General features: G+C 45.9%; 7 protein-coding genes and 3 long non-coding RNA genes across 14 annotated transcripts; 5 read left to right on the top strand and 5 right to left on the bottom strand.

Annotated features, from left to right (window-relative positions):
• The first annotated feature begins 5980 nt into the window (after nucleotides 1-5980).
• slc29a1a (solute carrier family 29 member 1a) lies at nucleotides 5981-19274 on the top strand. 2 transcript variants are annotated; one of them, XM_049007895.1, is made up of 13 exons: nucleotides 5981-6125; nucleotides 13469-13531; nucleotides 13636-13717; nucleotides 13997-14163; nucleotides 14511-14650; nucleotides 14969-15103; nucleotides 15223-15320; nucleotides 15630-15711; nucleotides 15957-16042; nucleotides 16202-16310; nucleotides 16430-16515; nucleotides 18004-18203; nucleotides 18407-19274. In XM_049007895.1, the coding sequence occupies exons 2-13, from the start codon at nucleotides 13503-13505 to the stop codon at nucleotides 18516-18518; spliced, it is 1326 nt and encodes a 441-aa protein (XP_048863852.1). In that variant the 5' UTR covers nucleotides 5981-6125; nucleotides 13469-13502; the 3' UTR covers nucleotides 18519-19274. The 2 variants fall into 2 exon arrangements, with proteins under 2 accessions (XP_048863852.1, XP_048863853.1); XM_049007896.1 differs by lacking the exon at nucleotides 5981-6125 and adding an exon at nucleotides 6919-7085.
• A 632-nt stretch (nucleotides 19275-19906) lies between these two features.
• On the bottom strand, nucleotides 19907-24229 carry LOC125738699 (uncharacterized). The gene is made up of 3 exons (XR_007396884.1): nucleotides 24024-24229; nucleotides 23596-23778; nucleotides 19907-23379 (listed from the first exon to the last, which is right to left on the bottom strand). It is a non-coding gene; the product is annotated as an uncharacterized LOC125738699 (long non-coding RNA).
• LOC125738697 (uncharacterized) lies at nucleotides 21553-24012 on the top strand. Its single transcript, XR_007396883.1, has 3 exons — nucleotides 21553-21692; nucleotides 23260-23316; nucleotides 23921-24012. It is a non-coding gene; the product is annotated as an uncharacterized LOC125738697 (long non-coding RNA).
• Nucleotides 24230-26592: 2363 nt separating the features above from the next.
• tpk2 (thiamin pyrophosphokinase 2) lies at nucleotides 26593-30567 on the top strand. 2 transcript variants are annotated; one of them, XM_049007897.1, is made up of 8 exons: nucleotides 26593-26813; nucleotides 26964-27205; nucleotides 27290-27356; nucleotides 28173-28303; nucleotides 28870-28988; nucleotides 29069-29201; nucleotides 29300-29396; nucleotides 29678-30567. In XM_049007897.1, exons 1-8 carry the CDS (start codon nucleotides 26738-26740, stop codon nucleotides 29722-29724), a joined length of 912 nt encoding a protein of 303 aa, XP_048863854.1. In that variant the 5' UTR covers nucleotides 26593-26737; the 3' UTR covers nucleotides 29725-30567. The 2 variants fall into 2 exon arrangements, with proteins under 2 accessions (XP_048863854.1, XP_048863855.1); XM_049007898.1 differs by having other exon boundaries at nucleotides 26594-26813; nucleotides 27293-27356.
• A 7099-nt stretch (nucleotides 30568-37666) lies between these two features.
• Nucleotides 37667-38638, bottom strand: lhb (luteinizing hormone subunit beta). The gene is made up of 2 exons (XM_049008237.1): nucleotides 38453-38638; nucleotides 37667-37906 (listed from the first exon to the last, which is right to left on the bottom strand). The coding sequence occupies exons 1-2, from the start codon at nucleotides 38636-38638 to the stop codon at nucleotides 37667-37669; spliced, it is 426 nt and encodes a 141-aa protein (XP_048864194.1).
• Nucleotides 38639-41172: 2534 nt separating this feature from the next.
• LOC125739532 (cytochrome c oxidase assembly protein COX20, mitochondrial) lies at nucleotides 41173-42493 on the top strand. Its single transcript, XM_049009745.1, has 4 exons — nucleotides 41173-41294; nucleotides 41604-41718; nucleotides 41862-41925; nucleotides 42166-42493. The coding sequence occupies exons 1-4, from the start codon at nucleotides 41187-41189 to the stop codon at nucleotides 42305-42307; spliced, it is 429 nt and encodes a 142-aa protein (XP_048865702.1). The 5' UTR covers nucleotides 41173-41186; the 3' UTR covers nucleotides 42308-42493.
• Nucleotides 42494-45406: 2913 nt separating this feature from the next.
• arfgef3 (ARFGEF family member 3) lies at nucleotides 45407-76181 on the bottom strand. Of its 3 annotated transcripts, none has more exons than XM_049006969.1 (35): nucleotides 75675-76181; nucleotides 73322-73373; nucleotides 71350-71431; nucleotides 70969-71100; nucleotides 69685-69753; nucleotides 67242-67364; nucleotides 66281-66326; nucleotides 65954-66038; nucleotides 65655-65759; nucleotides 65208-65532; nucleotides 64910-65022; nucleotides 63902-64836; nucleotides 63333-63499; nucleotides 62759-62924; nucleotides 62236-62343; nucleotides 61930-62145; nucleotides 60640-60750; nucleotides 59999-60149; nucleotides 59398-59691; nucleotides 57985-58118; nucleotides 56792-56937; nucleotides 56512-56691; nucleotides 56269-56410; nucleotides 56012-56134; nucleotides 55479-55582; nucleotides 55243-55387; nucleotides 54983-55111; nucleotides 54413-54589; nucleotides 54022-54136; nucleotides 53588-53690; nucleotides 52438-52569; nucleotides 51619-51749; nucleotides 51290-51298; nucleotides 49037-50255; nucleotides 45407-48798 (listed from the first exon to the last, which is right to left on the bottom strand). In XM_049006969.1, the coding sequence occupies exons 1-35, from the start codon at nucleotides 75757-75759 to the stop codon at nucleotides 48607-48609; spliced, it is 6546 nt and encodes a 2181-aa protein (XP_048862926.1). In that variant the 5' UTR covers nucleotides 75760-76181; the 3' UTR covers nucleotides 45407-48606. The 3 variants fall into 3 exon arrangements, with proteins under 3 accessions (XP_048862926.1, XP_048862927.1, XP_048862928.1); XM_049006970.1 differs by having other exon boundaries at nucleotides 55479-55579; XM_049006971.1 differs by lacking the exon at nucleotides 51290-51298.
• Nucleotides 76182-78453: 2272 nt separating this feature from the next.
• On the top strand, nucleotides 78454-86268 carry LOC125738225 (p53 apoptosis effector related to pmp22). Its single transcript, XM_049006972.1, has 3 exons — nucleotides 78454-78786; nucleotides 83332-83472; nucleotides 85337-86268. Exons 1-3 carry the CDS (start codon nucleotides 78582-78584, stop codon nucleotides 85546-85548), a joined length of 558 nt encoding a protein of 185 aa, XP_048862929.1. The 5' UTR covers nucleotides 78454-78581; the 3' UTR covers nucleotides 85549-86268.
• A 3768-nt stretch (nucleotides 86269-90036) lies between these two features.
• On the bottom strand, nucleotides 90037-91503 carry LOC125739045 (uncharacterized). The gene is made up of 3 exons (XR_007397016.1): nucleotides 91316-91503; nucleotides 90832-90872; nucleotides 90037-90585 (listed from the first exon to the last, which is right to left on the bottom strand). It is a non-coding gene; the product is annotated as an uncharacterized LOC125739045 (long non-coding RNA).
• Nucleotides 91504-93636: 2133 nt separating this feature from the next.
• Nucleotides 93637-104089, bottom strand: tnfaip3 (tumor necrosis factor, alpha-induced protein 3). Its single transcript, XM_049008707.1, has 9 exons — nucleotides 103839-104089; nucleotides 102131-102478; nucleotides 98486-98676; nucleotides 98244-98385; nucleotides 97978-98148; nucleotides 97705-97885; nucleotides 96663-97453; nucleotides 96249-96469; nucleotides 93637-96036 (listed from the first exon to the last, which is right to left on the bottom strand). Exons 2-9 carry the CDS (start codon nucleotides 102435-102437, stop codon nucleotides 95740-95742), a joined length of 2301 nt encoding a protein of 766 aa, XP_048864664.1. The 5' UTR covers nucleotides 102438-102478; nucleotides 103839-104089; the 3' UTR covers nucleotides 93637-95739.
• Between the last annotated feature and the right edge of the window lie 452 nt (nucleotides 104090-104541).

The raw sequence follows: 104541 nt of genomic DNA, 5'->3' as shown, positions 1-104541 counted from the left end.
TAAATGAAAAGAAAAAAATGCTTTTGCGTGTGTGTGTGTGTGTGTGTGTGTGTGTGTGTGTGTGTGTGTGTGTGTGTGTGTGTATGGCCATGTCCTTCCCAGGGGCGCGAGTCAGGTGATTACTCAAGTTCATGCAGCCTTCCCAAGAGGGTCTAGCAGCAGACTCTGTGTTACAGCTCCACTGTACAGGCGTCCGCAGCTGGATCCATCTCAACCTTTCTGCCATTTGGTCCTGATTGCTCCATAACTGTCATGCTTCTCTCCTCCTCCCTTCTCCCCTGATCTCCGATCGGTGGGATAAGCGACGTTCTGTTTTCCCCGGGTGCTGCGGGCTGCTCATTCTTATCTCATCCTCCCCCAAACAGCGTTTTTTTTTGCCTTTCGCTTTGTTTCCTTCCCTTCCTTTTTGTTGTCAGGCTCGTCTATCCTCTTTCCTTGCCGAAAAATCTAAATAACCCCACAAAAGCTTGTGTCCGCTGCTCAAACTCGCATCATGCATTCTGCTCCTGAGCTGAACCAGTCTAATTTTTTTAACGCATTTTGTTCGGCAGCAAGCTTTTTGAAACACATGTCGTTGCCGAGCTGAACTTCAGCACAGTGGTCCGCAGTGTGTTTTTAAACGCTGCTAAAATAATTTCCCTTGTCAGAGGTGCAGTTCCTACCCTCACTCTGTGTGCGTGTTCTGCCAGCGTTGTGTTGGTTTTCTTCCGTCACTCAAAAAGACATGCAGTTATGTAATATGGTGATACCTCTGGAGTTCGTGCTTGAGATAAGCACCCTGTCCAGGGTGTTCCCCTGCTCTGTGATTTCAGGCATAATACTGTCTGTTCTGATTGTGTAGAGAAGCGTAAAAATCATACTGTAAATAAATTTGAATGTCATTTCATCAGAATTAATTTAATATAAAGTGCCAGTGTCTATTCTACCAAATGTTTTTTTTTGCTTTCATTTTGGTTGGACGTTAAAGCATTTATAAAGTTTTCCATGCAGTAATATTTCAGATCTGAAACCTGATATATGTTACATTCAATTCCTAGGAATTTTTTTGTTTCCGTTTTTTTTAAAGGTACTCTTTGGAAGATGATTTAGCGGTATTCCCGTAGGATTAGCCGGAGCGCTAGCATTTGTTCCCGGATGAAATAATGAAATAGTTGAAACAGACTGTGGTCCAGCAGAGCTGCTACAGTTAATTTACTGATGAAGAACTTGGCAACTAAAACTTCAGCTGCAGACTGTAAAGGTCCAAATGTAGGCCTATGATTTTGTAGCACTTGGAAAAGAGGTCCGTTAAAGTGGATTAAATGCTTCTCTGGTGAGGAGATATTTCACCTCAAACACCGATAACCAGAGAAAGTTTCATTAACCCGTGAGGTGTTTAAAAACACACACCAGAGATCTGTAATAACATGTTAGCAGAAGTGTAATAAGGTGTTATTACATGGTTGCGTTGTTTTTCAGTTGATTCTGCTATCTGATGGACGTTGTAATGGGCATGTCTCTGGGCTCGCTCCCTTACGTCAGTGTGAAATGTGTAGCGGCATTGTAAGCCTCTCCTGATCCCTTAACCCCCCTGTCTCACGCTGTACTTTCTGCAGTCGCCCTCTTGCATATCATCTTGGCAGTCTACTTGGCATGGGTGTAGCATTTCTGCCTGAAAGCGTGTAAAACAAGCGGGCGGATTGTGTCCATGTGAGATGCCGTTTGTACAGCATCGGCAGATATGTGACCCAGTTGTCTCAATGTCAGAACACTCGTACATCCGTCTTTCTTGGTATAGTCGACATCTTGCTTGACTAATTGCTAAGTCAGTGCCCTCTCAGAAGATGGTGTCCTACCCAGCTTCTTGTGTCACCTAATGGGGGCCCGGCACCGATGGTTGGTTTAAATGTGAAATGATTGCCATTGTGAGATGGGCTACTGATGTCTCCTACTGCCTGTAATACTGCTGGGATTTCCCTTGTTTTGGGGTCTCCCCATTCTCCATGTGATGCAGCAGAGACATTAAGTTATGTCGGTATTTTGTGTGTCCAGCCATTCTCTGTGTCTTTTCTTTTATCAGCAGGGTTATTGCAGTGCACTTTCTGCAAGGAAGCGATTCCTTTGTTCTTCACCGTCTGCAGCCGCTTTCCATTGGAGGCTTCCAGTTCCTTCCTGTGTCTTACCTGCTCTGCTCAGGATTCCTCTGGTTAAACCGTCTCCGCGGTGGTCTGCCTCGCTTCCTGGCTGAGGGCCACTCGACTGCCGTGCAGACCCCTCCCCCAAAGGCTCTACCTGTGTTCTCTCCGTTGCACTTCCAGCTTTGGGAGCTGCACGGGTGTCCTGTAAGGAGCCCCAAATAGCTTTACACGGACTATCAGATGCATTTCTACAGCTCGTACATGCATCTGTAAAGTGCTTTTAACACACCAATGAACCAGTAATAACAAACAGTAGGTAGTACCCTGGATTTCTTATCCTCCCCCATATGCGACCTCATCCCAGCATGCAATGCTTTCCCTATTTGGCATTGGAGTGGCATGGGCGACATGGAGAAGACAGGACCTAAGAATAATTCTGCATCGGTAACATGGAACTTGTTTGGATTTTCCTAAACTGACACGGCAAAATTTGCAAAGGTAAAGCTGCACAAGTCGGACGGCAACACAATGAACCTTTTTAACCACCTCGAAAGAAAACACCCAGAGGAGCATGCTTTTATTTTTTATTTCACGTTTTGCTACCTTATAGGGCTATATTTTTAAATTGAGGGAATTAATTTGGTTGTACAATCGAGTTACTTGCAAACTAGTTTTAAAAACCAACATGAAAAAGGATTGTAATAAGATCATGGATCATTATCCTGCCTTAAACATTTTTGATATGATATTTTTGCCATATCGCCCCTACTAGTGATATCGTTATTCACTGATGCCTTAATTAAGGCATTCATTGGACAGCAAGGAGTCCCGCTGCGTGCCTAACTGCCCTTGCCTTGTGCACTTCAGCTCACTGCAGGCTTATTTTAGGAGCAGAGAGGAGCAGGATGGTATGGCTGCTGCAGGGGGAAAATGGGCCTCACATCCTGAGCCGTCTACTGGCCAGATGTCAGGCCGAGCTTCCAGAGGCAGCGGTTTGGCGCCGACTGAACCAGCGGCACTCAAACAAAACAAACACACAGATGGAAAAAAAGCATCATTTAGAAAAAATGCATTACGAACTTAAACGGAAAACAGGGAGGTTTTTATGTAGCAAGGTAATCGCGGGTATATCTTTATTTATGCTAGCAATTCCCATAACAGGCAATATGCTTTTGTTTGTTGTTCAGTGAAAAGTGTCACTTGTTTTTCCCTGAAAGTGACAGGGACTCATGCAGGAACATGCTTGTTCACTCGCGCGCAGGGGGGGCCCACAGCTCGGCCTGCTGGCTTCACTGTGGCCACTGGTTGCTCCATTCCCCCCCCCCCCCCCCCCCCATACCTCTTTCCATTCCCAGCTCCCCTTTTACTGACTGGCAGACACTGCCTCCCTTCACTGCGCCCGTCAGAATATGTCTGGCCACTGAGGTACCACGCCTGCTGTCTCGACCGCAGGTCAGGGTTGTCATGGTGTTTCTAGAGGGACAAATAAATAAATAAAGGGGGATAATTAAACCAGATAGCAAATATCCACATTATCTGGAAGCTAGTAGCACTTGTGCTTTTTGGCAGACATTTCCTTTCCTGTTAAACTGGAATCTTAACCTTAAAGAGATTAAATTAGATAGTACGGAAACTGTGATGAACTGCAAACGATACTGATCAGCCAAAGTCCCTGAAAAAAGTGGGCTGAAGAGCCCGACTGCAATGTGACTCTGCCAGTCAAAGGATTTAAACCCACAACCATTCAGAGATGCATCCCTAACACACTGAGTCACTCTCCACCCCAGGGCTGAACTGGCCACCTGGCATACCAGGCATTTTCCCAGTGGGGCAATGGGTATGTGGGCTACCAAAATGTGAGGAGCCCCACCCCCCCACTCCTTTCATGGGAAGAAAAATCCAGGACTGATTTTTAATTCCAGTCTGCTTTTTTATCAAAAGAAATCGCAAAAATATCATTCCAGTCTCCTGTTCGGATGTGAGAGTTAATCTGATCTGAAATCAGGTAAACAGAAAAAGCAGGACAGAAAACGTAAGGTTTTTTGTCTGTTTAAATTGTTTAAAAAGCAATGTAACATCCCCCAGCCCCCCCCCCCCCCCCCTCCCACCCACAGTGGTTGCGTGAAAATCCAAAGATTCAGTTGTGACCCGATGTCCGAGGTCTAGGGGACATTTCCAAAACAAATGTGCCGTGTGTGTAAGGAAGTGATGGCTCACGTGTAAAAATACGCACGTTTATTTACTATAGGAAGAAAGGAAAGAAAACAACATTGTCAATAAAACTGCGGAGAGACGTTTCCACACTACAAGTAAACATGGAGGAGGATATGTTAAGGTTGACTGCTTTGGAGGGGGGGGCTGGTTCCTGCTGGGGAGTCTTTATACAGTCCTTGTCTTCCCAGTGAGGTGAGGGCTGTTTGTGACTCTGAGCTGTTTATTCAAGTTTAAATTTATCGCAGCCAGGCCAGATGACGCACATCTGGAAAAGTACTGGGAGGACATCTTTGCTTTGCCAGCCGCTCGTCCACCCGAGTGTCTCGCTGACGCGGATTCAGGGACGTTAGCGTGCGAGAGATGTGGCTCCATGTGTTTTATACACAGCGGCTGACAGAGCTGTTCATAATGTCTGCTGGCTGTCATTCGGTGCTGTGAAAAAAGGGATTTACTCACTTATAGACTTAATGACTTAAAGTCCAAGTGTGTTACAGCAAAGTACCACTGTGTAAGCTTTGTAAGACAACTTTAAAAAAATAACTTCAGACTCTTTAACAGCACTCAAATTATTTACCTTTTCAGTTAGGATTTTAAGATTAGGGGTCTTCATAAAGACTACACCTCTGTGTTTTTAGGAATTATCGACAATTTCATGATGAATCACAAGAGTACTACCCTACTTGGCACTAAGAACCATAATCCAAGTCATGCTACGTGCTGGTACTGCCAACTTGAGGGCCCTGTACGGCACCTAATTATTTCTCCTGCACATCCAGTACTGACGATCGTCACATCGCGGGCAGCCCTGCTGAAGCAAAACTGCCCTTAGACATGGTCACCATTCCTTTTGAGAGCCACTGAAGAGGGTCTAGCTGCAGACGCCTGTAGAGTGGAGCTCCACTGGCAACACGTGATCTAATTTAATTTAATTTTAATTGATGCTTTATTGATCCTCGTAGGGAAATTGTCTTTACGCCTCCCACAACTTGCTCTTTTTTCGTAGAGTAAGTTGTTTCTGCGAAGGGCTGCCACCCGTAGCGGCACCCAGGGAGCTGGGGGTTAAGGGCCTTGCTCAAGGACCCACAGGCTGAGGCTGGGTTTGAACCTGTGACCTTCTGATTACAGGCACACAGGCTTAGCCCACAGAGCCACACACTGCGCCCGTCTTTTAGGATGGAAAGTGGAGCTCCGGTTAGGTTTAGGTTTAGGTTAAGATTAAGGTTAGGGTTTATTCGCTGTAACACAGAGTTGAGATCACGTCTCGGTGACGTATCTGCGGTGGAGCTCCACTCTACGGGCGTCTGCAGCTGGGTGCTTTTCACTGAGAAGGGACATTTTGTACAGTCAGCTGTGAAAGGTTATTTTATTTTCTCAAACAGCAAAAATTCAATACAATAGTCTCAACGCAGCAATTAATGACTATTGTCAGTTGATTTGTTCTGACAGGCACTGCAGAATGCTGCATCCTACACGTTAATGAAAGGATTCCATTGTTCTCCCCTTGATGCACCACTTTTCTTTTATCTCCATTTTGTTGAAGTGTTAATTTTCAGGTCAATTGAATTTTACGATGAGTTTACCGAAAAGATAAGGCTTCCCAAAAAGGATGGGGCGGATCGTTGGGGAGGGCCGTTTCTGTCACTGAATTTTTAGTTTGGGGTAGCGGAATAAGCAGCTCGGCAGGTGTGGGTTGATCTCCTTCGAGGACTTGGCTGTAGGAATATATTATAATATATTAAAGCACAAAAACATTAATACACAAATCGCTCATCACGTACCCAGTGATCTGGAGTGGTGAGTAGCTGTTATTCTGTACAAATGATGTATAATTACGGAATTATATGTATATATATATATATATATATATATATACAGGAAGGATGAAAATAGGTACGCAAAAAGTAACATTTTTTTCAATTTGTATTTCAAATAAGAGAGCATGGTCTATGTTATAACTGTACTAAACTAAAATATGTAGACTTAATTTTATTTTTACTTTTTCATTCGGTAAATACAGTAAAGATTGTTGGATTCCTCGTGAATTTAGCGGATCCCAAGCACCATAATCTATAACCATGACTAGTAATGAACGTTCCCGATTAGGTTCCATTACGAGCCAGACGTGATATAGACCGTTTGTTTCACCGCGGCTGAAACGACATGTACTTAGGGTGTCTTCAGCATAAGAGTAAAAAAGAAAAGCAACGTATGACAAAAGTTCTTCATCTTAGCCTGTTTGCCTTGTTTCTTAAATCCAAAGATGTCTGATGCTTTGTACTGGATAAATCCGAGTTTAAAATGTTAAGTTTCTTTAAAGAAACACTGCCTGTACATTTTAACAATTGTTCTCATCAGATGCCCGATTTGTGTCACGATCTGGTCACTGTGTTCTAACTGGAAGCAATATTAACTTTCTTATAAAAAAGTATATGAAGCTCTGTCCACGCCAGTTATTGATGCAAATACACTGCAGTTTTAAGCAGCCGTGTATACAGGCTACTCAGTCTGAAGAACGTAAATGGTTAAACACTGAAAGTAACTGAAAAGCCGCTTTTTGGACAGCACCCACCGTTGTTTCGGATATTTTTTTATATTTGCTCATTCAGGGGTGAACGTGGGTCTGATAGTTTGCATAGTTTTTTGGGGGCGCTGCGATCACACCCCCCCGGTTCATGCTTTGTTCGGATTTCAGCCAAGTTAGCACTTGGTTATTCTGGCACATTACTAAGGAGACATCGGTAGCGGAGCACACACGTAAGTGGCATGTTTCCGTGTTATTTAAAATAAAAATTGAGATTAGATGTTTTTCAGTTATATGAATTTGGCTTGCGGGAACCTATGCCTACGCAATATAAGAATATTATTGTAATGGACGTATTGCTTCGAATCGAATTTATTGCTTCACACGAGGGTGCCTGCATTTTCGCGACATGTAGACGAATGTTTAATACTAATCAGAAACTGAAGTGCTCGAAAAGTTTCACCTAAACAATATCTGAGATTGTATATTTGTACTTATACTAACCTACAACTTCAGAATGACAATGCTCTGCACGTGTTCACCCTCCATCACCTTCTGCTCTACGGCCAGTTTAAGAAACGTCTTGGCACCTTTTGGCTGGTAGATTTATATAATATAAAGCGAAGAATATCAATTAAAATTCACGGAGCGACGCCCGTGCTTTGTCTGGTGCGGTTAACAAAATTTGGATGTTATATATATAGACTTTTCGGTGAAGCTGTTTACTGGAGACACAGCGGAAAATCGGTAGTATTGTCTTTTAACTTTTCTGCGGACGAAAATATAATTCTTTCATTTATATCATTTTAATAATGGTCCGTTAACAGAGCCACGTGTTTTCATCATGGTTTCACAAGGACTCAGATTTCATCCGGAGTACTTTATTTGATCGGTTGATTCAATATAATCCACTTGGTTATTAGAAACAGCAGCAATTCTTTTATATGGTATAGTTGCTCACTTTTGTATGTAAGTATTCAAGTGTAGTACTAGAAACTTGATTGCGCTTGTTATTCCTAATCTCAGACAGCCTGCTTCTTTGCTTATGTTACTGTAGTACAGCAAGTGTCCACAATGCATCGCCCCGTAAAAACCAATAATTCGATGCTCAGAACGGCCATATTTGTTTCCAAGTTCAGAAATCTTCAAGTGAATGACATGTGTGGTTAAGATTTACCAATAGGGGCAGCCTATATCCATAAGACATCGATGTGATTTTCACAGGTATAGGGGCAGAAATGCCGATTTGTCTCTGTGATTCACTTTTCTTGCACTGAAAGGTGACCCACGACGTCATTGTAACCCCATTTAGCCCTGGTAGAGCCTACAATGCAAACCATATTTTTCAACATTTATTAAGTTATGATGCATTTGAATTTACTTATAAAACTGTACACTCCAACATTAAAGCACAATTTGGCATCTTTTGATGGAAAAGCTGATTTGTGGAACACAAGCAGTTCATGCAACCATTTAAAGTATAATTTTGGTAGGTAGGTACTTGATCCCCTTGCAATACGTATGAGCACAAGTAAAATGAAAAGAATACAGAGAAGACAAAGAAATACAGGAAGTAAATGTAAAACTACAGCAGTTAATAAGTAAGCAAATGTAGGAACAATTGACAGAGAAGATCCATCCATCCGTCTTCCCACCCACTTATCCTGCTGGGTCGCAGGGGGTCCAGAGCCAATCCTGGAAACAATGGGCACAAGGCAGAGAATAACCCAGGACAGGGGCCAGCCCATCACAGGGGGCACACACACACACACACACACACACACACAGTTTAGTAACTCCAATTAACCTCTGCATATCTTTGGACTATGGGAGGGAAACCAGAGACCCCACGACGACATGGGGAGGAGAACATGCAAACTCCACACACATAACCCAGGCAGAGACTCGAACCGGGGTCCCAGAGGGGTGAGGCAACAGTGCTAACCACTGCAGCACCATGCCACCCCTGACGGAGAAGATATAAATTATGCGGGGTCAGAGACGATGTTCGGATGTGATGGGACCTGCAACGGCGCCGGAGGATGGTGGTGGATTGACAGCACAGCTGGTGTCCAGGGAATGACTCGTGCTGGTTTTGCACTGCATTATGGGATAGTAGCAAACGTGGCTATTTCACAAGAGCCTCAGACAAGCCCCGCATACCACATTGTCAGAAAAAGAGCTGTTTGCATCTTGGGGAACAAACTGCAGCAGGACTGTCCCTTTTTCTGACAGTGCGAAAAGCAGAGGAAAGGGTTATGATTAAGAGATACGGAAAAAAAAGACTAACACAGGCCGCGAAGTCATATTTGGTATTCTGTTGTCATCTAAACCGGAAGACATTATTTTGCATACCATGCCTGTTACACTGGGTACAATGACATAGATAGCATTCATCAAATTTTCATTATTGCTTTAACACAGGATATAAAGCGAAGGGACAAGATTGTGAGGGCAAAAGTAGTTGAAAAAACCCATATTTCACTCTTAAATGAGCTGCGACGAAAGTTTGCTCAGTGGACGGAGAGTCGGCCTTGTGTCTAATGTCCTGCATCAGCCCTGTCAATAGCGTAGCAGGTAGTTTTGCAGTAAGGATGCTGAGCTGGGATTTTTCACACATTGCAAGCTTCTTTGGTGGTGATGGGGGATTAATAGCCTAAACTGAGATTTCAGGCATTGAACATTTTTTTTGCATGTTAGAAAATAGTTTTTAAGCCTTTCTTTCAGGACCGTGTAACCCAACTGCCACTTGCAGCTGCGGACACCGCAGTGATAACTCGCATCCTGACATGCAGCTTGTGCGGGTTTTAAGAAGGGCGCATATGAATGAGCCAGTACGATATGCTCTGTGCTCGTTTCCTTCTTCTTCTTTTCTCTTTACTTTGAGAAGAAACTGAAAGGTATTTCCAAGTGTATTGTTGTGTGAACATAAGCTTTTGTTTGTCTGTGGTGCTGAGAGCTACGCTGCTGTTCATTGCCAGGGACCTTCCTGGGCCTGACGGAGACCCAGAGATCGGTGTCACATTAGGGCCTGAAATCCACATTTTGTCACACGCCGTTCGGAAGGCAAATGTTGCAGTTTCCATTTATCAGTTCGGCTTACATTCCTGCTTCAGTTCCAGCTTGTGTTCCTAGGTGCTCCTACTCAGTTCTGATATGATGTTTCATGGCATTTTGGGCCTTTCACACATTCCCAGCTTTTCCTTCTTCCAAAAACACAAACTTTTTGGTTGATCTGGAGAGCGCTTTATCGACTCCCACTGCCGGCTGCAGCAATGACAAGGTGGTTTTCTTTGCGGCTTAAGTAGAGCATGTGGGGTCTTTCGTCGTTACGGTCGTCAGAGGCTGGGACGTGTTTACATGCTCAGTTTTTGTCCGGTATGATCTTAGAATACCTTGCAAAACCCAACAATTTGTACCCATTTATAAATGTATTAGGTAGATTGTTTACAAAGCACCGATGCCCTGTAATGGAGTGGCGTTCCGTCCAGGGTGCACCTACCTCAAGTCACATATTCTCTGCAATAGGGTGCAGGCCTGCTGTGATTCTCCACTGGGTAAGTGGTTATCAATGGTTGGATGAACAATGCATGAATGCACAAATTAATCAAATCAGACATGGTTTGTGACCTACTGCTCTATATTGGTCAGCATTTTCATGAAGTAAGCTTAGGGCAGCTTAATAACCCAACACCAGGAAAAGGTCCAGTGTTGGGGAGGAATTTTAGAAGACAGCACAGGTTGGTGGGACCAGATGTAGCTGGACTTGGGACATGGCACTTCCACTTCCACTTCCTTCCACCAATTTAGCTCCTAAGCAGAACCAGTGAATGCTGCAGTGATACAAAACAAACCTATGAATTAAATCCCAGGAGGTTCTTGTGTTGTCTGTGGTATATAAATGTGACAGCTAGGCTTTGTCCTGAGGGCTTCAGGTTATAAACACTTGCGTCCTGTTTGCTTTGTGACTTTTGTGGTTGTGTAAACAATGAGTAGAGTTTTGTCCGTTTAAATGCATCCGTAACATGATCCTGGAAGTTTAACTGGATTCAAATCCGGCCAAAGCTGTGTAAATTATGGCTGGGCTTCCATTCAATCTGATTCATTTAGATTCCGATTCATAAGCTAATGCTTTGATTCAATCTGACTGGAGTCCGATTCATAAGATAACATTTCGTTTCAATCTGACTGGATTAGATTCTGATTCATAAGCTAATGTTTCATTTCAAACTAATTCGATTTGATTCTGATTCATAAGATGACGTTTCGATTCAATCTAATTCTGTTTAACAATAAATACCATATAACCATAAAAATATCCATAAAAACATAATTATTGCACACAGCTCAGAAGTAAATTATAATCTCCTTGACCAGTCAGAATACAAAGCCATTGAGGATAAATTCACTTTTAGAGTTTGTTGCCTGAAAAACAGTCCTGACTGATCAATAATACCTTTGCCATTTAGGGTTCAAAGTATGCTTAGCTATGATTGGTGCCTAATGCCTTGTAATACGTGTTTTCCCTCTGATGTGGAGATGGTACCCAGCGTGTTGTAAAAGCAGAGTGGAACACCAGACACCAATGCACACTGCATTTCGCAAACCTAACCCTTTTAGAGGGAAAACTTACAATCAATACTGCCTGCTGTGAGCAGAAATACGGTCACACACGTTTTTTCCATTTGATGTATTTTGGCCCGAGACCGAGCTCACTCTCCTCAGACTTTGGTTGCAGCCCAGTGGTGCATCTGGAGTGGATCTTTAATGGGAAGCAGATCCCATACAGATGGGCTGTAGTTGTTCTGCTTCGGCCGTCTGTTCCAGGCTGAACATTACTGCTCTTCTGTTTTATTTTGAAATGTCTGTTGCATGGGAATAACAACTCTGCCCGGAGCGCTGCGTGTTTAACTTAATGGGAATTTCATAATGCAGCCAACCGTATCTCATATTAAACAGTCACTTACCCAAAAAATACATACTAGATTGATTAGGAGAGATAGAGAGATAAAAGGTAACAATGATACCTTATTTTTATTGGTCAAATCGCGGCCTCGGGTATAACATGCCGTATATGGTTATTGGCTCAGTGGTACTGAATAAGCGCTTCAATAGTCCAAACACATGGAACGAGGAACAGGCCAGGAATTTCCTGACTGCAAAAATGAATGCGTTGTGCAAGTTAACCGCTGTTGGTCAACACAGACATTCATTTTTGGAACGATTTACTGGGTACATAAGCGAATCGTAATTCCCAAACGGTTCAGGGTATTTTCCAAGCCAAACATGAGCCATCGCAATCATAAGCTCAGAAGGTGAAGTATAATATATGTGGAACGCTGTATGATAGAGAGCATACAGCCTCCTTTGGGAAAAGACGGTCACATCTTCACGTTCAGTGCCCCATGTGGAAGGAATAGATTGCAAAAGCTGCAGCTGTCTGTCGCCTCCGTATCAGCGGCAGTAATCTCTTGCTGATGTAATGCGGCTGATAATTAGCTACCTAAGCATACTTGCACGCCGCATGCAGCGAACGTGAGATATTTCGCCCATATCAGAGTGACATCTCTCCAGAAACAGTGCAGTCCAGTTTTTTTTCTTATTGACGTTGCACTTTGAGCAAGAGTGTGTAGGCGCATGGTTTCGTAGTCGCATGTGATGCAGGGCTGGTGGCTTGGCTGAGGGAAATGTTGCATATGATGGAGGATTGAGTCTATAGTGCAATTCATTTCCACCGTGCATTGTGGTACGCCGGTGAAGTCAATGATGTGCGTCAGCGCCTACAGTGCATGCAGTCAGTCTGACCGCTCGCATTATTGTGGCAACACTTGTATCTTGTAGCAGTGTTCTTCGGTCGTGCTGGCCCTCCAAACGCTCATGCACGTACCTAGCCTGCGGTCCGATTGTTATGTGTTCATTTAAACAGAAGATGAGAGCCCCTCGGCAGAGTGTGGATATCCCAGAATGCTTTGCAGACAGGGGCATGTTCAGAAAAGCAGCAACTGTCTGCCGTGCCAGTGGCTGAAAAAAGCAGAACACAAAACCGTCTTCCTGGCTGGCTGTGAGATGTAATGGGTGCTACCACCCTGAGCTTGGGGGGTATTTATAATTTTTTATATTATAACATTATAACATTGTAATAAGTTCCTAGTCTTGGTTTCCACTTGAAATCAGTTATTATAGGGGGTTGCTTAAAGAAATATGTCTGACCAACATTTAATATGACATAATGTGAAGCCGATTTTTACCATAATGGGCTCTTCGATGCCACCGATTATAGTTAGCTGAGTGGTTTGTTATAATTCAGTCTTTTGGTGTGCCCTGAATATTACTGGATGAAATAGTCATTTAGTTTCTTATTAAACTGACAAAACGAGTATGGGAGTTTATATATCTGTTGCATTATTTTAAACTGTTCTCGAAAGAAGGGCAGATTTTGCTGAGAATTTTACAGAAATTATTGTTACGAAGCGGCAGGAAGCATGTCCAGGCTGAATGCGTGAAGTGCCTGAGATCAGCCCAGCAGAGCCTGTATCCACCACTTCATATGTCTTACGAGTGACGTGCTCAACCCTCTCCTCCGCATTTCCTGCTCAAGTGACCCTCTCCCTTTCAGACACATCAGCCTGACGCTCAGGATATCAAGGACAATGACAGCCATCAACGGCCCTCGAGACAAGTGAGTTCATTTCACTTTTTATATTACTGAAGATAGTTTTATTTTTCGTTGATTCCTAAAAACTCTTTGAAGACGCCTTTCAGTTCTGCGCTGCCTTTCCCCAGGTACAATGCTGTCTGGATTATCTTCTTCATCCTTGGCTTGGGAACTCTTCTACCCTGGAACTTCTTCATAACAGCCACTATGGTAATCTTAGGCTGCTCATACACTTCCCCGCCTGGGTGCGATGGCCGCTGTAAAAACTGCAGATACGTCACTGTCATGTTCATGTGTACCAGCATCCAGTCAATCCAGATAGCGTTGACTGGTCGATATACCGTACTGACCTTGAGATGTAAATGGAGGACCGTAGCTGATGAGGAGCCTTGACAGCCTGGCATGGGGTGGGGATGAGCAGTAATAGATTGGGGATGCACCCCTCAGTCTGGACCCCTGAGGCTAAATGCATCCTCTTTGTTCCTTCAGTACTTCACTTCTAGGCTGAGTTGTTCCGACAATGTCACCATGACAGCCAACGGGACTGAGACCGGAGACCACAATATCCTAAAGTCTACGTTCAGCAACGTGATGACTCTCTGTGCCATGGTTCCTCTTCTCATCTTCACCTGCCTCAACTCCTTCATTCACCAGATGTGAGTCTCTGTAATGTGCCATAGCTTGCTAGGAATCGCATGCTTGCTAATCCCCTCTGAGCAATGGTTAAGTGTTATTTAGCGGATAAAATTGTCTTAAAGGCAAGAGGCTTTTATTAGACGTCTTGTGCCAACTACAGAAGAGACGAATTAAGTAATTTTGCACTCTAAATAAAACTGGGCACCATGACTAAACTAAAGACCAAACAATTCTCTCTTTAGCTACTGAGTTATTCACGGAGCAGTTTCCAGGAAGAGTATATTCATATTCATGCTTTAATGCATTTTCTTTGATGGCCTTTATCCTCTCCAACTAGAAGTGTTGACCGGTGGTTTTCTGGTTCCAGCATTCCACAGAAGGTGAGGATTCTGGGAGGTTTGATTGGCATTCTCGTCATGTTCTTGGTGACGGCCGTAATGGTGAAGGTGGAGATATCCCCTCTGCCCTTCTACGTGATCACCATGATTAAAATTGTCTGCATCAACTGTGAGTGTCCCTCTTCTCCCACCCCCCAGCCCAGTGTGCTGCACGCATCCCACTGCTTCCTTAAATTAGCCTCATATTTTGAGAAAGTCTGAGTTTCTCAGGGTTTCGTTAGCTTTCCTGCTACAGTGGAGGTCATCTTGGCTTCAAAGAACAACCAGCTTTGATGTGTATATTGAGTTTTTTCTTGTTCAGAGGTTTTGATGTGGAGTGGATTCTTCTTGCAATGTCTCCATGACCTAGTCGGCTTTCAGGCCATTTCCGGAATGTGAGAATGTTTCTGCAGCACTGACCCATGTCACCCCTAACCTCACAATCCAGCATTCGGAGCCATGCTGCAGGGAAGCCTGTTTGGCCTTGCAGGGATGCTGCCTGCTTCCTACACCACGCCCATCATGAGCGGGCAGGGCCTGGCCGGGACCTTCGCAGCTTTCTCCATGATCTGCACCCTCCTTAGTAAGTCTGCCGTAACATCATGTCGTTTAGATGTTTGTTTGGATGAAGAAGTACCGGTCGAAAAGTGAGTGACATCCGCATACAGCATGATTATGAAAACTCCTTCACGTGTCTTCCAGCTGGTTCAGATCTTCGGGACAGTGCCTTTGGATATTTCATCACAGCGTGCGTGTTCATTGTTCTGGCCATCGCGTCATACTCCGCACTGGCAAAAATGGTAAGAATGCGTCGCGCTGCGAGGAGGTCACTCGTGCTTTGAATGAAGTGCAAAATGGTGCCAGGAGTGGATTCTGGGTGTTGATACAGGGAACCAAATACGGTGTTGGTGTTGGGCAGTGAGTATTCTGGTCGGCTAGTGAACTATGTGAGATGTTCCACAGAGTGTTGGATTTGGCATGGAGGGAAAAAGTCCATCCTGGTCCTTTGTGTTTCGAAATACAAATGCTGGCTCATTCTGTATCTTGAGCTTTGGCATTGAACAGACTTTCACTGCAGCAGCTTAATTTATCCATATTCCTTCTCGAAGGAGTTTTTCCAGTATCATATGGAGAGTAACAGCAAGCAGTCTGACAGCGACCAAGAGAATAAGATGGATCTGCTGAAGAAAGGTGACAAAAGTCCGTTCCTGTGTATTGACAAAACTTTCAGACCGTTCCTCAAATTCTCAAGTTTTTCCCATACATTTGTTCTCTTCCATTACCCAATTGATATATTAATTGCTCATTGAGCCTTTGACAAATTGGAACGTAAAATGTTTGTACTGGTTTGAGTGAGGGGAAGTAAGGGGGCAGCCAGTGTAGAATCAGGAGCCCCTCACATGAAGGCCTTGCGTTGGCCGTGTCTGTACTCACAGAGGACTCTGCTAAGACGGCACCAGTCTTTGGACTCACAGAGGAGGAGGCCAACCAAAAGTCCTCCGTTTACACCATCTTCAGAAAGGTATGGTGGCACCACCAACACACGCTCTTCTTGAAGTTACCAAGGCATGTTATTCATATGTAAGGTCTGTTTGGAAACCTAGAAGATCCATAATGACTTGCGTAGTGCAGAAATGTGAGGGGTCACCGACCAACCCTAACCCTAATCCTAACCCTGCAGATCTGGGTGATGGCACTCTCTGTGTGCTTTGTCTTCACTGTCACCATCGGTGTCTTCCCTGCCGTCACTGTGGACGCCAAGTCCAGCGTAGCGCATAAGAGTTCGTGGGGTGAGTCCTGGTCCATCACCGCGTCTTATTTTTTTGTACAAGAAAATTCAAGAAGGGGGAGAAGATTGGAACATAAAAATACTGAATTCCGCCTTACCAGATCGTCTTGCACACCACAGATACTTACTTCATCCCAGTGTCATGCTTCCTCATCTTTAATCTGATGGACTGGGCAGGGAGAAGTTTCACCGGTGTGTGCATGTGGGTAAGTCCCGTCTCGCCCCATCATGGTGCAGAGTGGCTCTTGGCTCTTACCCCTTTGCTATATCTGGAAGAAAATATAAATAATTCCCACAATGCACCACATCCACTCCTGACTTTCAAAGCACTTCCTGCATCTTACCACCAAGAAGCATACTTTAGCATTTCTATTACTCTAATACTAATAGACCATATTCATCCTATTTCATAACCACGTGTCAGATAGACGATTAACCACAAGTACTATAACGCCGTAATGGCGATCTTCCTGTCCCAGGAGAAAATATACCTATTCGACTCAGACGGACAAAGGGTTGGGGGGCAGGCATCAAATCTGTGACCGTGTAAGGCTACAGTCTTGACCACCTAACCGTCACGCTACCCAACAGTGTAATATTTGAGTAACAAATGCATTCACAGAAAGTGTGAGCCTGCTTGTAGTAACAGGGCAGTAACAGGAACTTGTGTGGTTTCCTGTCTGCGCCACATCGTCAGGTAGTCATGTTCCTTGTCTATTACACAAGTTCCAAAACAGGTCTCTTCTACAAAAACAATGTTTGGCCTGAATCCACCACAATCCACCGCGTGTGTGTGATTCATCTGAGGCTTTTATTTTTAGCCTGCCTCTCCCTCCAGCTCCCCGTCCTCCTATTGGCTGCCATATGTGTAGTAACCAGTGATGCGATTTGGGTGAAACATTCTCCCCTGTGCCGCCCCTTGTTGTCATGGCAACAATTGTACATCCGACCAAACACGCGCCTTGTGTATCTGCTACTGTGATCGTCTCGCACACACGATTCAGGTACTAAAATACGGCTGTGACGCTGTTCGCATTGAAAAGGCTTATTTCATGCAAACTAATTGTATAGCCAATCCCAGCATCATCCATCCATCCATCCATTTTCCAAACCGCTTATCCTACTGGGTCGCAGGGGGTCCGGAGCCTATCCCGGAAGCAATGGGCATGAAGCAGGGAACAACACAGGATGGGGGGCCAGCCCATCGCAGTCACTCACACATGCACTCCTATGGGCAATTTAGCAACTCCAATTAACCTCAGCATGTTTTTGGACTGTGGGGGGAGACCGGAGTACCCAGAGGAAACCCCACGACGACATGGGGAGAACATGCAAACTCCACACACATGTGACCCAGGCGGAGACTTGAATCCAGGTCCCAGAGGTGTGAGGCAACAGTGCTAACCACTGCACCACCATGCTCCCCCTCTCAGCATCATATATATTTATTATTGAATTTGGCATGATTTCAGTTGCATTTTTTTCGTTCTTATGTCAACAAAACCACAGCGCTGCTTCCAGGCTGTTGTTGCCTGTCATCACCAGCTTCAGGAATCATGTGACCGCCTCATCATTTTTCCTGTTATATTTGCGGGGCGAGTGTCGGTTCTCGACCATGAGCTTGGGGGAGGGGGGGATCTCCCACGGCTCTCATTTGACAGCCTCGCTTGTGTTCCTCGTGTCCCATTCCACAGCCTGGGAAAAACAGCATCCTGCTTCCCATTTTGGTGGTCGTCAGGGTGGTGTTCGTGCCTCTCTTCATGTTATGCAACGTCCAGCCCAGAGCATATCTGCCCGTCTGGTTCGAGCACGACGCCTGGTACATCATCTTCATGGTATTCTTCGCTTTGACCAACGGCTACTTGGCCAGCCTCTGCATGTGCTTTGGACCCAAGTAAGTAAGGTCATGCCCACCACCCCTCTAAGCTGCGACATCTTCATAAACATCACTTTGGACTCCTGTAGAACCCGTTTTATTAGCTGGTGGGGTGTCAATCTAAATTGTAAAGACTTTAGACAAAAGTGCCATTTTTCTTTGGACAAGCCACTATGTCTCCACGCATAGTTTCACAGTGTCATCTCCTGGTTTCTCCTCAGGAAAGTTCTGGCCCACGAAGCGGAGACGGCTGGAGTCACAATGGCGTTCTTCTTGTCCTTGGGATTGGCGCTGGGAGCGGCCTTCTCCTTTGCCTTCAGAAACATGGTCTAGGCTGAGGAATTCGCCCCAAAGCCTCTCGATCATCACAGAATCGGAGTAATGTCAACAGGGTCGTCCTCTGACTGAGGAGAGATGTTACAAAATTTGGACTTTAGCTTCAGACGGGTAAGAAATATGGGCCTTTGATGTGAGCCGTCACCACGGCGACCCATCTTGCAGTGCCTCAGATTTGACAGATTTTTATTTTTTTTGTGTCGGCAGAAAACAATATTAACGCAATACAATCGAAGGTAAATGGTACGGCACTCAAAATATGTGGTTTTCTCCCTGACAAAAGGGAGACGCCAATCAGCCTTTTCACACGATATTGCAAACTCAGAGGGACTGCTTTAGCTGACCAAACCCTCCGGTGTGCAATATTGCTGGGAAAGTGTGATGGTAACGACATCAGCAAAGGCATCTTAAGTATGAGAACGTGCTCAGGAAACCGGGATTCATTCTGTAAATGGGCTGAATGGATGAGTTCTTTCTTTTTTTTTTTACCTTGCAGCCAATTATCTTTATGTTAGTCAGCAAGCAGATGTTCACTATATTTTACTAATATATCTCATTTAGTTTTTGATCAACTAATCTACACAGATATTATTAGACTATATTGTTAGTCGTATAAAGCTCAGAATAAAGACTTCCAGTACTACCAAATGTCTGTCTGTAATGTTAAATACTGTTGTTGCAATACAGGTTTTCATGTATTTAGTTACATGTTAGACAGTCACATAAAAATAAAATATTTTTCAAACTTTTAAACATGAGGAGTGGGTCACTGTCTGACAGTTTGCCTTATTTTTTACTGGGTGTTCAGTCCCTTTTATATTTTGGCCTTATATTATATATATATTTATATTTATAAATAAATATAATATATATATTTATATTTATTCTATTGATTTCAATTTCTGAGTTCATAATTATTTATAAATTGTTTTGCACACATGAGAAGCCATGCAGGCATCTACAGTGATGTGAACTCCTGGGGACCTGAAGTTACTGACATTGTGTACATGGGGTTTCCTTGAAGTCAGTGATGAGATCTTTGACTTTTTCGATCTTGATGAGAAGGTTACTGGTGGAGCACCATGACGCAAGGTGCTGTAGCTCTTCACAACATTTTTGGTAATCCTCCCCACCACTGTGGTGTCGTCTGTGAACTTACTGATTATTCTTGTTTTGTGTATTGGCACACAGTTGTGGGTGAGGAGAGCAGAGTGGGTTCCTCTATGTATCTCGGTGCAGCCGCATTCAGTACACTGCATACGCTACTTAACATCAAAATAAATAAAGTGAAATAAAACCAAACGATATAAAGAGAAAACAGATATTACTGGATGTGACCCATGCATGTGAATATCGCTGGTGGCACTGAAGTAAATGAATACAAATAAAAGTCTGGAGGTATTTATTTTTTTCTGACTGGATACAAAAACTGCTGAGGGAAAGTGTGGACAAAGCATTTCGTTGTATTCAAGGGTAAGTACAAAAAAATCTTTATTATTCATCATGCATTGTTATATACTGTTTACCATTATCCTATTTTTGTTGTGTAATGGTATAGTTAAGCAACCATGTTGCTCTGTGCAGTAATGTTGAAGTTACAGTACTGTGTGAGATGTCCTTGTTATTATGATATATGTCCTCGCAGACATACGAACGACGACGACTGTAAGTCCAAATTGTGTTCGTTGGGCTCCCGTTTCCTGTCCGCAACATCAATAATTTTTCCTGCTCACCAATCCCGCCTAGTACGACTTCGGCTAGTACGACTTCGGCTATTACGAGTATGGCTTATTCACATAAACAGAATAGGGACCATGAGACGTAGAATCAAACAAAACTTAGCCAATATTCACCAGCTAATGAAGGCAGTACCATTATCTATGGAAATGAACACACAGAAACAACAGTAATTTCAGTGCTATTCTTACCATTGACAACGTGATCGCCACAAACTTGTGGCGCTGTTACGGATCTTCTCAGTGAGATCCGCTTTTAAGACGTTGTGTAACGATTGCTGGGTGCACTCGCTAGATAAATCCCTCCTCTCTGGATTGCAGTGCTTTTATTTTTGGGGGTGGGGGGATCCTAATGGACCTTTGTCCGGAGGCGGTATCGGTAAAGTTGCGAGCTACACCGGAGCCGATGAGGTATGCGAACTGGAGTGAAAACGGACGATGGGTGAGAAAGCGAGCTGCTGGGGGTTATGTGGAGAATAACGAGCCAACCTTGGTGATGCGGGGGCACTGAGTGCCTGGGGGCCCAGCCATGAAGGAGGAGAAGGGCGCGGTGCCCAGGCTGTCCACAGCACAGGCACAGCTGGTTTGTCACTTGCTGCCGCTGCTCTGCTCGGATGAGCGGACCGCTGGCCAGATGCATGGCTGTGAGTCTTTCAGTAAGAGTGAGACGGAGTGAAGGAGGAGACCCTGGGGATAAAGGGAGATTAGACAGGGCAGGTTCCAGGTGGCGGTATTCCCAGAGCAGATTTTTGAGATGAACAGAGAGCTGGACAGATCCCATCTGAGACCTTTGCCTCGCCCAGCCAGCTTGACTCGTGGAGCGAAGGTTAATCTCCCTTCAGTATGAAGTGAGGAAGGCTGGTTCACTCCACCTACTGGTAGCAGTGAGATTTAGAAACTCTATGGTGAAATTGGAGGCTGGACCAGATCGCTGGTGCAGTTTGAGCAGCTTGGTGGGCACGTCTGGTCCAGGCGAGGGTTAGTTGAATTCCTTCTTAAGTTGGTTGATGATGGTAGGAGCGGTGGGGCAGAGAAGCAGGTAGCGTTGACGGGAAAGGGCAGTGGGTTACTCTGGGGCTCTCCCAGTGAGAAGCGAAATAACAAAACTGAACTGGTCTTGCCCTGGGGTCAGCAGGGTTTTGTTTTGTCGGAAACAGAGATCGCGCTGCATGAGGAAACCACGACAGTGATTGGGCAAACTCATACCACTCCAGAGGTAGGAAGTGCAGGATGAACCAGGAAGTAAGGCAGCTGTGGTGGTGGGGGAGGGGGTGCGATGATCTGAGGAGTCGGGACTGGGGCTGCTGTACAGGTGGCCGTCAGATCCTCCGGGGGAGCTCCAGGGTGTCATGAAGCTCTGCTGGATTCAGGAGACCCGAGGAATTTTGTCATGTGACCACCTCAGGAACTGGGGATCCACATGCACAGCAGACAGGTACTAAAGTCCTACTACAGTTTGAACTGGAGTGTAGAAAATCGAGACTAGTTGTGGTCAGAGGTACCTGCAGGGATCAGAAAGCCAGCAAGCTGGTCCTGGGGGTGTGGGGTAAAGTGGCATGCAGGCTGACATGGGGGAGCAAAGACACACAGTCGGCAGAGACTAGCAGGTTAAAAAACTGTATTTTAACATTAGAATCAATTCTCAAAATGAAACATTCAGATTGAAAGAACTGATATTTCCATATAGATCCGCAAACGCTGAAAAGTGCCGTTTGTAACCCATTTCGGCCTGCACTGCACTCACTTCCTGAGGCATTATGCTTTTATTCCTCATTTACCCTGAAATGTAAAACATTTCAGCCAGTAGTGCGACTAGCAAGATATCTGCTGCTACCTATTTCTAGTCCCGTTTGACCAATAAATGAATTTATTTGGCAGAAAACAAGAGCCTCCGTGGTTGTATTTGTGCTTGTATACAAAGCTATACTAGTAACTGGTGCTTCATTTAAATTACAAACCCATTTTAATCTGTGGACATTCACTAGTCAACCAAGCAAAACTGTATCCATATGTACACTACAGTGATATATTAATTTTATATGATTTCACTGTGGAATTCCAGGGAATCTTTTAGAAAAGTACGATTGAGCAACGTCAAAACAGCAATACTGAACGTTAAAGTCTGAAATCAGTAAGATCCAGTCACTTAAAACTCTTACACTTTTCAAAATCAGACAACCTAACACGCAGCTAATATCGGAATCGCTAACTTTCCTGCTGTGTGTCTATGTGGGCGTCCTGTGCTGGAACGGCACCAAGTCCCGCAGGGTGTCTTCGGTCTTGGCCCAGTGCTACACTGGAGAAGCGCTGGATGCTGGATGGATGGACCTAGCAGACCCTTAATACCAAAGAATTATGTAAAAGATAAATGTTTGCTTACAACACTGAGAGGGAAGTGAAAACAATTTTCACAACAAAGTTGTGAAAGTGTATCGGTCTGATGTAAATCTGATATATCAGTTTGTGAATTTAGGAGATACAACGTGGGTCCTCTTTAGCATTGATACAATAAATGTGAAGTGTTTGTGGATATGCAGGCCATTTACGAAGAAGCTACGTTTGATTACAGGTGGGAAACAAACGCATAAACATGAATTTAATTATGTTCAAGCCAACTGAATGGAGCAACAATGTGGAATGTCAACATCCATTTTAAGGGAGTTGGTTGTAAGGGAACATGTTTCATGTATGATGGATTCATGAATGATCTGTTCATCTAAATTGCTTTATATAAATCAAACATGACGTATCATGATGCCTATATGTTACTTCTGAATTTTATACTCGTGTCCTTGAAAAAATCATTTTCATTGTATAGTATCCAGTATATTCATTTCTTATATACCCATGTATGATAGCTAAGATTTTCCGTAAAGAAATGAGAGATCTGTGTGTAGGATGTGCCGTAATGAAACAGAAGAGGGAAGACAGACTCATGTGGACCAGGTAGGTCTGGAACTCATTTCTGAAGAGAATCTGTGTCTCTCTGAATGAATGCATAGGAGGATCAGACCTTGAAGAAGAGAAGATGAACTGATGGAAGGAAGAAGCTGCACATGGTGAGTTTTGGAGACGGCAGCAACACAGTGATACAGTGAACAAAGACGTGTTAGAAATGATACCTGTGATGAGCTGAGATCACAGCACCGCAGTGATACTTACTGTGAGAAACAAAGACGTGTTAGAAATGATACCTGTGATGAGCTGAGATCACAGTGCCGCAGTGACACTTACTGTGAGAAACAAAGACGTGTTAGAAATGATACCTGTGATGAGCTGAGATCACAGTGCCGCAGTGACACTTACTGTGAGAAACAAAGACGTGTTAGAAATGATACCTGTGATGAGCTGAGATCACAGTGCCGCAGTGATACTTACTGTGAGAAACAAAGACGTGTTAGAAATGATACCTGTGATGAGCTGAGATCACAGCGCCGCAGTGACACTTACTGTGAGAAACAAAGACGTGTTAGAAATGATACCTGTGATGAGCTGAGATCACAGCGCCGCAGTGATACTTACTGTGAGAAACAAAGACGTGTTAGAAATGATACCTGTGATGAGCTGAGATCACAGCGCCGCAGTGATACTTACTGTGAGAAACAAAGACGTGTTAGAAATGATACCTGTGATGAGCTGAGATGTTTTATGCTCTGATTTCAGGGCTAAATTTGTGAAACTGCAATAGAAAATCAAGAAATTTACCACTTGAAAGTAAACATCAACCAGAAAGCCAGCAAGCTGCAGAAGATACATTTACACTCACCAAGAAACAATGGATGACGGCGATGTCGTTGTATACATTGTATACAGCACAGTGAATCTGGTAACACTTGTAATCGGGCTCCCTGCCGTTTCTCTCGCTCTTTATGTCATCTACCGTCAGTTTAAGTCCAGCCACGTTGCCAATGTTTATGTTATAAACCTTCTCATTTCGGATTTGATCCAGTTTTTGGGGAGGCCATGGATATACCTTACAGATACTGGACAATATGTTTCAGACTTTTTTTGGGGAGCCTTTTTGTCTGGCATCGTTTCCAGCCTCGGCTTCATGGTGTGCATCGCTATGGAGAGATACCTTCTGATCGCCCATCCGCACTGGTACCGGTCTCGCTTCACCCTTAAGCTCTCAGCTGTAACATCCCTTGCGGTCTGGTTGGTCTCTCTAATTGCTCCCATTGGATTGATATTTTTAAGATATTCACTTTCCTCTGCTGCAGCGTCTGATCCTTCACTGCAATTGATTGCAACCCTGATGTTAATTCCTTCACCTTTGCTTTTGTTCCTCTTTGTGGGCACGTGGAGGGGGCTCTCTAAGACCATCACATTGCCCAGCCGAGAGAAGAAACGTATCTTAGCCACGTTGCTACTTGTGATTGTTAATTATACTTTCTTGTTCTTTCCCGAAATCATATCGTATTATCGACAGCCTCATAACACCATGGATTGGGAACGCATTCCATTGTTTTTCAGCCCTCTTTTGGACCCTCTGCTGTACATCTTCATTAGAAAAGATGCAAAACGCATAATGGAGGAATTTCCTTGTTGCCGTAGGTCTCCCAGAAATGAAGAACAAACCGTTAGCTGCATCGCAGTGTCTGAAAACTCGCGCAGTGGCTAGGAAATGCACTGGGAAGGCGGAATGGGCGTAATGGGAGGAATATTTTCGGAGTTTCTGAAAGGTGCTGTTTTCCCGCAAAACATCAGGCAACATTTTATATTATTCTTCTTTATTAAGTTGAGAAAATGGTATGTTTTATTTAATAGTACAATTGCAATCATGAAGAGTATCACTGAGTGTTGTTTTTTGCCCCTGATGTTCGCCTGAGAAAAAAACCTTTTTTTTCAGATTTTTTTTTTTAAATTTCTTAAAATTATATTTAATGTTTTTATTATGTTAAGTTTTAAAATATATCTTAAATCCAGTGTGCGTATGCAAACAGGATTTAAACCAACAGCATCCGGGTCTGTGGCACGAAATCAGCTACTTACAAAGAAAAAAAAGTCACATCGCGTAAGATGTACTTCTTAATATATGTATAATTTGTGGTGAATGGTATTTATATTCTTTATAAACTTTTCCCTGAAACATCTATATTTCCTACAGTGTGATATTTTTTTAACAGTGTAACATTTATGTATAAATATATTGGCAAAAAAATGTCCACCATCGTTATTAAGACCATGTAATAAAGTCGCTTTTATCATTCGGGCTGTTTGTTCCTAGAAGCACAATTATTTTCAGTATATCTCTTCATTTTAACTCTTAAATTTATTGTCTTTTTGTTTGATTAGTCGTTTCTACTTGAGCAGTTTTTTACATTTTGTTTCACTACTCAGCACTAGGCACAAAACAGTAAACCCATTGTCCATCGATGATCACACGTATTATATACCTTAGTCAGAGGCTGAAAAAGCAGCTAACATGCGCTTCTTACGGCCCATTCCGAACGAAGAACAGGTCTAAATCATTAGCGAACACTTGGAAGGGGGAACGGGATGGCCAGCAGAGACCTCTGTTGGCTAAACAGGGACACAACAGCGTAGACGGAGACGGATCACGAGATCAAGTCGCTATATCACAATTCCTCCCATTTGTTCTGACTATTTTTTCATTTTTAAAAAATATATAATGTATTCTAGTGTTCGTAGGGGAAGTGACGTCAGTTCAGCCACTGGCTCATTTCACCACGGTACCGCTAAAAACGGTGCTGGGGATCGATCCTGCTTGCTGCCGAAAACACCACAACATCTCGTCCCAACGTTACGCTCCTCACCCCCCAGCTGTAACACGTCAGAAAGAAATCTGGTGTTTACTCTTCTAATTGCAGATCATTTATTATTCTTATGTTCAAATATTTATTTCCGAAGTATCACAATATACTGTTATTTTAGTTATGTACTTTTAAAATCTTTTTGCACTATGTGTACGTACAGCCTTTGCACCTCGAGTGTAAGGTACTATATATATGCTCGTATGTGCTGCTTTTTACGCGTGTAAGTACGTTTCATGCATTAGACAGCGCTTTCCAATCCATCTTAAATTTATTGTGCAGTCCACTTTTATTTATTTTTTTTATTGGTGAATTTTGACTGAGGGGTGGGAGCAGTGTCAAAACTCAGAGACGTTATTGGATTAGTATGTTTATAATTTATTCAAAAGGATCAAGCTGTTTGTTTTTGCTCTGATTATAAATAAAATAAATAAAAATTACCCGTTCGTAAATTAAGCACTCTGTATTTTCTGTGTCTAAACGCCACACGTATGAAGTTAAATATATGGTAAATCTCGCGACCTAAATATGATCCAGGAAGCCCTTCAGCTAGCATCCATCTGAGCATGCGCAGTTGCTGCATCCTTCCCGAGCTCGCTGCCTGCGGCCAGAGACGCTCGGCAGCATAAATATCGCTTATTTCTATGAGGCCGGATAGCCGGGGTGTACGCCGTTCACGAGGGTCATTGCCGGAGTTTCGTCCGTAATGTCCACATCTATGCCTTCGTGGTCAGAGAAAGCACTAGTACTGCTTCGCCAAATGAATAACTTTCATTTGCCAGGTTTGACAACAAAGTTTAAATGTCAGAACTTGTGTGTTAGTTTAGTTCAGTTCTAGTTCAGCAAGTCAAAGTACGAATGTCTATTTGTCTACTAGTTATTACATTTTCTCGGTTTGACCGCTGTACATGTCTCCCTTTTCGTGCGCGTAGGCTCCAAGCTCACGCAATGTCTACGTTTCGTTATTGACGGGAAGCACGTGGGATGGGTCCCCCCTGCGGTGGCATCCGCGTTGAGCCGCTTTCCCGAGGTCTTCAGCCCACCCCAGGGGGACAGCATAACACTCCGCCCCAGCCTGAGATCGTACAAGAAGCGGTCCGAGGCCGTGCACGAAGTGCTGCGACAGCTGAAGGAGGAGAATGCCTTCGCCTGTTTGAGGGGATGGAGGGACGAGGTGAGGGTGCTGGATGAGTGCGGCTGAGAGTACTAATGCACGAGACTGCATTGCTCCCCCGGATCTTCATTTGCGTTTGTCCAGCAGAAGTATGAAGTGATGCCGCGGTTCTGTGATGGTTCCCTGATGTGCATGGAAAGATCCGCCACCAGTAAGTGTGTTGATTCCGTGTTTAATCACCATGCAAGAAATTTAATATTCTCTCTTGTTATTGCAGCCAATATTTATACCGTCGATCTAGCAACTAACTGCGTTTCCTGGTCAGAAAGATCCCTGCAATGAGGGCCTTTATTCATGCTGGGGTGGGGCATCCCCATTAGTCACTAGGAGAAAACACACCTCTAAATATTTACTATAGATATTCTTACCGTAAGAACCACAGATAAGCTTGTTATGTAACATAATGTTCTCTCAAAACAAACTGCCCTTCTATGTAAAATAATGTAAGCATAGCTAGAAAAGTCCTGATTGTCAACCCCCCTGGCCTTCACATGATTTTTTTTTTCCAAGTTCTTTTGAATTCCCATATATTCATTCTACATATAGTCCGTTACTCAGTCACATGGTTCATTTTCTCAGTTTTTTTCCATATTGCAGTTATAACCATTTATACTTGCATTGGGTCACACTTGTAGTCTATAGCAGACTGCACAGTGCACAACACCGGCTGACATCCCGGAAGGCACAGCAGTACATCATCTGTTGCATGCCTGTGCATACTGTCACACCCACCCACTCATATACTGTATTGGATTTAACGACATCAGTTAACCTTATTGCATGTCTTTGTACCGCGAGTGGAAACCCAGTCATGCAAACATGCAGTAGGATTCATACCCCCAATACCTGGGCCTGTGGTGTCAGCCAACCTGTCATCCTCACTTAGATGTATCCATGAAATGAATATTGGTAGGTTTTTGTCAAAAAAATAAGTCATGTGGCTACATTTCTTTGTTTTTTTGTTCAGGTCTATTTGGAGTGAAACGGTATGGAGTCCACGTGAATGGCTACGTGCATGATGAAGCTGGGAGGATCTGCATGTGGCTGGCACGGAGATCTCCTACCAAGCAGACCTACCCAGGGAGACTCGACAACTTGGTGATTGCATCCTTTGCCGCCATTTTCTAAGTTGGGTGCAGAATGTGGCTCCTCTGTTTAGGATGCTGTGCCTGTTATCTCTGTGTCACCGATTAAGACCCCGGGGTCGGCAGAGTGACGTCACCGCTGGGCCCTAAGCGGGACCCTTAGCCCCAGTTCCTCTCATATTTTAGGGGTGTCCCCCGTTATTCAGCCCCTTTTGTGATCTCCACCGCAGAGTTAGAACAAACGCCTTTTAAAGACAAGAATACCTTATATGCCGCAGCACTGGCCAAATCACGACTTGCTTAAAGGTCTTATATTTATTGCTTTCGCTTGCAAGTTCAGTTTGATGTGGGACATTGTTTTCGACATAGGATTGCTGTTCGGAGTACAGGAAATGTAACATTGAACATAAATAGAGGGATGTACTATTGGTGTGGTATCGTTTTGAAGAAGGACTTACAGTTTGCAGACGATACACTTGCATAGAACAAGCAGGGGTTGAGGCGAATACCATGGTTGTCATGTAACCCTTTACTTCAGTGCTGTTCAATTTTTAGAAGATTAGTGGTCTGTCTTGCCAGGCGGCTGGAGGTCTGGCAGCAGGAAACAGTGTCAGACAAACCCTCCTCAAAGAGTGCGAGGAAGAAGCACGTATCCCAGCATGCATTGCCAAGGCGGCTCGTCCAGTCAGCACTGTCAGGTCGGTTTCTCCCTGCTTTTATACAGTGTTCAGTCTAAGTGACTAGTTCTTTTTTTTATTGTTTGTCGTATGTCTTAAAGTTATACACACGAAGATCACGAGGGCGTTTTTCCAGAGAGCCAGTTTGTGTTTGACCTGAAGCTGCCTTCTGAATTCAAGCCTCAGATTGGAGATGGGGAAGTTGAAGAATTCCACCTCTGGCCCCTGCATAAAGTGAGATATGCATTAACAGCGTGGTTAATACTGCTTGATGCGCAGAGGTTACATGTAGTACAATGCAGCCTTTTTAAAACGAATCATGTCGAATGCAGGTGAAAGATCTGTTGGTCAGTGACGACTTCAAACCCAACAGTGCCATGGTGGTCTTGGACTTCCTCATCAGACACTCTTACGTAGAGCCTGACTCTGGTCAGTTCACGTGCGTCCTATGACTACAGTACACTGCATTAGCAGTACTTCCGTGTTCTGGGGGGGGGGCGCTTAAGATAATCTTCTGTTTTCGATGTAGTATTTTTGCCGCTTGAAAGGTCATTAATTTCAAATGTGAATAATAATGCATGTTGTTAAAAAATAATTACAAATGAGAATATAGAAGTATGCTTGATATGTTTATAAATGACAACTTGTTGACATGTACATTTAGGTTGCGAAGACGGTGAGGAAGCATTGAACTGTTCTGTCTGTTTCAGAGCCCTATTACCAGGAGTTTGTGACTGGACTGCACAGGTCCCTTTGAATCTGCATCCGAAAGAGTGATTGTAGAGCAAAAACAATGGACCTCGCTTCATCATAGTTGTTGTAATCATCATCATCATACACTGACAATGCATTTGTTTAATGCGCGACTCGCCATTGAACAAGTTCATTTTTGTCAGAAGAATTGTTCTGACTTGACAGGAGGCAGATTGTTTTGGCCGCTGGTTCTTCAGACATTCCGGGTTCTACATGAGGACGTGCCTCTTATTTTTTTTTCCTAGGCCGATTAATAATGCTACATCATTGGTACAAGTACATTGGAATGCTTCTCTTCGCCCCCCCGTCTTGCTCTCCATAGCTTGGGGGTCACAGCGCAGGGTCAGCCAACATACAGCGTCCCTGGAGCTGGGGGTTAAGGGTCTTGCTCAAGGCCCCTCGGACATGTGACTGTTCTGCCGAAGCTGAGGCTCCAGACAGAGGTCCTTCTGTTTACATCCACGGAGCCTTTGTAAATCAAAATAAAGTCAGATGTTACTACTGCATTTTCTGTGGTTGTTATCGACTTCATTATCTATTGATGTATATTCTGATCCCATATGGGGTATAAAGTACAGCTGTAATATTTAAGATGTTCACTTGGACCGAGTCAGGTGGCACAAGGAGACTAGCGTCTGTGTTTTTTTTGTATTAACTTGCTGTTAAACATCTGGCATATGAATGAAAATTTGGTGTCTCAGTTGATTAATGCCCATTTTTACCAATTACTTGAGGCTGTTTGGTGTACAAATATCCCTCTGGCTCTAAATTCAGATTTATAACTCCTCATTTTACACTTTGTGGGTAAATTTCCTGCTTGGGGTCAATAAATCATATCTGTTGATAATTTGATGTTTTTGTCAAGTTATCAGTCAAAATCCGGTCATCTCTGTATCGGACTTTGTATGTAACCTTCCCAGCTTGTCCACTGCCGGATCAGCACAGTACGGAATGGATCTGCCTCCCCACAGTTTACTTCAGATCCTTTGCCTTTGTTTGAGACCTATCATGAAATGTAAAAAGCCATATGATCTTTCCTACAAGATGACTGCATTAGTCTTCTGACAACTTGGCCATGAAAATGTTAGGTTCCCCCTTCTCTGCCCAGTCCTCCCAACGCTTGGCCTGCTTAGGTTCCCCCTTCTCTCCCCAGTCCTCCCAAACCTTGGCCTGCTTAAGTTCCCCCTTCTACAGTCACAGCTCAGAGCCACAGGGGACAGTGTAGGGGAAACAACTTAACGCTTGTTCACACCCAGAAAGACAGCAGAAGACAAGGACCCAGAGTGTAGGATCCACCACCAGAGGTTTCCTGTTCCGTTGTCACCCCCCCCCCCCCCCCCCCCCCAAGTTCTGCTCGGCCACAGCGGGGGTGAATCACACAGCTGCCTCCCTCAGCCCTTCCTGGGCTGCTGGATAACAATTGTCTTCACCATCAGTTGACTGTGGGGTGCCAGGGTGGAGGAGGGGGGTGACATAGTGCACACATGCAGTTTGGTAAAGTGGTATCTCTAACTCTCCTGCTGTGTCTGTGTGGGCGTCCTGTGCTGGAACGGCACCGTGTCCCGCAGGGTCTTGGGCCCTGTGCTTCCTGGGATAGGCTCCCGGATCTCACACTGGAGAAGCGGTCGGAGGGTGGATGGATGGATCTAGCAGACCCTTAATACCAAGGAATTATGTCAACATTCATTGTTTGCTTACATCGAGACAACATCGGGAGGGAAGTAAAAACAAGACTCGTGACAGTTTATCGGCCAGAGATTAACATCACTTTGTGAATTTAAAAGACGCAATGTGGTTCCTCTTTAGCACCAACGTGAATGCAATAAATGTGAAGTGTTATTAGATATGCAGGTCATTTACAGAGAAGCCAGACTTCTACTGGACTGTCCTTATTACTCGTCCCATGTCCGACTACACTGCACAACAATCTTTTTAAAAAGTTTTGCTTCCTGAAATGTTTTTGCTGATTGTGACAGGTACCTGGTGGGTTTGCACAAGTATAGTTTTGGTTTTGCTGCATCACATAGGAACTCTGAGAAATAGACAGTTAACTGTTTCCGTTACCGTAGTAATGCATTTAATCACGGTTATGATTCTCATTAAGTTCAACGTAAACATGGTGGGAAGCAACTAAATTACCATGAATTTAATTATGTTCAAACTAATTAAATGGAGCAATAGTATGAAAATCTTAATTATCAACATTGATTTTAAGGGTATTGGCTGTGAGGGAATACGTTTTATTCATAATGATAAACAATAGTGGGAGAATAGTGGTATGGTATCCAGTATATTCATTTCTTCTTTATGGTGCATAATAGCTAAGATTTTCTGTAAAGAAATGAGAGATCTGTGTGTAGGATGTGCCGTAATGAAACAGAAGAGGGAAGACAGTCTCATGTGGACCAGGTAGGTCAGGAACTCATTTCTGAAGAGAATCTGTGTCTCTCTGAATGAATGCATAGGAGGATCAGACCTTGAAGAAGAGAAGATGAATTGATGGAAGGAAGAAGCTGCACATGGTGAGTTTTGGAGACGGCAGCAACACAGTGATACAGTGAACAAAGACGTGTTAGAAATGATACCTGTGATGAGCTGAGATCACAGTGCCGCAGTGATACTTACTGTGAGAAACAAAGACGTGTTAGAAATGATACCTGTGATGAGCTGAGATCACAGCGCCGCAGTGATACTTACTGTGAGAAACAAAGACGTGTTAGAAATGATACCTGTGATGAGCTGAGATCACAGTGCCGCAGTGATATTTACTGTAACAAACAAAGACGTGTTAGAAATGATACCTGTGATGAGCTGAGATCACAGTGATACTTACTGTGAGAAACAAAGACGTGTTAGAAATGATACCTGTGATGAGCTGAGATCACAGTGCCGCAGTGATACTTACTGTGAGAAACAAAGACGTGTTAGAAATGTCACCTGTGATGAGCTGAGATCACAGTGATACTTACTGTGAGAAACAAAGACGTGTTAGAAATGATACCTGTGATGAGCTGAGATGTTTTGTGCTCTGATTTCAGTTCAGATATCAAGAAAAGTAACTATTGAAACGATCATTGAGAAGAAAGCAATGAGTCAGAAGAATTTCACTGACCAAGAGTCAATGGATGACAGCAATTCGACACATACAGATGAGGACGATGATGATTATTTGTTTATTGTATTCAAAACTCTGAATCTGGTAACACTTGTCATTGGGCTCCCTGCCGTTTCTCTCGCTCTTTATGTCATCTACCGTCAGTTTAAGTCCAGCCACGTTGCCAATGTTTATGTCATAAACCTTCTCATTTCGGATTTGATCCAGTTTTTGGGGAGGCCATGGATATACATAAATATACCTCTTGGGGCAGTAATATTTGGTGTTACTTTTTTTTCTGGCATCGTTTCCAGCCTCGGCTTCATGGTGTGCATCGCTATGGAGAGATACCTTCTGATCGCCCATCCGCACTGGTACCGGTCTCGCTTCACCCTTAAGCTCTCAGCTGTAACATCCCTTGTGGTCTGGTTGGTCTCCTTAGCATTACTTCTTTTAGATGCTTTTCTCCACTTTCAATATTTCTTATTGTTCTTTGTTACCCTGATGTTAATTCCTTCACCTTTGCTTTTGTTCCTCTTTGTGGGCACGTGGAGGGGGCTCTCTAAGACCATCACATTGCCCAGCCGAGAGAAGAAACGTATCTTAGCCACGTCGCTACTTGTGATTGTTAATTATACTTTTCTGTTCTTTCCTCAAATCATATCGTATTATCGAAACCAGGATTTTATCTTCCATTGGGCAAGCTGTTTATTATTCAATCCTCTTTTGGACCCTCTGCTGTACATCTTCATTAGAAAAGATACAAAACACATAATGGAGGAATTTCCTTGTTGCCGTAGGTCTCCCGGAAATGAAGAACAAACCCTTAGCAGCATTGCAGCGTCTGAAAACACGCGCAGTGGCTAGGAAATGCACTGGGAAGGCGAAATTGCTATTGACAATCAATGAAGAAAAATAAAATCAAGCAAGTGTGCTTTAAAATGAAACAACACTCACTATGCACATGCAAACTGATGTGGAGGTAGGATGACAGCCCTAAAAATCTTAAATTCAAATTTAAAAAACTTTATTTGTCCCTGAGGGGCAATTTACAAGGCATAGAGGAGCAGCACACACACATAACATTTGTAACATTTGACACAACAGATGACACACAATAGACACACAGGGTTACAGGGTTTGGATTAAAGAAATGTAAGATACACCTGTCTGAGAGGAAGAGGATTTGAGTCTGAGTCATCAAACCAACTAATTTCAACAAAAGAAAAACCTTGTCACATTGAATAAGATGTATATATCCACAAATTCATGTTCAACAATAATGTATTTTTCTTTTGAAACTTTTTTTCTGAAATATCTATATTTATGTGTGATTTTCTTCAACGGTGTAACATCTGTGAATGTATCTGCGTCATACAAAGCTGTGTTTACCTTTGCTCTTGAGGCCAAATGTGCTGTCCGAGCTCATTTAATAAAGTGGCAGTTTCATCATTCCTGCTGTTTGTCCAGTGTGGAATCACAGTTGCTTTCGATTTATATATCTGCTTCATAAACTCTTTAATTTATTTTCAGTGTTGGTTTTATGTTGCCCATCGGTGCCATGACAAAGTTTGACTACTCTGTTCCACTGGGGCCCTTCGGTTCTCAGGACTAAACAATAAATCCTGGTCTGGGTAGGTTTGATGTAATTGGTTTTCATTTTGTCTTCATTTGGGTGATTTTTTGTGGCCTTGGTCCTGGTGCCACTTAGTTTCTGTCCTGATGATTTTAATGTCACAAGTTCAAAGCAGTTTAAGCAGCAGGTTTTACAGTTTTAGTTTGGACACAGATAGACAAACCACAACCTATGACAGTGTTAATTTAGTCTCCATTTATCTAGCACTGTTTCACAAGATAATGATAATGATGTGCTGAGTCATTATATTGCAGCAGGCAAAAGAAGTTACTGAAATTGCAAGAAATAAGCTCTATTATTATTAACATTGATAAATTCTCCTGTTCACACAGTAATTGCCCCCCCCCCCCATTTTCATGCTCCCCACTGTCTGATTATGGTGGCTTGTCGAGGGACAGTGTGACACAGTGTAACTGGGCCTAATATGGGTCAGCTGATTGCAGTGAGAACATAAGTCTTCAGGTGGCCATCTTGGTTCATCCTAGAACGCCGGAAGAGTGGCCTTCTGGGATATGCAGAAGTCTGGCCTCAGGCTCCCAATGGTGCAGTCGGACGTGTCCATGGTGCACAGGCTGCAGTCACAGCTCAGAGCCACAGAGGGCAGTGTAGGAGGGGGGGTGACATAGTGTATCGGACATAGCAGTTTGTGCACACATGCAGTTAGGTAAAGTGGTATCTCTAACTCTCCTGCTGTGTCTGTGTGGGCGTTCTGTGCTGGAACGGCACCGTGTCCCGCAGGGTCTTGGGCCCTGTGCTTCCTGGGATAGGCTGGACATCTCCTGGGATCTCACACTGGAGAAGCGGTCGGAGGGTGGATGGATGGATCTAGCAGACCCTTAATACCAAGGAATTATGTCAACATTCATTGTTTGCTTACATCGAGACAACATCGGGAGGGAAGTAAAAACAAGACTCGTGACAGTTTATCGGCCAGAGATTAACATCACTTTGTGAATTTAAAAGACGCAATGTGGTTCCTCTTTAGCACCAACGTGAATGCAATAAATGTGAAGTGTTATTAGATATGCAGGTCATTTACAAAGAAGCCAGACTTCTACTGGACCGTCCTTATTACTCGTCCCACCATGAATTTAATTATATTCAAAATAATTAAATGGGGCAATAGTATGAAAGTCTTAATCATCAACATTGATTTTAAGGGTATTGGTTGTGAGGGACTACGTTTTATTCATAATGATAGACAATAGTGGGAGAATGTTCACAGCATTGTTACACTGTTACACAAGTTATATATCATTGTTGCACTTTTTGTTTGTATTTCAATACTGAGGCTGAAATATACATTCTGTTCTGCTATAAGTCTGGTTTAGTAAATATAAGAAATGTATTTATCCCGATGCTATACTCTGATTAAATTAAAATTAATATTTCCCTTATAAATAAGTTCAAAATTTTTTTAAACAAACATGAATGGTCTAATTAATATTAATTCTGAATTATACAGTCATATTTTTGCAGAATCTCCAATTTATTTTCATTGTATGTATCCAGTATATTCATTTCTTCTATTCCCATGTATGATAGCTAAGATTTTCTGTAAAGAAATGAGAGATCTGTGTGTAGGAAGTGCCGTAATGAAACAGAAGAGGGAAGACAGTCTCATGTGGACCAGGTAGGTCAGGAACTCATTTCTGAAGAGAATCTGTGTCTCTCTGAATGAATGAACAGGAGGATCAGACCTTGAAGAGGAGAAGATGAACTGTTAGAAGGAAGAAGCTGCACGTGTGATTGCTAATTACACTTTTCTCTTCTTTCCTCACATCACACTAATTCATATGGCAGATAACCCTACATTTCTTGGATTAGTCTTACTGTTATTTTTCAGTCCTCTTTTGGACCCTCTGCAGCACATCTTCATTAGAAAAGATACGAAACACATAATGGAGGAATTTCCTTGTTGCCATAGGTCTCCCGGAACAAACAGTTAGCAGCATCTAACAAATCCACCGGGGGGCGTAACGGGCTCTGCGGGGGGTGTTTTTGGAGTTGGGCTGTTTTTCTGCTAAATCCTAATCACATCATTTTACATTATTCTTTGTCATTCGTTTATGAATATTAAGTTTTATTTGCAATTGTAATCGTACAGAGTTTGTTGCTAGTGAGAACACCCTGAGAAAACCAGTATCTCAAATTTCGGAACAATTGTTTTTGTTTATTGTTTGTAATAATTAATAATGCTTTCAAATAGTTATGTTTTCAAAGTACAGTCCAGTGTGCATGTGCAGGCATCCATGCCTGAATGTCTGCAAGAAATTTACAGGATTTGGATGAAATTTATGATACACAGGATTAAACCAGTAGCACGGGGGTTGGGTACAAAGACCTAAAATACATCTCTTTGAGTGAGGTGCACATCCTTACATTCGTGTTTAACTGTATTATCTTTCTTTATGAACTTCACTTCATGTGATATTTCAACAGTGAAGCATTTATGTTGAAATATTTCCCGAAAAATAAAGTATCACATTGTTGCTGAGACCAATAGTGATGCCTGTCTTTACGTAATTAAGACACCATTTCATCATTCATCCTGTTCATTTTCAGATGGAACCGCGATTACTTTCAGTATATTTCTTCATTTTTAAATGAAGTGTTACATTAATTTCATGGCTTTGTGTTACTTGTTCATGCCATGATAAAGTGTGATTACTCTTCCACTGGAACTGATTTTACAATTTATTTTAATCGTCAGTACTAAACACTCTATAGTCCATCCCTGATGATATTTACTATCACAGGGGGTCCGGAGCCTCCGCGACCCAGTAGGATAAGCGGTTTGGAAAATGGATGGATGGACGGATGGATGGATATTTACTGTTACACCTGTCAATGTCACATGACTGACTCTGTCTAAGCAACATGCCTCCCGACTGTTTTGGAGATAGATAGATAGATAAACCACAGGTTTTAATTTAATCTCCATTAATATAACCTTATTTCACAAGATATCTCACCTGTTGAGTCGTTATATTGCAACTGGAAAATGCTACTGAATTTGCGAGAAAAAAGGTCTTTTTATTAACATTGATAAATTATCCTGTTCACACAGTAATTGCCCCCCCCCATTTTCATGCTCCCCACTGTCTGATTATGGTGGCTTGTCGAGGGACAGTGTGACACAGTGTAACTGGGCCTAATATGGGTCAGCTGATTGCTGTGAGAACATAAGTCTTCAGGTGGCCATCTTGGTTCATCCTAGAACGCCGGAAGAGTGGCCTTCTGGGATATGCAGAAGTCTGGCCTCAGGCTCTCAATGGTGCAGTCGGACGTGTCCATGGTGCACAGGCTGCAGTCACAGCTCAGAGCCACGGGGAAAGTGATATGGGGGTCCACCCCCAGGGGGCAATCGGGCAGGCGGATCGTCTCGTATCGCACATCCTTATACGTACATACGTGCTGGTACACCATAGAGAGGGGGCTCTTAAAAACCGGCTCCTGTCACACCCACAAGGAGTAAGGAAGGATCAGCACCTTTGTTAAGCCATTTCATCAAAGCAGGGGAGGGGCTTGCATTTCACTTCATTAACCAATCAACATCGTCATTGTATGACATCACCACATTAATTAAAACCTGTGTTTTCTCTTAAGTGGCAAGGTGTGCAGATTTCTAAAGTACGTCTTTTGTTAAGGAACATATAACCATAGACAAAACAGGAATATGCTGACCTGCAAAGGCTGTACAGAACAATGTAAGGGTGTGTCTGTATTTCATGACAACGAGAATAATAGTAATGACAACAATGATGATAACAGGAATAAGACTTGAACCGGAACCTTCTGAGCACGAGCCCACAGGCTTAGCTTGCTGAGCCCTAGGCAGCTGGGGAAAAATGGACCAATGTGACGATGTCATGCAATGAACATTGTGATTGGTTGACAAAGTCAAATGCAAGCCCCTCCCACTTTTGGGACACATTGAACTCAGGCAAGATCAGGATGTGTGTGTATACACCAATGACGAACCGACAGACAGCAGCAAACCTTGGTGAGGCAGTGGCCGCTGCAGATGGAAGTCTGAATGACCAGGCACCTCGGACAGCCCTCCTTCTCCACAGACACAGTCTCATTAACCGGCTCACAGGGCTGCAGGGAAAAGACCCGGGCTGTGTTATGGAAACAGCCCACGGCGAGTAAGAGTAACAGGGTGCATGCTGGTGTAGCTGTCATTCTGTAAGAGAGTAAGCGCAATTCAGCTGTCATGGCTGTTATATAATCAGTAAAGTCAAGTTCTTATCAGATAGAAGATGTAAACCGTGCAGTTCTACTGCCGGAATTACAAACCAAAAAATGAATATGCTAGCTACCAAGCTAATCCAAGTGCATTTGTATAAATTTAGCTGAGCATGTTGAATATTACATTTTAAATGTACAGCATAACACTACACTGCACTTTTAACTGAAATTACCAGTTACTCTTTGGTCGCATCTTTTTACATTCCTTGCATTTTACGGTATCTTATTCATGCGAAGCATTTCACTGCTCTTTCATGCACTGTCCTTTGGAGTTTATGCAAAATGACATTTCCTTTTACACTTGCTATGGCATCATATAATGACAATAAATTTGCAAATTGAATTAAATTAAATTGAATTGGAATTGAGTTGAGTTGAGTTGAAATGAATTTGAAGGAACATTTGAAGGAAACTCAAAACACACATGCATGGCCAAAGTGAAGAGAACATAGTATTTGTCATGAGATTCACAATATCAGCAGATATCACAATATCACTAGACAGACATTATACGGAACCAAGAATCGCAGCAGGAGGAATGATACCTAATAGTTTTTCTGAAGTTACATTAATGATTTGCTTTAAAAACACAAAAGTGGGTGAATAAATTTAATGAAATAGTCCATACTGTTTTCAATAACACTTAGAAATGTAATATTCTTATAGCATCGGAATAAAAACCTTTACTGTAATGTGTCGTGATCTGTCATACTTACCTGACGTGAGTCAATTCCAATAGCCAGCAGAAGGTGGGGGAAATGTTCCCCATCTTTTATACCTGCAGACCCAATGTCATGGCTTTGCACTTCAGCACGGAGCTCATCCTTACGCAGGCTCCTTCCATTTACCGCTAATCCCGGGATTAGCCAGGAGCACGGTGACATGATGGCTTCCTTCCTTCTCATTGGTTACATTCAGCATGTCCCCTAAATTGAGGCCCCTGCATGATGTCTGGTGCACGGCACAAACAGATGAAAAACATCCGTCTCTTCTAGGTCGCTTACTGCTTCTTAGGCCTGTGTGGGCATATTTCTCAACTGAGCATAATAAAGAGAATTTCCAATTTTAATTTTGTATAAAAAGAATATAATATAAATGGTACTCATGATGCAAAGGTTACAATTGGAAAGTGGATCATCTTGGATCACTACACTCCTTTTATCACGAGTAACTTGTTTCAGTAGAAAGTTGTTGCCATAGCAATGAGTACTGGTCAACCAAGTCCTGCATTTACTGGGAGTGGTGGCTTAATGGTTAGGGAGGTGTGTTCGTAAATAAAAAAATGTGGGTTTGAATCCCCCACCAGCAAAGCCCCACTGAGGTACCCTGAGCAAGGCACATATGGATTAAGTTGTTGTGCTATGGTACCAATACAATTAAGCTTAAATTCTAATTCAATGAAGGGACACTGGAGGCCACTTAGGGCAAGATCTACATGGTCCTTAAATCAGGTGTGAGGCACTGGAGGGGAAGTTTGTCAACATGGATCTTGACTAGTACTCATAGCATAGCTACTATTTTCCCATCATGTGGAATCCCATCCCATACATGACCTCCTATCCAGTATAGTATCACCGAGGGTATGAAACCTCTCCCAGTAAATGCAGAGGGCACCTCTTGCTGCTGGATTCTGAATAAAGAATGGGAATGTGGTGCATTCCGATGGGATGTAACAATCAATTCTTCAATTCAGTTCAATTCCATTTTATTTGTATAGTTACAATTTTATTTGTAAAATTAAATTGTCTTAAAATCCTTTATTATCCCTGCCCCAAGCCCCCAGTGAGCAAGCCAGAGGTGACAGTGGCAAGGAAAAACTCCCTAGAAGGAAGAAACCTTGGGAGGGACCAGACTCAAAGGGGGAGCCCAACCTCCAGGGACCATCAGAGGAAGTCAAATTAGCAGTGTCCCGATTTTTACACTCGAATTACCACTGTTTAAAGTAGCACAGAGATGTTTTTTGTAGTCACTGTCACATTCAAGGTTTTTTCTCCTTTGTCCACAGGTGTTTTGTGTTCTGTTGTTGCTGATTACCCAAGGCTTAGGAGATTAATAGCATGCTCTCTGATATCTGATGACCAAAGAAGGGTTGAATTTTGAGGCTTTTTGGGTGAACATCACCTTGAAACATACCTGAATAAGCAGTCCATTCAGTACATATTGCTGGAGTCGTGTACTCTAACAGTGTCACAAAACACAACTATTACCAAAAATATTATGAGTAGTTATATTATGAGCTTTAAATTCATGTGCATGTAGTCACTGTTTAAATGCCATATTAATTAATTATAATTAGATTATTAAATTTAACCTGAACTAATAATGCATTCCAAAAATGTACTGTAAAATATGCTTTCGCTTAAATATCCTGCAGATGTCATTATTTTTCACTTAGAAATCAGGGTGAAAGCAGGTAAAGTGTAGGAACTCAAAATCGTTGTATTGACTGTACACACGGTATATAATTTCGGACGGACAGCGCATGCGTAGAGATACAGAGCCGATTACAAACGTCCTGCAGAATTGGAAGGAGTTTGCTGGGGATTTGAAAGATAAAATGACGAACGAAGAAGAGGCGTCGAAAAGAAAGGTAATTTTGTAACGTAAGTTATTTACTTATAACATTTTACCAGTATGGCTAGGACACAAATTATCGTTAAGTGGCCTTATATGTTCCGTTTGACCCTGATATTTCTGAAGGTATATATTTCCCTTCTGTGGCATCGTAACATCTGGGGACAGTTTCCCATAAAATGTCAGCAAGTACTGTATCAAAACCTTGTTATGGAATTGGCCAACATTAAAAAATATCACCCTTTCGATGTCAAGGGTCTCCGTTCCTAAGACATTTTCGCGTTTTAAAGTTACATTACTGTAGCTTCTACTTCTCGATGTGCAGCCCTTCAAGTTATTAGGAATCCTAGATGTTCGGAACACCCCGTGCGCCAGAGAGTCCATTCTGCAGGGTGCTGGTGGATCCCTAGTCGCTGGCTTTGGATACTTTTTAGCAACAAGTAAGTGGGTGCATTGGCTGGCATGGTCATTTATTGCTGTAATTTAAAAGCAAATGACATGATTTGTTATTACACTATGTTGTAAGATTGTCATGTGTATGTCGTGGTTACTGTAGCATAAAGGGCTCTAAATCTGTTTACAGGCAGAGTACGGAGATCTTTTGATGTCGGAATGATAGGATTCACTCTTACAACCCTGGTATCTTGGTAAATGCTTTTCTAATCTATTGTTACACGTTTTTGTGTAATAATTCTGTAGGCTACAGTTTAATATCCAATTATACTAGAACATCCATTTCATTTAAACGAAAAGGGCCTTTTTGTTTAAGACCGACTAACTTGAAGAGTACTTTGTACATTAAACTAAGGGTGACATTCTGAGCATCCTTAAGGCTGTATTTCTTGTCAATCTTTCAGTATCTAACATCTCTTTGCCTTTCTTTGAAGGTTCCATTGTAGGTACAACAACGCCAAGCTCCGAATACAGCAAAGGCTAATCCAAGATAGTTTGCAGAACAAGGTGGTCTATGAAGGCACGGGTCTGGACCCCTCTCAGAAACAGGGCAGGGGCTCTCCAGGGAGCTCATGAATGCAGCACTATTACTGAGATGTTCTTTGTGAGTTCAAAGTGCCGGTCTTCCCATCATGGTACAGCAAAGTCTTCATGTGGTTCGTGTTCTGTTATGTTCACTTACTGTCCTTAGAGGACATATGTTTGAATGTTTAAATGAAATGTTTGTTGGAGTATGCAACGATTAAATTTTTATTTATTGGAGTGGATTATTTTCTTTCTCTGGCTTGGATTGTGGTTAGTAAACATAGTGAACTAGATATGCTACCCATGGGTCCTGCTTCTCAATAATAATCGATACTTTATTGACCCTGTGGGAAAATTGCCTTTTTATGCCTCTCTCAGCTTGCTCTTTGTGCTGAGGTTGGGTTTGAACCAATGACCTTCTGATTACAGGTACACAGGCTTAGCCCACTGAGCCACATCATACCACCTTCTTCTGCGTATTTCCTTCATAATCCAAAGACTGTTAGTCTAACTGACGTCTCTGAATTACTCACAGCATGACTGTGTGCATGACCTGGCATCCCATCCAGGGAGTTTCTCCTGCCTTGTGCACTATATATACTGAACAAAAATATAAACGCAACACTCTTGTTTCTGCTCCCATTTTTCATGAGATGGACTTAAAGATCTACAATTCATTCCAGATACACAATATTACCATTTCTCTCAAACATTTCTCACAAATCAGTCTAAATGTGTGATAGTGAGCACTTCTGCTTTGCTGAGATAATCCATCCCACCTCACAGGTGTGCCACATCAAGATGCTGATCTGACATCATGGGTAGTGCACAGGTGTACCTTATACTGCCCACAATAAAAGGCCACCCTGGAATGTGCAGTTTTTTGCTTTATTGGGGGTCTGGGGACTCAGAACCGGTCAGTATCTGGTGTGACCACCATTTGCCTCATGCAATGCAACACATCTTCTTCGCATAGAGTTTATCAGATTGTCAATTGTGGCCTGTGGAATGTCGGTCCACTCCTCTTCAATGGCTGTGCGAAGTTGTTGGATATTAGTGGGAACTGGTACACGCTGTCGTATACGCCGGTCAAGCACATCCCAAACATGCTCAACGGGTGACATGTCCGGTGAGTATGCTGGCCATGCAAGAACTGGGACATTTTCAGCTTCCAAGAACTGTGTACAGATCCTTGCAACATGGGGCCGTGCATTATCTGTCTGAGTGGCTGGTCTCAGACGATCTTGGAGGTGAACCTGCTGGATGTGGAGGTCCTGGGCTGGTGTGGTTACACGTGGTCTGCGGTTGTGAGGCCGGTTGGATGTACTGCCATATTCTCTGAAACGCCTTTGGAGACGGCTTATGGTTGAGAAATGAACATTCAATGCACGAGCAACAGATCTGGTTGACATTCCTGCTGTCCGCATGCCAATTGCACGCTCCCTCAATGCTTGTGGCATCTGTGGCATTTTGCTGTGAGACAAAACTGCACATTCCAGGGTGGCCTTTTATTGTGGGCAGTATAAGGTACACCTGTGCACTACCCATGATGTCAGATCAGCATCTTGATGTGGCACTCCTGTGAGGTGGGATGGATTATCTCAGCAAAGCAGAAGTGCTCACTATCACACATTTAGACTGATTTGTGAGAAATGTTTGAGAGAAATGGTAATATTGTGTATCTGGAATGAATTGTAGATCTTTAAGTCCATCTCATGAAAAATGGGAGCAAAAACAAAAGTGTTGCGTTTATATTTTTGTTCAGTGTATATTACCTAGGAAAGGCTCCAGGCCCCCTGGTGACCCTAAGATAATCAGTTAGAATTACACTCATCCATCCACCAGGTGTCGCTCTTTACCCTGGAACTGCATCGGATGAAATATGTGCTGTATCTCTACCCCCCCCCCCAGATAAAGGACATTGTTTTATTAGTCCCTGCTCTATGCTTGGATTTTTATTGTAGATTATTGTAAAATTTTGATGTACGTCCCATATCTTTGTGAGGAAAGTTTTCTTTTAATGCCAGGTAGAGTTAAAACATTGAGGTGCTTCCTCCCCGTGACTGGATGTTAATCGGCAAGACCTAGAAATATCTCCACTGCCTTACTGGTGCCTGTTGAATTGCTGTTGTCCATTATCATGGCGTTTCAAAGATGCCCAACCTATCAGAATCCTTCAAGTAATTGGCGGGCAGTTCAGGAGGGTTATGGCTGAGCTGGTCACTAAAAAGGGAAAATAAAATCTAATTATTCGATTCGAAAAATATTGGAGTCGACTCCGATGTCGAGTTGGGATTCAATGTAGTCGATTCCAAGAGTCAATTCCAGATAACAGCTTCCCCGATTCTCAGTCATTTCTAAAAGATTAAAAATATGGGAGTAAAAGGGTCTTGATGGAAGAACGGCAGAGTAGTATGAATTACAAGGAAGCTTGATACTTTTGACAACAAGTGTTCACAGCCCAGAAAGCTAACCGAATGTACAATATCCTCAACATTCCTTATGTGTGGTAAGAAAAACAAGGTTTTTAGAACCTAGATGAGCAGTGCTAGTTCATCGCCAGTGGAAATCAATTTTGGGGGACTCTTATTACATTCTCAGTTTTGGTGACACGCAATGTGAGTGACGTGACCATGCTGTGTGACCGACCCACATTTCCATTACAGTGTGTTTCCATTTAATCCAATTGCTCTTCATTTGATCTTGCGAAGGACCTGCAGGATTAGCAAGCTCTCATGCTTGAAAGGACACAAATATCCTTTAAGTATCACATTTCAATCTTTTTCTGATTAAAAATTCTTAATTACAAATGTTCCTTAATGATATGTATGAATGTAGCATGCATGGCTAAATGTTTTTTTTAGGTCACACATTTCATTAGGAGTTTTAACAACAGAAAATTGATTAAATCATTTAACCGAGCATCAATGAATCCATGTATTTTCAGTTTAATTAGATTGCAGGTGACCTTAAAGCGGAGTACAGCTTAGATACGACGGCTGGGTACAGGGCACAAAGTACAGGTGGGAGTCAGCCAGTCGCCTGAGTTTTCTGTCCTTATGGAAGCAGGAAAAGTGTGGCAGCTGAAGAAAGAGTAGGGGCTGGACTAAAAGATGGCATTAGCTTCCACTGATAAATAGGCCAGCCAAGTACACATAAACGTTTGCTGGTTTATTCAACAACACATTCAACATAACTTTCAAACTGGGAAACATCAGAATATACAGCTTTTTTTAATGTGTCAGTTTTTGTTCATTACATATCTTGAGACGAATTACACCTGTAAGAGAACAGTGTCCTTCATTTCAGTCAAAAGAGAACATTAAGAATGGTACAGTCCCAAGAATTTGACAAAGGCGAGAGTTTTGTTTAAAACCACTCCATATAGTACTGGGTTCCATACAATTTCACACCTCATCGTGACTGTAAGTAAGGGTGTGACTCGCTTCACATCCCATCCGAGAGGAGACATGTGGGTATGAGTTCACTGGACATGCTTTGGTGACATTAAAACAAGGTGAAAAGTAGGACATTGTAACAATAGCCTCCTTTCTGTATTATACAGTTGTCAAAATACCTGTATCAAAGCTCTTAACCGTGTTGTAAAATGTGCGCGGAATGACCTCTAAGACTGAGTTTAGCTTTTACTGCTTCCACTTTTGATCTGCATTATTAAAGCTCTTTCCGGCAGATTTGTGAATATTCTGCATTCCTGGATTCCTACCAAAAATATATATATATATATATTTTTATAATGAAAGTAGTCTTTCAGAAAGAATCTTGTAAATCACAGGCAAGTTATTATCTGATTAATAACTGTTTTCGGCATGCAGAATGCACCCTGTGATTTACACAGCAGGTGTACTAGTTTACATTGCATTGGTCTGTAATGGTCTTTTTACAGTAGAGCTAAAGGAGCTAAGAAATGAGGGATATAAATCTGAAGTAGTTGGTGCCAAGCAGTTTTTTGGGGCACAGGTGCCCACTTCCTACCTCCTCCATGAATCACCCATTTAAAACCAGGCTGGCAGGCATGTGCTGGGTAACAGTTTGCTTGTTTACAAACCCATAACCATGTGGCTGCTCCCGCTGTCAGAACTAGTGACTGAGACCACATACAGCTTGTTTTCAAGATAAATTAAATTAAAAAATTAAATAGATTCCATGGTGGAAAATGGAATAGTGGGTACTATTACTGTGAAACCAGTTTTTGTGACGAGTGTTTTTTTCTGATTGGACGAGAGTATAATCCACTGATTTAAGCCTGGATATTGTGAGTCCAGTGTTACACTCAAGCTACACTCTGTGTTCCTTGTTGAGTGAAAATAATCATAAATAGTGGATTACTGTATGTAATGATGATTTTTTATTATTTTTTTAAATTGAATAAAATTGTTCAGTGCCGCCGTCCAAAGATGGGTCAGTCACACTGGATCAAGAAATCCCAGTGCAGCTCCTAAATAAACTGGTTCACAGTGTCGTTCCCACTGAATGATACTGGCCAAGAAAGTGTCCATAACAGCCTGTCAAAATGTGGCCAATTGTTTGCGCATTTTCAGAAACACATGTACAGATTTAAATACATAAACAATACTGTAATATATAATCTGGTCTTTATACCTTTTTTTAGCAGACAAGAAAGGCAGACAAAAAAAATATGAAAAAAACAACAGTTACAGGACAGACACCAGCAATAATCATGAACCCGCCACCATAATCAGATGTTTTCTGTAGAACTTTACATTCATCTTGTACACAAAAAGGTTTCTTTCCCCAAACTGGTTTGGTGTCAGGATTAATGTGCATAGCCTAATATCTCTGCCTTATCATTTCTGATGACTCAAACTCTCAAACTCATTTGTGATTGTATGATCTGTAAGGAAGATGCACTATGTGGAAAGTACATTTACTCTTTGTCCGTTTAGTTGGATTTCATAGTAAATTTGTAACATTTTTCCACATCCGTTAATGGACAGCTTCAGCTTCAGAATTCAGTATCATACATGTCATTTTGGACAAAAGCCGACTGCTAAGTAAATCAATGGAAATTTCCGGAATAAGAACTCACCGTCAGTACATGATTCATCAAAAGACAAAATGGAGACCGTGTTCAACCTCAAATACCGGCAGATTCCTAACCATTTACATGTTTTTAAAAGCTCTCATAAACTGAAGATTTCCAATACATATTATATCCCACTGAGTAAAATCAATGAGATGTGAATTCACCACAGAGTACAGGCAACCTGTAAAAGTAAAACAATATTTAGAAACGGAGTTTCTCATATTAGTTTGAAGCTTGATTTCTCCAAATATTCTCCATAAATGCCTCATTGAAAAAGTAATTGCATAAATGGTGTCCTTGGTCTACTTTAATTTTAATAATGTTTAATGCGACACCCTGTTTTTGGGGTTATTTTCACCTGCTCTCATCTGGGTGATTTAAGGTGAGTCTCTTTCTGGGACCGTGGGGGGGGGGGGGGGGGGGGGTCACAGGAAATGAATCCTGGTGGATGTTTTTACATAATGGCACCAGAATGAGGTGGGATTTCAAAGTCGCTCACGTCACCAAGGACTGGCGTGATCCCGCCGTCCATCACGGAGAGGGAACGCGGACCATGCAGCGCTCAAACTGAGGAAAATCACTCGACACCCTGCCCAGCCCAAACTGGGATTTTTCTCTCATAAGCTTCACTGCACCAGATCAGACGGTAATGATGCCTGTCTTTTGACGCTAGACAAGTTAATTGGCATTAAGGCAAAAAAAAAACAATCTAAGCCGTTAAAAGGCTCTCGTTTCTTTCACCTCATCAGTTTCCGGCCTGTTTCTCACCATAACGGTGTGAACATGTGACCAGCAGAGCAAGATTCCGTCAGAAGCGGCTTTTTCCAAGCTGCCGGGTAACTTGGTGGTTAGATTGAGCTTTGAGCCATACTGTATGCAAATCATTGTGTGCTGATTTTAAAATGACGTTGTTTCCCCTGTTCCAACAGTCGATCGCTGTCGTTTCTTTAGTTTGTGTATCTGCTTAGTGCGTGGTTTTCATATTGGCAGAAAATATTACATTTGACATGGAGCATAAATTCAAAAATATATATTCCATATAGGTTGAATAAACATAAATGCATAAATCTTAAATAGATCACATTCAGGATTAGATACAACTACAAATACATCAGACTTCAATCCATGGATGTTTTATATAAGTAGTAAAATAATAACATGATCTTCCAGAAATTGCCTGGAACTTTCTTAAACTATGTATTAGTGGTAAAGCAAACAGATGAAGGCAGTCATACCAGCCTGGGTTCCAATCTCTCCTCAGCCTCACCTGTGAGGTCACAGCCCCCTAAACAATGACGTCATACACTCTGCCGACACGCCCCAGCCACTCCCTCACCGCCTGCCGCACACGGACGTCCGTCACGTGACACGTCAGCTGACTGATGCAGGGAAACACTGCCGGCTGCAGGGCGACGAAGGTGGGATCTGGGAGAAGCTGGATCTGGTTGAGGATAATCAGGACCATGTTGGTCCAGGCCTGAATGACAACAGGGAGGCAGAACAGGCACAAGCAGATCAGTGAGCTGGACAAATTTCACTTAATGCAGAAATCGACACCTTCTTCACAAAATATTCTATTATTCCCATCATGGTAACTGAAATAGAATGCATTACCAATCTACGCAGGATTCCTAGTCAGTTTATGCAGTAAGTCTGTACTGTGGCAATTACATTTAAGGAAAATGATGCGGATTTTTAAAATGAGTGAGACAAACCTGAATCTGTGCCTCAGAGTCCCTAAGCGAAACGTTCTGTGAGCTGGCAGTAGACCCAGATCGGGACCTTTTCTCCTGACGGAGAACCTCAGGGCCGGCGCTGAAGGAATGGCGCATAGTTCCTTGGTCCAGCAGCTGCTGGGGCCTCCGCGGAATGGGCGAGTCGGGCCCCCTGAGCGTCACAGAATCCACCCTCTTCTCGCCGGGCTTGGCCTCCTTCACGAAGGTGGTGAGGTTGTGCTGCTGCTTCCTCCTCTTGTACTCGACCATCAGCTTTGTGATCGTCTTATCGGTGGCGATAGTGTACAGCTTGTTCCCTGCACTCTCCCACCACTCTTTCTTCCGGGGCATGTCCCGCCTCTCGCCCCTCAGCGGGACGCTGGTGCCCACCCCCGGGCTGTGGGCATCCTCTGATGGCGTCTCGGCTGGGTGGCAGCGGAAGCCATCCTCAGATGGCGTGCCCCGTACCGACAATCCTCCAGGAGAAGGTGTGGAGGTTTCTGAGGGAAAGACTGGGAGGAAAAAGAGGGGATCTCCCCGAAGGATGGGGGGCTCCTCCATGGTACTCTCCAGGTCCAGGTGCATCTGAATGTAGTTGTTGCACAGGTCCATGCAGAGTTTGTGCAGCCGCTTGACCAGCCAAACCCAATCCACGCTGCTGGCTGGCTGGATGCTGAGGGAGGGGATCTTGGCCCTCCACTGGCGTTTCTCCTTGCCCCGTGGGGGGCTCACCTGTGCCGTCTCCTCAAAGATGTCCTCATCTTCAGACGAGCATTGCTGGGAGGAGTCCGAGCTTCCCTCCTCATCCTCATACAGGATCTTCTTGACCTGCTCAGCTGTGATGTTCTCTTGGGTGGTCAGCGTGGCACACAAAAGGGCCTGGAAGTAGATGTTGAAGCTCATGGCTGACTGGCGGTACAGATTGGCAGCGCTACCCACTCCAGACACCTTCATCAGGAGGTACTTCAATCCGGGCCGAGTGTCAAAATCACGGGCGGTGCGGTAGGAGTCCAGAAGCAGGTCGAAAATGATAGCCAGGTTCTGCATGGAAATGTAGCGCAGGAAGCCCGTCGGTTTGGGTTCTGACACGGGCGTGGCCTTCTCCGGCACCTCCGTCTGGCCAGAGTTCTTCACAAACTCCTCCAGCAGGATATCATAGAGATTCTGGAGCAGCACCTGGTGTGACAGGAGGCTCACCACAATGGTCCTGAAAGGTATCCTGTGATCGTAAGAGGGGGGGGGGGGCTTGTCAGATTTACATTTAATTACAGTGAATCGTTACTGAAAATACTCGGAGTGCAACTGCACATGGTACATTACCAGGCACATGGTACATTACCAGGCACATGGTACATTACCAGGCACATGGTACATTACCAGGCACATGGTACATTACCAAACTGTTCGCTAAGCCCCTGACAATTCAACACGCACATGCCGAACGTGGAGTCACAAGATGTCTGTCATATTCCTGTACATATTGGCGCAAATATAAAAGACTTCTCCCCCCTCCAAAAATACATTAAAAAAACTGGGGTCGTCTTATTTTCAAAGGGCTAGAATTTAAATGTCATTAAAGACCAGCAGAGGAGTTAATTATCCGCTTCCTGGCTAAAGTGTAGAATGTGTTTTGTTAGCATGTAACTGTGAGTGCCATGTAAAATGTTGGTGCCCTAGTTTGTGCCAGTATTAAACTGATAGGGGCTGCTAATAAAGAGCGGATTTCATTATAATAAGAGCTGTCATCATCTTTATTAAAATGCCTCGACCATTCGCCACAAAGCGCTTTTTTGCCTCCTTAATGTGGGACTGCTGCATTAAAAAATGCCCTCTAGGGTTGTGGAGTTTGTAATACTGATTATCTGTCGACTCTGTATGCGACTGCCTGTGGTTACCTTTGGACAGTGACATACTTAATTTTATATATGTTCTTGTGAAAGAAAATATATTTTTTCTGAAGATATGATTTTGTATTCTGTGTGTGTGTGTGTGTGGGGGGGGGGGGGGGAGTCATCTTATATTAGGGATAATTCCCTAGAGGGTGCCAGGCTTTACCCTGGAGCCCCTCAGCACTTTGTATGCAAATACGAGCTAGAGATCAGTGCTTAAACTGAAACAAATGTTCTCTTCGGTCCAGTGAATCCGCAGTGCGAACATTGTTCTGCACCCCGAATGAGGATAAAATTCCTACATTCTCGCCACAGAACTGCAGCACTAACACGTGATTCATATGGAGGTGGTCGAGCATCTTACCCCACTTTCCTGTTGCAAGTCAAGCATGTTAGAAAGGAAGAATCAACAACACAGAAAAGCAATAAGCCAAATGTAAGAGTCCGTGGCAAGTAACAAGGGTCAGGAGTGTGACATGTACGCATTACATGCTGCCATTTTAAAATTAGAGTACTGAATGTACTGAATTGCGTAACATTTAAAGCAGAAGGAATCTTGTACTGTAGGTCAACTAAGATGAACATGATTACAATATAGTAACCCTTGCATCTTTGTAGCAGAAGGTATAGGCTACGGCAGCAGGACTGCTTTAAGAGAGACACTGACACACACACCATACAGGACAGTCCTACCTCTTTGCAGTATGTCCATTGGACTGCTGGTCAGGGGGCAGCTCGATGATTAGCACACACGACTGAGCGTGCTCAAAGCCTTCCTTGTTGTTAGGGGTCTTGGGAGAGCACTGGGTATCCAGCATGAACACCTGAAAGGGGGAACAAAGATTTACGTTTTTTACGCAACACTGAAAATGTTTGTCACGGGACAAATTGTCCGATGCCACCCTTGTCCCTCAAGGTTCTTCTTGACTGTGTGTCTAAAAACTCATGGTTGTCCCAGTGGTGGTTCTGGTTTCCAGTTTTCGACTGCAGATCACCCTGAATATGACAGGAGATACTCAGGGCCGGGCAATTAACTTTCCAGTGCGATGACTAACATTAACCTGTGGGTGTAACATTACAGTCAGCGGGCTGTTTCTGTCGTGTTGTAATGGGTGGCATAGATTTTGTGATTTTCACAGGCATAAGGAACTATCTACACTAATACTGAATGTAAGAACGAATACATGAATGGAGAAAATGGTGGTGCAGTATTGCGATTATCACCAGTATGTGACAGTCAGAGGTGTATAGCATGTGTCATAGACCATCAAAGCTGGTTAGGAGAACGGTGGGTGAGGTGTTCTTCATGAAGTTTGTCAGGAGGCCTTCAGACCTTGCAGGTGGCCCAGGAATATTTCTGAGGAGCTATCAATGCTCTGATGATGAAATATGACATCTCCTAGCCAACGAAAGGAGCGAACGCGATTCTACGCGCAAGAGGAGCCGAAGTGTGTACTGGGGAGCGAGACTCTACACTGAGGAAGGCGGGGAAGACGCGTGTTCAGGTCTCACCTGCTGAGCCATGGCACGGATCCTCCAGTACTCCGCCTCCGCGGACGGCGAGTGGGAGGGAGCGGCCACCTTAACCTCACAGGCGTCACCCGTGAAGCTGTCGGAGCCACTGTGGAAACAGGCCAGCAGGTTCTACCAGCGGGGGGAAGACAAGAAGCCGGGAAAGAGTCGTCACGGACTGCCTTAGCGCTGCTGACATCGCCTCTGCTCTCCCCAGAATTGTCAATGATGCTTTTATGTTATAACCTCAATACCCACAACAGATGGATACTTACAACAAAACCGTGATCATTCCCAGTTGGATCCCATAAATTCATCAAACGTGCTTTAGATGAATAACTGTATTTGTGTATTCGAAAACAGAGATGACCTCATGTGTGTCTCACGCCCTTGAGTGTTGCTAGGGATGTTACGGATTCTGCTGCTTTAGAAGATACTGGGGACAGATGAATGATGAAACTGGCTTGTAATTTCCGGGAGTCTTCCAGCACTAGACCTGATCGCATGACCTAAATAATGACGCACGACCAATGTGCATGAACACACAGAAAAGCTTTTCATATTTACGTAGTGGCATAAAAAAGACATACGTTGTAGGAAATAGTTTAGTCAAAATGTGGATCAAACAGTAAGGTTCCAGCATTAAGAATATACCTGCTATTGTGTTTAGCTAAGTATCTGATTCAGTGACTCCGTCCTTTAGTCATATTTCCAGAGACGGTTTTTTAGCCGATGCTAAAAAAAGAGCAGCACACTAATCCTTTAAGAAGATTAATTCCGGTTTATGCAACGCTGAGCAGGTTTACTGCTGTGAGTCTTCAAATATGCAAAATGCTGCTGTGCTGAATCTGAATGTCATGTTAGTGACATCTGAACTAATCCACAAACATATGTTTTGTTGCAGATCATGAAACTGTCAATAACAGAAAAGCATCCGGATCTGTCGCGTTCCGAATTATTTCACGGTCATCAGCCTAGGCTGACTGTGCTGAGACGAGCCCCCACCTGGATCCAAACCCTCCCCCCGTTCCTGTTTTTGGGCTGACCATAGAGGCGACAGACTGTGGCTGCACACATGCGGTTGCAGCCTTGCACCAGGCACCCCATTCATTATTTCAGTATCGGGCCGCTGCGCCCGGCTCTCCGCTACCTTGACGGGTTCCAGGGTGGCAGAAAAGGCGTCCTGCAGGGCGCAGCACGCGAGCCTCCACATCTCGTCCGTGAAGACCGGGCCAGCCGTCACCAGAACATACCTGTCATGCGGGACACTGTCAGGCACCAAGCAGAGCATTTCTGGTTCATGACCAACCTCATTCGGCAAGGCACCCCACCCCAAGCCACCCCCTTAGACATCTCCGGTAAATTTCGACCACACTTTCGGCAAAACTTACAAAGCAAACCCCCGAAGAAAGAGAAGTGTGTGCTGTTTTTCTGTCTTTGCCGTGCAAGAAGCGAAATATATTCTACTAAAATATGCTCAGTGCGCAGCAACCACGGTTTATGCCGACTTCTTTTTACGGAAGGTCCGCTTCGCTGAGAGAGGGCTGCCGAGGTATCGGCAGGCGACCCAGCTACACTCCTGACCTGATGCAAGAGCAGCCCACTCTGGAGATGGTCTCCGCTGGCTCCGCTACACAGGCCACCAGCAGATTGAACAGGTCCTTCAGCATCAGGTTGATCAGGCTCTCATATCCAATATCTGAAACAGAGCCAACAGAGGGGTCAGCTCTTCACGAAGACCTTCAAAGACCTTCACAAAGACCTGCGGAGAGCCTAGCATTACAGTGCAGTACCAACAATTATGAAGACTGGAGAAGTGGTTAAGGAGCTAGACCAGTGTTTCCCAATCCGGTCCTCGGGGACCCACAGATAGTGCATGTTTTCGCTCCTACCGGGAGCTGGGATGGAGCGAAACTGTGCACCGTCTGTGGGCCCCCCCAGGACTGGGATGAGGTTGACTGTTTCCGGCCGATACCCGAGTGGATGAAGCTGTGGATGTGCTCCACGACGAGTTCACACAACAGGCCGATGGCGTGCTTGAAATGGGCCGCGGCGATGTCCCAGTAGGAGTGGTCACCAAGGCTACGCTGCAGCCACACAGACATCACAGGGAGGAGTAGCTGGATCACGGAGAATATGGCGAAGCCTGGCCCTAGACGAACAACCAGGGCATCGTCAGCGTCTCTCAATGTGGAGCGGAATCCACAGGGTGGACTGTGACCTTTTACGCAGTGCTTTCTCTTTCGTCTCCCTCTTTCCGGAATGTTCTTAAACTGCGGAGCTGTGGGTTTCCTCCCGGGGCCCAAAGACATGCAGTAATGCTGACTAGCATCTCTGATTGCCCAGTATCTGATTGTGTGTGTGTGTTTGCTCTGTGATGGACGGCATCCCGTCCAGGGTGTACGCCAGCCCTGTGCCCTACTCTGCCCAAGATAAACTCCAGGCTCACTCTCACCTGAAAGTTGCTAACTTAAACGTGAAGAAAAGAACATCATACCAAAGCAGATATTTTCCCTTGTGCCCAAACCCATGCGGGTTGCCCCACCTGGGACCTTGGTGATCTCCCTGAGGAGCTCGAACAGCAGCTCCAGGGTGGGTGGCTGGTGTTGCCGAGGACAGTTGGACACGGCCGCCGTCAGCTGCTCCAGGAGGAGAATCCACACCTGGATCAGGCCTGGGTGAGATCACAGACAGCCTCAATCAACGGAATCGCCCATCATATTTATGAAAAAACCTATTGTCTTTTTGAAGCACCGCCCACTTTTTTAGATGCTTGCATTTCTCGGCTACCCAGGTGTGGCTCACCCGTGTCATCGTCGCACTCTGCCAGGACGGAGTCCATGCCGTCCTCGCTGCTCACCGACCTCTCCTGCGCCCGCATGGGCAGACTGGCTAGCCGAGCACCCAAAAACACTGGCTTGGATGGCATCTTGTAGATCTTGGCAAGCAGCTGCAGGCACCAGAGTTATAAACTCACTGATGGGCACTGAAGTACAGCTTCGTCAGCCTTGGTAATATACGAATGAGTGAAACTGCCAAACCTGTGAACACCTCCTCAGATAGTCCAGAGCAGGAAGGCACAGATCTGTGGAGCTGTACTCAGTGTTGTGGACACAGTCCCCAATCTCTCTGTAGTCCACTTCTCCTGGGGACAAGTACAACCGGGCTTTACCCAAGTACACCAGTTGACTGGCTCCGCTAAACATTTCAGGCATCACTGAGAGAGACAGTAATCTTTGTGCTGTGTTCTCTAGCAATCTTAGACATTGAATCAAAATAAAAGTCAGATTGCAGAGATGCAGTGCATTAGGACACAGACAGACAGAGAGACAGACAGAGAGACGGACAGAGAGACGGACAGAGAGACGGACAGAGAGACGGACAGAGAGACGGACAGAGACAGAGAGACAGACAGAGAGACAGAGACAGACAGACAGACAGAGAGACAGACAGAGAGAGAGACAGAGAGAGAGACAGAGAGAGAGACACAGACAGACAGACAGACAGACAGACAGACAGAGAGACAGACAGAGAGACAGACAGACAGAGAGACAGACAGAGAGAACCGACATACCTAAACCCTTTACAAATTTCATAAGGCACATGATGTAGTCAGTGGCTGCATTAGCAAACACCTGAATGTTGTCCGTGTTGATAAACGCCTCAAAGACGTCAAACACAGGTGCTTGGGATTTCCCTGCAAGTAAAACGGAAGGCGAGATGTACAGTTCGCAGGAATGGAGCACAGGTATCGAAGTACAAACCAATCCAGCCTGATAACACACATGCAAGTTCAGGTAAAGTAACTGAGTAAGAGGAAGAAGCACTTACCCATGGAGTACTCCCCGATCAGGTACTCCTTCATGTCGGTCTTGCTGCCATGCACAGTCCTCAGGGCACTGAAGAGGGGTCTCCAGCCAGACTGGATCTGAGGAGAGCACATCTCTACCAGCTCGCCTATGGAGGTGATTACCTGTGGGGGAGGCGTGGGGGGCAAAGGGAAGACAGCCGAGGCGGCCGGTCAGCGTCCTGCTTTCTGTCCTGAACCACTCACAGCGTGAGCAGAGGCCCCACCTGGTCCTGCACGTCCTCGTCACACAGCTCCAGCTGCATGATGTGTTCGAAGGGCCGGAACAGCGCCTCGTTGAAGTGGAAGTGAGGCAGCTCCGCCCAGCTGGTGAGCACCTCCGTCAGAACGTCGTGGATGAAGGACACGGCTTTCTGGGACACGTGTCGCTCCTTGTGGCAGGCAGCCTTGGGATGGGAGGGTACAGCAGTGAAGTAATCCGGAGTCAAAAAGCGTAGAAGTTTAAGGGTGTTAACTACAGGCACGTGACCAGCTGCTACCGCATACCTCCACCAGGTGGGGCGCTGCTACGCTCCAGGCCCGCATCATGTGCAGCAGGGGGCGTGTCTTGTTCCTCACGATACGCAACATGGCCTCCCCCAGCCGGAAGAGATGCAGGGCACTGCACTTATCCTGGGTCGACTTGGCTTCACCTTCAAATGTTTATTTAATCATAACTTAATCAGAACTTACACTTATATTACTCTGTATGCATTATAAGCTATAACAACACATCACAAACACACTTCTAGGATTGTCTGAGCAAGATTTTTGTTTTTTTTTTTAGTTGTTTTGTATAAGCTGTTTTATACACACACACACACACACACACACACACACACACATTTATACATACATACATACACAAATACTACCGTTCAAAAGTTTGGAATCACTGAATAATTCATCACTGGAAAGCCCTTCTGCAATTATGTTCGCAAAGCTGATATTCAGAGAGCTGTGCACCTCGGAGAGCTGTGCACCTCGGAGAGCGTCACTCAATGGCAGACAGAAAGAGATGTGGGAGGTCCCGGAGCGGGATCAAAACATCCAAGCCTCTAGTTTGAGAAACAGTCGTCCTTGCAGATCCTAAGCTGGCTGACTTATTAAATAACGGCTGAACATCTCCAACACTGAGGAGTCGACGCCTGGATGGTGACCTTTCAGGCAGAGTTTCAAAGAAAAAGCCAAACCTGAGACTGACCAATGAGAGGAAAAGATTAAAAGGAACTGGAGGACGTTTGGAAAAGCAGTTACCGGATTTCAAGCCTTTAATCCCATTTGGTGGCTCCTCTGGGAGCAGTTTGGCCATATGATGCCAAAGAAGTGGCCATTAAGCCAGTCTGACATGTGGGAGGAGCTTCAGGGAGAAATTTCTGTACATTACCTCAGCAAACTGAGAGCTAGAACGTCAAAGGTCTGTGACAGCTACAGATGGAAGACTCTTTGACCAAAGCAAAGTCTGAAGCACAAAATCTGCAACTTATTTGATGTTCTCATGGAAAATGTGGAATTCTCAGAGCGATCCCAAACTTTTGAACAGAAGTGTATATATATAGTATATCAAGAAACTTTATTACATACATACATCACATTTTTTGGCATAAACTTCCTTAGGACAGACAAGCACAAAATTTCTGTGGCAAAGGTCACCGCACTGTTTACTGTGGAGGCCTGGTAAAAAAACCAGCCCGAATTACCTGGCATGGCCAAGGAATAGTCCCCCGTCTCGGTGACAGAGTCGAAGAGCTGGGACTGGGAGGCTCGGCGCAGCTGGTGCAGAAAACCCACAAGGCCGACCAGGTTCAGCTTGCTAGCTGCGTCCTCGAAGAGCCTGGAGAAGCGGAGTCACTCACAGGTCAGACGCACTGATCACGACTCCGACATCCATCCATCAAAGTGTTGCGTCGATTACGCGCTGCCCGTGCGTTTCAGGTGCACAGTTCCTGATATCTGCAGAGTTTAAACTCTCCAGAATGCTTGATGGAGATTTTTTTGTAATTAAGAAATAATACCCCTTATTTAGCTCCTTCCAAGTGACCCCTTTGCTGGGCTGTTAACTTGTTGTCATAGTGATTAAAACAAGAATGTGGATAAGTCAGGTCCCTAGGAAGACAAGGAGCCAATGAAAAGCGTTAAAAGGTTTGGGGTTGTTCAGGCCGACGCCCCCCAATCCCTGCACTGTCGTTTAGCTATAGGATGAAAATTCTATATCCCTGCCGGCCCCTGGAGGATGGGCTCCCCCTTTGAGTCTGGTCCCTCCCAGGTTTCTTCCTTCTAGGGAGTTTTTCCTTGCCACTGTCGCCTATGGCTTACTCACTGGGGGCTTTGGGTGAGGATGCTGTAAAGCACTTTGAGACGATGTAATGTTGTGATAATGCGCTATATAAAAATAAATTTGTTGTTGTTGTTGTTGAAAAATGTTTGATAATTAACATGTTTTTAAAAGCAGCTTCTCACTGGAAAAAAAAGCACTTTTTGTCTTGACAAGATGGTGTCCACCAAAAATGAGCAGTGAAGAATCTCCAAACATGTAACCTGCAGTAAATGTAATTGTTTTATAATCTTTCAGTTAATTTTACATTTGGAGATACTGGTAAATCAGTTATACTGATTATAAATTCCCAGAATCTGTAACATCCGTATCACTTCACTGGCTTTCGGCAATTTCACTTCTCTTGATGGCCGTTCATAAATTCCAGTTTCAGTCGTAAGTGATTCAATTTAGCCATTTAACTAGTTACACCTCTCAACTACTGACCTGTGACTAGTAACAATGTGTATTAAACCAACTGTTCATTTTTCATTATGCCAGTTAGATTTCAAGCAGATACACCCACAGCTATGCTGGATGAGATTTTCTGGGACGATGGATGCAGTTCAAGTACCACCAAGCCTGTCACAGAAATGAATAATTACTTTTTATATATCGCATCCATCTTGGCTAGCTGCGATTCTATCATGAGTGGAATATTTATGTGTTATTCACGTATCGGTGTGATTTGGGTGCCAGAACATTCATGCATCAGCTTCACAGGATGCTTTACCGATTCAAAAAGTGCCGTTTTAAATTCGACTCCCGACAGTGCCAAAGCCGCTGGAGCGCCCCCTACCTGTCGGCCTGGGTGGAGAGAGTGCACACGGCCTTGGTGGCCCCCGTCCCGCTCAGCAGGCTCCCCCCCCGCAGATCGAGGCCCTTGCCCCGCCCACTATCCTTCAGCAGCTCCTGGATGGAGAGGGGCTGGATAACCGGGTGGCCCAGCGGTAGCTCACGGTCGGGGCTGTGTTCGGCATTGAGCTCCAGGCTGGGGTCAGCGGCCTGCTGGGCCTGCGTGATGGTCAGCGGGGGCTGGCTGCTTCCGTCACTGAAGTGGCTGTGCTCCAGAGAGCTGACGTACTCGGTCACCCTGGGTAAGCAGAAGCGGAGGGCTCACCGAGGAAGAAGCATGAGTCACTGCACCTATATGTCATTTCTTTAAATAAGCAAACCCTCTTTTCCAGGCGCGTTTTTCTCATACACTGCATGCAGTTCTTTGATCTATATATATTTATATGATTTCTACTCGATCTCCCCCAGGAAGGAGACAATTCTTTGTTCATCGCAATAAAAATGTGCTCCACCGAGTGAATGTCGTTCCAGGTGCGTCGAATGGGTGCCGACACACTAGGGGGCGCCAGCGCGGCTGGAAAGTGGCCGGCAGGAGAGCCGCGTACCTGAAGACGTGTGGCCAGCAGTCCAGGTTGTGGCTGCCCATCTCCAGCCCCACGTTGAGGATGGCGTCCATGCAGAGCACGTGTGCCGTGTGCAGCCGCACCCCTAGGGGGCGCCCCATCTGCTCCAGACGCAGCTCCACCCGCTGCTTTACTGCAGGAGGGACGCAGCAGAAGAAGGTAAGCCGGGAGAACACGGCGCAGCAGCAACTGCAAAATCCTACGCCTGTCTTAGCCCAAGTGCAGGGCGTTTCTCAATACCAAGAAGGCAAAGCTCATACTTGAGGTCTTGCTAACTTGCCTCAATGAATGAACTTGGGGCGCAATGGATGATGGGATTAGTCTCATTTGACAAGGATGCATCCTTGATATTAGGGGCAGGACAAGAAGGACATCTGGGGATATTTACCATCCTCTTCATCTGTTCTTCAGTATTGGAACTGGTCTTCAGCAATGGAAGATGACCTGTTCTCATGCTCTCATTGTGGTCAAGTGCAGTCAAGTATGCATATTGAGAAACATCCATGGCTTATCTACTGTAGCCATTTGGGCGCAGACATGTGACATCATCTACATCTATCCCAGTCCATTCGTGTTATCCTTGACAGCTCCACAGCGCCACCTATGGGAGGGCATCGGCGTACCTTGTGCAATGGTGTCCCCAGACTCTGCCATCTCCCTCTCTTCCTTCTCCTCCTGCACACAGGAGGCGGCGGCCATCTGGGCCAGAGCGGAGGCGCAGTTGGCTGCCACACCTGAAGAGGGGACAGACGTGAGAGCAGGAGGTCGGAGAGTCGCTTTTCGGTTCTATGAGAACCGAGGCAGCATCGGCCTCTGACGCGTCACTCTGCTACACATCCAGGGATCTTAGCCAGACCTGTTGCCAAGGAAACAAACAGCGAGAATGCGTCGTGCCTCGACCACGTCAGACTGTTAAAATCTTCCAGCACTACAGCCCACATCACAAGTGCTGCATGAATAGTGTCTTTGAATAGTGCAGTGGGCAGGATCACCATATACTGTCAGTCACTGGGCTGTGTAACCAAGGTGGGGGCGATTTTAAGCTCTGTCAGAGAACTGTAACGATGTGAAATGAACTCAGGCTTCATCGCAGGCTAGCTATGTTTCAGTCCAACCTCTTCACAGACTCTATATTGTTTGTGCATAAAAATGTGTTGATGATGCAATTCAAATGCAACAATCTGTGATGCGACAGATTGCTTCAAAAAATAACTATTTTAAGAATTCAAGCTCCTCTGTATCCACCATACCAACAGCAAAGTAGTAAGTATATAACATCCATCTGTTGCTATCAGCGTATTTTCCATACTGACTTCAAATACATGTTTCTCAGCTCCCGCGTGAGACATGAAGTTTGGATTCTGAGAGAAAAGGTTTTCTTTAGCAGCTAGAACTCCTTGCATCTCCTGCATGGTGCTCTTCACTCATGAGACAAGCTGAAGAATGTAACAAGCATAACATCAGAGATCACCGGGCATCCATGGCCGTGTGTATCACGTTCACTAAAGCGGTAAAGGACATCGACCACAAAACTGAGCAAGGCATCCAAATAAAGATATCGGCCAATAAAAGTGCATGGATCAGCTATGCTTGGCGTAACCGGAGAGCTGCAGCAGACTGCTGGGAAAACGTCAGCGGTCGGCTGAACTGCGGCAGCAAAATGTCACCATCAACAGGATGGAAAGACCCGCGAAAGGCTGGCTGCCAGCTGGGGGCATCCCAACCCCCCAAGTCGTACAGCATCGGGGTGGCAAACAGCGGTACAAGCTGTGAATCTGACGCGGGCAGACCGGTGTGAAGCTCCACTCGGCCATCGACATGCATATATGATGGAAAATCTAGTGTCGCCATCTGTTGGTGATTGGCGGTACTGTCAGACATTCCGATCACACTTTGCGATCACGTCGTGTTACCGAGGGCACAGCTGAGTCCGGCCGCCTTGCGGAGGCCGTCCAGGCTCATGCAGATGGCATCCCGCTCCCTCTGGTTCTGCTCCTTCACCCCTTCAGCTCCCAAGATGAACACGAGGCCTTTGGAGCTGCCCGCCATACGGCCGGTGAGCGGCGTGGACAGCGTGTCGATCAGGTTTTTCCAGCAACCGGTCAGGATGTAGCGTGCAAACACCATACCTGTGGCGACACGGCAGAGCGAGATGCCACCCATGGGCCCTCAAGGTGGCGACAGAGATCAGGATGGCGCTCTGCTGCAAGTCTGCATACCTGCCATGACGGTGTCATTGGTGCCCGTGTCGCAGCTGAAGGGGGACTGCATGGAGACCCTGCGCACCAGCTGACCCCCAATGGCGCTGCTGCCCAGTCCGTCGATGTCTGTGAAGACAGGGTGAGTGACCACTGCCAGCCACCAGGGGGCGTACCGAACCGCCAAATCACATACAGCATGAAGGGTAGCACAGCCACATCTAGGACAGTTGCATTGCTGCACAGAGACCTTATGTAGCTGGATGACATTAATGAAGCATTTCGGTGAGCGCAAATTCCTATCAAATGAGCTTAAACCTCTCAGCTAGATTCCACTGTTATAAATAAAACCAATATGCATTGTACTGTGTGGCAATATAACATCCAGTGCTTAAATTAAAGCTCGACGTTCGAGATGTGTGTAACGACCTTCGAACAGACAGGGATTTCCTTGCTGATGTTCAAAACAAATAATGTTTTGGTGGACTGGCCCTTTAAGGAGATGCGTCAAAGGGCCTGGCGTACTGGGTGCTGGGACGCGAACCTGTCAGCATGGTGATCAGGGGCAGGGAGTGGTCCTCGGCGGAGCCCCAGTAGCCTGCTTCCCCCAGGAGGTTCCTCTCCAGCACCTGGTGGTACAGCTCCTCGATCCAGGCCTGGGACAGGACCACCAGGACGCCGCTGCTCTGGATGTGACGCACAAACTCTTTCTGTTGGGGGCGGGAAGACAGAAAGGGAGGGAAATGCCCAGAAGGAGCATCATAAACTGGAGGATCCCATTTGGTCAATAAATGCAATTTCACTGCTTCTCTTAACAAACTAGGGGCAAAATTATGGTTGGATGTGCTTGGTGATATCAGACACATTAGTACTGAAAGCGATTAGAATTTTGCAGAACCAAAACTGTCCAGTGCAGACGAGCAGCCATTCATTGGCTTGTATGACTTTTACTCTCCAGGACAAGACAAGGAGGCTTTATTGAGGAGTGACACCATCCAGTCATTACAGTAAAACTAAAACGGCCCTGAAAGGCTAATTCCTGTCTACTGACGACTGACCGACAATCAGGCCGTTTCTCTGGACATGTGCAGCCTCTGGGCTCGAGCCCGTGGCCATACCAGGCTAACCAGCACCGGCGCCGGCTTCCTGCGGTAATAATCACAGCAGCAGAGCTTCAGATTGAGCAGCAGAGCATAGTAGGACACCAGGTAGAGGCCGTCGGCGTTCATCAGGGCCTGGCAGCTCAGGTTCTCGCTCCCCTCGAACCCGGGCGAGTGGATGCCACCTGCGTGGACAGAGGGAGGCTCCGTCAGCCAGGGAACATCACTCTGTCTGCAAAATTACAAATCCCATTAAAACAAGATAATCTGTCACCATCTGAGTCAACGTGCTGCTGCACTCTGCCCGAGGCGTACCTTCCAGCGTGACAGTATCTTTCTGCACTTATGGTGATTAACAGTAGGACTAAACTCCCGGGAGAGAGAGCCGGAAAACAGTATCGCTTCAACAATCTGTGGCTGCATATAAAAACAGTGACGCAAACCCAAGGTGAGAGAAGGAGGACTAAACTACCTAACAAGACTTTCTGTAAAGTACTGACCGAAAACACTGACTCTTCCAAGTGTGTCCGCTGAAAGCTCGGAGTTTTGCCTGCGTTTTTGCGCGTACTGGTGCAGCTGTGTCTTACCCGCCTGCAAGCTGGAGCAGAAAGTGGAGGAGAAATTCTGGAGGGAGACGTCCACGTCTGTGGCGTTATGGAGGCCGAGCAGCCGCGGCAGCAAGCTGGCCAGAGACTGGACGAAGAGCCGCGCGCTCTGCTGGTCAGCCTCCTGGTTGCGGAGCAGTTTGAGGGAGAGCGCAGCCGTGCGCAGCGAGCGATGCCCTGGGCAGTCACGCGGAGTCTGCTCCTCGTCGGCCAGCGAGCAGTTATCCGAGCCGATGTCAGAGGCGTCGGACCGCCCGGAGTCCTTCTCGGCAGCCATGGAGTACTGGTCGCAGGAGTCGAACTCCGTGCGCGAGAGGTCCTGCTCGTCTACGCTGAAGTTGCTCTCGCTGTAGCGTGAGCCATGCGACCGTGCCTGCGACTCCACAGATAAGAAGTTGGTGATGTCTGGGTAGACCAGGGTGTGGCTTCTCTGCACCACGTCAGGCTGGCTGCCGGCGTCTGCCAAAGCCGGGGGCTCCCGGCCGCCCGGAGGCGCGTCTCCACCGCTGTTCAGGACGCAAGGAGACTGCAGCCGGGGCTCCTCCCCGCATTCCTCCGGGGTCGTCCGGCCGAACTCCCCCTCCAGAGTGGTCTGGCCCGTCTCCGTGGTGACACTGATGCTGATGTCGGGGCTACGCTCAGTGGCGCTGGGCTCCCAGGGCGCGTTCTCAGAAGACAGGACGCGTCGCTGCCAGCGGAAGTCCGCCTCATTGACCTCCATAGACTCGCGGGAGGACTCGGTCCCGTCCCGCAGCTCGTCCAGCCGCCGCGTCAGCAGCCGCACCTGCTCTGGCTTCAGCCCCCGACCCTGGCTCAGACCATCCAGAGCCCCTAGCAGGGCGCCGACACACGACACTGCGGCGAAGCAGGCCTCAATCCCACCCTTCATGCAGGCCTCGGTCATGCCGTCCATCACCCTGCCGCACAGAAAAACAATCAGTCACCAAGTTATCGCCAACCCCCCCCCTCCTCATACACACGACTGCTTACAGTTTGAGCAGATCCAGGTGGGACTTCCTTTTGGAAAACGACCTCTTTCTGGACTCGGGCTCGGTGATGCAAGGTCCCGCCAGATCAAACAGACGCTGAGGGCTGCCGAGGATCTGCAGGGGGATGAAGACACAAAGATGGAAGGAGCCCAAACACAGCGATTCCCTGATAACTTTCTTTGTTCTGCACTTCAAGGAGAAAAGCACTTTGGTCTTTGGCAGACAGTTGGGCAAATGTCTCCTTCAGCTTTATTCTTCTAAGATAACATGCAGGATCTCCCAGGGCAAGCCTGTTGTACCTCTTTCATGATCTTGATGGCCTCCACGCGGTGCTGAGGGGGTGGGTACAGGAGGATGCGGTGGTACAGAGACTGCAGAACAGGCTTCATGGACTCCACACAGCCCACCAAGCGCACCAGCTCAGCGGCCACGTAGCAGACAGTCCTGGCCACGGGGCCGATGAGCGCAGGAGCACTGGAGGAGCAGCCCGAGCCCCGGCCGTGGTCTGACACGCCCGCAGAGGGGGGGTCTGTCTCTTGGAGAACTCCACCGTGGGCTGACGTGATCGTCTTGTCGTTCATGGGGTTCCCCATGATGGACACCAGTGACGGACACAGTTGTTTCCTGGAAAGAAGCCGCAGCGAATGACAACCATCGCTGAAAATACAGCAGGCTGGCCGGTCGCGTCCCGGACAAGGTGACCCAGGAAGGCGTGGCCAGTGAGTCCGGCAGAAGCAGTGACCCACCATATAAGGTCTGTGAAACCACGGTGCAGATGCATGGTGGCAGGGCAGCTGCTGAGCATGGAGAGGATGCACTCCAGGTAGAGCAGCTGCAGCAGCTGGTTGTCACTGTGAGGGGCGGGGTTTGGGGGGGGGGGGACATCAGTGGATCTACACCAGCCAGAACAGGAAGAACAATCTAACACGGTCACACGAGAGAACATCAAATCCTTTAACTGTGCCACGCACTGACCTGCAGAGAACTGGCACCCATTTCGACATTCAAACCAATGAATTGAACAGGACCCCCCCCCCCAACCCACCTTGTGACTCGTTCCAGCTTTTTGCAGAAGACAGTCAGCACGGTGACGACATCCTCGTACAGACTCTCGGTCGTCGGGGAGGCATCTTCAGACAATAAGCGGGAAATTATAAGGAGGTTGGTTACTGAAATCCGGCCCCCTCGGCTTCCCACCGGGAATCTTGCCTTTGCCTCGGCACAGAACCAGTGAGGTCATACATCACTCTCCTTCCAGGAACACAGCAGCACGCCGGCCATAAAACAGCCATTACTGTCACTTCCTTTCCCCACTCTGACCCACCAGGGACCCGGCTGCCGCCTTTTCCGATAAACAGACAATGCAAAGTACCTTTGCGCTGCATTGTTGGCAACACCCACTCGTCTGCATCTGCTGTCTGCAGAGAAACAATGACGACACAATCACACATCTCCACTGGAATATAGAGCCCACAGAAAAACGTAAATGATAACCCACCCACCCACCCACCCACCCACCCATCCATCCATCCACCCACCCATCCATCCATCCATCCACCCATCCATCCACCCACCCATCCATCCACCCACCCATCCATCCATCCATCCACCCATCCATCCATCCACCCATCCATCATCCATCCATCCACCCATCCATCCACCCATTCATCCATCCATCCACCCATCCATCCATCCATCCACCCACCCATCCATCCATCCATCCATCCACCCATCCATCCATCCATCCATCCATCCATCCATCCATCCATCGAATCGCTTGTTCAGATCAGAGTTGTGGGCTCTAAGTTAACGATAAAGACTGTTTGGTCCACCTTGGGAATGTTTTCATCAAGCAGCCTCCAGTCGCTATTCATCTAATAGGGTGCAACTGGAAATCAATTTGAGTGCAACAATTCCCCAAATCCAAGGTTCAGTTTTTTTTTGGGGGGGGGGGGCAGGTGAACAAGGAAAAGTGGGGAATAAATTTCTCAGTTTTATTAATCGGCAACAATTTGGAACAATAAAGGGGGTTAATATCCTTCTTGAGTTAGCCTAGCTTTTATTGCAGGTGTGATCAATGCCGCGATTTCGATTGGACCAAAATAGTCACATGACATGTGCAATTGGATAATGTGCAATATTTACTGAATATATAGCTTATCAATTTGTTATATACTTGTGTTATAGTGTTAACTGTCAAATAAAAATTGAGCTCAACAGGATGTTCCTAGCAGTCAAACGAGATGGGCAGCCAGCAGTATTAATAATCAGTGATGCCCTAAGCCCAGCGGGCGCCCCCCCAGCCCCCACAGTCCCTCCCCCAAGGCGCTGACCGTGTTCTCCTGCCGATGGCGTAGCTGTAGTGTGAGATCGCCCAGCATCTGGCTGAGCGTGGCACGCACAGCTGTGTTGATGCTGCGCTGGTGAAAGCTGGACATGTAGGTCTCAATGCAGACCTGGGGGCAGAAAGCCGGGGGGGGGCATTCAGAGCAGTGCTTAGCCGGACAAAACCTCAAGAAGGAAATCAACTGCAGAGCCTTCAGCGTGGATCACACATCATGTGACTTGTTCATTCCTATCCATTCCCACAGCTTAAACGGTACAACCGGAAATGAATTATCAGGACCGATTCATTAACATCTGCTGCATCTTAAAAAGGCCTCCAGTCCGATAGGATCACAGTCGCTCATTAACATCCAGACGTCCTGAAGGCCTGATGGATGAGAAAATGCCAGTGGACAGCGCGCGCCCGTTCCTTGGCCGCCCGGTGATGCCGCCCGGTGATGCCGCCCGGTGATGCCGCCCGGTGATGCCGCCCGGTGATGCCGCCCGGTGATGCCGCCGGACAGCGCGCCCCCGTTCCTTGGCCGCCCGGTGATGCCGCCCGGTGATGCCGCCGGACAGCGCACGCCGCTCCTTGACCGTCCGGTGATGCCACCAGGGACCACATGCCGAGATTAGCTCTGAGCACGCTCACCGGCATTCAGTCAGCTAAGGACACGGAAGCACTTTATTTCTCGACTACATCTAGCCTCCTTCCTAAAATAACAGTCCCATCTCTATTGCTAATTTAAAGCTGGCGATGGGAGTCACATACAGCCCTCATTATTCAAGTAGCACCGTCCTAATTACACAGTAAATCACACGGCAGGCTGGGTCCCGCCATAAGCGCATTTTGCCCTGCTCTCTGACAGGCCTCTTTGCTGGTAAATTCAGGTTAAGTGCAGATTTTCATATACATATTACTTTCTTATTCATTCATTTTATCAGACCCTTTTTATTCCAAAACGATGTGCATTTTTGACAAAGCAGGGCGGCTCAGGGGCCTCGCTCAGGGGCCCGGCTCAAGGGCCAAAGTCACTCTGCTGGGCAAATCCCAAGCACGCGTGTGCATGTGCGTGTGTGTAATACATATTCAGCTAATTCTGAATTTATATAACCCCTTTCACAACACAGTTCTCCCAAAGCAGTTAACAAGAATGGTAATACATTACTAATTTATCAATCCATCCATTTTCTATAACCGCTTGTCCCCTTCTGGGTGGCGGGGGTGGATTGTCCTATCCCGGAGACTGCAGGCGGAAGGCAGGGAACAGCCCAGGACGGGATTACTAATTCATGGATACTAAATTGTTATTTTAGTATTTTTGTTGTAGGGTGATTCATGTGTCCATTTTCTTGCTGTTCTTATCGGTTTCATTATGTTCCTTTACTGTGGCAGCCTGCAGCTGTTCTGCTGAGCAGGCCTGCTTTGCTGGCCTCATCCATTACTTTTTATCTGTAGAAATGCAAACTGATTCCATAAACAGCATTTATTTTCTTCCATTCAACAGAACAACAGCACTGCGTAGTGCAGCGCAGTCGGGGGCATCGACGCCAACGCTGAGTCAGAGAGTCTGGAGTGAGTAAAGCACTCACAGCCCGTGACAGCACCCAGCATTCAGACCCGCCACGGCCGAGCGCCCGTTAGCATCGCGGCTAATCGACACGCGTCTTCCCAGGACGGCGGGCGTCTGCAGTCACGCTCTGCCCCGGATCAGACAGATGACGGTCATGTAGTGATTTTCCACTCCGCCACATTACGCGGCTCGTCCGCCCGTCTTTGACGTGGGGAATGGATTCATCCTGACATGCTGTCGGCAGCTGCGATTGAGGGGTTTCCATGGATACGGGGGCCAGGGAGACGGGAGGATGGAAAGCGGGGGCCCTCGACAAGCCGAAGCTGAGGGGCTGGGCAGCAGACCGCTGCGAGTCTGTCGGTTTTCACCCAGAGGAAGCGCATTTCAGGACACGTCAATCCACATATACATACAAACATTAGTAACGTCAGCATTTAACATACCACCAAAAACTGTTGACATCATCATCGCACAGAAATACTACTTAAAATCAGAAGTCATTACTTATTCTGATATAATGGCATAACTGACCAGTTAATTGTTACGACCGTTTTGTCTCTTATTTCCACAGAGCACAAGAAGTACACAGAATGAATACTGAATCCCATAAAGCAATCTCGCTTTACAAATTTATGCCTGGAAGCATTAAAACCCGTGTTATTTACGAGACAATGACAGGTCTGCACTATCCAACATGATGTGTGGCTCATTTTTTCAGTAATGGGGTATTCCCATGGGGCCAAGTCCATTAAGCCAGTAAAACGATTTTATGAGTTAATCAGCAACCAGGATTTCATGGACACAGGTACTCACGGAGGAAAACAAGTCACCTCTGAGCGATAATTCCTAAAAATGAGCTCGGGAAGGCACAACCTACCTCTGCAATCCTCAGGATGGCGTCTCCATTGATCTCGAAGGTGGACGAGTAGGTGATGCAGAGCAGGACCTACAGGGACAAGGAATGGGGCTCAGCATATTGCACACGGCCGCACTCGTCCTGCCATCGCCTCCTACATCATGCTGACACGGCTTCTCTTTGGCTTTGCTATTCACGTTACCTCCTGCGGGATTCAAATCTGACCCCAACTGCGACCTTAATCCGCACGACCTCCTGATGTTTTCGGGAATCTTTTCCGTATCTAAAATATGTGAATTTTGTTCTAAATGTGTCTTTGTGGAGGGACCAGAGGGCAGCCCAGAAGAAATTCTGCCTTTGGTTCTTGGGAATGTTCCTAGATCAATGCTAACTGTAGACCATATTGGATAATCCAATCATCCATCCATCCATCCATCCACTGTCTGTAACCGTCTGCCCTATTCAGGGTGGCGGGGGGTCTGGAGCCCATCCTGGAGGCTATGGGCGGAAGGCAGGGAAGAGCCCAGCAGGGGGCGCAACCCAACGCAGATAATCCCATTAGTTGTAGCAAATGTGTTATAACAGAGGTACAGTTACGTTCTTTCCCGTGTTTGATGCCATAACCGAAACATCGGCCTCGATGCCGAGGCGGACACAGGTAGCTGGTGCCCCACCCAGCAGCCGTCCTGAAGGGGGGCGTGGCCAGCTGGCTCTGTGCCCAGCAATCTGGGGAAAAGCGGCGCGTGCTGACAGTGTGCGCCACAGCTGCGGCCTGATTTGTAGCTCAGCGAGGCGGCAGGACCAGGCCGTCTCTGGCAGAGTGCCTGGAGCTGATCTGTACACAGCATCCGCGCAGTGCAGAGCCTCCACCAGGCAGGCGGAGGCGTCGAAATGCCTGCACTGATACACACTCTCACTGGGCAGAAAAGGCCTGTGCTCCCCACTACTGAATAATCACACGGAAGCATCCAGTCATTTACAAACCATAAAAAAGACTGATGCTGTTAAATCCACAGGTAGGACAGTTGTGAGCATTTCCTTACAGATATTACACTGTCCGTAGCACTAGGAGTCCGTTTGTTTGGCGTGTCGTACTTCATTTTAACACATATGCCGGGATAATTACTTCAAACTGATTTCCAAGAACAGAACGCAGCCCAAACACCAAGGATGGGAGCAAAAATATAGAGCGTCTTACAGGGAGCTGGGAGGGAGCAAAACCGTGGGCTGTCCGTGGGTTGCCGAGGACCGGGTTGGGAAGCAGTGCCGTACAGAACAGCGATGGAACGTCTTCCGGACTCTCACCTTCATCACCTCCACCTGCAGGTCTTCGTGGAGCATCGGTGTCACCCGCACGGCCTCCAGAATCTGGCTCAGCAGCTGCTTCTCCGGCGCCTCGGGATCAACTGCGATAAAGCGATCTTCACAGAGTATCTTCTGCACCATCAAGACGGAGAAAACACAAAACGCTAGAGACAGGCAGCACGTCAAAGACCGAGCCAAAGCAAGAGGACGACGTGTGGACCAGCGAAAATAAGCAGCGTTGGTGCCCACAAGTGTGTCAAGCCTGTCAAAGTCACTGGGCTAACTGGTAACTGTTAATCATGCAGAAACCGACAGTGGACAAGGAGAAGTAAGGCATCGCTATGGTCACTGGTGGCTTTTTCCCCAAGACGGAGGCAGCACCTGCATCCCAGCGAGGGCCGTCTGCGCCAACTTGGTGTTCTTGGACTCCAGGGCGAGTCGGAGAGGGAGCAGGCATCTCTCCCTGTGGAAAAGCAGGACGTAAAAAGTGCCGGATCTAACCATTCAGCCGGTTTGATTATACAGAAACATAAAAGCAAACGACAGCGGTCATGTTGGATATAAACAACCGAACGTTATGCAAGGATCTTATATTCCCAAGGCAACAGGAAGTTCATTTGTCCTTCTTTTAACTGAGCCCAATGAAAATGTTTGATAGCAACACAGAGGAACATAACAAGATTTTAAGTACAACTACTAAAACAAATGTTACGTGTATTTCCCAGGAGGAAATACACCATTAATTCTCCATAAAACAGCAATGGCCTGGCATTCTCCAGTGTAGAAAGGAGTCTGTTCTGTTGACTAAAGGAGGAGCGTTTCGTAAGTCTTTCACAAACCTTGCTGAGCAAGAAATCTTTTACCAGTGAGGTACTTTCTTTCTCGGAGGAAACCACAAAATACTCGTACTCAAGCAACTACCTTTGCCCTTCATTTGCCTGTCAGCCATGACCACCCTCTTCTCTGTCACTCGGTTTTGTTTACCATCGTTGTGAGTCTCCATGCTTGTTTCTACAGCTGGGTAGGTATGGTGACAGCCTGCAGCCTTTGGGACTCAACGTCTTTGTACGCTGAACGGGTAAACTGACAACAGAGGCATCAACGCCAAAAAAGCACTAAGGAAACGTCCGCAGGAAGCTGCAGGTCGTGACCATGACGGCAGATCGCTGTCGCCGACGGTGAGCCCAAGGTAGGCCACACATGAGCCAAGCAGGACCTCTGTAATGAAAAGGCAGTAGCTGATCTTTCATGCTCTACCTGGGCTCCCTGTAGGTAGAATTAGCCATCAACACTGACTAATCCCCAGATCGAGGAATGACTGGACAGGAACAAGCCTTGCATGCAAATCGAAGTGCAAAACAATCAGCCGTTTATTCATCATGGCAGAACCTACTAGCGCCCCCTCAGTTTGAAGAACAAACCACCATGTAACAGCACCCGTCAACCCAAACAGAACATCCCCTCTATTGATTACTATTAATGAACATGTCCCACACGTCAGATGTTCTAACTAGCAAAAATATGAACACAATATACAGTCAGAAATTAACAGAATACATTGGAAACATCATGGGAAATTCCCTTAGGCCAGTTTTTATAACACAACACAGTCTGAAGTGGAACAATGTGTCCACTGTGACAGCTTGCCCTTTATATCACTGCATGTCCATATACCAGCGGACCAGACTGCAGAGTGTGTGGGCAGATAAGCCTGAGGGGGGGGGGGGGGCGTCATATGGGTGGGCAGGAGGGCGGCCAGGGCGTGCTCAGCCTGCTCAGCAATCCCGCTCAACACGGGTACCACTACTGAACCCACACAATGTGTCTGGGAGAGGGCTGTCCTAACAGTAGTACCAGTCCTAATGGAAAAAAAGACTGCAAATCTTGTATTTTGCTCGATAGGTATTATCAATAATAAAATCGATACGTTTTAGTTTAAACTTGTACAGTTAAATGTATGACAGTATCCCAGTGAATCCTACTGTACTTTACCTGGACGTCACTCAAATTAAGGCCGATATAAAGGGGCAAACTGAGTTTAAAAGAGATGATCTCCTAACCGAACTTGTCCATCTGGGTGCAGAATGTGGCAGCATTTCTACATTTCCAAAGGCAGGAGGAGGCGGAGGCCCCGACAGAAAGAGCGCTGATGTTTGAAGCTGATCTGCTTCGACGTGAACAGAGTACTGAAGCCGACCCGGATTATATCTAAATATTTGCAGGATGCAGGAATGTCAGCTGAAGGTCGGATACGGACGACTCTGACACACAGCAGAGCAGAGGAAACGCTCACATCCCGACACATGCTCCGTCACTCCAACAGACCAAACAAGCAAAGTGTCTGTTTCCTTACCTGAGCTGAGACGGCAGAATTTTGACAGATCCATTCTGAGCATCAAGGGATTCTGTTGCATTATGAACAAAATGAGAGGATAAGATCAGGTCAGAATTTAGACAAAGGGTGAGTCAGGACAAGTCAGACGCAGCATTTTCAAGCCATAACTGTACCCAATGACCCTGTTTCCAATACTTCTACAGTATAAGAAACACGAAATACATACAACTTCACGATACCTTTACGTGCATCTCGTTTTAGTTATTGGGCAAAAAGTAGCGTTTTACAAACTGTGCCTGAGAACCGAAGGACACATTTTCTTTAAATGAAAAAAGAAGAATCCGACAGCAACGGGCATGAGTCCAAACGAAGCGGCATCTCCGAAGCAGGTGTCCCTATGCTACGCTCTCGCTCCATATCCATCCATCGTTCCCCGTGGCACCAAACCCATTTTGTATCTGTTGCTCTGACAGCCTGTTCGCTTGCAGTCATCTAGGATGCAAGCTGTGCACGAGGGCCGCGCTGTCGTGTCATTCTATAATGCCACCCCCACCCCCCCAAAAAAAAGAGAAGAGACAGGTGGCCCAGCAGCAAGGCCCAGTTACACTGTGCTGACATCCTGCATGGTGCGGCATTAATCAGTGAGTGAGGACCAATGAACAGAGATCCCAGCAAGACACCAAGCCGCTGAGCACTGATCCAGAATCTGTTCTCAAAAACTGCCCTGTGTTTCACAGGACAGCATTTCTAAAGGTTACAGGGTCTATGCAGGCAGATCAAAGCGTTCACTTCAGCGCAACTTCAGAAAGAATATGAATGATCTGCCTAATGTCCTTCAGCTCCAGAACACATGATGCGATCCAAAGTGAGTGAACAGCTCACAGAGAATGAGTCCTGGTTCTTTTTCCATAGTTTGAAATTTCGCTCTTCTTTCATTCCGGACATAGTAATACTCCTATGTTGTTTTCCTTATATGTTTACTTGGTAGAAAAAAAAAAAAAAGTTAATTTATCCCTGCACAAATCTACTTGACTTTTACATGCTCGGTAAGAATTACATCCATCATAGGATTGACAGGCTACTCAAATTCAGGCAACAGAACAACACATCAATTGTTTTCAGAAGCAAGGGGATGCCTTATTGTTACAAACAGTGCAAAAACTGTCCTGTTACTTCTTGCATTTCTGGTTGCAGTGAATAGGATGCGAGCGCCCATCACACTGGAACAGACACCCAGCAGTGTGCAGTGCATGCTGCTCGTGCAGAAGATCCTACGCAGCTGTAAATAAACAGGAGGCTCTCTGACGGCACTTAGCAGGCCCAGGCGAGGCTCGGCCAGCCTGACAGAGCGTGGTCACAGCCCCAGCGAGCGCATGGAGGGGCAGCCCTCATGCTAACCTCACCTCAGCACCTCGGGCTGCAGTCACTGACAGCAATGTCAACACATTGTGTCAATATGAGTGCAACAGCCAGCCTTAAATATACAGGATACAGGGTAGATGTATGATCATATGGACAAAAGATCACACTATTAATGTTCTTCGTACTTACAAGACCATTCGTGGAATTTTAATACGTTAAAATCTACAAGCCAACTAAATCTTGATAAGGCTATGATAATGAGATCTACAGTGTTTATGCTTAAAATAAATATTAAGCATCATTTATAAGAAAAGTTATTTTCTGTTTCATTCATTTGATGTAACAGCTGACTCGCCTTGATTCCAGTGTTAAACTTAAATCTGATATTACTTCTAACCACGATATATTACTGCGGAGAAATTAGATATATTATATATTACAGTTATTATAAGATTACTAACACAAGCCTGACATGGGATTTACCTGCATTATCTAAGCAATCCTACATTTCTATTAGTCCTTCAAATGCGTAGTGAGCACAGTGGTTTGTCAATATATTAATGACATGGTTCAACTGCAGTTCACAGCAACTTTTTTCACAAAATAGTGCAGATCTGTACTATTAACATACGTTTAAGACAGCTGATAGATGGCATACTTCAGTTTTTTTACACTTCCGAATGACATTAAATATATTTTTACATCACGAGTATTAAATTTCACAATTGTCAACACGATCAATACATTTCAGATGAGGCATTTCGGTGCTGTATAGACACATCTGCTTGAAGGCGTGCATTTCTCGTCAAATATCATCATGGTTAAAAAGTAAAGTGCCCGATTGTCGACCCAACTCGCAGGGTCTCCTTCTTGACCAAATATTAGGCCGAGTCAGTATATTCCCTTAGACGATCTTCGCTGTTAATGTAAACGATTTAATCATTCATTCTGCTGGTACGACAGCGTCCGTATTGCTTTAATGTTGTCGGGTGTCGCACGAAGTACCTACCACAAGCTAAAGTGCAGGCATCTCTTATCGCTTTGTGCTTATTCCCGGACGCATCTTTTTGAAGCTTTCGGAGTATTTCTTCCATGGTGAAAATTAATATACGAAGCCTGATTTGAACCAACTGCGATTACGCTTCTATTCCAGCAGCATCCTTGTTTCTAGCGATGATTCATCCCAAAGCCAGTGATGTAAGATCACACGTCAGTTCAGTAGGAAATACCCATTTAGTCGGTGCAAAAATGGTCCAGGTTTGCCGGAGCGACGGATCCAGTTTCCCAAACGGGGTGTCGGACTGCTTGGGTGAAATCTCGTGTGCTGGATGCTGAATCGCATGTATGTGGCTGGGGTAACTGCATATCAGGACGGGCCATTTCCCTAATTCAGCCTGGGAAATTTGAAACCTGCAAACTGCGGCTCTGGACTTTGGCTTTTCGCTGGAACGGATGGATTAAATGGCTTAGAATCCGGACCGTAGCGCTCCGGGATGCCGCTCGGACTGCAGCTGCTGTCATGTTGCGCACCCATTTGTATGCACGGCTTACTGATGGAGCTGTTTATATCCGCCTTTTATAAGGGACGCCTGAAGGGAAATTGTCATACAAAGGCGCCGCTTACTGACAGCTTGATTCCCGTGAATTCCACCCGCAGTATTCAGTTATACCTCCAACATTATAAGAGGCTATCAACAAGCAAGGCAACATTGAGAGGAGAGCATATTAGGGAAATGGTTAAGATACATATGTGTGTGTACACACACATACATACATATAGTATACATAGTACTGTATACTTTCTATACACCGAGCTGTATACTGATTTCTTGTTCTCGGTATATAACTATCATGCCATATGATAACCTGATTTCTCACGTTTCATTAACCATTTTCTTCTCTGTATTCTGTATTTGAAAAATCCAGATCTGGGATCAGCTGACCACCATCACATCCATTGAAGATTAACGTGGGGCGAGAAACGTGAAACTGATCCCAGATCGCATTCTGGATAAGCGTATAACGTAAAAAGCAAACGCGATTCTCGCTGTCGAAATCTCGTCACAGGTTTACTGTACGTCATTGCGTAGGTAAAATTGTACCTTTAGTTGTACAGATACAGGGCGCTTTTTAATCTTATTGCTACTTATATTAATACATTGTCGGCTGGTTGTTACTTAGCAGAACCGACATTTTAAATGGTGCCCACCGACACGTTACCATTGCATGTTTTTGCTTTCCACGGGTCGTGTTGACCGTTTACCTGCTTGTACAATATTTTATCAGTACCCCAGTTTTACCAATAATTGCAAATCCCAACACAATTTTTGTTTCAAATGCTTCATTTGACTAATTTTCGTGCCGAAACTTTTGTGCAGTTCTTTTGTCGTAGAGAAAGTCTGAGATACCTGTTTCACTTGGAATTTCCTCTGGACATCTGCCTAAAATCACAAATTGTGTTGAATGTGTGGTACGTCGTATTTACGCCCCGTTCTCTAACATGGCAGTGCTGGTGTCAGAATTATAGGATGTATTGGAGACTCTGTGCAATCGTTTACTTCACCCTTTCCCTCCCCCTAAAGATACCAAACATAAAGTATGGTCTCTCCAAAGCTGCTTCACCAAAACGATGAGCTCATTGATGCTTTAAATATTTTATTTAATTCGTGTGACGCTTTTATGTACGTGTAATGGTCTAGTATTGACTGTAGGGGGCGCTAACGGCGTGTTGTTGAAATTACCTAATATTGCAACCAGAGTAGTTTTCATTTTACTTACTAAGTCTACTAAACGTTTTTAAACGATTTGCTTTAACTACCGTTACACATTTGTATTTGCAACGCATCTCTTGCGTCTTTTGTCTCATTTTGGAGAATTTAGTGGAATTTTCTAATATTTAACGTCAGGTAACAGAGAACGATATTAACTATATATAGGCTAATGGCATCTCTTAGTCAGTGTTCGTTTTGTCATCGATCGATGGCATCGCCATCTATTTATTCAATAAAAATACTATTTGAACTCTGCATAATGAACACCAGCGGTACAGTGCAATGGACCAGGTGCTAATATTTTAGAGTTTCATAGTCCCTGGGCGTTAAATCTAACACGTCGGTCAAAACTATTTGCAGCATTTTTGCCATCACTGTAGATAATATGACTGGCAAACATAATGCCCAAGTTTATCAACATGAGATGCAGATATTTTAAAAAATAAGGTCCTCGAGGTGGACCTGTCTATAAAATTTAATGGTATTTATCCTGGTAACAAACAATTTCACAAATAATTTAACTAATTTCGAATACACGCTGGAATACGAATCAGTTAAAGGTGTCCCAGTGTACATGAAGTTATTGCACTTACGTTTGAATCGGTATAACCAAATTAACCAAAATCATTGGGAAAATGAGCAATGGCACGGAAAATAGTTGTGTTATTCTTTTACTGAAAAACGTGGTTTACTACTGAGCCCCGGTCTTTCACTAATATACATAATTACTGCATTTAGTTGGATAATATTCTTAAACCGGTCCAATGTACGCACAGTCACTCCTGGACCGGTGTTTTTCTCCGTTGGGGGCGCATCTGCTTAATACCCCTTCACAGCAGAAGGAAGGGCAGCTATGGGGGTCTATGTGCGAAGTGGCAGCGAAAGGGTGCGAAACCTGAAGCCGGATCGGGGCGTCGCTGGGCCGGTGGCGGACGGGCTATGAGCTTGTCGTTTGCAACCTTTGGCCCATCCCCCAGCGCCCAGCCCGACAGGTTTCCGTACAGGTTTCTGCTTTTATTGCGTGCATTGCAGGCTCGGGCGGGGCGCTTGTGTATAACAGCCCAGAGTCTGTCGCCCTTTCAACGGATCGTGCAGCTTTAGGCTCCTTCGTGCGCTCCGGTCTGTCAGCCTCCTCTGTACCCAGTATGTTCCGCTGCGGGATCGCCTATCCCAGGTGCAGGTGGATTTTGCCCCTGCTGCTGGTTTTCGCCATTTTATTTGACATTATCGCCATCGCCGCTACTTCTGGGTGGGTGGAAGACGAGAATGCGCAGACCCACTACGCGAGCATGTGGAATCAGTGCCGGGGGCGCAATGATAACTGGGACTGCAAATCGCTCATGGAGTACCGTAAGTATGGCACTGTAACGGGGCTGATACTGTAGGTATCTCAGCCTATGTGAAGTATGGTCACGAAACAGGCAAATGTCGGTGTGTTACTACGGAAAATAACTTATTCCCGTAGCCGCAAAAGAATTTGTTGTATAGTTGGGGGACATCAGCACGAGACTATGGGGGTGAATGAGGAATTCGACAAATGAGTCCCGGATTCATGTCAACATGTTTATCGTGGGCTGATACCCGAGGGAAAACTTTATGTTGTAAAATGCTACCCCGAGTTTCAAAGTAAACGGTGCTTTCACATTTACCCCAAACTTTGAGTGTTTTTTTTGACCAAATTTTTCTTCTGACAGAATTGTAGATAAATGTACGTGCTGAAACATGCCCCGTTCCCGCAACCATTTTCTGGGAAGTACCTCCCTTGAAACGTCGCTATTGGCGGCGTGAAACATATTAATGCTGCCGAAACTGAGCATCGACGATGATAGGATTTTAGGTTTATCTGTTTACTGCACATAAAGCTGTCATGTCACGCCCGCGTTTTCTCCAGAGGTATCTTTGAATAAACAAAAAAATATCTAATTTAATTCAAGTTTTAGAAATTTCTAATTAGTGATGACGGTCCAAAGGTAGATGGATCCCGCTTACTTTTATATGAGAATATTGCTTACTTTGATTGACATGAGTAACTTTTAAACAGCTCCTCATATTACAAACTTTAACCCCAAGTTAAACTTATATATATATGCCTGTTAATTCATTGCTTTGGCACATCTTTCCCGTATAGTGCCTAAAATGTACTTTCATATCCATAATATAGGCCTAGTTTGCATTATGGAACACACTCAATTATTTCTCACAATTACAGTGGAGCAGGCCGAATAACCGGTTTTAGGGGCGCATTCCTCCGCTCGGGAGCCTTAAGTGCGCCGTCAATAGTCCGTGTGACTTTAACACTGATGCACCCTGACATCAGTATTCACGCAGCATGCAGCTTCAGCGGCGCCGATTTCATTCCCATGAATATTTAAGGAGCCCACCGGACTCTCCATGATATTTCCCTTCAGCGCAGGAGTGGGCCATTTTCCCGAAAGCTCTCCACCCCCACGTACAAGGGGTTACGTTTCTGTCTGGCGTACCATCTTAACAAAATTCACCTCTGTACATTATAAAAGTTGTGAAATGTTGGTTGGCTGCGAATGGATGCGGTTACAGTGGTGTTTGGGCTCCATGTAGATGGCGGTGATATTTGCCAGTAATATCTAGGTGGCGAGAGTACTGGCAGCTCAAATGTCTTCTCCTACAATTAGCAATTTTAGTTTCTCTCTTTTGCAGGTGACACTGTATTCCGTCCTCACTTTCCCTCCAAAGCAGGTTTGACTGTAAATCTGTAAGACTGTTAATCGCATCCTAGATTTAGTCACCGGGTTACTGTCTGTAGCATTGATATGAAGAGCAGATTTATTTCTGAGTCCGTTTGAGACACCCAGCTTAGTTTGAGGACTTCGGGTGTTTTGGGGCAACTTGGATACTTCAGAAACTTTTCTGGCTAAAATTCTTCAATGAACCCAGTGACCATGTAAGAAAAACAGATTGCATTCTGGGAGCGAAAAAGGCAGTGAAATGCAATCAAGCTTTATTTGCCATTTGTTCAAGTACGAGAAAGAGTACATTAGAAAAGACACATGCAGACCTTTATAACGTTACTGATAGAATTTCATCTCCTGATGCTGATTTTGATACAGCCTTTGACCGTGAGAAACTGCAATTAGCACCAGAGAGAATGTAAGACCTTTGCCTCGGGACTATCAAGCTCCAAATGTAACACATTAGCAAAATTTTATTCATAGATGATAACCAAGTTGAAAACCGCCTCCAGAAATGATTGGTGGTGTTCCAGAAAGTTCCTGAGTATTTAATAAGGCGTAATGTGTGGCTAGATTCGCCATGGCGTTGGGAATGTGGTGGCACCTATATTTAGCCCCTTGAAAGTGGTTGGTGTAGCTGGGAAGGGAGTGATCATACTGACCGCCTCTGGGAAGAAGGAATGCGGGTCTGCTTCGCTTCTCATGGAGCTGAAACATAACCTGTGTCGGGGGGGGGGGGGGGAGAGCCCCAGTCGTGTCTGTGAAAGATACACATGGGCGTGAATCCCCCCCCTCCCCCGACATCCAGTGAAGGTCAGCAGCTGTCTTATCTGCCCCAAGTCCATCTGCTCTGGGTGCTTCACTCCAGAACAATGTGGCGCTTATTCCAGCCAGCCGGCTGAGTTTAGGTGTTATCTCGCCATACGTTTCCTCGGAAAAAGAGCTGGGAGGAGGTGTGGTAGACTGCATCTGCGGAATGAGTTGGGCCCAGCAGTCGGCTGGGTTTTTCAATGATGCGTCAGTCTCTGGAATCTTCTGTGCCACCAGGCGATCCTCATGGCCCCGCAGGGGTGTGCACTCTCCCCCGCCTGCTTTCTGCCAGGCCTTCTCACCTTCATGACACACCCAGAGAGGCCCACAGTATGTCATGTGACTTGGTGTCGGAATGGCATCTCTCACTGGAGGAGCTGACCGTCCTGAGCTCCTGCTCAACTTTTGAAAGTTTTCACACTCTAATGCCTGTTACGATGTTATTTTTTTATTTGACAGGTATGAGACACTGTACTGATTTTAATTAGAGGCTTTTCCTATGAATTATATTAGGGGTTAAAACAGAATTGGGAAGCATCAAATCGCTAAATGGATCTGCATTACCAGTGACCCAGTTTTACAGCCCTGCACTGCGTTTTGCGTTGATGCAGGAGGTGATTCTTTAGCTGTAAATAAGTGACATGCGCTCCTGTGCAGCTTGCATGCAGCGGAATGCTTCCCGGCACCAGGGTTGCTCTTTGAGTGGCTCAGCCCACAAGCCAGTGCCCTCAGACACCTCAGTCGGCTGACCCCGCGTCCGCCCGCAAATCACCTTTCCTACCCCCACCATGCAGTTACGCAAGTCACTGTCCACTAGAAACTTACTCCTTACTGACATTTACTTTTAACCACAGCGACCTACGCCTCTGGAGAAAGCAGGGCAAGTCAGTCGCTGGAACAAGTGGAGATTGAGCACATTGGCGTCTCACGATACCTACGGGAGCTGAGATACGGGAAGGCTCTGTGTAAATGGAGAACATGAAAGCTTCCTGCGCTATAAGGGCTCCCCTTTGGTCTGGGACTTCTGTGTACCGCACGTCAGAAAGAAACACAAGCGGCCGCCTGTAAAGTCTGAGCAGAAGCCAGGCTTCAGGATCTCGCCATGGGAGTGTGAACATGGCAGCCGGCCAGCAGGGGCAGCGTTACTCATCCCTCCAGCTAAATGAAGGATGTTTCACATCCAGGCAGAATGTCTGACTCAGGTGTCAGGCTGTGGGCGAGCCGCACCCAGACCGTGAGATGCGTCGCTGAACAACATGCCGTCCGCGTCATCTTTGTTTTGTTTAGAACCAAAAGGCACAAAAATATAACTGCAGGAAGGCCTCAGCTACACCGACCAACGAGTAGAAAGCACTCAGGTGTTTGAAAGCTGAGTCTGAAGTTGCGTGTGAACCGGTTTTGTCGATGTAAGTTATCGTAACATTGGAGCGTGTCCGCTTGGTGTTTCAGCAGACGTATTGGAAGTAGAATGTCTCGGTGCCGTTTCCCCCAAAACGTCTGTGTTTTCAGGGTGCCCCGAGTCTCTTGAGGATGGTGGCATTTTGTGTTTCCTGTTGTCAGGCAGTTGGGCAGAACCTGCCGCAGTTCAGTTTGGCAGACGGCGCCCTGCAGTCTTTGACTCGGCCTTTTTTTTGGGCCTTCAGCGAACGATCGCTCAGGTTGAAGCAGGGAGACAGGAGCCGGCTTGTTCAATATGTCCCCTCCCTCAGGCGAGTTTCAGCCTGTCTATGTGTTCATGGGCTGGGTGTGTGACTCCGCACTTAATTACCCAGGGTGTGGCCTGTAAGCGACAGTGAAGGTCTTTGCCACGTGACACCGGTGATAATGAGAAACTGCCACTGGCCTCTCAGCATCGGCCGTGAGCCTGGCGCCACCCCAAGTTCATTTCCAAAAATTCGTTTGCGATGGGCTGTAGGCAGTTGTCATGTTTGGCCCGTCCTGCTTAGGGACGGCCAGAGGGACTGGCCAACTTTTGGTTTTCATCCACCGTTGGGAGACGTTATAGTGAAAGTGTGTTTTTTTTTTTTTAATAGGATATTTTTCCTCATTCTCATGTGGGTGGTGTTGGTCCCTCTCACTCGACATAGTTTGTTAAGGGTGTTCTTGTAAACTGAGACAGATTTTCAACAGTTTCATCTGGCATCCACTGAAGCAAACCCAGAGCACTGGGAACATGCTCCACCCAAGGTATTCTACCCTGGAATGGGAGCCCAGAATTAATGATTTGTCATTGTGTCATAAGCGTGTTGATACCGGAGGACGTGATTCAGTGTCTCAATCGCATTGTGATTTTTCAGTGGAATTGTTACAAAGCACACAGGCTATTGAATTATTGTTTTTTTAATGTTTTTTTTTAACGGTGTGTTTCCTTGCGCAGCCTGGGCCCAGGCCGTAGCTGCACTCATGATCCTGGGCCTCTTCTTCCTCATCGTGGCTTGCGTCATCTCCTGCCCTGCACTCTGCTGCAGTGTCAACATCAGCCTGCTTCCCGTCATCGGAACCCTCCTCATAATCGCAGGTTAGTTCCCCACATCACGCTGCAGATCATCCCCGGAAACATGGCCGACGCTCTGCGTACGCGATTATTACGCTGAGAGTGATCAAAGGTTTCTGCTTCACTAGCCAGTAAGTAGCCCTTAAGTCATCGGAATTGCTTTGTAATTCCTGAGGTAGTGCTCAATGTCCTCAGCTGTTACATTGGTCAAGAAATATTTAGCGTGCATTATTCTGATTTCTAAAAACTGTTTTCTGTTGTTTACGGTATATAATGCAGGCAGCAGCTTGGCTGTTTTTAAATACTTAAAACAAGCCAGCCAAAGCCTGAGGCACTTTGCTCTTTGAACCGTGTAACAGACAGGCGCTTGGGCACAGCCCTTCTATGAGAACACAACCGAATTGCTATGGCAACACTCCCTCCCGGACACGCCCTCGCCCTCGCCCTCGACCACTCCCGGCATGAGTCTGCCCCGGGGGGCGTGGCCCGGCAGTCAGGGATTGGCCAGCTGTAGGGAAATGCTGAGGTGTTTCGCCACCTGCTGGTCTCTTTCTTCAACAGACACTGCAGAGGATTAATCATTACCTGAGGGGGCACAAAAAATGAAGTATTTTGCTATTAAATATGTATTAATTAACTACAAAGTCATGGTTACATACTGAGCTCATGTTCTTTCATCATTAATGAATAGTAACACATCTTTTATGTCAAATATTGACTATCTTTGCTCTTAATTTTTACTTCAGTAGTAACTCGGCTAATGCTAAGCATTTGTGTCCCATCATGTAAAGTGTAGCAGTGTGACCTGTAGCTATGTGAGGCATGGAATGAACTGCATGAAATGTCATTGTCCTGTAACTTAAAATAATGAGCCTTTTATAGGGACGTTAAGCCCTGCATTGTGCCGAGCTGTGCTCGACTACGCTGACCCTAGTACTCGTACCTCTATCCGGAAAACCTCACTATTAGCTCTCGCAGTCCGTGCCTACCCAGACCCCGCCATGAGGTGGCAACGTGCTGCGTTTCTTTAAACACGTCCACACCTGTCAGCTTGATTCAAACGATTTAATGCCGCAGCTCCTCTTCCTTTAGTGTGATGATGCCGCAGTTCCCAGTATGTCTGGAGGTTTTACCTGCAGCACACTTTAAATCCCACTATTCAGGCATCCTGAGTAAACCAGTAAGGTATAAGAGAATAAATACCTTTCAGAAGCCATCTTTGAGATCTGCAGACGGAGCTTCACGGGACTCCGTAGCTCGGGATGGCAGGCAGCCAGCCGCACTGCCGGTCCCCCAGCGCCTCTGAAAACCAGCCTCAACCTGCATGCCGGGTTTGGTCCTTGACTCGGGCTGCACGATATCGCATATCACCATTATAGGGTAATCATCAGCACGCATTTAGATGACGGGCGTAAATATTTGTCCAGGTGCCGGGTTTTCGGAACGATACGGACGTTTATTTACGCCCATAATTTAGGTTAGGAGTACGCCTAAAATATTAACGAGATGTGTTAAAATAATAAGACGCCCAAAAGTTAGCAATCCGTATAAACTCAGCGTACCCTTGCGCTTAATAAATGTCGAACTTTAAACTGCACAAAGTACCGCCACGCCACGATATCCGCACCTTTAATGACTGCTGAGCTGTCTCTTTCTTCGCCGCCGCTCTAGTACTAATCGCATCCAAACCGAATTTAATAAAAAAATTCGGCGGGTCCTTATGCTGATGACATCGCAGTGCGCTATCGTGTAGCCCTGGTCCTGACGTGTCCGATGGAGGCCCCAGCAGTAGCTCTCCGGCGTCCTCATGGTCACGATGGCCGTGACGCTGTGGCTCATGTTCAGAGCGGCACGGTGTTGCATCTCCCTCCTCTCTCTCCCCGCGCAGTGATTCTCCAGATCATCGCGCTCATCATCTACCCGGTCAAGTTCAACGAGCTGATCTACGAGGGCCACTACTTCTACACGTGGGCGTACGGCTTCGGCTGGGGCGCCACGCTGCTCATGATTGGCTGCAGTGTGATCTTCTGCTGTCTGCCCCAGTATGAGGATGAGATCACCGGCATATCCAAGACCAAGTACATCTACAGCAGCGCCTAGGGGCCTCCGCGCCGTCCGGCAGAGGTGGTGACAGGGAGCTGGGACACAGGGCGCCTACTGGGCGGCTTCCCGCAGGAAACCAATTTCATGTTTCCGAAATTCCCTCGCATCCACTGCCTAGGTAACGATCCAGCAGGAATTACTGCTGTTTAGCTGCATTGGTGCCGCTCTGCTTGCTGGAGTGAACCAAAGGCCTGTAACGGTGTAAATAGTAACATATTTGAATACTTCCTTGCTGTTTTACTGGCTCCCCTCCTCCGCGAAAGGTGTGTATTTCTGATAGGGTAGGACCATTGGGAATGTTAAGTGCTCTTAATCTTGAAGACTTTTTCCCAAAAAAAATGCCCCAATGTCAGCTTGTGCTTGAGTTTTCCAGAGGACAGGGGTTTGAATGTCTTTGCAAAAATCGTCTATTATTACTGTGGTTGGGATCTTTTAGTCTTTTCTCTAGTTGAATCTGAAATATTACAGATAAGCAATGTTGCCTCTTATTTTTGAAGTTGTGCTGTATTCTCTGCTACACTGTTTGCACTCATTGTAAAACTGGTTTATTCAAATGAATGTTTTGTCAGTTCACATCTTTCCATTATCATTATAATCATGTATTCCTGTAACTCTTTTGTAGTTTGAATCTTCATAAATGTGCCTTACTCCTTCATGGGGATCTTAATGCTTATATAATAAAAATTCTCCAGACATGGAGTTTTGTTACACTGAGAATGCAGCAGTCACCTTTAACCAGCATTAGAGATTCTGTGCTCTGCCACACTAAACGACACGCATTTTAAGCTCCATTAGACTTTTCGCAATAAAGTGCATTTTGAGACCAACTTAATTTTGCATGCAAATCTGGATGTTTTACCTCAAGCAGAAAGTGAGCGTTAATGTTCCAGCTGATGGAGAGGATGAGAACGGGGCCCGTTTTTTTGACACAATGACAGCTAGAAAAAAGACGTATTCATTAAAAATACGCTTTAGAAAGTACTGCTATCTTTTCCTTTAAGTCACACAAAGCACAAGCAGTGGTACATGGACAAACATTATCACGTTGACATGCCTGTACATACAGCCACATGCAAATACACTCGCGCAGAAATTCATGAATGCGCACAAAATACTGCCTTTTGTTCACATAAGCAAACATACTGCTACTTACACAAGTACACAGGAAATACATACTATTACTAGCATGCAAACATGCTTTCAGAATCATGCACATAATGCATACTGACGCAGCAACACATGATGCCACTGGTGACACAGAGGTAATAAAGCCAGACCGGAGTTTGACAAAACTTACTCGAGCAAGCCAGTACACTTCTGGGAGTAACTGTGTCTTTTTTCTCTGCTTTACTGTGTCATTTCATTGCAAACGAAAGTACATGGACTCGTCGATACTGAAGGACTTGTAATTGCGACAGTTTTCAGTGAGCAGTGGTGCATTTTCTGAAGGGAGCACAGGGATGCATACATTTATGGCCATGGCTGCACATACTGCTACTTGTATAGATGCTTTTCACGCACAAAATACACATTGATAAAGCAGCATACAAGTACATACTTGCATACACGCGTGTAGACAAATGTCCACACAAAATATATATTGCTACTTATAAATGCATATACAGGAGTAAATAAATGTGCAAATAAAAACTGCATACTGCCACTTACAATGCACACAGAAAAACGTGAAATACATATTACTGCTTACTTGCACACATCCATACACACACAATATGCACGCATAGTGCTGCAAACAGACGCAGACGCACGCATGCGTGCGCGCAAAATATAATCTGATATATATATAGGCCCACGGGCAAATATGCACAGAAAGAAAACGCATAAATAAATTGCACATGAATACAGAGGCATCCAAGACACCAAGATATTGGCAGCAGATCCTTTATGTCCTGTAAGCTGTGAGGTGGGGGCTCAATGGATCGGATTGAGATCTGCGGAATTTTGTGGCCAAATCAACACCTCGAACACTATTCCATGTTCCTCAAACCTTACCTGAACATTCTGTTGCAGTGTGACAGGGCGCATTATCCTGCTGAAAGAGGCCACTGCCATCGGGGAATAGCTTAGCCATGAAGTGGGGTACTTGGTCCGCAGCAATGTTTAGGTAAGGGGCACGTGACAAAGTAACACCCACATGAATGCCAGGACCCATGGTTTCCAATACTAAAGTTGCCCAGAGCAGCAGAGAATATGCAGTGTTGCTGACAAAAAACGGTGGCACACACGTCATAAAAGAGACGACGATGTGGGGATCGGTACCAGCACGTGAACAAGACTGGGTCGGTTACTTCAGCTTCCGCCGGTAGGTAGCGTGTCTGCTTGTTACATCCGCTAGGTGGCAGTCGTTGCACAAATATGATGAACCCGGAAGTAACCAAGTTACAATATTCCTCAATAGATTTTCTAAGTCGCTTGATAAAGTTTCTGGATAATGCGGACCAAATTTAAATATGAGAGTATCCTTCAATAAACAATTCATGCCGCAATAAACGAAGATTTATCTTATACAAGACGCAGGGTTTGACTAAATATAACTACCGTGTGCAGCTGAATTAGGTATCAAGACACATCTATGTACCGTCATTAATTTCGGGATAAAGTGGACGCATGGGCCACCTATTTGGACTAGATCCAAAGAGAGGTTTAAATCTGACGGTGTGTATATATAAATGACATTACATTTACATTTTAACATGTCCACATTAGGTAAATGAATTCCAGTTAAATGCAGTTCAGTCCAAATGGACTGATTAAAAGCCCCCCAAAACTGATGTCATGACCAGGTGGCTGGCCTGGGTGAAATGCGACCTTTTAAACAGTCCGTCCGCATGTTATGCGTATGTTTGCCTCTTCACTATGGCGACGTGTGGCGTCAGAGGAGCGCCGCCATGTTTCCATCCAGCCGCACCACATTGTTCTCTTTTTGCATGTAACTGCATAGTAACCTATTACATTTCGAATTTTATGTCATTTGGTGATCTCAGCGTTTGAAACTCGTCATCATTAAAAAAATAACCTCTCCACTTTTCCTGTAGTAATTTCCCCTGAAACGCTGCCAAAAACGCAAGTTACTGCTCTACTATTAAAACACTAAACACACTGATCTCAGCACATCACCGATTAATCGCACTAGGAACATACTTGGAAATAACTTTGCCTTATGAAGAATTAAGAAACAGTGGTAGTTTTATTTGTACCAATAAAAACTTGTGATCTACGTATTAAATAGAAATGTGGACCCCACACGTGGAAAGAAAACGCGATTGCCAGTAACTACTTACTCATACTATCTGTATTTTTTATTTGGTCATACTATTTTGTGGTTCATGCATGTCACACTTAAGCACATTGAATTTGTTTATGTCATGACCTGAAACGCGAATAAAACGAAACTATTAAAAACAGCGCCTGGCCGCATGACATCAGCTATGGAAACACGGTGGAGTCCGTGCAGCGAAAACTCCGAAATGGGACAGACTCACTACCTTGGTACTTTACTACTTTGGAGTTTTAAGGCAAAAACCTGTAAGAATTCCTGTGACTTTTACTTTCACTTACGTGCACCAGTGAGACAGGGAGACTTTGGGAGTGTCGTACCTGCCCCTGGCCCGGTGTTAGCTGGGGGATGGGGGGGCATCTCCTGGCTCACTGGAGATCTTTCTGTGGCGGGACATCTCCTGTGCCCTTCAACAAGGGACAACCCCCCCGCTGTACAAATTTACGGGGCGCGCCGAGCAAGAAAATGGGCGAGATTTACGGGATCTATCCCGTGTATACTTTTCCAAAAATGAGTCAGTACACGGTTCTGACTGACAGCTACCATTTGAATACCGACATGCAAATTGTCAGTGTGCCCTTTCTGACCTTCTTCTGTGTCATACGCACGTGACAGGCTTTCGGTTTTGCTCTTTGAAATGTCACCTCTGATAAGAATCAGAGTCGGTGGATTGGGGAGGCAGCCTCACTTATAAAAAAATGTGTCTAAAATGTGTACCAAGTTTCTGAAACGCGGCATCTGAAAATATTCTCGTTTTTGCACCTCTCTTGCTGCTATTGTTCCTCCCTTCCGTAGAAGCTCTGTCAGCAGGTGTGAGCTTATCGTTTGGAGGGGCGCTGACCCCAGGATTTGAAATTGAGGTGGTTTCCAATGTTCTTGAAAGCTTTTTGGAATGTTGAGACATTTCCCTCAGTCTACTGACAGCTCATTATCTGAAACGTCCCAGTCTAAGAACAAGAGCCTGTAGGTGCTTTGAAAGCATGACCTAGTTGTCATTTTATAGCCTACATTTACTAGTCAGTTTTACCCAACTATTAATATTTGAATTGCATGCTTGTTGACTCACTTTATTGTTGAATTATATTCAGTTTGATTGTGTTGTCAATGGTCTTTTGCAAGTCTGTATTATAATTGTATAATATGGAAAGTGGATCATCTAGGTTTCTATTCCTTAGCAAACTAGTTTTGTGAATGAAGTACATCCCACAAGGCAGTCACCACAGTCCATACTAAAAGTGCTCTATTGTAGGTGTTACAGGAACCTGCAAAGTGTTCCCATAAGAACCTTCACGGGACCACAGCCACTGAGCCCAGTGAGCAGAACTGTTCCAACAAAACAGAGTTTCACTTCTCTCAGCTGGCTTTCTGTACCTGCTTTTAAAATATGGCACGTATTCATATGTTGAGTATCTACCCAGCCTATTTTATGCGATGCATCTGTAATTTAGTACAATTTTGCTGGCTGTCAACTTGAAATTCTTTGCATTTCATCAAATCATGCATGAAACATGGGGACAGTTAAGTCAGGTGTCATTTCACAGGGACACAGTTAAGTCAGGTGTCATTTCACAGGGACACAGTTAAGTCAGATGTCATTTCACAGGGACACAGTTAAGTCAGGTGTCATTTCACAGGGACACAGTTAAATTAGGTGTCATTTTGTTCACATGTGATGAACCATTAGAACAATCTTCGGTGTTGCCAGGCAGATCTGATGTCCCACTGGGTGGAAAGCCCTAATGTTAAAGAAAGAACAGGAACTTTGACCTGTTGCGAAATAAAATGCTTATAGACAAGAAAAAAACATGTTTCAGCCAGCTTCCTCTTTCAGAAATGATGGATTTTATTTGTGGCGACTGAATACTCCACCAATTCATTCTAAAATTTCTACAAAACCATCAATGAAGGCATTTGTTTCTACAGAATGAAAGATGAAGCAGAACATGGTTCTCTTTCTGAAATGACGACGGAAGAATATTAACCTGTCGCCGTCAGTGCAGTGCTCTCCAGTGGTCCTGTGACTCTGTGCAGAATAAGCAGTCAAAAGACGATTGGATGGACGGAAGGATGGATGGACAGATGGATGCTCTCTTACAGAGGTATTTGTATTACTGCGTTCAGAAATTAGGCTACAGGAAAATAGTTAATATGAACATACTCCAAAAACCCTGTACTGCATAAGCATTTGGATACTGCAAATTATATTGATAAAATAATAAAAATGAGATAAGATACTTTCATATTGACATTAATAAATAATTACTAGAATGTCTTAATTGTCTTATGGTGAGGTAATATTGTCATACAGCATACATACATACAGGCTTTGGGTATCTGATTTGTTGAAATATCCTGTTCATAATTTTCCAAACGTCAGACTGCAATTTTTACTGAATCTTTAACATTTTCATTGCCAACAAGGAACGAATCTATGCATTTTCCCGCATGTCAGTTGTGTAACCTTACCTTGGTCACATGGCACCTAAACCAGAGTGAATTGGCCAGAAGGATAGGTGGTTGCAAATGTTAGTTTTTACAAAAGAGCTTTTCATCATAAATGGGCGGTTACTAGCTGTAGGCTTGTAATGTACGGTCTTCGATCTGAGTGTCTCACTAGAGCAGCTGGTGATGGAAAGCACCTCTGATAAAGCTTCTTATCCACATCTTATCTGCCCTCTTCATCATGATAGTTTTCAAGAGATTATAGGTGACCATTTCCCAGCCTTGCGTTACCTTAAAAACTTTAACAATGTGTACATTTCATTTTTCTGCACATGTACTGCTAGCCAATAAAACGTTCACAGCTGAACTTTCATGGCCAAACTGTCTGCTCCTGGAATGGTCCGATGTGCAGGACGGGGAATGTCCACTTCAACAGTGAAATACCTTGAAAGGCGAGTCTGTGATTCAGGCCATTGAATCGAAAGAGATCTCAGCAGCTTCAGAGCTGGTGGGAGTCGTGCACCTGGAAAGACAGACAGCAGACATAACGGTGCATGTTCAGAGGACCCCAACGCCCGTCGCCGAGGGAGGGGTGACTGTGTGTTGGATTTTCTTCCTACCGCTTTACAGCCCGGAGTGTTAATCTTAAATGTTGATGGATGCTCCACCCTGATTCATGACACCCATGCAACTTTGGGATCAATAAAGACATCTATACACACTGGTCGGCGTTTAGTTTACATCACCTCAGCTGGAATAGCATGGTGCTAATCAGCAAAGACCTACAGGACTCAGGCTATCCTGACCTGGCAGTCATGGTACCGCGGTGCCACCGATAAATGACGTAATATCACGTGAGACACACGAGGAAACAAGAAGCATTGCTGCTGGTTCAGCGACTGGATGTAGCATGGCTAACATTTAGCGGCTATCGCTAAAGGGCACGTTCCAGTCATTTGCATGAAGGAACCATGGGTCAGGCACCGACCTGCTGCAGCTGGCCGTTTAAAGGGCCTTTTAAGTCATGTCACCGTTGTAAAACAGCGAGAAAAAAACACCAGACCACAACATCCTCATTGAGCCACCTGCTGAAAACCACCGTGGTGGGGGGATGGCCGGCTTCCTGCGTCTTCCGAAGTTCACACTGATGTAATAATTTATAAGCGCCGCGATGGTCGTACCTGGATGGCGGAATTAGCTACCAGTCTGATTAATTTGTGAAGCTCTGGCACTTGACGTCAGAGAGCTCGTAAGCCGAGGGTTTTCATTAGGTCGCTCGGGCCAGCCGGCGTGACTCATAGCGCTAACGTATATGTGTCAACGATGCAACTTAAAAACTCCCTAATTAGACTCATTTCTATCTGGGCTGGAGGGTATGTGCTTTAAGAAAAAAAGAAAGAAATATGACGCGTAACGGTTCCTCTTGCCCTGAGCGCGGTGTCCATCCCCAGGGCCGGAGGCTTTGTGTGAGAACCACTGCGGACGACACGGCTATTTTGGGAGGACCCCCAGATCCGCCATCCCACCAAAAGCGGCGCACCCCCGCAATGCACAAATGTCACCACTTGCCCGCCACAAATATCGCCTCGAGACGGTGCCGCTGCCCAGGGAAAGTTTCCTTTATGTGTGATTCAGAGATGGGGGGGGGTTGGTTGCATCATGACAAAAAGGGCTTTTTTTGGGTGAGAACTGGGTCCGTGGGCGGCGGAGCTTAAGGAGTGGGCGGTCTCTCAGAATCACATCGCCGGGGAAGCAAAAAATATGCAAAAAAGTAAAGGTGAAAATGTCAAAAATGTCCCACAAAAAAAAGAAAAAGGCATAGCCCACTCGTGCTGAAGGGGCTTATCTGTCTGTCTTGTTACAAAAAAAGGAAAGGGAATTCTGCCGCGGTATCGGCTCTCAAAACGTGCACATATAAACCCTAAAACAAGCCCACCGCCGCAACAGCCCGGTGACCTACTTTGAACGCAGTTTCCTTTAACAAGAAATGCATGTTGTTAGAAGAAGAGACTATGCTCAGAATGCGCTGCCTTCGCTTCCAGCCAATCACAGATTGCCTGTGAGATCAGCTGACCGATGAAAGCATTTGATTGGTCGAAGCTGCCCAAAGAGTTTTTGAAGTCCGACCGAACACTGCAAATTCAAAAGCTGGTCAAAATTCTAGAAATCTGCGCCAGAAGTTAAAAAACAGGATCGTCCATGATACAAGTCGCTCTGTTGTAATGTGGCATTAAAACCAGTTACCTGCACGTCACTTTCAGTTAAAACATACTGTACGTTTAAGGCCAATGCTTCTGCATGACAGGGTCGGCAGCATCCAGCAAAACTCACATAAACAGTCGGTGTTAAAATTACCACTGCTCTGAAGCACACAAGCTGGTTTAATGGGCTTGTTGAGATACATTCAGCACATTTTACAGTTACATACAATTATTGTATCACACCCTCGTAAAACAAGAACCATGTCTCAGGTACAGGAAGTGAGGTTCTTGTAGTACAGCAATTATAATCATAAGACCACAAGCTCACCTTAATCTTAGTAAATAATACATATCATTTTACAGATTAACAACAGGGGAGGCCAAGAGTTCCCTGGTATTATAGGCACCGATATAAAAAAACCCAGCTCCATCTCTCACTTGCGAAGTTTCTTTGATAAGCCATCGAGCACATCTCTGGCACGCCGCCGGGTCGCGCCTGCGGCGACGCAGAAGCCGTTCCCATGGAAACGGCCCCGGCGTGCAACAGGAAAGCACGTCATGCACATTTTTCCAAACAGGTGAGATCGAAACAAAGATCAACGAATCGCACACGTATTATTAAAAATAATTTATTTGAGATTATATAAATAAAGTGGCGAATTACTAATTTTTTTAAATGAATAAATACCAAAAAACAAACAAAAAAAACAGTTCTTCCAGCAATACAATTAAAATACATTGTAAGGAAATGACTGCTCTCCTAATTTTGTCTATTCGCGGAATGTTACGTTCAGTTGCACCCCGATACCAACCCAAAATTCCAGAACAGCTTATATTAGAGCTGTGCAATATTGCAATCGGATGAACTGCATTCACACCCAGGACACAGAAAGGTCTTAAACATCTGTACAAGATGGAGGACGGCCCCCGTGTGTAATTCTGTATACAGGCTTCCATCAAGTTAATCACCCACTACACAACAAAACTGGACAAGCCAACAACAAGGTACTTTTTATTCTCCAGAGATAACTTACTTTACACAAACTCGCCTAAACCTGCCTATGATCTCCCACAAATCCTCACGTACATGCTCAGTGTCGCCTCAGTAAGCGTAACTCAAAAAAAATTATATATATATATTAAAAACGCGTACATGGGTGAAGCAGAAATAAAAATGGAAAAAGAAAAAATGTCAGTTGTGCATTTTTAAGAGTGTGAAACGGAAGGAAGTGGAGACGTACGAGGCAAATCAAGGCGGAAACAAAGGGGGTAAGTAGAAAGGCGTAGGGGGGAGAAGCCAATCTATTTAAACTATCGGGTGCGTTTTCCCTTCCAACTGAGTGCTCACTCTCTCTCTCTATCTCTCTGTCTCTCTCTCCAGCATAAATACAGCATCAAATACTCCGGGGATTTTACCAAGGACTGTCCTTTTGGATTACGGTGTTTTTATTCTTATATGGGAAATTCCCTAAATGCAATCAAAATATTATGACGTTGGGAATAACAACAGTCGGAACATAAAAATGATGGCATGTTAAATGGTATTTTATAGATTCCATCAAAAGGTGTAATCTTTCCCATTTTCCTACTTGTCAAGACAGGACGTCGCCACATTCGTGGTCTCCTGCATGTTGCTGAATGCTTACGTTCCCGATCGGCACTGAAAAGGCTTGTTGGGTGACCGCTGGTTAACAGACCAGCCCATTGGCTAACAGACGTTTCACAGCTGGGCCACTGATCGCACACACGGCCGCGGAGGGAAACACACGGACTTCAAGCGCTGCGGGTTAGAGTTAGCGGACAGCTATGCGGACAACAGCAGTGCTGTGACCCTGCACATCACAGAGCCCGGCGTTACGGGTTAGCGGACAGCCACGAGGACAGCGACAGCGGTGTGACTCTATGGTTCCTAGATCCTGGCATGGCAGGTTCCGTGTTGAGCGTGAGTGTTTTAGCGAGGTTAGCACCATCGTCCTAACTAGAGGAGACAGTCCGGCTGCTGGTCCCTTCCACGCTCCTTGGCGGGATGTCAGAGGACCCTGGACAGAGCGGCCTCGGACCACCCGGACAAAGGACCCCTGGTTTTGGCACTGGAAACACCTTTTCCACTGGTGAAAAGTGAACTTTGGTCACGATGTGATGTATTTTTACAGAAGTCATAACCGTCCGTGTTGCAGAGCACGGGAGACGGACGCTAAGGACTCGGCACCCACAGAGCCCCATCGGGGTTGAGGCTGGCGGGGAGCATTAGCGTGTGGACCGGCTGTCCTGGACACGGCGGAACCCCTCAGGGCCCCGGGGGTGCTTTAGGAAGTAGCTGCACTCGTTACAGTAGCCGTCCTTCTCCTGGTTGGCGTAGTGCTCGCACCACTGCGTCCGACAGCGCTGCTTAGCGACCTCCTCGTGTCCGTGACCCCGGTGGCCCTCCCAGCGGCCACGGGCCTGGCACTCGGAGCATAGCTCCGCCCAGCCTGGGTGGGAGTTCCTGCAGCCGCTTCGACTGCAGCGTGCCGGCTTCAGGGTCGCTCTGGGCTGCGCGGCTCTCTACAACGAGCAAGGAGGCTCCGTCAGTCAGCACATAGCACCCGCGTGGCGTGGAAGGCAACACAAAAGTGGTGTGGACCATAAAAATGCCAAATGAGAAGCCAGCTTTAGACGTGGCAAAAGAGGTGCAGCGATGAAACTGTGTGAAGTGAGGTGAAAAAATGTAGTGACCCCTGATGGATAGGAGGGTGTACTGCAAGGAGGGTACTCACCATAGCCAGTGGGGGTGACTGGGACACGCGGGTACCAGCTTGCCCTAGCCGAACGCCCTGCTCTTTGACGAAGCACTTCTTGCAGTATCCTTCATAGACTGTACGGCCCGCAGCTCCGCAGGAAGGTCCGCGGCATTGGGAGGAGTTCTTCAGGCCTGCTTCCAGGCAGGCGCGCGCGGGCGGGGGTGATGGTCTCGAGGCTGTAGGCGCAGGGCCGGACCCTAAGACGGGCCAGAGCGAAAGAGTTACCTCCACTCCAGCGCCACAGCCACTGGTTATTCACCAATACACCCAGTGCCCCCAGCAACCCTCAAATCAAGTCAGAATCCAGTCCTATTAACAGGCCCTTTCTACTGCCACAGATCAATTTTAATGTGCTACCCAAAGCGATAAGCATGACTGGACGGTACTCACGATTGATCTGATAATCCTCGTAGCAAATGGAACAGAAGCCCAATTGCTCGGCCGTACCGAAATAGTCACAGTCCTGCCTCTTGCACTTTCGGCCAACAGGGGGCGCTTCCCTCTGGATCCTGGATACCACTGTTTCGTTCGTGTTAGCTATTGGCGGCCAGTCCACCGGGGGGCGCTCTGGGCCGGGCACCTGCGGCTGAGGCTCCGCCCTCTCCTTGGCCGCCCTCTGCAGGCAGGTGGCGCACAGGCCGTCGAGCATCCGGAAGGCCTCCTGCTGGCAGCGGGAGCAGCGGTCAGAGCCAGCGTGGCGGCCAGCCCGCTGGGCATTGTGGCAGTGTTCGCACAGGCCGTCGTGCTCCACGCTCAGCGTGAAGAGGCAACCAGGCGTCTTGCACTTCATGGCATGTGTCTCGCTGTACAGACTGAGGCTGGGCGCGGTGGGCGGGGCCGAGCGGGGGCTGGGCGCTACGGCAGGCGGCGAATGGGAAGCAGGTGCGTGCGGCGCAGGTGGCATGGCCCGGGGCACCTCTCGGGCCCGCTCAGCCCGCCGCTTCTCAAAGCACTCGTGGCAGTGAGGCTGCGTGTCCACAGAGATGTAGAAGGTACAGCGGGGTGTAGCGCAGCGGATCTCGATAAGCGACAGCTGCGAGACGGAGAAGCGGGTGTCCTGCTGTGGTCGTACGTCCCACGCCACCTCCTGGTCCCCCTGCCAGCACTTATACTCATGGTTGACCAGTTGCAGGTAATCCTCCATCAGGTTCATATCTTCAGGAAGGTTGCTCTCGTCTAACCTGTGGAGACCGGTGAACGACACTGTCAGCGCGAGGCAGACGGCCCGCGTCACGCACTCTGCCTCTGCCCCATAATGCCCAATCCTGCTGCCTGCAGGGACGAGGAACCAACTACAGGTCAGTGAGAATTACTGGATCTGAGCATGGACCTCAACCCTCACAGGTTCCATGGAAGGAAATTCAGGTGTGATGCCTCAGGAAGTCGGCCGAAAGGCCCTTCACACCGTGGATGCCCGTGAATGGGAGCGTACCTGGCAGCGTTGATCATGTGTGTCGTACCCGGACTGGGACCATTTACTGGGATGTCGACCAGTATCAGGTAGTCTTTCAGGAGCTTGTCTTTCTGTGGCTGCTCCTTCTCCATGAGGAAGTGAACCTTAAGGTCCTCGAAGGCCCCCCGGCCCAGGTGGCACAGTGGGATGGCTCGGATCTCTGCGGAAGGAGGAGTGATGTGCGTCAGGGCATCTGGAAAGCTGGGACTCACCACCAGAAATGAGTTCCCCAGCAGCGTGGGCTGTACCCACCTGGACCGCTGTCCTGGACCGTTATGAGTGGCGCAAAGTGCTGGGAGTCATAGCCGAGCACTATGGGATACTTGTAGCACTCCCCTGGGGGCCAGTGCAACGGGAGATAAATGCCTCCCACGTTTAGGGGGGAGAAGGAGGTGCCCGACTTCATGCTTCTGACCACCTGATCTGTGGAGGGCGACAGGAAGCATTCAGCAAACAGGACAGGTGCCCGAGAGTCAAATGGCCTCGTAAGAGTTTTGCCGATCTGGACCGGGCGGTACCTGCGATGACGATGATCGGCCGGCGAAGAATGTTGCAGAGTACAAAGATGTGAATGTCCTCCAGGGAGCCATACTGCAGTCCGTGAGGATTTGTCTCCAAGGAGGCCATCTCCACCACCTTCTCCCACTCCTCCTCCCAGTTCTAAATTGGGGCGGGGAGGTACAAACAGAGGCTTCAGCACACAGGCCCAGACAGGACCAGGGAGATGAGGAAGGGGACGTGGCCTCCCACAGGGACTCACTAGTGTGTTGTAACGAAGGCCCGTCTGGGTGAAGCCTTGGGAATGGAGCAGCTCTGTCTGGAATCGCAGACGGAAACTCCGGGTGTCCGTCTCCTTCAGGGCGCCGTAGAGGGCCTTGCGCAGAACCAGGTCCGTGTCCTGGACCCCCAGCATATACTGGGAGGCGGCGTGGAGAAGACAGTTCCCATCCCCTGCAACCAGACAATGGCAAAACAGCCTTTTGAGTTTCCTAAGTGTCAGAAAAAGCAGTCGGCCCACACCTTAGCCGGCGGCACACAGAGAAAAAGCCGCGGGTGGATACATGGGGGGGGGGGGGGGGGCAGAGACTGGGGGCAGTTTTTGCAGAATGTGACTGACACTAAAGCTGGAACGCGGCAGTAGGTGGAGCTCGCGGCCCTGGGCAGGGCAGCCCCCAACATTATTCCCAGCCTGCTGCCTGCAGGGAGCGCAGTGGCAATCAGGAGAAAGGCGGGGAATTTCCAGAAAGCCGTATCAGCTGTTTGGTTAACAGCCGTAATTCCGACCATGAGGCACTTAATCAGCAAAAAAGGAAAAAAAAAAAACTAAACTAAAGCCCAACTACAGTAGAGTGAACAATCGCAGAGAACATGCCGTGCGAGGTATGGGAGGAGCCCGGCGCCGCCCGTGGCGATGACAGAGGTCTGACTGTACGCGAGTATTTAGAGAATCCTACCCGTCCAGGTGCTGCCCGCCTCAGCCATGAGACAGGCGCCTGCTACATGCCCGATTAGGTGTCCCAATGCACAGTAAAATCATGTACACAGAACAAAATACCCCCAAGATCTGAAGCTCCATGTGCTGTCAGACGACCTAAAACAAGCACCATCTCATCAAACATTATCTAAGTGTACTTTACTCTTAGCAGAGTATGAAACAGAGGAATTTCCCTGTTGCGGTTCTCTGACTAATAACTGGGTGGCCGACGCTCTACCTTTACTTCCCCTGGTCTCCCCGGAGACAGAAGAGCGATGCGTTAGTGCTGGACTTTCCCAAAGGGGCGGGGCTTGGCCCTAGTGGAATGATTATTTTCCCTGCAATCCTCTGAGCTCTTTTTTAAAAAATCACAGCGGTCTCTCCCATCCTGCACTTCTGCATGAAGAGGGGCAGAAGCTCCTCTAACTCAAAGTCTTGTGCCCTGAAGCTGGGGGGGGGATACATCCGTCAGGCACCCATCAGGCACCCCCCAGTTGCGTGAGGACACCTGTCACTGGCAGAGGCAGATGTTAGGGGAGTGGGGAAATCACCCCAAACTAATGTTTCCTGTTGTGAGGGGGTAGGACTGTGGAAGCCACTCCTAGCTGCTCACTCTAGGGGCGAATGGAAGGAGTGAGAAGACAAGAACAACAATGGGCGGGGCTACCTAAAATCAAATAACCTTTCACTCCGTCACCAACTGAATACATTTCTTTTTGGGGGGGGGGGGGTAAGAGTCAACATTTAAATGTCAAATTGTACAAGAAAATGCTGAAACTTCATTAGATTTAGATAAACGGTGTAAATGACGCTAATCATGCCATTTGGCGAGGAAGATGGAAGGACGTGAAGAATGAGAGAAGGAAAGAAAAGATTTCCAACCTCAAGTAACAAGAAACACGGAAAGAAAACATAAAAAAAAACACTTCACCTTGTCATTTAGCTGCACTTCACGCCGTGCAAATATGTAAAGGAGATGAACAGTCTACCCAAAACTGAAAGATATGACGAAGAAAAAGGTCTTTCATGAGTTCAAGGAATCTTCCACTCTTCTGAAAGCAAATGGCAACAGGGCAGCCTGAGCCTCACGGGGGAACCGATGCTGGTGCCAAACCCGCCCAGCATATGGGTTCCTGTCACTTAGGGCTCCGTAAACTAATCAAAGAATGTAAAATACCTCCCCTCCCCGCCTCCCGAACTCTAAATGCTAAAAACCATGTGGAGTTTGTCCTGTGGAGCCAAGGTGGTCTGAATGGGCCAGTGAGGACGAACCGGAGGGCGAAAGGGACATACCATATGACACACGTGGGGGGGTTGGAAATACCCACTTTTTGACGTGCCCAGATACTCGCAGATATGAATAAGTGTGTCACTGTTGTCACCCCCCACCCCAACCCGGGATCGAATGTAAAACCCTGCCTGTCTCAGATTTCCTTCCTGATGTTTCGCGGTGCAAGGACGATGGTTCCCATTAGTCAGCGAGGAGGTTGTGTCAGAGTCGAGGCTGGGGTGACACAGGACGACAGAGTCACACAGCATGACAGGCCAGGCTGTCCAGTCACCAAAGAGGAAATTCCACACCCAGGGCTCAGGAAATCAAGTCACATCCCGGATATATACTTTTTTTTTTCTTTCAAATTTCACAAATTTTATGAAACGCCCCGCTGCCTTTTACCGGCATGTCCCTTCATGGGAAGATTTGGAACAAAAACAAAACAATAAAGAGCACAGTCAGAAAAATGGTACTTTACAGCTCATATTCTGGTACCCAAACAGGTCCTCGCTTGTGTTTTCCCTCCATGTTATCCGGGAACGTGAGTGTTTCCATCAGCTGAGACACACTCCCATGATGGGATTTCAGGTCAGGGGGTCTGGGGTGTTTCATGCAGTACACACCCCCACCCCCAAGGGCTAGGATGAGTGTTGCCCTCACCTCTGATTACGCATGGGACATGCGATGGCTGCCATTCTGATTCTCACACTACAGAAAAAAAATAAAAAACTTTGGCTCTGTACGGTAAAGACCTCGGCAGAAATGAGTGAGTCAACAGCACGTCTGAAGTGCATTTTCAGTGAGTGAAGGGGGTTGAAATGACGTTTCTGGATTTTCCGACGAATGAGAGAGAGCCATCCAGCAGACAGGCATGATATGGGGACCCATGAAAACATTTCGGTAATGAGAGAAGGTGATGGGGCTGAGTCAGCTGGGCCGGCAGCCTCGTGGCCCTTTGAGATGCTGGCGGGGGTCGTTTCTTGGCAGCCTAATGCCACCCTGTGAATGTCCCACTACTGTCAAAACAAACTGTGGATCGTCCCGTGAGGAATAACAGTACAGCGCTGACGCTCTACTACAATAATTACGGTAAGCAGGCAAACTGGGGGCTTAGAAGCTGCAGAGTTCCACAGCACAGGCAGTGCTGGGGAAAGTCTGACCAGCCCTGGTTCCAATTTATCCATCAATGGGTTAAATAATCACGGTGTCGCCACTGACTCAGCGACTGATTCTTGTAAAAACACACCCCACTAAAATAAAGAGAGACAGGCTTTCTGTTACCGTAACGGACTGACTGATACCGAATCCACGCTACGAGCAAAGTGGCACCCCCAAGGGTTACATCCACAGACGGGTAATTTCTTCCCCTGCATCCAAATTAAGGCGATGCAAAAAAGAAAAAGGGTCCCCGTGGGCAACCGATACAGGAATGGGCAACATGACCAAATATCGAGTTAAAATATATTTACAAACCTTCTTTGTCATACATAGCCCAAGTTATTTTTCCACCCTTATAAACTAATAACAAGTCTATAGAATTAGTCCCCAAGACCATAATAGGATAACTGTGTGAGGACATGTGTAAGGAGATGTGTAAGGAGATGTGTTAGCAGATGTGTAAGGCCGAACTCAGCTGTGAGGAGAGGCGGCGGCCGTACCGTTGGTCCGCAGAGGCACCAGCTTCTTCACCTCCCGGCACCAGTTCAGCCTCTTCTCTAGTTCCAGGGAGGTCTGCATGGGCCGGTCCAGCACGGCGGTCTGCACCACCTCGCGGAAAGCCTGCGGAAAGTGACCCATTCGGATCATCTCCACCGTGTGCCGGTGCATGGAGCGCAGGTGGTGGATGACTCCGTTGCTGGCCGACGGCTTCACCACATCGGTGGGGACGCGTTCGCGGATCTTCATGGCCTTCAGGAGGTTACTGACGAACAGGAACTTGGGGAGGAAGTTTGGGCCTTGGGACATGGTGTTCTCCTGGCAAGCGTGTTCGCGAGGGCCTACAGAAACTGGAAAACGGAGACTGGCGATGAAGCGACTGCGATGCTAACAGTTGCTGTTGAGGTTCTGTCTGCCAGCCGTGTGGAAAAGAGGCAAGTATGAAGTAAAACATGATCTTTTGTGCTTTTTTTTTTTTTTTAAGTAAAAAATTTCCCCATAACCTCCACCACAATGAGCAAAATAACAGCACTTGACACCCCCCGCACCACCACCCCCCACACTTGGTGAATTCCAGCCACAATTGTCAGGGGGCCTACTCATTCACCCAACTCAATCAATGCTATAATGAGAGGAGAAGCTGCGTTCAGGTGGAAGCCACCTAATGGACGTGGGAGCGCCTACAGTTCAGCGGAGATTTGCGCGCTGCTGCCCAGGAAAGTCGCTCGTCTTTTGTTCTGCTTCCTCCTCAAAGGGGCCAGCGCTGGCCAACCCGGCCTTCATTACAAAATATTCAGCAAAACTCTAGCAGGAGCTTCTCCGAAGTGGGAACTTGCTCATCGCGGGGGGTGAGGGGGGGGGGTTATAATGTTATGCAGTCGGCACCGTTTAGGCGAGACAACAAACCAACAGACAAATAAATAAATAAACAGAAACTAAAGCTAGCAAGAACTGGGATTTTTCTGCCCTGTATCTTAACAGAAGGGTGGCAACAGCTATTAATAGATACATCCACGTACTGTTAAGCTACCTCTAACCCAAGGCATTTGTCACCATAAAGCGCAGTAGTCACTCACTGGAAGCATTTTTATTTTCTAAATGAGGCTTTTATCTGCTAAAAGGAAGCTTAACGGCAGCTAGTAGCACAAGCATATCCATCGTTTTGCATGGGAGGGGGGAAATACCAACATCCTCTTTTGTGTAAAATGCAGACCTTGTGCAACATTTTATTTGGGAAAAGGTGACGGCTGTCTTGGCTGCTTTTGGGGATACTTCAAAGGCGTTGGCACTTAGGCGGAGCGGTTATTCTGGGCCATCATAAACAATAACAAAATAAAGACCATCAATAGCACGAATGACACAATAAGCGACGGCGGACTCCATTGTACGGACGGCGAGAGCAACCATGTATCACAGGACGCCTTTAATCCTGCATTATGTAGCGATCTCTCCTACAGAAATCAATAAGGAAATGTGGGCTTTTGTTGTCTGGCCGGTGCACACAGCCCCCTCTGCGGCGCCCACAACAATCGTTATCGCACCGTAAATGCGCTAACACCTATGGATCCGTAAAATATGGCGTGTAGCTACATGCACAGCCTTTAAATGGATATAACCTAAAGGCAATAAAACCCAAATACTGCGACTGTCAGCGCCGGCTCCATTTCTCGACGTTAAACGGCAGACCGGAGGCTGGAAGTTAACTCTTACCTGTGCAATATGTCGGAGAGAAACAGCAACAATCCTCACAAAAGATCTCAGACAGCTCCGCCGCCGCTTTTCTCAATGTCACCGAAGCCAGTCCAGACCGCCATTAAGCCCGCGCTATTACCTCCATCTCGGATCACCATTAACTGACATTTGTTTAAGGCAGCAAGAGTTTAAGGTTGCGCCGTCTTCGGAAAGGCCCGGTGTGGGGATTTCCTCGGGACTTTCCACAATAATAAGCTTTCGCAACCCACTGAAGAGAGAGCGGCGACTGCCGCTAGGGGGCGATGGCGAGCGGGGGGCGTCCATTGTGTGAGGCACAAATCGGAGGCATTTTCAAAACGAAATTAAAACAAACTCAGTCGTCTTAAAAACGTTTTTTTTCGAGAAGCCATTTATGGAAATAAATGAATGCGTGATTTAATATTTAACTTAACTTGTGAGTTTACCTCTGAAATTACATAAAAAGTAATCTCCTTAGTTGTTTTTTTTCCGGTTTTTGGGTTAAATATAGATAATGCTCTTTAGAGGTATTTATGGATATTGAGTTAATAAATAATGTCGATAAAAGACACAGGGCAGCTGTGCAAATGACGGGCGTCGAGGGGCGAAGGCATGGATGTGCCTGACGTAGCCAGCGCCAGCGCGCACATCTGTATGAGAAACATGAAGAAAGTAACGCTCAGTCATTGGTGGTGCTTTTGGA

The sequence above is a fragment of the Brienomyrus brachyistius genome, chromosome 3 (assembly GCF_023856365.1).
Source record: "Brienomyrus brachyistius isolate T26 chromosome 3, BBRACH_0.4, whole genome shotgun sequence".
Taxonomy (NCBI): domain Eukaryota; kingdom Metazoa; phylum Chordata; class Actinopteri; order Osteoglossiformes; family Mormyridae; genus Brienomyrus; species Brienomyrus brachyistius.
The sequence above is the reverse complement of the archived record's forward strand: the minus strand, read 5'-3'. Positions and strand labels throughout refer to the sequence as shown.

What these genes read in the sequence shown, in the direction of transcription:
- LOC125739532 (XM_049009745.1), top strand. Translation starts at nt 41,187, where the DNA reads ATGCGTAGAGATACAGAGCCGATTACAAACGTCCTGCAGAATTGGAAG. An exon ending in TGGATACTTTTTAGCAACAA is followed by an intron (nt 41,719 to 41,861) that starts GTAAGTGGGTGC and finishes ATCTGTTTACAG; the next exon opens with GCAGAGTACGGAGATCTTTT. An exon ending in CTTACAACCCTGGTATCTTG is followed by an intron (nt 41,926 to 42,165) that starts GTAAATGCTTTT and finishes CTTTCTTTGAAG; the next exon opens with GTTCCATTGTAGGTACAACA.
- tnfaip3 (XM_049008707.1), bottom strand. Translation starts at nt 102,437, where the DNA reads ATGTCCCAAGGCCCAAACTTCCTCCCCAAGTTCCTGTTCGTCAGTAAC. An exon ending in GGTGCCTCTGCGGACCAACG is followed by an intron (nt 98,677 to 102,130) that starts GTACGGCCGCCG and finishes GTCTGGTTGCAG; the next exon opens with GGGATGGGAACTGTCTTCTC. An exon ending in GCCTTCGTTACAACACACTA is followed by an intron (nt 98,386 to 98,485) that starts GTGAGTCCCTGT and finishes GCCCCAATTTAG; the next exon opens with AACTGGGAGGAGGAGTGGGA.
- LOC125738225 (XM_049006972.1), top strand. Translation starts at nt 78,582, where the DNA reads ATGTTCCGCTGCGGGATCGCCTATCCCAGGTGCAGGTGGATTTTGCCC. An exon ending in CAAATCGCTCATGGAGTACC is followed by an intron (nt 78,787 to 83,331) that starts GTAAGTATGGCA and finishes TTCCTTGCGCAG; the next exon opens with CCTGGGCCCAGGCCGTAGCT. An exon ending in AACCCTCCTCATAATCGCAG is followed by an intron (nt 83,473 to 85,336) that starts GTTAGTTCCCCA and finishes CTCCCCGCGCAG; the next exon opens with TGATTCTCCAGATCATCGCG.
- tpk2 (XM_049007897.1), top strand. Translation starts at nt 26,738, where the DNA reads ATGTCCACATCTATGCCTTCGTGGTCAGAGAAAGCACTAGTACTGCTT. An exon ending in CAGGGAGACTCGACAACTTG is followed by an intron (nt 28,304 to 28,869) that starts GTGATTGCATCC and finishes CTGTCTTGCCAG; the next exon opens with GCGGCTGGAGGTCTGGCAGC. An exon ending in TTACGTAGAGCCTGACTCTG is followed by an intron (nt 29,397 to 29,677) that starts GTCAGTTCACGT and finishes TGTCTGTTTCAG; the next exon opens with AGCCCTATTACCAGGAGTTT.
- slc29a1a (XM_049007895.1), top strand. Translation starts at nt 13,503, where the DNA reads ATGACAGCCATCAACGGCCCTCGAGACAA. An exon ending in TAAAATTGTCTGCATCAACT is followed by an intron (nt 14,651 to 14,968) that starts GTGAGTGTCCCT and finishes CTCACAATCCAG; the next exon opens with CATTCGGAGCCATGCTGCAG. An exon ending in CATGATCTGCACCCTCCTTA is followed by an intron (nt 15,104 to 15,222) that starts GTAAGTCTGCCG and finishes CGTGTCTTCCAG; the next exon opens with CTGGTTCAGATCTTCGGGAC.
- lhb (XM_049008237.1), bottom strand. Translation starts at nt 38,638, where the DNA reads ATGACAGCTACACCAGCATGCACCCTGTTACTCTTACTCGCCGTGGGC. An exon ending in GCGGCCACTGCCTCACCAAG is followed by an intron (nt 37,907 to 38,452) that starts GTTTGCTGCTGT and finishes TGGGTGTGACAG; the next exon opens with GAGCCGGTTTTTAAGAGCCC.
- arfgef3 (XM_049006969.1), bottom strand. Translation starts at nt 75,759, where the DNA reads ATGGAAGAAATACTCCGAAAGCTTCAAAAAGATGCGTCCGGGAATAAG. An exon ending in ATTCTGCCGTCTCAGCTCAG is followed by an intron (nt 71,432 to 73,321) that starts GTAAGGAAACAG and finishes GCTTTTCCACAG; the next exon opens with GGAGAGATGCCTGCTCCCTC. An exon ending in CAATGACACCGTCATGGCAG is followed by an intron (nt 62,146 to 62,235) that starts GTATGCAGACTT and finishes GTGTCGCCACAG; the next exon opens with GTATGGTGTTTGCACGCTAC.